Source organism: Anarhichas minor, unplaced genomic scaffold (assembly GCF_050575085.1).
Source record: "Anarhichas minor isolate MPS153535 unplaced genomic scaffold, ASM5057508v1 ptg000030l, whole genome shotgun sequence".
NCBI classification, from domain to species: domain Eukaryota; kingdom Metazoa; phylum Chordata; class Actinopteri; order Perciformes; family Anarhichadidae; genus Anarhichas; species Anarhichas minor.
This window is the reverse complement of record NW_027466476.1, coordinates 11091669-11235847: the sequence shown is the minus strand read 5'-3', so window position 1 is coordinate 11235847 and position 144179 is coordinate 11091669. Positions and strand designations below refer to the sequence as shown.

The following is a 144179-nucleotide window of genomic DNA, read 5'->3' as shown; positions in this document are numbered from 1 at the left end:
GTCTGCCTCTCAGCCCTCTCTACTGCAGCGGAGACGGTGTCGTGGCCTTTATGATCATCCATGGAGCAGAGATAGCAGATGCACTGCTGATCAGTGCGGCAGAAGATCTTCATCACCTCGTCGTGGCGAGAGCAGATGTACTCCTGGAGCTTTAAAGTGGCTTCAACCAGCTTGTGTTTCTTTAAAGGGGCAACATCGTAGTGAAGCTGGAGGTGTTGCTCACAGTAGGAGGCCATACACACCAGGCAGGACTTGAAGGCTTTCAGCTTCCTACCAGAGCAGAAATCACAGGCCACGTCTCCAGGTCCCGCATAGGAACAATCAGATGAAGCAGCTTGATGTTCTAATTCCTTCAGTTCCTCCACTAACTCTGCTAACACGGTATTTTTCACCAGGACAGGCCTCGATGTGAAGCTCTGCCTGCACTGAGGGCAGCTGTGCGTGTTCTTGTTCTCCTCATCCCAGCAGTCTTTAATACAGCTCAAGCAGTAGCTGTGCCCGCATGGGATGGTCACCGGATCCTTTAGAAGATCCAGACAGATTGAACAGCTCAGTTTTTTTCGATCCCGCCAAATCCCTTGCTGTGCCATTTCTTCTCCAGACAACAGCGAGTGTCTGTAAGTTTCACTCTGTTTCCAGATAAAAGCTGTGCGCTCATTTCCTCAATGTGTGTCCATTGATCTGCAGTGTGTGGAGACTCTCACAGTTGATCACATGGTGTCTACACCCATCTTTTAACTTGCAGATCTGTGAAAGGGGAGGGAACGACACACACCTGAGCTGAGTAGACTTTGATTATCTTATAACGCAATTCTGTTGGACAAAAACAGATTTTTAATTCAATTTTTTTTATAAATACAATATATTACATGCATAGTATCGCATGAAAATGGCAGTAAATATAACTTTAGAATCATATTTTAAAATGTTATTAAATTATTAAAATGTCAATGTAGAGCGTTTGTTTTTAATGCACTTTTTAAAGAATAGATGTAAAAGTGCTCATTTACTTGATGTTTATTCACTGATCTGCAGTGAACGAGCTTTCCAGCTCACAAATTTAATCACATGTTTTTTATGAAAGAGGAGGGAACAACAAATGTTGGAGCCAAATAGACTCGGAGTTTGTCAGAGCAGGAGGAGCGGGTTGTTGCTCCCAAATACTTAGGATCGGTTTAATACTGAATTTCATGTATGTACTTGTATACATGTGACAATTAAAATACATTTTTTGTGCTTTATTCCCTAGAAGTGTCACGATGAGGCTTTGCCTCCTGTGTCTTTCTCTGTGTGGCTCCCTCCTGATTACATTCATTCAACTCACCTGCCCAGTCCACCCAGCTGCCTTCCATCTAACCCAATGAGCACTAACCCGGATTTCAACGTTGATTTCTGGTTGAAAACGCGTTGAAATGGGGTCTGAACGTCTTAGACCTATTTTCAACCGGCTAAACTACGGTTACAATATCAACGTGTCACAAAACACCAATTGGTTTTAAAATATTGATGGTTTGTTCAGTTGTAGGTTGAAAGAGACGCGATTTTGGTTATTAAGGAAAGCAGGGCGCACCACTAAAGTCTGCAAGCAGCCAGCAGAGGGCGCCAATGTTACACACAACTCCGTGTGTAACATTGTCTCGTGGGGAACTAATGATAACAAGTTGTAAGTTATATTTAAAGGAGGAAATAATATGAAAATGATAAGGATTAGCAATAACTTAAATAATATAGTAATATTAGCAACCAATGGCCAGTGATGGCAAGTGGAATCATTACCTCTGTTACATGTGCAGCAAGATGTTGGAGATGTTCTACCTGTGCACTGTACTTCTGTAGTCTGCTGGGGGAGCAGCATTGGAGCCGGAGACACCAACAGACTCAACAAACTGGTTAAGAAGGCCGCCTCCATCATTGGCTGCTCACAAGACTATCTGGAAGAGGTGGTGGAGAGGAGGACACTGAAGAAACTATTATCCATATTGGATAACCCGGACCACCCTCTCCACCACCTACTGCAGGGACAGACTGACCCAGATACAGGAGAACATTCTGCTATAAGACTCTATAATAAATCACCTCTGAACAGATCATCCTTCACATGACTACAACACCGCTACACTGTCTTTGCACTACTGTTTAGTTGATCTAGTTAGTTCATTTAACACTATTCTATTTCATACTGTGCATTTCTTATTTTATTGTCTTTATATTTAATATGTTCTACTCTGTTATTGTATTGTATATGTTGTGCATGTTTCATTCTTAATATTTTATTTTTACTCTGTTACTTCGTTTGCTGAAGTTTATCTTTGCTGCTGTTATAAACTAATTTCCCCCTGGAGATGAATAAAGTATATAATTAGTATTATTAGTTACTATTATTAAGTACAGTGATCACCTGTACAGACATAAACTTCTCTAAAGTCTCTCCAGCTGTTAAAGCCGACTGACATCTGATCCAGCTGTGATCATCAGCACCATCATCAGCAACAGACGTCGCTTCACGTGACGCAACTGAGGAAAGGACGTCTCATGTCTCTTAAAACATATTTCCTCGTTCCTCTCTCCTCGCATGGTTTCCTCCATGCATCCCTGGTGGGAGGGACTAAGACGCAAGGAAAGGACCCAAGTGAGGGAAACGGGGATGCAATTAAGAGACTTGGGATGTACCCCTCGTTTCCTCTCTCCTTGCGTGACGGCCCCTCCCTTCCTGTTTCCTTTAGTTTCACTTCTGGAGCTCGTGGTGTTGCAGCTTCTTCTTCTCTGCTTCTAAAGGTTAGTGAGCGACTCTTCTCACTGAGGGACTCTCGGAGGACTCTTTGGTCAAAGTCTCGTGAGAAGAAGTTACAGAAATACTTGATGTTTTTCTTCAGTCAGCTGAACACATGGATTTAAAGCGAAGTTTAGTATGTGCAGTATGACGTCATCCTCCGCCCTAAAGCTACCGCACATCATTCCAAGGAGTACTTCCGGTCCGGATTTCAAAGTAAAGGATCGCGTGAGTTCTAGTTTTCGTTCTTTACGATTAAAGAACAGAAGAGTGATTTAAGATCCTGTTATTTATTATTATTAAAGCTACAGTCAGATATAATATGAAGTATTTTACTGTGTACTATTTGAATCCCACATTAAAGTTAGACAAAAATAATGAATCTTGGTCTCTGGAAGCAACTTTGACATTAGATTATTCAAAGAGTACACAGTACTTTATTTTATTTACTTTTTACATCATCTGTTTCTGTAACCTTTAATGTTTTTATTGTATAAACCAAATAAAACTGGTTTGTATTTTGTACATTCTAACTAAAGTCCAGTGTTGCTGGTCTCTGAGGGAGTCTGCGTAGTCTCCATGAGGTCAGAGAGCTCTTCTCCTGAGAGGCTGACAGCACTGAATGATTGAGATGAATAACAGAGCTGCTACAAGCTGAGCTTAAATTCATACAGAAGGAGAGAGAGAATGTTATATATTATATGTATTATATGTTATATATATATATTCAAAGAGCAGTTCTGTGTAGCACCAGGGAGAAGAATATGTTCCAGCAAAAGAAGACAACTGTTGATCTTTCATCAAATGTGAAGAAGATGTGCTCTCTACTTCAGATCAGGTGCGTTGTTGTAGCTCACTAGCTTTGGTCATGGCTAACAAGCACTATGTATACGCCTTACCAGAATCAACAGGACACCTTTACAAAGTACTGCTTGAATGATTGCTAGTACACAGTACTGATGTCATTGCATAGACAGGTTATAGGTTTTGTTTGAACATGCTGTTGGTCTTTTGTGCATTCAGAGCAACAACAACTAAACTAACTGCTTGTATGTGAACACGTACAGTACTTTGTTAATAAAGCTGACTCTGGTAAAGATGACATTGTTCCTCAAGTTCTCCAAAAACATATCTTTGACATTTCTGTTTAGCATTTTCCTGTTCTTGTCAGCATACATACATTATGCACAATAATACTATTTTGAATAGTTGTCGTGGCATTCTGGTGTAGGATTACTACACCACCTGAGTTTGGTTCCAATATACAATATAAATATGAGAACCAGGACATGGAGCCAGATGGTAGCATCATTAAACAAGAAGTACTTCATGAGATCAGGAGTCTGTATGCTTAAGCAGTAATACTTGTTGGATGGTTTAACCTCTTAAAGGATTTACTACCTTCAGTAGACTCTATAGGTCTATGCTCCATGAAACATGCTTCCAACCTGGAGGTGGAATAAACCCACTGTGTGTTATTAACAATGTGACGTACTGATCTGCAGCAGGCCTCTTAGTGTGTGTGCAGCTTGGTAAACATTAACTGATATCAGGTGAGTGTCACACGGAGCAAAGGTTGACTCAGGTGAGTCCGGCTTCATTGGGGAGTTTTTAACGTCACAGATGGCAGCACAGAGGATCTCACCTGGTGAGTAGAAACAACTGGAATATCAATTAAAACAACCAAACGTGTGTGATTGTAAAGAAGTCCACATTGTCAGATTGATGAGTAAAGACTGATTATTACTCCTCAGGTGTTTGCTGACTGTTCAGGTGATCAGCTGGAACACAATCACTGTTTGTTACCAAAGTCACCAGCTGACCTGAGCTGAACACAATCTATTCCACCAGTAGAATCTGTGACGGGAGACTGTCAACCCACGAGCACACACACCTCAGGTGAGTAATGACACGGAGGTTACTGTTGGAAGTGTTTCATCATGATGCTGAACTCTAAACAATCTGCTTTAAAACGCTGTGAAGTCTTCTACAGTGTAAATCATTTATGATGACACTGAGAAACGTGTTGATGCCTTTTATGATTCTAACAACAGACTGAAGGGTTTGAAGATCAGACTAAAGGTGAACGAGGAAGTTAGATCATCCTTTGATAAATATTACAACGGCTATAAAAAACGACACGAGTACAAGTTTTACCAGCGTTGATAAAACATTAACTTTGTACCACCGTCAACTCTGTTACTGCTGCTACTCAGAGTACAAGCTCCTACAGGACATTTATATTCAGAGAAGATTAAAGATGAAATGCTGTTTATAGCTCACCAGCTTCAAACTTAATGATTATATTCAAATGTATTTTTTTTGTCTGAGAGTTACGAAATGCTTTTGAGAACATTAAAAATGTGTTTAATTCTATTGAACTCATGAAAAATTAAATATAGAATTTGTCACTGGTCTTTAAAGGCCTTGTGTATATGTGACAACAATATATCTTGTTTACATATTTATATTCATATTGTAACTTCAGGTTTTTAATATTATCTATGTGTACATCCGTTTCCTGCCACTTATCCAGATTGCATTAGTGGACCACATTATTATTTAACTGTTAGAATTCTAGTAATTCTGCCTTTATAGCTAAAAACAGTTCTCATTAAATCTACATGGAATGTTCCTTCTGAACCCGTTTAACACCAAAACCAGACATAGTTTGTTAAATGAGTGTAAAGTCTGATTAGTTTGAGTTGTTGAAAACACATCAGACTACAGTAATGAAAGAACGGTCAACACCGATCAGAGCCTCGTGACATCACTGAGTGAGAAACATGTGATCAAGACCTTTATAGTCTCTGATCTGTGATCATGTTTCATTGTAAACAACCAATCAGAGGAGAGCTAGTAACGTTAGCAGCACCGCTAACGGCTAACCAACGGGAGGAGAGCTAGTAACGTTAGCAGCACCGCTAACGGCTAACCAACAGGAGGAGAGCTAGTAACGTTAGCAGCACCGCTAACGGCTAACCAACAGGAGGAGAGCTAGTAACGTTAGCAGCACCGCTAACGGCTAACCAACAGGAGGAGAGCTAGTAACGTTAGCAGCACCGCTAACGGCTAACCAACAGGAGGAGAGCTAGTAACGTTAGCAGCACCGCTAACGGCTAACCAACAGGAGGAGAGCTAGTAACGTTAGCAGCACCGCTAACGGCTAACCAACAGGAGGAGAGCTAGTAACGTTAGCAGCACCGCTAACGGCTAACCAACAGGAGGAGAGCTAGTAACGTTAGCAGCACCGCTAACGGCTAACCAACAGGAGGTTCACTTCAGTTACACTATGATGCCTTCAAGCTCTGCTCAGTGAACATGAGTACTGGCTGAAGGTACATTATAACGTTATCATGATGTGTTCACATGTCATCTGTAAAATGTAGTTTTGGTGATGAACTTGAATAAATCCAGTAGTTTGAAGATGTTTTCACATGAATATAAAATAGATATTAGAGATGAATTATGAGCTGTTTAACTTCCTAACACGAGCTCTAAGAACATTATTATACTTCATTAAACATAATAATAAAAATATTTATTATAATCAATACATTTCTTTTTAATTTCCTTCTCAGTTGAATTGTGTGTTTTTATGAAAACAACACTAGAGATGACTTTATTGTCCCGAAGGACATTTGGACACAGAGAGTGTCTGCTGTTAAACAAATACAAAAAGAATGTGTCGCCAGTCTTGACTCATCCTGACTTTAAGAGACTTTGAGGATCTTAAATTACTCTTCTGTTCCTTAACGTAAACTAAAAGACACACGATGCTTTACTTTGAAATCCGGACCGGAAGTACTGATTGGAGAGATGTACGGTAGCTTTAGAGCGGACGATGACGTCATACGGTACCTATGAAACTTCATGTAGATTAGAACCAGAACTCAGTGGTTATATTTATTATTACTGTGATGATTATGATGATGATTATTATAATTACAAGTATTATCATTATGATTATTATGATTATATGATGATTCTTATAATTATCGTTATTATTATTATTACTAACGTACTTTAACTCCTAGAGATTTAACCTGATGGACTTCAGATCCGATCAATCTGCTCTTGAGACCTTTACAGTGAAAAGTGATCAAAAGATCATAAAGTTATGAACTATGAACAGGTGACATGTCACAATAAAGGATGCACACTACATTGTGACAACACATCAGTAAACATCTGCAGATGAGAGCTCACAGTGTTTCATTGAAGGGTTCAACTAACAGCCAGTTAAGCCCACTTTCCTCTCTCAGCCTCTGGATTCACTGCCGGTCCTTTTCTCTGGACTCCTCACTCGTCTCCTCTGCCAACGTGTTCTACTAGATTACTGTCAGACCTCCAGGAGACACAGAGAGTTTAGAGAGCTGCTTTTACTTTGACAGTCTGTTATCTTACAAACACTGAAGCACGTTCACAGCTTACATTACTTCCTGTTTGTAGCTGCTTCCTGCTCTGACTGGATGTAGTAGACGTGGAAACAGAGGAACATTTCAAACGTTGAAGAGCTTTTCAAAGTCACTCAAATAGAAGTGAAAACTGACGTCATCCCCAAAGAAAGGCCAATAAAAAGCCAGATGAAGAGTCTTCCTCTAGTCTTCAGACAAGCCAACAGACTAAAGAGCATTGTGAACGTCATCTCTTAGAGAGGACTCTGCAGCTCAGAGTGACAACAACATGGAAACTGTCCCATGAGTGTCTTTAGTATTGAGGTGAATGAGCTGTGTGTGTTTGTCATGATGAAGAGAAATAATGTTGTTGTGTTTGTGTGAAGGTGTGGACTCTGCTATGAATCAGTGTGAGGACAGAGAGGAGAGAGTCCCTCCCTCTAAGACCAGCCACACCAAAGCTCAGAGGTGAGATGACCATCTCTACCTGTCCATGACTCAAAGTCTTTCATTCACTGACTCTGTTTCTATACATGTGACCAGCATCCATCAGGGACCAGACTGTCCTGGACCTGGACCTGAACGTGAACATGAACCCAGCTGTGTGTCCATGAATAGTGACCGGTCTATGGGTCAGCCTATAGACTTCAAAGATGGACGCCACTCTGTTGATCAAAAGTGAGGATTTCAAACTGATGGTGATGATGATGTTAATGGTGATGATAATGGTGATGATGATGATGGTGATGATGATGATGACGAAGTCAGAAGGACACTCAGGTAAAACTCTTTTACACCACATGGTTCCTCTCTTCATCCTGATTGGACAGCATTACTCTTCAACCATCATGGTCACCTCACTGCATCACTTCCTGTCTTTGCTGCACTGAATACAGCTTCAACATCAACACTGAAACATTTCTACATGAAACATTGATTTCATACTAAACGTCTCCTAAAACTACCAGAATACTAATACACTGAGTACAGTAGGTTTATTACATCACTGAATGTATCTGGTGTTTCTATCAGGAGGAAGCTGGAACAACCTGGACCTGAACCTGGACATGAACCTGAACCTGAACCTGAACCTGGACCTGGACCTAAACCTGGACCTGGACCTAAACGTAAACGTAGACGTAAACCTGGACCTGAACCTGGACCTGGACCTGAACCTGGACCTGGACCCAGCTGTGTGTCCATGAAAAGTGACCGGTCTATGGGTCAGCCTATAGTCTTCAAAGATGGACGCCACTCTGTTGATGAAAGGTGAGAATTTCAAACTGATGATGATGATGATGATGATGACGTTATTTAAATAGCACCTTTTCAAAATAAAGTGACAAAGTGCTTCACAATAAAACGTGAAAGCAAATAAGAAACACAATCAAACAGTAAAATAAGATTTAAATAAATAAAATGCGTCAGATGTAAAAATAAGTCAAACAGTAAAAGTGAGTCTTCAGAAGAGGTTTAAAGAGGAACCTGAACGTTCCGGCCTTAGATTAGCAGGAAGAGAGTTCCACAGCTGAGGGGCCGGACAGCAAAGGCCCGTTAGTACGGTGTGGTGTAGAACTATATGATGGTACGAGTGAGGGCTATAATACTGAAATAAGGAAATGTGAGGAGAGAAGGTTTGTCTTTGGAGTATTTATTCTCTGTGCAGAGAAGGTTCAATCATCCCACTGAGCTCCTGTGTGCAGTCTGAGGGATGAAGAGCCCCGTGTGCAGGTTTCTACATCTTATAGAGGACCAGTGCACAAGGGTGGGGGGGTAGGAATTCTCAAGTTAAGTTTACTTACTAGTAAGAATTGATTTTTCAATTTTACTTGAATATTTCTCCCTTAGACATAAAATGTACTTAGCCTTTGATAGTAATCTTTACTCAGGCTACCTTTGCATCTAATTACAAAACTCCAGTAAAATCAATTCGGTGTTTCATGTATATTTAACTAGCTTTACTTTACTTTTTCTATTGAGAAATATTAAGTAATATTTAAACAATATATCTTTTATCTACTACTTCTCTACACAACTATTCAAATATGAATGTTGCATTTTTTAAACTGGGCTACTGTTAATTAATGAAATCGTCTTAACATCAGGCTTCTACACAACATCTTTAAACTGCAGCAGCTTTACTTGTTAACTGGTGAAAGAGGTCACTGCTGACAGACACACTCCAATACCAACATATAGAATCTGGTTGGCATTGCCAGACAAAACATTTCTAAATCAGTGCTGCCAATAAGAAATTTAAGGACACAAACGTTTAGTCATTTAACAAACGCTTTTAATTTGATACGATGGGTATTGCTTGACAACACTTAGATACGCAGATGAAGCCCATGAGCAGAAGGCGGGCCTTTGCCACACTTTGACAGTCATCAAGAACCTCTCTTCCCTCCATGACGACGAACACATCGTCAGGAGTGAAGCCTTTCTGTGTTGCATTTCCATGGATCTTCATGATTCAATGACTTCTTTGAAATTCAAATTTACTAATGTTCATTTTTACGTCATCGAGTCTGATGTGTTCTCAAAAAAGGACAATAGTGGAGGAAACTATTGAATGTGTTCAAATGCGTCATTATGTATCTATTCTCAGTGTATATGAGCCCAACATCATTTTATATAATATTAATATATGATATCTAAACTTTACCAGGCTGGGTGATTCCAGCATGGGTCTTGGTTCCTGCAGCTCCGCCCTTTGTCCCAAGTATCTCCAGAAAGTTGGTAGTGCAATTGTCCAATTTCGACAAGAAGGTTCGCTCCAGATGAACTGTGGTTATTCTTCTGAACTCCTCATTGATCTGAAACAAAAGACAATAAAACAACATGATCAAGATGAGGTACCTTGCTAAAACAATGAATGCAGTAGTCCTCCCAGTATAATGCAGCAACACAAACTACGACTTCAAATGTATATGTCGAGTTAAAGTATAACAGTACTAAGTTGAGTTTACTTTGCGTCAACTGTTGATGTCAACTTGCTGAGAGTCAACGTCCTTTAATATCCTGTGAAATATATAGAGAATTATGTTAAAACATGAACATTAAATCTGACTTTGGCTTCAGTCTTCATATTGATAGCATGTTTTATCCCCACACAAAAAACCAGCACATAAACAAGCCAACATAACGTTAATACTGAGATACACAGCAGGTCTGGTCATGTTGATATGTGACACTAACTCAACACAGTACTGGCACCTTGTTTCATGCCCAAAGCCTTCATCATCAAGGACACCGCACTGGATAGAGACATAAGAGACCAGTTTGAAACTGATGACAGAAATATAAGTTACTGTAAAAATATGTCAGAATATGATAGTGACAAAATATTGTTAAGTGTATTAGACTCGCTCTAAAGTCACTAACTCCACCACACATGGGATATGTGTCAGCACAGGACCAGAGGGTGCTTGTTGCTGCTCAGCTATGACTCCCCGTCTTGTCACATTTCCCTCATTCGACCTCGGCTGCACTTGAGGATGTGAGAGAGCGCGCTGTGTGCTGACTCAGCACAGCAAAGCACCTGTGTGGCAGAAGTGAGCTTCACTTAACTCAGTGGTTCTCAAACTCTTTCTGTCGCGCCCCACTTTGGAGGAAGGATAATGTTCATGCCCCACCGCCCCAACAAAACTGTAACAAAATGGTCCATGTTGAACTTTTATTGAAATAACATTTTGTGACTCCTCCGTCTGTGCTTTTTCAAATAATAGAATAAAGAAAATTGTAATTACTTTCAAGTAAACCAGATCGCTCCATCAGACAAAAACAAACACAATGTGCATCACTTTGTTAGAACAATGCAAATAAAGTTCAATCTGTGCAAGAAATAACTAATATTTGGCAAAAAATAGCTTATTGTGAATATCTTTCTAAGATAATAACAACAAACTGCAACCTGTGAAAAACTAAACAAAATGAGTGCAGATATGTGTCACACATACCAGGAGCATTTTATTTTAAATATGAGCTTTAAGATGTAGCATTCTAAAAGTAAAATAACAGCTGTGATAATAATAATAGCTGCACGTGGGACTGTTGGGACTGTTGGTCCAACATCAACACTGAAACATTTCTACATGAAACATTGATTTCATACTAAACGTCTCCTAAAACTACCAGAATACTAATACACTGAGTACAGTAGGTTTATTACATCACTGAATGTATCTGGTGTTTCTATCAGGAGGAAGCTGGAACAACCTGAACCTGAACCTGGACATGAACCTGAACCTGAACCTGGACCTGGACCTGGACCCAGCTGTGTGTCCATGAAAAGTGACCGGTCTATGGGTCAGCCTATAGTCTTCAAAGATGGACGCCACTCTGTTGATGAAAGGTGAGAATTTCAAACTGATGATGATGATGATGATGATGACGTTATTTAAATAGCACCTTTTCAAAATAAAGTGACAAAGTGCTTCACAATAAAACGTGAAAGCAAATAAGAAACACAATCAAACAGTAAAATAAGATTTAAATAAATAAAATGCGTCAGATGTAAAAATAAGTCAAACAGTAAAAGTGAGTCTTCAGAAGAGGTTTAAAGAGGAACCTGAACGTTCCGGCCTTAGATTAGCAGGAAGAGAGTTCCACAGCTGAGGGGCCACTGGCTGTGGTCATCACAGTGAACAGTGTGATGAGAGGACATGTGAGCCCTTGTTGCTGTAGTTCATCTCATGGAGCAGAGGCTGCATGTAGCATACCCTGCCTCATCAACGTATTTAAAACACTGTGACAGCAGGAAGCTGTACTCACGTCTGTTTAGACCTCCACCTTTATCCAGGCCCAGCTCCACCTTTATCCAGATCCACCTTTATCCAGGCCCACCTCCACCTTTATCCAGGCCCACCTCCACCCAGCTCCACCTTTATCCAGGCCCAGCTCCACCTTTATCCAGGCCCAGCTCCACTCACAGCTCAGCCCTGCGTCAAGCTGCGCTACAGACAGCCTCCTCTTCATGAAGCTCTTTGACCTCATCATCTCATCAGTATCATCCTCATTCTACTTTGAGTTAAAACAAACAACCTGCAACCAGATGCGCCGGTGTTCCGGTTTAACGTTAACGAGTGACCGCGTGAACTGAACCCAGCAAGTCTGAACGGTAACGGAACATAACGGAACTTAAACTGTAACGGAGGGAAAGACGGTGTAGACATCTGAACGCTGATTGGCCAAGACTCCACACGTCACATCAGAGATGTTTTATTGTGAAGATCACGACATCACCTTTTCTCCTCGTCTCACTCCAATCTGAGAAACGCTGGCTGGCCAGTTGACCCCCCCCCCCCCCCCCAAAAAAAAAGCTCTACTGTTCTACACGATGATATATTTTGATTCAAAACGGCGAATTTCGCCTAAAAGCGACAAGTTTGCAGGTATGAATACAGTTCTTGAAATAAACAAATTCTGCATTTCCCCCTGCGCCCCACCTGCAATACCGCCGCACCCCACAGTTTGAGAACCACTGACTTAACCGAAGTAATTTGGCCCTCCCCTCCCCTCCCCGGACGGAGCGCAGCTGGTCGAGCAACGTGTCCCCAGGCCAACAACTTTTCAAGGGAGAACCCTGTAACATCGTGACCAAAACCACCAAAAACAGCCACAAAATGTAGCGCCGTGAGCCATGTCTGTAATGCTGCCCCAAGTTAGCTAGCACGATAGCCTAACTAGCTAGCACGCTAAACTGACCAGTTCACTACTCTTCAGTGTTCACGACTCAAACACAGACTTGACCGAAGGCTCAACAGCAACGTAGAACATTAATTAAACATATAACCTACCCCACTGGCTCCCGTCCATGAAGTTCCTCTCCTCAGGTGAAACTCTGCCGTCTTTGTCCAGGTTAGGGTTAGGGGTTGTCCACCCCCTGAGACACGCTATAGGTTGCCAGGTTTCACTCGTATTACCCAAGTACAATTTACTTTGTTGTGTCAGGTAGTGCATTCAATACAGTAGTTTAGTAGATATTACTTGGTGTGAATGATCACAATTTAATTATAAAAATGAGGATATATAATTACAAAGAAACACCAAGTAACACATTAAATAAAAGGTGATATTTTAAAGTAAAATCACTGAAATGATAATTTCTTGTAAAATTTACAAAAATAATCGAGGTAATAATTACAGGGCCAAAAAGTCTTTATTTTCAGTGTGTTATACATTGAAGCACACAAGCTAAGTCACAGTAGAAGAGTACGAGCACAGGGAAGATTATCACAAAGGCTCTGCCTGAAGATCTCAGGCAGCAGCTCATAAGGAATCATCAGATCAGATAAAAGAAGGAGCCAGGTCGTTCAAGGCTTTCAAGACGAGCTGTAACATCTTTAAGCATGAATGACTCTCTCCAGGTTGACAGAGAGATTTCACTAAAGTGGGTTAGTGGTGAAGGTAAACAGGAGTCAACATCAGGCTCAACAAGGTCAGTATTAAAATGCTGCAGAATCTCCAGGATTTTATTTTGAAATGATTTATAAACTCCTCACATCTCTGGTGTTGAATCAACTTGTTGGCTAAGATCATAGTTTATGGTTCTAAAGAGGATTGTGACTCTGTTTAGTGACCAGATTGTAGAAATATGAGTTCTTTGCTTCTTTAATCGTTTGCTGATCGGTCGACATTAGATGTTCTAGCGATGCAACGGACCCACTGAGTTTATCTTGTTTCCACTTTGGTTCTGCCTTCCTGCGTTCTTTAAGTTCCTCTCATCTTCATTAAACCATGAGAGAGAAGAAGGATTCAACTTGTTACATCTGAATGGAGCTCTGGAATCTAAAATGTTTGTGCAGGAACTGTGAGACGTACCGAGGAGCTCCTCTGTAGAGAGGCCAAGTTGTTCATTGGTGTTAAAAGTCGTGCGTGATTCAGTGAAAGCAGAAGTTTAGGGGGTGGGAGTGAAGCATTGTGGGGGTTTGTGATCAGGAGAGAGGAGTGGAACCTGGATAAGCACTGCCTTGTGATCACTTAGATTCACATCATCAACACAGAAACCAACCCAGAGCACAAGGTCTAAGGTGAGTCCTCTGTCATGCCTCAGTTGATTCACAAACTGTCTCAAACTAAAAGAATCTAAGAGTTTGATAAAGTCAGAGGTAAACGAGGAAGAGGAGCAGCAAACATGGATATGAAAATCACCAAGAATAAGAACTCTGTCATATTGTTCCATAATGAAAGATCAACAGTAAGATTAGTGGGTCTGTAAATACAACTAAGATATTCAAAGCAGGAGAAGCAGCCGATCCAGAGAGAGGAACGACTGAGAACATTTCTGTGAATCACTGCATGACTCAATAAGAGGTGCATTCCTCAGAGCTAGTCCAACATTCTGTGATCATAAAAAAAGTCAACATTGTCGTGATAATTGGCAAAAATCATGTGATTAATCGCGATTCAAATTTTTTATCGTTGCCCAACACTAATCATGACAGAACACAACATCTTTAACTGATTGTTGTATTTGTGTTAATGGTACAGACACAATGTGAGCTGATTGTTCATGATTCCTCCACAGAGAGGACCAGGAGAGCTCAGAGGTTCCCAGAGGTCAGTCTGCCCAGCAGCATCAAACACACCTGGACTCCATATTTATGGTCTGTACATGTACAACTACTTTTACATCTATTGTGTTCACAATCATCTCCATGATGCACTTTGTAGACCAGTGGATTGTCAGTCTGTCCAACATGGATCTGATGTTTGCTTCCATGGTTTTAGTTTGTGTCATTCATAGAATATTCTGTTCCAGCTGCTGGAGGAGAACATCGTCACTTTTGTGAAGAACGAGCTGAAGAAGATCCAGAAGGTTGTGAGTTCAGATTACCCAGAATGCTTAGATCAGAGGGAGGATGAGGAGGTGCTGGACGGTGAGGATGAAGAGCAGAGGAGGAGCAGCAGAGAGGCATTTGTGAAGATCACAATGAACTTCCTGAGGAGAATGAAGCAGGAGGAGCTGGCTGACTGTCTGCAGAGCAGTAAGAGGATTTCTCTAAAGATTTAACATGCTGGATAAATGGGACGTTTACTAACGTCTCAAGAGATGGACCAACATATATTCAGATATGTTGACATATTTGTCTAATAATTTATTCATTGATGTTCTTTGTTTTTATTCAGGAAGTCATTCAGGACTTCCTGCTGCAGTTTGTCAGCGTGAACTCAAATGTAACCTGAAGAAGAAGTTCCAGTGTGTGTTTGAGGGAATCGCTAAAGCAGGAAACCCAACCCTTCTGAATCAGATGTACACAGAGCTCTACATCACAGAGGGAGGGACTGCAGAGGTCAATGATGAACATGAGGTCAGACAGATTGAAACAGCATCCAGGAAACCACACAGACCAGAAACAACCATCAGACAAGAAGACATCTTTAAAACCTCACCTGGAGGAGAGGAACCAATCAGAACAGTGATGACAAAGGGAGTGGCTGGCATTGGGAAAACAGTCTTAACACAGAAGTTCACTCTGGACTGGGCTGAAGACAAAGCCAACCAGGACATAGAGTTCACATTTCCATTCACTTTCAGAGAGCTGAATGTGCTGAAAGAGAAACAGTTCAGCTTGGTGGAACTTGTTCATCACTTCTTCAGTGAAACCAAAGAAGCAGGAATCTGCAGGTTTGAAGAGTTCCTGGTTCTGTTCATCTTTGATGGTCTGGATGAGTGTCGACTTCCTCTGGACTTCCACCACAATGAGGTCCTGACTGATGTTACAGAGTCCACCTCAGTGGATGTGCTGCTGACAAACCTCTTCAGGGGGAAACTGCTTCCTTCTGCTCGCCTCTGGATAACCACACGACCTGCAGCAGCCAATCAGATCCCTGCTGAGTGTGTTGATATGGTGACAGAGGTCAGAGGGTTCACTGACCCACAGAAGGAGGAGTACTTCAGGAAGAGATTCAGAGATAAGGAGCAGGCCAGCAGGATCATCTCCCACATCAAGACCTCACGAAGCCTCCACATCATGTGCCACATCCCAGTCTTCTGCTGGATCACTGCTACAGTTCTGGAGGATGTGTTGAAGACCAGAGAGGGGGGAGAGCTGCCCAAGACCCTGACTGAGATGTACATCCACTTCCTGGTGGTTCAGTCCAAACTGAAGAAGGTCAAGTATGATGGAGGAGCTGAGACAGATCCACACTGGAGTCCAGAGAGTAGGGAGATGACTGAGTCTCTGGGAAAACTGGCTTTTGATCAGCTGCAGAAAGGGAACCTGATCTTCTATGAATCCGACCTGACAGAGTGTGGCATCGATATCAGAGCAGCCTCAGTGTACTCAGGAGTGTTCACACAGATCTTTAGAGAGGAGAGAGGACTGTACCAGGACAAGGTCTTCTGCTTCGTCCATCTGAGTGTTCAGGAGTTTCTGGCTGCTCTTCATGTCCATCTGACCTTCATCAACTCTGGAGTCAATCTGCTGTCAGAAGAACAAACAACCTCCCGTTGGTCTGAAGTCTCTAGAGGCAAACCTGAACTAACACATCTCTACCAGAGTGCTGTGGACAAGGCCTTACTGAGTCCAAATGGACACCTGGACTTGTTCCTGCGCTTCCTCCTGGGTCTTTCTCTGGAGACTAATCAGACTCTCCTACGAGGTCTGTTGACACAGACAGGAAGTAGCTCACAGACCAATCAGGAAACAGTCCAGTACATCAAGAAGAAGATCAGTGAGCATGTGTCTCCAGAGAAAAGCATCAATCTGTTCCACTGTCTGAATGAACTGAATGATGGTTCTCTAGTGGAGCAAATCCAACAGTCCCTGAGTTCAGGACGTCTCTCCACAGATGAACTGTCTCCTGCTCAGTGGTCAGCTCTGGTCTTCATCTTACTGTCATCAGAAAAAGATCTGGACGTGTTTGACCTGAAGAAATACTCTGCTTCAGAGGAGGCTCTTCTGAGGCTGCTGCCAGTGGTCAAAGCCTCCAACAAAGCTCTGTAAGTACAGAGAGAGTTAGATTCATATATCATAACTTAAATAAGCTGCTGTCTTTTCTACTTATTGTTTATTTTTCTTCATCATTGTCTCTTCAGACTGAGTGGCTGTAACCTCTCAGAGAGAAGCTGTGAAGCTCTGTCCTCAGTTCTCAGCTCCCAGTCCTCTAGTCTGAGAGAGATGGACCTGAGTAACAACGACCTGCAGGATTCAGGAGTGAAGATGCTGTCTGGAGGACTGGAGAGTCCACATTGTACACTGGAGACTCTCAGGTGACCCTGTCAATTACTTTTATTGGACTAAGTACTAAGTTTAAAGTTTACACACAAACAGCTTGGTGATGACAGTAATACACATAAACCTTCCAGCCCTCACAGTTCCCTCAGATCATGTGACTTGTGTGTTGTTTTGTGTGTTTGCAGCATGTCAGGCTGTCTGATCACAGAGGAAGGCTGTGCTTCTCTGGTCTCAGCTCTGAGCTCCAACCCCTCCCATCTGAGAGAGCTGGACCTGAGCTACAATCATCCAGGAGACTCAGGAGTGAACCTGCTGTCTGATGGACTGAAGGATCCTCACTGGAGACTGGAAACTCTCAGGTATGAAGAGGCCTGCTGCAGCCACAGACAATCAGTCTGATGGAGGAGGTAGAGCTGGAGACTTTTTCTCTGTCACACTGTCAGCCTGGTTAATATGACCCTGACACACCAAGCTGACCTCAAACTACCAGAGACTCATCAAACTGTTTGTGTCCCACATCAGACCATCAATACAGACAGAAGTAGTCAGGGAACAGTAGCCAGGATGAGCCCAAACAGGGAGGGAAGGTGATGAATCTGTTGTTTTTCTGGAGCGTTGTCTTGTTTCAACATTAGAAAATAGGACAGTTGTGTATCCTGACACGCTGACGGGCATCATGGTGGGTTGACATGAGTCAACTTCATCACGCTGCAGGTTTGTGGGCTCATATCAAACAATAGATGTTTTGATGCTCGTGTGTGTTGTCCTTTAGTCCAGACATTATTGTGAGAAGACAGACAGAAACAATCTGTTTAAAGCGTCTTGATGAATCATCACAATAGGAATGTTTTCCTGTTTTAAAGGAGTTCAGCTTTACCTGGTTGTGGTTTGTTTTGCACTGAGAGCCAGTTCCCTGGCTGATAAGAGTCGACTTGTTGAAACTACAGGTGACAGTCGGCCACAGACGCTCAGTGAAGAACCAACAGCTGATTGTGGACATGGTGTGTCAGAGCCCAAAGAGGTTTATTGAGGACTGGACCAAAGTTCTAGGGGGACACAGGCAGTGCTCTGTGGCTGCAGACGGACTTGAACTGTAATATTTTCACCCCCAGATTACAGATGATAGAAACCAGTGTTGACTGTTGCTAGGAGACGGGACGTGAACAGCTTTGTACATCCAACCATCCCCCCCGACCTCCTCCATCAGAGGGTTTGTGGCGCTGTAGTGATTTCAGGATACTTCCTCCTTTACTTCTGAGAGACAACAGTCATTATTACACAAACACAAGAGGTCGCTTGTCAGGACCAAAACATCCAACAATCAATACTTCTATATTGACAACGGATCAGCTGACTCTGTGTGACGGTGAAGAGTCGTGTGGTGGTGATGAACCCACAGAGAACTGTCTCCATCTCTGCAGCTCTACGCAGCTTTTTAGCCTCTTTTAGCTCCTAGTTTTGGTTCTGCAGCACATTTCCTGTTTGGTTGAGTCTCAGTGTTTCCAGCAGCAGCTGTTTTCATCCAACAAGCTGTGATGAAGCCACTGTTCACTACCTGCTCAGCAGCAAACAGCAGACAGACTCAGTTAGAGACGAGCTGGTGAACATAGTGGAGCATTTAGCAGCTAAAGAGACAGATGTTTCCCTCAGGAGGTGGTGGAGACCAAACACAGAGCTACAAGAGAGAATAGTGGACTTCCATTCATCAGGTGACACAAACACAAAGACTCCTGATGAGTCATCATGTTGATGTGTAACTGCTGGATGTGGAAGCAGCTGTTGATATCATGTTAGACACAACTACTTTATAAGATGTCACATGTTGTGTTTACAGCTTGTTTTCACTGAACCACAAGTGGACAAAGAAATCAATTGATGCAGGTTTAAACATGTGATTCACTGACTGACTGTAGAGGAAACTGAGTGTGAAATGGATGATGGTCAATATAATACTGATAATAATACATCATGAATAAGTGAAGATAATGAGCTGTCGTCATGGGCCAATCAGAAGAAGCTCCAGTGAAGTCAAAGAGTATGAGCTGATGAATAATAAGTGCTCCATGTGAACATGAATAACAAAGCTCTGTGTGTGAGAGCGATGTAATGTCCATGTCTCCATGCTGCTCTGACCCCCCTCCTCCTTTCAGGGTGGAGCCTGCTGGAGTCCGATGGTCCAGACCAGGTCTGAGGAAGTGTAAGTGTGCTTTGAGTTTGATTCATGGAAACAAAGCATCTTCAAACTGTGACATCACTCATTCACATCTCTGATGTCATCATCAAACAGATGATAGATTAATAACTGCAGCTGTGTTGTCTTGTTCTCTCCATCAGATTCCTGTGAACTCACACTCGACACAAACACAGTGAACAGAAACATCAAACTGTCTGACAACAACAGGAAGGTGACACATGTGGAGGAGGTTCAGTCATATCCTGATCATCCAGACAGGTTTGATGTCTATCATCAGCTGCTGTGTAGAACTGGTCTGACTGGTCGCTGTTACTGGGAGGTCGAGTGGAGAGGAGACGTTCATATATCAGTGAGTTACAGAGGAATCAGGAGGAGAGGAGACAGTGATGACTGTTTGTTTGGAAGGAATGATCAGTCCTGGAATCTGAGATGTTCTGATGGTCTTTACTATGTCTATCACAGTACGACAAGAACACCCATCTCCTCCTCCTCCTCCTCCTCCTCCTCTGGTAGAGTAGCAGTGTATGTGGACTGTCCTGCTGGCTCTCTGTCCTTCTACAGAGTCTCCTCTGACACACTGATCCACCTCCACACCTTCAACACCACATTCACTGAACCTCTTTATCCTGGCTTTGGGTTCTGGTCCAGGTTCTGGTCCAGGTCCTGGTGTCCTTCCTCAGTGTCTCTGTGTTCTCTGGAGGAGGGAGAGTCTCCTCCTGCTAGAGGAACCTCCTCTCTGCTGACCAGATAGTTCAGTGTGTACAGGATCACACACAGCTGATGTGAGTTGGTACCAACCTGATCTCTCAGTGGTTGTAGGTGCAGTTGGAGCAGGTGAGGGGTACCTGAGCTGGTCTGGACTCTGGGGGGTTGAGAGCTCTCTGGGACTTGTGGTGTTGCAGATGGATGTGTGAAAGAGCTGAGCGAGGTCCATGTAATGACCTGAAATGATGTGTTGTCTGAGAGAAGCTGTGAAACATCTTTGACTTTGTGTAGAAAACTGAACTTTGTTGTCTTGAAACATTTGTTTGTGTTCAGAAAAACCTCCGAATGTCAAACAAGAGTCTTTCTGGATCAAATTCAGCATCTGTGGAACAAGAACCACAAGTTGTGAAGAGTTGTTTTGATTTGAACAAACTAAATTCATCTTCTTTGATCATCGTGTAACAAATGAACAAACTTTGAGAAGTGACGTTGAGATCAAAAGAAATCAAAGTTTTGGATGATTCTAGATAATAAAGCACATAAACATCACGTCAAAGCAGAAATGTCCAAATCCATCAGAACACTGTATCAAATGAAGGATTAGTTCAATGCAGCTTCGTTCTTCACGTGGTATTGTTCACTTTGACTTCATTCATCACTGACTGTGTGCTAGTTTGATGAAACTCATAGAAACAAATCAAAAGAGACAAAAGAAGTTTGAACCAAACTACTGATCAAGAACCAACTCGGCTGTTGATTCAATGAAGATATATTATAATGCAGAATGTGTCATGATTTAACTTTTCATTCTTTGGTTTGTATTCTTACTGATCATGTGATCATTTAATGATGATCATGTTTCACTGATCTTCATTCATGTATTCATGTGTGATGTGTGACGAGGCTTATTGGTGATCTGAACTTTTGAGGTTTTTGACATTTTATCTTTTATTTTCTTTACTTTTTACATCATCTGTTTCTGTAACCTTCAATGTTTTTATTGTATAAACCAAATAAAACTAGTTTGTATTTTGTACATTCCAACCAAAGTCCAGTGTTGCTGGTCTCTGAGGGAGTCTGCGTAGTCTCCATGAGGTCAGAGAGCTCTTCTCTTGAGAGGCTGACAGCACTGAATGATTGATATGAATAACAGAGCTGCTACAAGCTGAGCTTAAATTCATACAGAAGGAGAGAGAGAATGTTATATATTATATGTTATATATATATATATATTCAAAGAGCAGTTCTGTGTAGCACCAGGGAGAAGAATATGTTCCAGCAAAAGAAGACAACTGTTGATCTTTCATCAAATGTGAAGAAGATGTGCTCTCTACTTCAGATCAGGTGCGTTGTTGTAGCTCACTAGCTTTGGTCATGGCTAACAAGCACTATGTATACGCCTTACCAGCATCAACAGGACACCTTTACAAAGTACTGCTTGAATGATTGCTAGTACACAGTACTGATGTCATTGCATAGACAGGTTATAGGTTTTGTTTGAACATGCTGTTGGTCTTTTGTGCATTCAGAGCAACAAAAACTAAACTAACTGCTTGTATGTGAACACGTACAGTACTTTGTTAATAAAGCTGACTCTGGTAAAGATGACATTGTTCCTACATTTCTCCAAAAACATATCTTTGACATTTCTGTTCAGCATTTTCCTGTTCTTGTTAGAATACATACATTATGCACAATAATGATGACCATCCCTAGTGACCAATGGCGTCCGACAAGGTGGAATACTGTCACCTGCTCTTTAATCTATATATGGATGATCTTTCGAAAAAACTAAAAGAGTGTAAGACAGGATGTATGGTGGGGGAAAGTCTTGTTAACCATCTGATGTACGCTGATGACTTAGTGGTCCTGTCTCCTTATAGCGCTGGTTTACAGAAATTGCTCAGTCTGCTCACGGTATGGCGTGCAGTATGACATCAAATTCAACTCTAAAAAGAGTGTTATCCAGATTGCTAAACTCAAGGAGGATCAGAAGCTACATTTTCCCTCATTTTTTATGGGAGGTCAAGAGCTAAATGTGGTGCACAAAATGAAATATTTGGGTCACATCATCAGGAATGACCTAAGTGATGATGACGATGTGCAGCGGCAGTGTTGCAAATTGTATGCTCAAGCTAATATGCTGGCACGTAAATTTCACATGTGTACAGATGACGTTAAAACAGCTCTCTTCAGAGCCTACTGTACTCTACTGCATACAGCCCACCTGTGGTGCAGCTGTAGTAAAGCCAGAATGAAGAAGATTCAGGTGGCATTTAATGATGCTTTTAGAATCTTGCTCAAGCTTCCAAGATGGACAAGTGCTCGTCATGTTTGTGAGTCGTAATGTTCCCACCTTCCATGCTGTGTTGAGGAATTTCATTTACAAATTTAAATGCCGGTTAAATGACTCAGAAAATGTAATTATAAAAGCCTTAACTGATCCAACACAAAGCGACACAAGATATTCTTCTTGTTTCTGGAAACATTGGAACAAATGTCTATGTTTTTAACAACGAGTGACTTTTTTAACTGCAATGATTACACCTGTGTCTTGGTGTCCTCGTATTGTATTTTATATATTGTTGTTGTATTTGTGTGTTTTTTTTTTGATACTTTATGGACTCATGAGTCTGAAATAAATGTTGAAGATATATATTACATTTATATATTATACTTGTTTTCTGCAGCCAGCAGGTGGCGCTCTGTGGAGTTTAATGACCCGTCAATCAATGACTTCTTAGTAAACTGTTTAATCTGCTTCACATTCTTACAACTTGAATTGAGGATGTTGTCAGGTCTAATGTTTTCAGCTGAAGTCTCTTGATCTTCTTCTTCAGTCTTGTATTCTTCTTCTTCTTCATGATCTTCTTAACCTTAATGTATCTTAATGGTCTAGGCCTAGGGTACAACCCAAGTCTCTTATTTGTCATTTCCAACTTCCGGTTCAGGCGAGGATCGCGTTCCGGAAGTTCACCGGAATCGAGGAAATTGTCTCTTATTTGTCATTTCCTCATTTCCTCGCTCCTCAACAACTTCCGGTTCAAGGAAGATCATTTCCTCGCTCCTCGATCCTCGCTCGAACCGGAAGTTAATAAAAGTATAACAAACCAAAAAAATAATATCCACATGGAGAAAAAATATATATACTGTATCCGTTTTTAACCACTGAGTGGGTCCTCTTTCGTCAAACAAGCGATCTTTTGTCGACAACCGGAAGGTGACCGTGCAGCTGCTTCCGGTTTCCCCGCCCTCTCTAGTCAGCTGTCTTCTGGGTTGTTTGCAAACAGTTCCGTCCTCCGGGTCCGTGGGTTCCCCTCCACGATGGGGGAAAACGTCGACAGCGAGATCATTGAGCACCACGTCGAGGAGGAGATGGAGAAGAAGGACGCGAGGAGCCACGCAGCCTCCTCCTCCTCGTTCCTGGAGAACTTTAGCGCTCCGTCCGAGTCCGACAGAGAGGCCCACAGCGGCACCCAGTCCTCCCACAGACTGCTGGCCTACAGCGACGCTCTCATCTCCATCATCGCCACCGTCATGGTGAGACACCCGAGCCTCGAACTGTATCATCATCATCATCATAATAATAATAATAATAACTTTATTGATATAGCACCTTTAGAAACAGAGTTTACAAAGTGCTTTGACAGACAAAGCAAGAAAATAATAACAATAAGCTCAGTGAGACGATAAAAATAAAATAATAAATAAATAAAATAATATATACATATATATATATATATTTAGTAAAATAAAAATAAATAAATTAAATAATTTAGTAAAATAAAAATAAAACTGAAAAGCGACACCATCACATAAAAGCCAGTGTAAAAATGTGATTCTGTTAACTCAGGCTTCATGTGGTGGTGGTGGGAACGAGTATCAGGGATCAATAACATTATTATTATTCCATGAGTTTAGTAAATATCTTGCAGAAGTAGTGTGGAAACAAACAGTGCATTGACCCTAGTCCTATTTTAATTTTACTACTACTACTTAAAAATATACTTTGTACTGCATTTAAACGACATGCGATTAATATGTTGTTGGTTAACTAGCAGGAATCAAGAGTTTGAATTTTAGCAGCCAATCAGCACTTAATATTGAACCACCAGCTTGTGTTAAGGTCTGATAATACTTATCTCCAATAACCATAATAAGTCATAACTGCTGGAAAGAGACTATATAGTCCCTTAATATTAGAGAGGAGGCAGACATCTCTACGTTGATAGATTGATAAATAGCAATAAAAGGTAAGAAGAAATATGTGTTTTTAGATTTTTGGGTGAACTGTCCCTTTAACAAACAGAACAGGCTTACCGGTCAGTGTGAACTCAGATTGTTTCTACAGATGTTTAATATTATGTGTCTCCCTCTGAACGTTCGATATTTCCTTTATTCACAGATTTTACCTGTTGCCCATACGAAGATGGAAAATAATGAGGTAAAGTCTGACAGTAGTAATAGATGTGTAACAGAAGATGTCATTTTATTCCTGTAAAGCTTATGAGGACTATAATAAATGTTCTGATACGATAATAATAATAATAATAATAATAAGAGGAGACATGTTATAAATGTGTTTGTGTGCCCTGCAGGAGTTGAGGGAGAGTGTTCAGCTTCTGCTCACAACTAAGATCGCTGTTTACTTGATGACGTTCCTGATTGTGACTGTTGCATGGGCTGCTCATATCAGGTGAGTTATTATTATTATTATTATTGTTAGTGGTGGTGGTACAGCAGATTTTAAGGTTTATAATTAATCACGTGCTCATTCTTTGTGTTGAACTTCACAGGTTATTTCAAGTTATTGTCCGTATAGACGATTGCCTCGCACTGCTGAACCTCGTAAGTATCACTGTGTGTTTAACAACAGGACATCGTGGATATTTCATTAAAGAGGATTAAAGAAAGTATTTCATAAGTGTTGAGACTGTAATAATGACATCCAGCACTAGTTGGTTGTATTTTATGTCTACGTACTGTAAAGTTAATTTATTGTCCTGATTTACATCATTTAATTAGCTTGTTGGTCATTAGCTTTGATTAGCCAATTAGTTTAGAATCTAACTTCCAGCTGCTTTAATGTACAAAGAGATCTGCTCACGAGCTCACACATACATGCGTTGCATAAATTGGTAACTGATTTCTTACACAATTACGTCAGAATATATACTCAATAAAATACTCATAATCTTGCCTATTTCCTTCTCCCTGAACGTTGACATTCAAATTATAAATCAACTTTTAAATGCTACACAGCTTCTTTTTGTCTATTCATTCTGTTCAACTGCCGTATTTCTAATATAGTTATAAAGATCAGGCTACAGTAATATTATCAGTAATATATCTATTTATTTAATCATATTACAGTGGTGGCTGCGTAGGATTGTTTCTGACTCGTGTGATCAAAACATTTCCAATAACTTCGGAGCATTTTAAAGTAAAAAAAGTCAACTTTTATTGATAAAAGATACATGTAATCATTTCCAAATTTTAATCTAAGGAAACATTCAGCTTCAATCCATATTTTTTCGGCCGTTTAGTCTTTTTAAAAACAAAGCTTTCACTGCAGTTCAACATGTTTTTGCTCTCCCGCTTTCTACACACAGCCTGTATTAAAGGGGCGGTTCATCAGCAATCTAACGGCATCATAAATTACATTTAAAGAACCAAAAATGGACAAAAAATAAAAAGATGTCCCATTTGTTTAATGGTGATAATGTCATGAAATATAACAAGACATTTAAAACCTCAATAGAAGCTTTGTAAAGAAACGACACTCGGTACAGCTCGAACTTTAAGTATTTCACTTAAACTTTGCTTTGAGCACGTTTCCTTCTTTCTAACGTGACTTCTTTCTCTGCTTCCGCTTCTCCTTCAGGCCTGCATGATGCTGATCACCTTTCTGCCGTACACGGTGAGTTTGAGGCCCGGCGGACACCGTCTACATGAACAAATGTTCAGCTGACCGACGTCATTCACGCTCTCTTCTCTCTGCAGTTCTCTCTGATGGCGGCCTTCCCCGAGAACATCCTCGGGCTTTTACTGTTTTGTGGCTGTGTGATGGTGATGGGCGTCATCCAGGTGAGCCAGTTAAAGCGTTTTATACTTTTATAAAGCGTTTCATTGTTGCCGTTTTTATCTATTAGAACTAATCACAATCCTACACACCTTGTTTCCGTAGTCGGTGATCGTGTTGTACGCCTTCAGCCGTCCCTTCCTGCTGAACGAGCAGATCCAGATCTCGGAGAACCAGAACTTCTACAAACACCACATCCTCAAAGTCATCATGCGGGTTCCCCTCATGTGCTTCTTCGCCAGCATCTTCTCCTTCATCTTCTTCCAGCTGGTGGGTGGCAGAGAGGGAATTTTGTTTAAATTCAACGATGAACTGATCAGACTTTGGTGGTCAAAGATCAATGAGATCTCCCTAAACATAACTCACGAATATATATGCTAATTATGAATGAAAGCCTTGAATGTAAACTGGTTGTTGGAGACATGCGGCAATTCTAGTTAACAGTTTAAAGATGCTACATTTAACTTTTTAACATCAGTAGATGATTGGACGGTTTGAGATCATCTGCTTTGAGGCGTCTCTTCATCTTGTTATACGTTTTAGGACTTTATTAAAGATGAATATGACATTCGGTACGGCTCGAACTTAAGTTCTTTGATTAATGATTAAAATCTATAAATTAAAGTTTTGATAAATGCATCACTATTCCCAGTCAGGAGCTGCTGCTTTGTCTAAAACACAGAGACATTACATTTACAGCGATGGGAATCTCTTCATCTAGTGATGTTTTCATTTGTCTCTCAGTCTTACGTGCTGCTGGCGGTCGTCATCTTCCTGCCGTACATCTCCCAGTCTTTGAAGTGGTGCCGCAGCAAAGCAATTGGTAAGAACCACGTTTAACATTGACATCTATGGGAAACGTGAATTAGAGACGCCGTATACGTCTCTGGCTGTCAATCACAGTAAGCCCCGCCCTAAAGCATCCCCTGCTTTATGGTCTGTTTGACTCTAAATGGACCATGATTTACTAAATGAACATCATGCTGTATTGAAGACTTGAAACTAGAGATTGAGACCATAAACTCATGTTTACAATGTTTACTGAGGTAATAAATCAAGAGAGAAGTAGAGTCATTTTCTCATAGACTTCTATACAACCAGAGGAGTCGCCCCCTGGTGGACACTAGAGAGAATGCAGGTTTAAGACACTTCGGCTTCACTCTTCAGAAGCGGAGGTTGCCGCCTGCATCTGCATCACATTTTTGAAACATAAACCAGATCTTGTCCATTTCAGGTCAGGTGCCGGAGAGTCCAGACTCCATGTTGTTTTACACCTACCTGCCCAACGAGCCCCTCAGCAAGGACCGAGTGGAGGCTTTCAGCGATGGAGTTTACGCCATCGTAGCAACGCTTCTCATCCTGGACATATGGTGTGTTTTTAACTCCATTTCCTTGAATGGGTAGACATGGGACACAAGCAGGCAAGGATTAAAAACACAAAGCTATGCAGGAGATCCCACGATGTAACGCAACCATCATTTTGCTTTATGGGGAACATCTTGGGCTTCATATGCAGAGTGAATCAGAGGTTGGCTTTCATCTCGTTGAGGGCCCAACTTTGAAAGTTGTGTTTACAAACGGCAGCTGACAAAATCTTACTCATAGTGCCTTTAAGTGAAGCTACCCAACTTTATGGCTAGGCCCTCATTTTAGTGACATCTTCATAGCTGCTACGAAATAGTCAGAAGGTCAAAACACCCGACTACCGAACAAGATTTTGCTCAATTGCCGCCAACATAAAACTATGGATTAAGTTAATGGTGTGAGAAAAGTGTGCTTTCAACGTTAATCCTCTCTGGTTCCTTCCCGTCAGCGAGGACAACGTTCCAGACCCGACCGTCGTGCAGAAGCAGTTCGGCGGGAGCCTGGTAGCGGCCCTGCGGGTCTACGGCCCGGAGTACCTCGCCTACTTCGGTTCCTTCGCCACCGTCGGCCTCCTCTGGTTCGTGCACCACTCGCTCTTCCTCCACGTGACCAAGACGACGCGCTTCATGGGCCTGCTGAACACCTTCTCCCTGGCGTTTGTCGGAGGTCTGCCTCTAGCCTACCAGCTGACGCACGAATTCCCGGCGGACTCTCGCAACGAACTGGAAGCCATTCAGATCAGCTGCGTGATCATTTTCTTCGCCGGTATCTTTCAACTCACCATCTGGGTGGTGGCTCTTTACAACGAACGGGAAACTCTGCACCCGTACGTGCGATACGGCGGACGCGAGCACATATTCATGCTGGCCAAGCTCTCTCTGTACCCCTGCGTGGCTCTGGGGACGTTTTTCCTGACGTGCATTTTGAGTAAATTCAGCGCCGCGATTTTCCACCTGATGGAGATTACTGTGCCGTTTGCTTTTATTGTGTTGAGGCTGTTGGTGCGCGTCGGGCGAGCTTCGCTTCGGCTAATCTTCTGTCCCGACAGGCCCGACCAGAGGGGCGTCGTAGTGGAGGAAGATGACGAGACGAGAGTGCCGTTCAGCGCTTTAGTCACCTAGCTAGCTTGAAGGGGGAGTGGCCACAGAAAATATCACGCTAACTGACGGAGCGGTGAGGCGTTGCTGGCCTCAGGACAGAGTCAAAGGAAGGAATCAGTGAAAATAGGATTGGCAAGACTTCACACGTTGAGGGCGGAGTTTGGGAAGTAGAGTAGAGACAGCAGGACATCGACAGCCCAAAGTCTATCCATTAATTTACTCTTATAAACGATGACTTGAAGAATATGCTAATGCTAGTTTTGATGAGCAAACAATCATCTTCAGGCACTCAAAGCTTTGAAATAACCAACAAATATCCCACTTTTAATTTTAAAGCTCACAAAGGGTCAAATATTTGAACTATTTTCTGTTTTCAGCTTTAAGTCGGCAGTTTGTATAAACAGGAAGAACAGGCTTCTTATATTATAGTTAATTTAAAGTGTGCCGATGAACAGTCCGTCCAACTGGTTTGGTTTTAATTCTGCCTTTTAATTTTAGACAATTTGCTTAACATGTTCAGACATGTTGCAGAAAAAGAAATACCTGAGTCAATACACAAAGTATTTAAATACTTTGTGTATTGACAAGGAAAAGTTTAGACGTCTCAAGTTTGTCTCCTTTCAGACTTTAGCGCCAATATAAACGTTGGAGTTGGCCAGTTAGCGACTGACAGGGTTCACGTCTGTAGCGTATGCACTTTAAACATTAACAGAACGGGTACGGCCATAAAATGGAAAATTGCACTGTTTTAAAATAGTCAGATTCAGAAACGTCCTTCAGATTACCCCGAGAGGCAAGAGGAAGGAGAACGTGGTGATCCAGTTTCTACATGTCTTGTTTTTATCTGTGAAACAGGTGGAAAGAAATGTTTATTATTGTAATTATCATTTCGGCCACAAGAGGCTAAACTCGAGCTTACGATGCATAACGTAACACAATTAATTCACCTTAAACTCACCTGGAATAAAACGTGAATGCTTTTAGTCTCATTTAGAACACTGGTTAGTGGTGCGTTTCAACCTCTTGTGGACAAAATGAGTATTACAACAACAAATCACCCGAGCACCTGTTTCACTGAAGGAAAAATAAATGATTTAAGGAACTTAACGCCTGTTCTTCAGTCATAACCACAGGAGAGACAACTATTCAGATCAGAATTAGAAAATGGATTTTCCACACTTGCCTCTCAGGGCTTCCGTAGATATCTGTGTATGTAATGTTAATGTCACCTTTTTTAGTTATGTCACAATGTTTCTATTTCTATTCCTGCGGTTATCTTTTATTGGACGACTGTGCACTTAAATGACCCCGAAAACTGTCTGTTTAAAAGTAGAAAAATGCTGACTGTGCATGGCTGCTGTTGATTTTAAGGTTCAGTGATGATGATTTCTGTCTTTCAAAAGTAACGTCAACTTAATGTTATTACAGGATGTTAAGAACTGAATGAATCAATGTTTTGTTATTTTTATGTTGAGGTTTGTGATATCAGGTGGAGTCTATTTCTCCAGAAGAGGTCACTGTTTCTGTTAAACTGTCCTGAAGAGACCTTCGTCTCTGATGTACGTCTGTGTGTTTGATACTCAAATCTGAGACGCACTTTAATGGAAACCTGTCGGGTGACTGAGAATATCGACTAGTGACTAAACAACAACAAAAGACTGGAATCGTTACTTTTAAGACGTCGTATTGTCACATTTCTTTATTCTGTTGAGGATGAATTGACCGCAGCTTCATTTAGAAGCAAGTTTGTCTGTTTTTATTTATTTATTATTTGCATCAAATGATCTGCAAGCAGCATTGGTTGATTTGAATGTGAAAGAAAAGTAAACTTTTTGTCTGACAGTCTCACCAGATATAACTCACTCGTGTTGAGGCCAGAAGAGTCTGAATATTCACGTCGTCTGTTCTGTAACGCTGCGTTTGCTCGTTCACGTTGTGCACAATCTGGTTTTAAATGTCAAATCAAAAACTGTTGCTTTGTTTTGTGAATAAATCTGTTCCTTCAATGTCAATTCTCCGTCTTATTAGGAACCGTAGTGAACAAAATGTACAAGATTTTAAAGAAAAGAAACTTTATTCACCTCCGTACAGTAAACAGCTTTACAATCTCCCTAACAAGATATCAAGACGTGGTTTGTACATGACTTTGTATTGCCCCTTTAATAACAAAATAATTCCTCAGTATCATTCTTATTCACTCCAAAAGCTAATCGATCTTCATTAGAAAACATTTCTGCTCAAATCAAACAAACACAGAATGATAAATTAAAAAGACCAAACATCTGAAACTACCGTTTTATTTCCTACGTTGACGTTTGTGAGTAAAAATATAAATGAGTCCAAAACAACTTTGATCTCATTTGAACTATTACTGGAGATCTGTGGAGTCTCCAGCGCACCAATGAAATAATACACTTCATCTTAATAATTATGAATACTAATACATATTATGAACAATTTATCAATACCGTCTTTAGAAAAAATACATTTAGACGCGTTTACAAACTACTTCAAATTGTACTTTTGTTTGCATGTGTATCCAACTAGAGCTGAAACAATAAGTCGATTGATTAACTGATTAGCTGATTGATCAACTATTAAAAAAAAAATTAATTGAGTCATTTATACATCAAAACTCTCGTGTTAAGAAAAATAAACTGACTGAAAATCATTTCACTTAAATCAAAATGCAAGTGTTCATTAAATGAAAACTAAAGAATAAAAGCAGAACAAAATAAGTTAAATAGTAAAATTATTATCATTTTCTAACTTTTAGTAGTTTCCATGTTTCAAATCTAAACTTTTCAAAGCTCTTCATAGTGTTTTAATGCTTTCATTAACAGAGTTTAATTATTCCAGTGGCACACTTTAGACTCCATGTAAAACGTATAAATATATATGAAGATGCATCATTTGTTCATCTGCTGTTTGTGTTGAGTTTGTCAGATTTCTTCACTGTGAATTCTGTCCTGGTGTCTACGTAGTGTGTGTGTGTGTGTGTGTGTGTGTGTGTGTGTGTGTGTGTGTGTGTGTGTGTCCTAGATTCATACAGTACAATACAGCTGGTCCCAGAAATCCACCCAGCAAAAAACACCCTAAAAATATACGTCTACGAGGAAAACATTAACAGAAGAGACAAATAAATTATGACATCGTCTTCGTCCAGATCTACCCCCCCCCCCCCCCTCAGTTTCATATTTCAGAAACAGAGGGGACGTCTGAAGGAGACGGCGTTTTGAATCTGGGCCCTGGAGCCGTTTTTCTTTTCCAATAACAGAAGGAAGTCGGTGTTGATCAGACAGAGCTTTGGTAAACGCTTCTCTCTGAAAAGATCTGCCTCACCGACCTCGTAACACGCTCATAATGCATCTTCTTCTTCGTCACACGAGCGGCGATCACGTGATCTGTCATGTGATTAATCATAAAAACGTACTCCGGTCTCACGTTATCGTTGATAACATCTTATATAGCAAACTACATTCAAAACAGAATAATTTAACAGTGATTTAACGCATAAGACTTTAAAATAGCAAGATTTCTCTTTTTTTTTAAACAGTTTCACAAACATCGAGTCCGAGGCTGTGGGAACCTTCGGAGTGGTTTGATGCACCTCCCCCCCCTCCACCTAACTGCTACAGTGCAAATTAAATCATTGGTTTAATTGATAAAGGAAGCACAGTCTTTTATTTAGTTTCAAAGGAATAGTTCACCATTTTGGGAAATGTGTTTCTTTGTCCGAGAGTTTGAGAAGATCAAAATCACGCTCACGTTTGTACGTTGTGTACGGGTTCCGGAGCTAGCCGTCCGTTAGCATAGCTTAGCATAACGAGTGGAAACGGGGGGGAGGAGCTTTACTTCCCTTATATCAAAGTTACGCCTCTAAAGCGCTTTAACACATCTCGTTTGTTTCATCCGTATACAAACAAATGTAAAAACTAGCGCTGCACCCTTTTAGCTGATATTTATGCTAAATTAATTTTAACCAAGAAACGTTTGAACACTTCTCTGGAGAACACACGATTTAAAGTGGTGCTTCTGCACAATGATTTTAGTGGAGAAACTCACATTAAAAAACAAGAAACAAAGATTTTCTTTGGTCGAGGACTTCTCTAGAAGAACAACTGCTTTCCACGACGGCGTGTTAGCGTTATCGTAGCTACAACCATAAATACATGAATGAGTTTGGGACGAGGTGTTATATTCGGAGAAAAACTAAAAAGAATATTACTTTAATAAAATGTTTTCCTCGATTTACGACTTCATAATCAGAGAATAAATGACTTTATGAACTAAATAATATCTTATTATTTATTATTTAATAATATCGTACATTTGTTTGTAAATTTACTACTTTAATCTCAGAGAATATTAACAACTTTAATCTTTAACTGTGACTTAAAACAAATGTTATTTTACGCAATTGTAGCTTTCACACAAAAAGTGCAAGTCAGATAAAGCTTCACCCCACATAAACTAATTCAAATAAAGCTAATAAACCAAAATAGTGATTATTTATGTTAGCTATGATATAGAACCGTCAACTAGTGAGTTTTGTAGGCGTTTGAGACTCTAAATCGTTACGCTCGTCCTCCTCCCGGCACCGGTCGGTATCGATCCTCTGAACCGATTCTCGGCATGAATAATCAGATTTTCCAAATGTCAAAGTATTCCTTTGAGTTCACCGAGCACACCCTCTAAATCAGCAGCGACCTCAGGTCTACATCCCTGCCTCATACAAAGCTAAAGTGTTCATGCTAAAAGGCAAACTACACATGAGTATTATCTAGTAGTATCTATTTTTGCATATCATTTCTCATAGCTTTAAAGTGTTTTTCTCCCCCCCCCCCAGCAGGTCACACAAGTACTTATATTATGCGTTAGGTATTCGTTCAGCTAAATATCTTCAGTATATTTATGTACAGTACATGAACTCGAGTGCTGATGCTCTAGTTTCTGCGTTAACATGCCTACAGTCAACCTGTATTGACTTTACTTGTGCGAGTTATTTTAGATTCAGACAGAAACCTAAAAGCTAAACGTCTCACGCTGTGGAAGAAGAGAAGAAACATGGCTTTGTTCAGCAGAAGCCCGACACAGGACTTGCGTACATGCTACATGTTTTGTTTTTTTGTATGCAGTGAGGTTAGGACCATTAAATAGAGCATAGTATATAAAACAGTAGTCTACAGTATTCTGACAACCCTGCTGCATCATTGCTTCGCCCCAGAGAGACAAATCTCAACAGTCTTGTTAGCGGTAGCTCAGGTCCACGTGCACAATGCTGGTAAAAGCTGCTTTAAAAACCGTCTGTTCAGCTAAAGTCAGTGCAATGTTTTTGCCGTCCACAAAAAGGAAACATCCAGCATCCACCTGCGCTGAGAGAAGCCGTGTGCTTCAGAGTCCGATAACAGATTTCATCTTCAGTCTGTTCTCTTAGGATGGGGACGGCCCGTTGTAGTTTATTCGTTATCAGTGCCGGTCCAAGTGGAAAGCAGCGAAGCCGCCATGTTTTGATGTTGTCGTCGGTATTGTGTTTCTTTTTTTTTTTGGTTACTACGAAGTTATTCCACGTAGTCTGGAGACTCACCTCAGGTCCAAAGTCGTCATGAGCTGGTTGGAGCCGACGCTTCTGAGATCACACGCCATACTTTAAGAGAGTGCGTGTGTGTGTGTGTGTACATGCTTACACACACACACACACACACACTCTCTCTCGTCAGTCCCGTGAAGCCAGGCGGCCTTTTTCATTCAGCGGGGGGGAGCATGCCCCTCGCTCTCAGGTGGGAGTGCAGAGTGTGGAAAATGCCGAGCTGCTGTTCAGGCTGAAGCATCAACAGCTGCTGCAGCACCTTGCTGGGGTTCGGTCCTCTGCAACACAACAATCACATGAGACACAGAAAATTTCCATCGGTGCATTTCTATTTGAAATGACTGAGGGAACCCGATACCACATTTCTTTTAGATTTCACTCTCCGCCGCCTCTCTGAGCCGCCGGCCCTCCTCTTACCTGATGAAGCTGGCTATGTAGACGTGCGTGAAGGTGGCCATCAGGTACTGACAGTCGAAGCGATCCATGATGCCGCCGTGGCCGGGGATGGTGTCGGCAAAGTCCTGCAGGAGGAGCAGAGACCAGAGCGTCGTTACACCAGAACTCGGGCCCGTGCCGAGGTGTTACGCGTCTACGTGCGTTATCGGAGTACGATTTAATCTCATTATCGTCTTCCCTGCTTGTGTCAATGCTGAGAGCACCTGTCCGACTCGTCCCTAGGTGGAGATGTGACTGCACAAACAGCGACTGGCTGAAAAACTGATTTAAGTGAAATCTGTACCTGGGAGAGGCTCAAACAATAACATGACAGGAAAACAAGACTGAAACACTCTTCTCAAAAGAGAGGAGAAGAGTTCTGCTCTTTACTTTGATTTTGAAGGCTCGCTTGAAGCCGCTGGCAAAGAAGCCGCCGAAAGGCCCGATGAGAGACCCGAAGGACGAGAGGAAGACGCTGTGGATCTGGAAGGGGCACATCGTCACCGTTTTCTAACAGAGACGAGGAAAAACAGTAACGAACGGGATTTGATTGAACGGGAAAAAGACTCGTTTCACTTCCAGATATGATGATGCTGGTTCTCCAAACTCCGTCTACTGTCGTAAAACACTGATGATGGAGAAGAACCTCACAACCACACCTCAAAACATCTGAACTATCCCTTAAATGGCATGACAAACTCTTAGGTATTATATTCAGAACAGCTATTGTATTTCAAACGGTTTTAGTTATTTTCTTGAATTAAAAAGGAATTAAAAGTCTTACCCATGTCACTATGTTCTGCACCACAGCAGGAAGCTTGTACTCCTGCATCACGAACATATCCGACGGCTCACATTCAACTGTGAACCCGTTGGTCTCGCTGTTTAAGCCCACGGGACACACAAAGTACTGGAACTGAGACAGGAGGTAGGCCAGCTGACGGGTCCAACAAAAACAACATTTAAGCACCGAAGTCGATCCCCTCCAACATACGTGTACGAATTTAAACGCTAATAAACATTGAATATTGACAGTAAATGTGGAGATGCTGCATTGTGATTAAATCCTAAATAAACATTCTTTGTTGGAACAGAAACTCGAGGTCATGTGACAGTCACAACACAAACAACTCGTGAACTTTTGGCAGAAGTTACGCAGAAAACATCTCATTCTGTTTTCGGGGAAAACCACGCGAGTGAGTCGTAAAAGCAGACAAAGTGTACTCACGATGAAGCCAAAGACCACCGTGGCGAAGAAACCTCCGATGAAGCCCTCCCACGTCTTCTTGGGTGAGAGCTGAAGAGGGAGGGAGGAGGGAGGGAGGGGGGGGGGGGGGTTAGAGACAGAAACAGAGGCCGTCTTTCACATCATCATGACATCAGCCTCACCACGAAATACATGATATAAAATAAACCTCTTTTTTTCCCCTCTACTGAATAGCTCTTGTGTGTACACAACACTGCAGAGAGTAGAACCATATTAGATTCAGTCAATCTGAGAGAAGAGTTCTGTATTCGCAGGTTTGTCTGACTGAAGCAGTTGACGAGCGCTAACCCTCCATTTGTTTTTCTGAACCTTAGAAAAGATATCTAGATATCTGGAGATATCTACTCCAACATCCAGCTCCTCCTGAGGGGAGATCCAGAGTCACTGGAAGGAAGAGCTGCACTAGTAATACAATATTGATCGCAGTCACGATCTGGGCTTCTTACAATTAAATAAAACATGATTGACCGAGATATCAACATTGTTGTGCTCTGCTCGCAGAAAACTCTGCTGCGTATCAAATCAAGCGCTTCCTCGAGTATCAGGGGAGCGGTCGTGTTGCTGCACCGACAGCCTGTTTAAAAGAGATGTTGCAGCTGCAGTAAACAGAGTAATATATTGTATATTATCCAGGCAGTGAATGTAGGAGAAGGAAAAACCTTATTCAAGTCTCATCTTGATGCAAAGATTTGTTAATAAGCATTTAATTTAGGATACAACGTTCTGTAAGACTTATATTTGGTATCGAGGAGATGCTCTATTTGATGCAAATTAATTTAATTTAATTTAATTTAATTTAATTTAATTAGTAGGAATGCAGCACAGCAGGGAAGTGAAAGCAGTGATCATCATTCCGGCTCCATCGTGCAGAAGAACAGGGAGGATAGACTGTATAAACTATAAACTGTGTGTTCTGCCCTGAGAGCTAGTCTCACTTCCTGGTCTGATGCAGAACCACAGCAACACAAAAGAGTTCACCGGTTCTACTCAGTTCTCCATTTAGTCGTTTGAGCGTCTCACTCTTTCTGTACAGCTGAGCCCACATATCAAACCATAGAAGAAGAAACAAAAACTATTTATTTTGTATATTTTCAGGATCGTCAGAGAAATGTCCTCGACTGGTTGTTTGTAGTGATGCAGATCCGTTAACAGAAGCTCCCTCTACTCTACTTCTTAAAGAGACAGCAGCGAAGCCGCTACATGTAAATCTAAAACAATGAGAGCGACGTCAGAGAACATCTGATTTACCTTGATCAGCGGAGTCCTCCCGAAGAAGAAGCCAAACAGGTAGGCCATGATGTCGTTGCAGATGACGATGGAGATCGGCACAATGAACCTGGAAAAAGGGAATTTCCACGATGTTAAGAGGGAAGTGAAACCATCCATGAATCAAAATCTGATCAATTCTGTCTCTGGCTTGAAAATGTGTGGATAGACAACAACAAATGTATGAAAATAAAAGATTTATTATGAATCTCGTTGACTAAAATCATCATTCTCTTAGAAAGGTGAACTAAAACAGAATTAGCTTCAGTTGTAGATGTGAGTTGGGTATTTATATTAGTCGTAGCTTTGTGTCACTTTCTGTTCCACTATTTAAAACGGAGCGAACACGCCTGCAGCGAGTCGATATTCAGAGACAGCGAGGCTCGTTCCTCCGGTCCGTCCGTGTGCCGCTTACCAGATCATCCCTTCAAACAGGTTTTGAATGACGAGGTGCGACTGAGTCACCACAATCAACAGGGTCACATGGGTCCAAGCAAACTGGAATGGCAAAACACAAACGCACACACACACACCACAGAGTCACTGCACTGGAATGTAGCCGCGCCCGCTCACAAGTTAGGAAACGGTGAAGAAAGTGACACGAACAGACCGACAGACGAGGAGAATGACACAGATGGTAACGCAAAGGTGTGGCGGTGAGAGGAGAAAAAAATAAAACATTTGTCAAACAGTTTCTTTCAAAACAAGAGTTTGTGAAATTGCATGCAGCAAAATAACACAAGAGGCATAACGTGAACGTGACTGTGCGTTGAAGCGGAGTAAATATTATTATTTAATAACTTTTAGAGAGACGCCCCATCACGGGCTTGTTTTTTTTTTTACAGATTGCAGATGAGCAATATCGGCCGATTTAGATCGTTTATGTTTTGTTATAGAAACTGGTCTTTCAGGTTCCAGACTGGAACCTCCGTACGTTAGCGGTGCTGCTAACGTTAACTAGCTCTCATCCTGTTGATTTCAACACTAATGTCTTGTTCACAATTCAACATCATCAGAGATCAGCGACTAGAAAGCATTAATGCACATCTGCTGATCGCATGTTTTTACTGAATATCTGACGGTAACAATCACAACAATGTGATGTTAAGATGTCTTTTAGTTCGTGCTTAACATTATTTTGTTAATCGCCTACTTTACAAACCGCTGCTTTACTCCTTTAAAGCTTTTTATCCTGATCAGCTGTTACGAGGCATGTTTTGGTTTCTCAAGTTCTGATTGTTTACGTTTGTGTTTTATTTGGCGTTTTAAAAGCCAAGTTTAACATCCGGCCGAGAGTGTAAAGTTTCTAACGCTGGTACATTCACAGTGATGTCGATCGATGTGCATGAGATTAAATAAATGAATATCAGGATCATATCAAACATATTAATGTGGACAGATACGTGCGTGTTTCAAAACAGCTGAAGAGTGAATGAATGGCAACATCAGAACAAATGAACAAATGAGGAGTTTAAAAACAATATTCTCAGAAGGACATTTCAGGAAGTAAGAAGCAGGTGAAAGAGATGGACGGGAAGCTTAGAGGAGGAGGAGGAAGAGGAAGAGGAAGAGGAGAGGGTTACTTGGCTGATACACACCATATAAAACTGCAGGCGGTAATGTTTCTTCACTAAACTCAGCACAAACATGCAGAAACCTGTGAAAGAGTAGACAACATGCTGTCAGGTAAACAAAGTATACGGCAGATTAAAATAATATGAATCACATTGTTTTTACTGTTCGCTGTGTGTGCAGCATGCCTGTGACTGAGCAATTCACTACTCTGTTTCACACAAACATCTGGAAGCATTTTACAGTTTTAGCGGTATAGATGTGATAGTTTCAGACACGTGAATTAGCACGGAGGAGGCTGTCGGCTGAGAGTTTGTGTACGTGAACCTGGGGAGAACCTCGGGGGAGCCGTGAAAAACAGACTGAGAGAAGATGCGGTTCAGATCAGAATGTCCTCGGGTTTAAAGCTGCAGCTGACGGCCCGGCTGAACGTCGGCGACACTGAAGGAGAACTGTGTAGAAACCACACTGAGAACACAGAACCTCTATTCATCCGACTCAGAGGGAACCTCACTGTCCCACCACCACAGAGCTGCTCCTTACTTTTGATCATTAAGCAACATTTTGTCCTCAGTCAGCTTCATACGTTGAGCGACGGACTCACAAAAGGTAGAGATTTTTCTTGTCGGTCTTTCATGCACTAAATCTTTTCAAATATTTAATTTACATAAATCCCACCCAGTCCTGATGAGGCTGATTAGCTGAGTAACAACTTTTAATATGAAATAATTCAACTTTTCTTGTTGCCAAACTTTGACAGTTTGAACTTAATGTTGTACAAAAAGATCCTTGTTGAAAATAAAGCTCCGGGAAAGATGAAATGTTTCCCGGAGCTTTAAGGATGTTATAAAGTACGTGTCTTTGTATCCTCACAGTATGAGAACCAGCTTACAGAGACACTGGATGTTTATAAACTATTAATACTTGAGAGTTAAAATAATCAGATACGCAAACACTTCATATATGATTATGAACCAAACATGCACTGAGCATCGTTACAGTTGAACAACAAAGCTGTCGAACTACAATGACTCCTAACCGCTGGTTCTGTGGTTTAAGACACACCTCCGGCCTCGAGGCTTCACCACACCGACTTAACTGGAGAATACGATACGACCGGTTATCTGTGACTCTCTTTGTTCTTCTCATCACAAGTCTAGAAGCTAACGTTTGTACAGTATGCATCAGTGTGTGTGTGAGAATATGTCAATGCAATGGATTCCTTTTGTTCTGGTGGGTTTTTCACAACTTCACCTGCTCCAAGAATCACTTTTTTTTTTTTTTTTACTATTGTTATTATTCTATTTTATTAATAAATGTATCTTATTTCTTAGTTTGTTCTTATGGTATCAACAGGTTGCATTGTTTAATCTATTGTACTGCTGTATCAGGTTTAACCTTTATCCAAGTTTGTCGTTTTCATTCTGTATCGACATGAAGGACGGGAGGAAAAACACATACAAGTTAAAACAACACGGCATCTTTTGAAGCTGTTCAGCAGCAGACACTGGAATGATTCATTGCGTTATTAGGAAAAACTCTTATAAACTTCCACTTGTTTTCACATATAATGTGTGAATCATTAGTGTACCGAGTATCTTGATACAGGACACAGCTTTATGGTTTTACGACACATCCTGCTGCAGTAAACGTCTATAAGCTCCGAAGAAAAAGAGCCGATGAGCTTATGTCGTCGTAAATCAGTCTGTAATTGTCCCCGAGGTCTTTGTTTCTCTTTGTGGTCCATTTTCTCCCCGACTAATGTTGTTCGTGTCTGGTGCAATCTATTCCACCTCTACAGGAAACTGTGAGTGGAAGCAGAGGGGCCAAAGAGCGCCTTGTGTTGTTGGAGATACTGCAGGACTGTTTCTTTTATGGTCGTGAAGCAGAGACCCACCTGCGAGGTACAAGGCGAAGGAGATGAAGCGGTGATAGCGAGCCAGGAACTGCAGAGGTTCCTCCCTCTGCACCAGAGCCCCAAAGTAATCCGCTACAGTTTCCCCGTAGAAGAAGTAGTTGACGCAAATCAGGAAGTACCTGAGGCAATAAAACAGACGGCATTAAGATTTTCTTCACATTTTCTTCCGCCGTAAACAGAAATGTTGTCACCCTCTTAGAAATAAGAGCTCGGGAGAAAACATTTGCTTCAGAAAACTTTTTGCCGTTCCTTTTTATTAGTAAAGGCCTTTACACACCGGGGTGTGACACATAAAACACACCAAAATGCAAAATACTATATTTTGCATCAAAACTTTCCATACCAGCAGCGGTGCAAATGTGTGAGCGTTGTAATAAAAAGGTTTGAACAGATTTGAGCAGGCAGAAGACCAACTACCAGCATCTGTCTGAGGTAAACTGTTGTACAGCCTTTAAGCTACCGCAAGATATCTTATTGAGTTTTCTTTAAAGTGAAACGCTCCGAGAGACTTTGAGTTCCCTCTGGTACGCAGTGTATATGTCTAGGGCTTTTATTGTGAAAGGTAAGAACGGGAGGAGTGGATCGTCAAGGTTGAAAGGAGTAATAAAGTTTGCCGTCGGGGTTTCGAGTACTGAGCCTCCGTGTTCTAAGAGTGTGGGCTTGAACTCTGTGTTTATGTTGTGAACTTCAGTCTGAACTGTGCTGCTGTGTTCATGTGTGTGTCACTGAATGTCTACCTGTGTTTCATGCCCTCTGTACATTGACCTCCTCTGTGTGTGTGTGTGTGTGTGTGCGTGTTATGAAGAAAGGCCTTGGAGAATGTTTCAATAAGCTTCATCTGCTTCCAACAAGACAGTGATCTTTGCTCCTGGCTGCACCGAGCGCTGCCTTTACATACCGTGTGTGTGTGTGTGTATGTGTGGAGCAAAAACTCCGGCACAGTGGTCTAAGGTGGACGCTGCATATTCAGAGCAAATACCTGCAGAGGAAGCTGGCCTGAGTCAGCGTTTCACTGGAGGACCAGGAGAGTTTAATGGAGTGTGGCTGCCAGAAGAGACGACTAAGTGGCACCTTTAAAAAGGAGAAATTCTGCTGGTTCTGGCTTTTTAAAAAGGGGTTTACATATTATTACACCATTAAGACGGCTCGGGATGAATATAGACCTCACCTTCAGGTGAAACAGTCCACTTTGACGGGCTGGATGTCTTTTATTTTTACACTAGAGCTGATACGGCGCCGGAGCCAAAGATATGAATATTTTGATAGCTTACTTTGAGAAATAAAAACATATTGCTCTTTTAAAGAAGTGTTTTCGTGCCCTCACATCAATTGTTGTGAATGTAGACGCGTGGAAGGCGCGCAGAAAGAAGTTAATCATTTTGACTGTCTGTGTTGAAATTGGTGCCGCATGAAAACATAGAAAAAGGTGCTGTGGTCTTCCCTTTTGTGTAGAAAAACCTACAACAACCAGAATGCACTGGGCTTGTTGCGGCGCTATCGTCACCGGCTGGCGGTGCGCGACTCTCATAATTCCTCCGTACTATCTTCTGGTTCATGTACAGTAGGTAGTTTGAACATCAGCTCTAGAGCCGCTAAAGACCCGTGATGTCTGGCAACATGGAGGGAAGTTAAACATTTCTTTTGCATATACTACCAACATTGTAATGGTTGAAAAAGTTCCCTTTTAAAAGGGTAAACCATCTACAGATGATCTGCTGTGAAATCAACGCTCTCCTCACCAGCTGAGCGTCCTGAACCAGGGCAGCTCGTAGGAATGGTAAACTCTGTAGCCGATGGTGATGATTTCTTGGAAGCATTTGATTTGGACGGTCATGACCTACCGACAAGACGACGGGAACGAGAGCAGAAACACGACGACAAAGAGAGAGAGAGAGAGAGTCAGCGCTTTCAAAATGTTCTACTCACAAACAGCTGCAGCATCAACTCGCTGCCACTCACCACTAGTATTAGAGTGACGGGTCCCATGTAGATGATGAGGAAGAAGCCCGAAATCATGGCCAAAGACAGAACCCCTCGTATCCAGTAGTTCTTCCATCTGTGGAGAAAGGAACCGTTGAATCACATGAATGTTTCATTAATTCATTTATACTTCACTTTCAATCAACGCGAGAAAGAGAGAGAGAGAGTGAAATATACGACACTGTCTGGCTCCATCTCTGTATTTCCAGTTGTATAAATCCACATCAAAGCCATGAAATTATAAATCGTAGAGCTTTTTGAATTTACAGGGCTGACGTGCTCGTTCACATCAGCTGACTCGTGGAGTTAAAGGGGCGGTTGATGAAAGAGAGGAAGCATCAAGACTATGAAGCAGTTTTGGCAACGGCTGTTAGGAACGAGGACGACATAGAGTCACAGTCGCTGCTTTTATAACTGTAAAAGGACCGATGTTTAGCCTTGAGGCTTTAGCTACAAGCATTAGAATGTTCTCTTGCACCAGAGTCAAGACTAAGGGTCCTATTTAAAGGATCTATAGCGCATAGTCTAAAGCAGTGGTTCACAGTGAGAACATAATTACAAATCTTGGGGGGGGGGGGGGGGTTGGTGACTGTAGAGTCCACATCCTCACAGAGACCTTGTTCTATCGTGGTCCAGGATCAAGCAGCACTTGCCGGACAGAGACTCTGGTCATGAGAGGAGGTGGACTCTGAGCTTAATGATGCTTGAAGCTCAAACAGTTGATGTTTTTCCTCATGTTGAGTTTTGAAAGTAAAGATGTCGGCCAGATTATCTGCCCAGAGACTGTTTACATTCCTCCTGATGCATGTTCAAAAAATGCACCACAGGAATGTACGACTGTTACGTTCGTCTGCTCTCCGTTGTGCATCCCTGTGTTGCATAAAGACGTCAAATGATCCTTCAATGCCATGAGGCTTTCCTGTAATGGTACCTCTAGCCCTTACAACAGATACTTCTACCAGTACTACCAGTACTACCGGTGCACTGGTAGTACTGCCGGACCGCCTGGGAGCGAAACAAAGGAAGAGGAAACGGCTAAAAAAAAAAAAAGCTGCACAGGAGCCACACTGTGAATGGAGAAGAGAAACAGCTGCATCATGAAAAAAGAAAGGCTGCTGCTGCTGCTGCTGCTGCTTCCTCTCAGCACTGTGAGCTCTCTGATCATCACACCATCGCTCTTCACCTTCAAGTCCATCCATTCTCTCTGCTGCTCACCTCTACCACATCTCCCCATCTGTTTCTCTGTTATCCCTCTCTTCTTCCTATCCCCCCCCGCAGTCTGTTCATCCACATGTCTCTCTGCAGCACTCGGGATTAGCGCTTTCCTTCCTTGTGAGCCTTTAAGCTCAGTGACCTGGCCGTCACTTACTGGTCACACCGTCCTCTTGTTCATTTGTGTTCCAGGCGCTGAGCTGCACAAGAAAACTGATTTTAATAGTTTGTTTTGTGTAAAGTTTTAACTCCAGCCTTCCCAGACTTTATTGTGTTTATTGTAAGGTCTTTCTCATTCTACTTATCCCATATAACTCCATGAATGAAGGTTATTCTCCATAAATAGAAGACAAGGGTCAAATATTTTGGTTATAAAGAGAGAAAAATAATATTTCCTCTTTGCGTGCACAAAACGATCAATGCGATGAAATTACCCTTTTTCTTTTCCCTTATTTGTCCAGCTATAAGTCGACGTAACCTGAAAGAATAGAACCACTGCAAGTTCTCTTCAAGTAAAGCTACTACCAGCCGTCAACGACACCAACATATGAATATATTGTTCCACAGTCAGAGAAAACAAACCAGCCACCAGCGTCCCAACAACACTTGACAGAACAGGTTGCCAGCACACCACCTTTGTTTCTCAGAACTTGACATTCAGGTTCATAAGACACACTTCAATATAATAATGTGCGACGATTCAATGATGAATTGCAGGTGTGTCAACTGAGAGAAACTGATTTCTGTGTCCCTTCCTCAGGCCTCACCGGCTGAGTCATCCTAAAATCTAACAAGAGAGTTTTACCACAAACATCATATAACTGTCACCGTTTGTCTTTGTATACATGATCATTGTAACTTGCCTCACTTACTCTTCTGCTGTTAATCACTGTGGATGAGATTACATAGAACCATGTCATTTTGGACTAAATTCAAAGAGGGAATTAAAAGAAAACCAAAAGCAGTTGCTGGTCAAATGCTGAGAAACACTTTTCTGAATGACGCTGCAAGTCACTAAAAGTCACGAGCAACAACATTCCCTCCCCCGCATTAACATGAGCATGTTCAGACATCTCTGCAGGATCTATTTTCTGGTCTAGTTACCCTACATGCACAGGAGGAAAGACAATCACTCACTCTGTCGGAGTCATTTCATGAAAGACGGAGGGAAAAAACGCTTGTTACAGCAAAATCATGGCTGAAGCACATCTGAACAAGACCCTCAGAGTCCATCTGACCTCATATCCTTCATGCAGCTTGAGCATGTTGACCTACTTCACCTGTAATCTAAGAACGGTACGGTTTTAAACTTGTTCCACTTCGTGTTGTGGCTCACATGGATCCAAATTAAATCTCAGAATATACACATTTACTCTTATTTGGGGCTCCCGACTTCATTTCCTGAACACGACGAGTTAAAGTGCTAAATGTTAATAGATCCTTGACCTCGCCACACAACAGAGGAGCAGAATTAAAATCCAGGAACAAACATCTGCTAGTATCCACCTCTAATGAGTATCTGTGTACCTGGGCGGCAGGCCCGCCAGAGCTTTGTTCAGGTACTGTGGAGTGTTGTAGGTGTCCGCTGTGGAGAGAGGAACATCTGGAGTGTCTGCTTTGGAGTCGCCGTCGCCGTCGCATTCTCCCTCTGTGTCGCCTTGCAGGCCCAGCCTGTCATCGCCATCGGCCTCCTGTCAGGACACACACACACACACATTCAAATACTCACTTAAGATAAGGAAATATTGATGTGCACGGAGAGCGCTCGTGAGATGCAAATGACAAGGTAATGTAGTCAAATAGAGTCCAGTCTAAAGCTCCTCTGGGGGGGGGGGGGGGGGGGGGGGGGAAAGAGACTTCAGTACTGGTGTCTTCCCAGTCCGGCTGGGATTCTAGTTGACCTGTGACTACATGTGGAGGAGCGTCAGACCGTCTGTGGCTTCATCACGCTCAATAATATCTGACAGATAAGGACTGAAAGTGTGACACAGACGTAGGATTTACTGTCGGGCTCAACGTCCATATTTCCTGTTTATGAAGCAGGCGTAAAATTTAACATTACAGCCATGAAATGATAATAGTAGAGCCTTTGAACTTACAGGGCTGACGTGTTCATTAATATCAGCTGACTAGTGGAGTTAAAGGGGAGGTGGCGATAGAGAGGAAGGCTGTGGCTGAAGAGACAATATATGGTCACTTGTATATTTTAAGGGAATCAGAACATAGTAATTCAAATTTTTCCATATTTCAACCCAACAAAATCCTCAAAAGCCCACAAAAGGAGCGAGCAGCTGGAGGATTAGTGGGCGAGCGCGACTGAAAGTCTACACCTGGTGTCGACAGGTTAACAGTCTGCTGCCCGGGAGGCAAAGTTCTGATTGGCGTCAATGAATCTTTAATCTGGATTTAGACACCGTCAACAGACGCACGAGTCGCTGCTTTCACCTCTTTGTTTCACCTAAAAAAACTAAAAGAATGGAGTTTAAAAAGGTTTCCACGTGGATCTATTTTGCGTCCAGAAGCTGCAGAGTTTCAGCTCCATGAGTTCACAGAAACACAGGTCTGCACCAGATAACAAAAAGTTAAGATAAAAACACTGGGATTGATCGCCGTAGACCTAGAAATAAAAGTAAAAATAGATGGAAAGTACAATGCTTTAAAAATGTCATTACAGATTTTATATTTTTCATCTAAAATGACGATAATTTATCGTCCTTCAATGAAATCGTATCGTGATGAAATCATTTACTGACATATCACGCTACATAATCATGTCATCAACAAGAACATGCCGACTCAACTTCCTCCAAAAATCTGATTATTTTGCACTGAAGAGAAAATACTTCATTTGTGAAGTACTTGATTCACACGACAGTATACAGAGCCATGTGCTCATTTCATACAAACTATTTATTTATTGAATTACCAGGAAACACGCTCTACATCGCGATATACATCGTTAGAGATTTGAACTTAACTGAAGCAGGATAAAAGATCCTTCAGAGAGTTTTTTAATTAAATCAAATATATATATAAAGAAATAACTTTATGATCGGCTGAATTAATACACAAAACAAACGGTCATGATCTAAAAATAAAGGCCCAAACTGATGCTGCATCATCAGCTGCAGCAGCACTAGTGTGGACCCTCCAACACCATTAATAAGGAAGCAAAGTGACATCCTAGTACTGAAGCCGGACGCTTCAGTTGTTGAGTGAACACCAGTAAGGATCCATCACGGGACAAAGCAGCCTTTTCTTTCTGCTATTTTTAACAAAGTGACCTCACAGACCAAATGTGGAGGATTAAGTCCTCTTCTGCACTCGAGAGGCTCGCTGATTTCTTTCTTCTTCCCTTTCATGGCTGCTTTCACTCAGACGTTGCTAAATACGGTCAGTGGGAGCATCGGGGTGAAAACCGGAGAGCTTTACTTTCAGAAACACGGTCGGTGCTCTCGGACAGACGTTGTAATTAGCTGGAAAGAGGGATCAGGCCGGGGGGGGGGGGGGGGGGTCACTTGAGTTGGTGTTGGAGCTCAAGAGGGATGAAGGTGTACTTGAAGATTTCTACTCAGGTTTTAATGAGGAAACGTTGCAGCCTGCAGTACGAGATGACTTATCATATTAAAAATAAAAAAGGACAGAAGAGAGAAAGTTAGGACCAGTGTCTCCAAGCTCTCTCTATAAATACTCATGGCACTAAATGATGAATTTAGCCAGATAACTGACAGAAATATCATCTAAACACACACACAAAGAAATGTCTCTGAGAAAGATTGGAGGAAAACATTTGTGTCCTGATCTTTACAATCAGACTAAACTTTGTGTAATTAAGTCTAGATACAAGCAGACATTTGAGCTCTAGAATCTATTCCTCGTTCTATAGAATCACTCTGGTGAAAAACGTAAACGTGCCCACGTGAGCGTGCTTGGCTTCATTCCCATTTGTCATAAGTTGATTTGATGAATAACCTTTCATGAAGCAAAAACTTCAAACATGCTTCAGCTGCAATTGTGACGATTTAAAAAAAGGGAATAAGTTAGTTTTTGACTGTTTGACACAAAACAAGCTATTTCAGGACTTCATTGTTGGGCTCTTTACCATATTATACTTTTGATTGAAATCAAGAAAAACCAGAAATGGAAGCCCTGCCATTGAGAAGACTGACAGCTAATGTGTTATACTGAAGCACAGATTGCAGGGATGAGTATTGGTCTTCATTTCTAAATCACAAAGTGTGATACGACGGTCTGAAGTGCTAGTACCAACAAACCCGATGCAACAATGTGTGCAGCAACTTCCATCCGTCGGAGATTTATCGCACTGGTTCACAATAACTTCTTCAACATTCAGCACATTACTTCACACTCGGAGGTACACGGTGTTACGCACTAATCCGGGTGAATGCGCTCAAGATTGTTAATTAAACTGTCAAACACTGTTAATCTTTTAATAAAGGCGGCCAACCGCTGTGTAAATACCTCACAGTCAAACACAAACAATCCTGCAAATCTGTGTGATAACAATCCAAGTTACGCAATCGAACAAGTCCAAACACAAATACATATGATAATTATAACAAGTACCACTTGAAATGATGAAGCCACTTGCAAATGACAAGGTACAACACGTACACCATGCTTTGGTGTTTCATGTTTACCTCTTCCTCTACGATTGAAGAAGATCTTAACAATGAGAATACGTATCAAACTGAATTTAAATCAGACTGTTTCTAAGCTTGTTTACACGATATTTAGTAAATGCTATAAACAGCAAACTGCATGTTTATAAACAGCAAACTGCATGTTTATAAACAGCAAACTGCATGGTTATAAACAGCAAACTGCATGTTTGGAAGGATGAGAAAAACAACACTAAATAGAAATGCTATTGACCCTTTCAGCCCATAAAGAACTCAAGAAACAGTCATGATGTTTTGGGTTCAGCTCAAACTAATTCCGCCCAAAGTTAAACCACTGATAATTAGAAACGTTTGTTTAATGTTGGTTGTACGATTTTGTTTTGCCCAATCTCTGCGTTTTCTTCACACACACACACGAAATTAAACAGCAGGTGGTGCACAGACAGACAGACGGTCTCTTTCTACTGTGCGTCCATGTTGTCCTACTGTCTGAGTAACACTGCCCTTGCAGCTCAGCTCACCTCCACTGCCCTCCTCCTCCTGGCTATTAATGCCTCGTCTGCAGAGAGGACGGGATCAGACAAGAGGACAGCAGACGTTAGGAGACATTAGGAGACGAGCAGCTCCAGTCTGTGTCCACCTGAAGCGACGCAGCCCTTTGCAGGCTCGTTTGTATCCTAACAACTAATGAAGCTTGATTTATGCTCGATGCACGACCAGTGACGTCACCATCAGACACAGCCCGTCACAGGTTTTCTAACCACGCAGACGCTCTGCTGAAACCAGGCTGTAGACGTGAGTTTTGGTATGAAAGGTTTACGAAACGTAATCTTTCAGGAATAGATGTTGTAAGATTTAAGATGGAAAGCATTTATAAAACTGCAGACGTGGGATACGTTGGGTGAGCGTGACAGGACGAGGTTGAAAGGTACTCCATACATAACAACAGAAGTAAAGCAGGAGTTGAACCATCAGCGCTTCAGCTCAGAAACTTGTGTCTTTACAGCGAAGCCTCAACAGATGAGAAGGGAGCGAGATGGCTCACTCCTTCAGCTACCGCCATCATCTCTTTATTTACAATTTCATGACAATCCATCACAATAGTTGTCAAAACGATATCAGCCCAAGTTGCCGCACAATCAGCAAAAATCCTCATATCTATTCCGTCTTTTATTCACAAAGCTCGAGTTTAAAAAAACACCAAAGAGCCCCAATGCAGAGCTGTCCAAAGACATTTCTGACTACGCCGAATGAAGCTGTGAGCAGCAGAGCGTTAAACGGCCAGCTGCCGCCGCCGCCGCCGCCGCCACCACCACCACCTCTGCTGCAGACAGCCCACCGAGGTCACCCGTCATGTGGAGCCTTCAGCAAGGCAATAGTATGCACGACCACGATGAAGGGAGAGCGGCGGTGTGAAGAGCTCCGGGTCAAGATGTGAATCAAACAAACAATGCTGGGGATGTGTGCGCGTGTTGCTAAATAATTAACAAAAGTAAATATTGGCCAAGGAGACCGCACACAGGGACGTATGAATACACATATATTTATATCGGGGTGTGTGTGATGTCCAAGCCCATAAAACACTCCTCTTTCGTCAGCGACAAACTTAAATACGCCTCATGTGAACATGATCTGCTCGGGTGTTGCTGCAGTGACACGACACAGTGACCCTTTAACCTCCGAAACACCACCTACTCTACTCAGGGTAGACTCATCTCTGCACCGAAAAGTCTGCTTCTAATTAAGAGCGACGCAAACTAGCCGACAGAGACGGCAGAAGGTTTTATTTTCATTTGACTGACGAGTTAATGCATCATTGTTCTCGTGGATCACACCAACAGTTTGTTCCTTCTGGTCTGAATCATAGAAGAAGAATGAGTTCGTTGGTTTAAAAATAAGAAATGAGGCGCTTGCCATTGAATTACAAAGCAACACGGGCTTCTTAACAGAAGTCACAAGGAGTCACAAACAGTTAATTAACTCGGCTGAGGTTTGGCTACTTGGCGTCCTGCCAGGTTCAGAGATTTTGGCAGCGGGAAGTCAGAACAAAGCCAGACTTTGAGTGTGTAAGCCCGGCAGCACATGACGGCCTCACCTGCGTATTTGAGAGGTAAAGTCCCTCCTATTCAGACAAATTATGTTTTGATACTATTTGAACTGTGGCGTGAATTACACACAGGATGTTTGTCAAAGTAAGAGATCATTTTGCACATCAAAGAAAGTTGCATTTTGTCATAAAACTGTTGACGTGTAAGATTGTGAAAATACGTAATTAGAAAGACTACACACCCCAAAAGTTGCGTACGTGAAGTCTCTCTCTGAGGCTACGATGTACCAGAATGTTCTCACGACAATAAAAGAGTCGTTCTTTTGCTTTCCGACGGAAAACAATCAGGTAAGATAATGTTACATTTGAGCGTGGAACATAGCTATGTTAGCTAGATAGCTAAGCTAAGCTAAGGGCCATGTTGGTGTTGGCGACGCACCGTGAGCGAGATGAGAGATGTAGTTCACCGAGCGGGTTTCACACAAAAATAAATGATCCTACCAAAAATCTGCGACTTTCTTGACAAGCAAAATCATCTTTTAAATTTGACGAACATCAAATGTGTAATTTATGGGACCACTCAAACAATTTCGCTGTTGACTATTGCACATATTTATTTATGAAATAAGGTCCCATAGGGGACACTGGAAGTGGAGGAACTTAAATACCGGCAAGTAAATGTGAAAACATAATGTGATGTGCGTATAATTAATCTTCTTCAACCGTTGTTAAATAACCAAATTCAAGCGATCAAAAAAACGTTGTTTATCCCTTTTTTTAACCTCTCAAATATCTATGTTGGCCCCAATATATCGGTAAATGGATGGACTTGTATAGTCAAAGCGCTTTAAGACTCACCCATTCATACACACCGGCCTCCATGCAAGATGCCACCTGCCCATCAGGACTGTCATCAGTAATCATTCATACACCACATGCAGGACCTGCTCCATCACTGAGCCACATCGACGACTGACAGTAAAAGGAAAACCATAACCATGAAATATGGTGCGAGGGACTTAATCATGTATTCATCGATTGCCTGATAAAGAGCTTTCACTTCCACAGAATTAATGGACGTATGAGATGAAACGGATAAACACGGCAACATGTATAAATGCACCTTAAAGGAAAGTGTCAAATAGCCTTAAACTTAGAGTAGAGTGAGTAAGTGTGTCACAACAGATCATCTCTCAAAACCGATGTCAGAGTAGGAAATGTTAAATCTTGCATCACATTGTCCGTTATTCGAAGCCCCGCCCCTTTCCGGTGTCCCCCATGGGACATTATTTCAGATAAATGATGTACATTAGTCAACAGCAAAAAACTAATCATTTTCAGAGGTTTGCCAATTTAAAAGAGGTTCATTTGCAGGTCAAGAAAGTCCGTTTTCCGTAGTAACATTTAGGTTTGCGTGAAACCATTCAGTGACCTACATCTCTCGTCTTGCACAACACCAACATGGCCGTTACCTTGGCTTGCCTGCTAGCTAGCTAACTCGGCTGTATCCATGCACAAATGTAACATTATCTTACCCTATGTGTGTTTGGGTGTTTAGTCTTTCTAAGTACGTATTTTGACAGTCTTAAGGTTAAACAGTTTTACGACAGTGTGACTTTCTTGACGTACAAAGTGATCTTTTAAATTGACAAACATCATATATGTAATTCATGGGAAGACGTTTTGTTTCTCGTACATATTTTTACCGAAATAAAGTCCCACGGTGGTCTATAGGAAGGGGCCGGACTTTGCCTCTCTATATTTCATTTCACTCTACAAAAGAGGCTGTTAGGTGATGCGATATACTACATCTGCATCACCAAACTTCCAGGCATCGAGGTAATGTGTGGATTGGTTACGGTGACGGCACACTTTCCCCAAAGAGATGACCTTGTGTGAAGCAGACAGACGGCAGCACATGTATGATTTAATGGAGGCGTTGTTTTTGAACTCGTTGGCACAGTTTCAGAGACATTATGCAGCGTATCGGTCAGAGAGCTCTTCTCTCTGTGAGTTAATCAGTGGGCCGGTGGGGTTGCTCAACATATGGGATGGTAGTGGGACGGGTTAGTGGAGCAGTTAGGTGGGTGTCGACTCTAACCTTTGAAACAGTCCCACTGACGGGACGACTCTGGGGAATAAGGAAATCTAAAACGTTAGCTGTGTGGTAGCCGTCCACACACACATGAAGAGAACAAACCGCTACATAAAGATTCATTTTCTCACTATTTTTCTTTAAAAATATTTAGTTACACACACGCACTTTATTTATTTATTTATATATATATATATATATATATATATATATATATATATATATATATATATATATATATATATATATATATATATATATATATATATATATATATATATATATATATATATATATATATATATATATATACACACACACACAATAAACTTTACAAAGGGGATACAATAAAGAGAAGTATTTAAAAACATAAAATCACAGAAATATACAATTAAACAGTTATGCCAGAAGAGCAAAATAGATTGAAAAGGTGCTCCCTCCCTGAAATCCTGATTTGTTATTGACTGACGGCCATTTAAAATCAATGTAGCTTCAAAGGCAGATAGTCAAGTAGTTTGGTGATCTTGGTGTTTTGCAAAGACTGGTTCAAAAACAAATAAATCAAATTTTATTTTTTTTGGAAAGCATTGGACCCTTCATTTCCAGCTGAGCACCTTTATATCTCTCACACTACAAACCCCCCCAAAAAGGCATTTTTTTTAAAGCCTTGCACCTGTTCTAATGCTGCAATCAACCCACACAAATCCAGCAGGTGCACGACATTGATGGGACTATTTCGTGATGTCAGTGTACAAAATAAATCAAAAATGGTGTGACATTCCCAGCCATGAGGACGTGAAAACCTCACACCAAAACAGAAGTGGTTGTTACGTCTTAACGCGGAGCCGTTTGACTGTGTGTTGATGTTGTATAGCAGGATTACCCCCGGGAAGCTAACTAACTAGCTTAATTAGCGAGCTAACTAACTTAGCTTAATTAGCTCCCGCTGCTAACTGACAGCTCAGCTAGCTCGGCTAGTTTCGCCAACGGCTGACAACAAAAAAAAAACGGAACTTGTTTTTAACGGAGAGGGTCTCGCGGGGGTAAAAGTCGCCGCGGTGCCGTTTACCTTGTCGCTGATATTCTCGGTGCCTCCGCCTCGCTTCCTCAGCCCCGTCATGTTTCGCTCGTTTCTCTGCCGGGACGTTAATGTGTGTCACATAAGCCAAGGGAAGGAGAGAGGGAAGGAAGGAGGGAAACAAATCCTTTTTCTTTTTTTTTCCAGATAAAGTCCTGGGTTTCTAACCCGGGTTTTTGACTTTAAAGCTCGGTGCGTGAAGAAGGTCAGCCGCTGCTGTCAAAGCACCGCATTATAGATACCAACGGCTGTACTGCTTGTGTTTGTTTATCACCGCAGTCCCGGTCATAAGCGCCTCCTATCGGAGTCAAGCTTTATAGAGTAAAAGCACGCAGATTTCCGGTGGGAACTTTCAGAGTAAAATAATTTGCTGAAATCGCGTTTCATGGATTTATGTATTTATTTTACACATATTACTGGGTGATTCCATATTTCAAAAACAAATATTGACAATTTGTATAGTTTATTATTTATTATATTTTATTTGTTGTGGCTCAAGGTGGGGCGGCGCCCTAGCGCCCTCTATTGACCAGCCGCCACTGCTTTACATTAGACTACATTTCAGAGGGCAATATCTACTTCACTATATTTATCTGACATCTTTAGCTGATTATAGAATATGATGCAGTATCCCAACTTAGACCCCTTTAAAGGTCTAATATTGTAAATATATGAAGCAAATAATTGTGTTGCATTCAAGGGCTGTACTGTAAAACACTAACTGATTAATAGTTACATTATTTGAAATAACAGCATGGGGTTACTTCAGATTAATAAAAACCTCAATACACGTGAACCATAACTGATTATTTACCAATTAATTTGATTTTGTATCTCACAAATGAAATTTTTGTTTGATAAATCCATCGCTGTAACGAACCAATGTTTGTATTTTTATACTGTATTTCTAGTGATATTTTTCAGATTTATTTATTCCCTCAAATCATCACATTTGTTCCCTTAATTCACAAAAGATTACCCGACATCCTGAAGACAACTTGCCCCAAAATAAAATGAGTGAGTCAGTTATTTGGTGGTAAACAGCAATTATTTATTGAAATTAAATTAAAAAGAATAAGTACCGGATCTATTGCATTATTGTTACATTTTGTTTCTGTAAAGGGGGGGGGGGGGGGGGGGGGGGGGGGTGTTACTCTACTGTTTGTTTTTTTCACTCTTGTAGGATGTAGTGAACACAAATATACAAGGAACATTCATCTACCACAGATTGCACACCAGATACTGTAGTAATGCAGTCTAATACAAGACCACCGAAACAAATCCAACATTTTCTCTTCTTCTTCTTCTTCATCGTTCGTCTTTAATCTTCCCATAAAGAATACAAAAGTCCACCCAGAGTTGGGGACACGATCTCCGGCTCTGTACACAAACCGCTCGGTTGCTAGTTTTTTAACTCTCCAAAAAAACAATGAAAAGACAAAAAGAATAAACCAACAAAAAAAATAAAATAATGCTGAGAACATGTACAATGCACTGACACAGAAAGTCAGCTGTGTTAATAGACATGCAACAAGTAACACAACTTGCTGAAATCGCAATAATCATGAAAAAAAAACAACTAAAACCAGTTATAATTGCATAAATACTTTGTACAGTTCATTTATCCGCTGTGAAATGCACCTTCCTGTTAAAATGACAACGTAAAACTGCATTCAATAAAATCCTGTGATTCCTCTCGACTCTTTTTGTACACATGAAGGTGCGAAAAGAACTCTTGATTGATAGAAGACGACTCATGATTGCACGCTAAGATACAATACATAAACGCAGAATGATATAAGGGCAATGACAAGAGTGCATATTATTATTATAACAACATGGGGGTGAATATTTAAGTGTTTTCTATTCGTTTACATGTTTGGGACTCTGCAGAGCAGTGGGAGACAAAAAGAAACCAGTTCTCTCTGGGAAGGAAGGAAGGAAGGAGGAAAGGAAGAAAGGAAGCAGCACTTGAATGCACAGTTGTCCACAGAACCACCAACAAAACATCAACGCATGTGTGACGAGAGAGGGCAAAGAAAACATGTGCATGCTTTACATTAAAAAACACTTTCTAAATGTCCAGCTGTTACACCCAGCAGCAGCAGCAGAATAAAACACGCGTTTTATGGTGATACATTATGAATTATCAACAACAAAACTGTTGTGTAAGTCACATTAAACAGAGAAACCGATGAAACGCCTGTGATATTAACGAGTCATCATGGCAGCCCGGTATGGAGGTCAATCAGTGCCAAAGCCAACGAGCTGTATACCGTTTGCAGATCTTACTGCGTATTTCACTGGTGAGTTTAAATGATCGGAGTTTTACTGTCGTTTAATATTTGACAGGAAGTCGGACACACGAGGTTACATTTGTGCTTGGATTTGAACATTACGTACTGTGGTGAAAAGACATTTTTGTACTAACAAAAAACGTATGCAATCATAATTTGAAAGATGCTGATCTAATATATAAATGTTGAATATGTCTTTCTGTATTTGCTTCGTCATTGTTGTGTTATTGTTACTGTGCATCACAATTAGTGTTGCTTTTAGTTTTCCGACTACAAAATTATTTAATAATGAATGTTTTCAGTTTTTTTCTCTCTCTTGGCCCATCAGTAGTTTTGTCTGTTCTAATATGAATTTATTTATGACTATAATGAACAATCTGTGACACAACAGCAGGAATAATAACCAGGCGACCTCACAACAACAAGCCTCAACAAGTGAGTAACGGTGAACGTTGATTAATGTGCACAATCTGATTTTTGGCACGACTGTAACCTCATAAACGGTGTCATCTCACCAAAAACTTCAACAAAATACATCTTTAGCCAATTAAACTCCAGATAACGAAACTAAAATGTCGAATTCAAGTCCGATTGACTTCATTTAGCTGAAATCGTGAATGTATATAATTGGTTCTTAGGCATCCTCGGTTCAGACATTACGTCCATAAATGAGCGAAAACCATGAAACCATGAATCAGATTTAATGCTACGACGCTCACTCTAAATCTATTAAAGGTAAAACAGCAGTTCTGTCTCGATGTATTGAACTTTTTTAGAGAAAAGATATTTGAAAGTCTGAGCTACGACGTTGTCCTGTTTGAGGGAATTTCATAAAGTGTGAATAAACGGTTGAAATGATTATTTACATCTTCTCCCGCGTCTCTGATAACTTCTTCCTCAAAGCTGCTGCTCCTGCAGACACAGGGTGACGTGTGTGGAGGATCACGTCTGATGAAATATTAAAATCATCTGATTAGAAACCAACAAGGAAATAAAAAATAAAAAACAATATCCACAAAGAGTCCCTTTTTAGTGTGCATCGATGCTGGAAAACAAATGTGCAGCAACATTAAGTAACGAATGAGTATTTTCTCTCACAGACGATGAACCCATGATGGCTTCTCTCTCTCAAAACAGAGAACATCTTGAAATAAACGGAGTGATATGGTTTAAAAACACAAGTAAAATAAAATCTAGAATGATAATGTGTCCAGTCTTCAGACAGCAGCAACAACAAAAGAAATCTCCAAAATGGGAATTCATATAAAGGACAGAATAGATGATTTAAAACAAAACAAAAGAAAGTAATCATAATTGATACATTAAAAACATTTTGGCAAAACAACAATCTGATCATAAATCTCTCTGTGATGCGATGGCGTGACACTGTAGGCAATAAACTTTGTAAACAACAACAAAATGATCAGGAAATGAAAAAGAAAATAAGTCATTTTGCATAACTAGACCCACGAGTAAAGTCGACCCACGGACATTAATTATTGACATTCATAAATCCCTTCCTCTGGACTCGCCGTGACTCGTGACACACACACACACACACACACACACACACAATCCATTCTAGTTTCTTCTCTTAAAGCCAGGAGTGGTTAGTCACATCGCTATGTTACACACAATTAGTTTTTCCGTATTCATATTTTTTTTGTTCTGTGTTTGTTCCTCGTAAAATGAAAAAGGCCATGGTAAGTATTTACAATATTAACAAGTTTGTTATGTGGTGCGAGTAGGAAGGAGTTCTTCCTGTTCTTGGTCTCAAAGCAACAGATAGCGGGTGATTGATTGAAGCGTGCCGCGGCGACGGTGTTCTCGCTTTCTTTTCCCTCCTCCGGGTGAGTGCAGGTGGTAAAAGTGGTGATTGAGGTTTTTATTTTATTATTTTTATACATTTCCTTTCAACATTTCCTCGTTTTTTTTCTCTCCCACCTCCTCCGCTGAGACAGTCTGTCAGTGTGTTACAGTTCATGTGTTTACTGGACGTACGACAGGATATTGGGTGGGGGGGGGGGGGGGGGGGGAATGCTCCCCAGGTCGGTGTGTTTCTTCAGTTTCTGCAGCCGTCCTCGGAGCTCCGCTCATGTTGAAGGTTGTAGTAACAGTTCTGACAAACGCGCACCGGCGACGAGATCTTCAGCCTTTTGATCTCTGATTGGAAGCGACTGCACCTGCAGAACAAGGTGAGACGAGGCGCCAGTTTAGGAGGAAACTCAGGTTGTCACAGGTATGGAAGCCCATTGCTGCCAATGTGATGAGAAAAAACTAAAAAGATCCTGTACGTCATTTTAAAGATAAACATTCTCAAAATAACAACTCAGTACCTCATAATAACGACTCAGTCCCTCAAAAGAACGACTCAGTCCCTCAAAAGAACGACTCAGTCCCTCAAAAGAACGACTCAGTCCCTCAAAAGAACGACTCAGTCCCTCAAAAGAACGACTCAGTCCCTCAAAAGAACGACTCAGTCCCTCAAAAGAACGACTCAGTCCCTCAAAAGAACGACTCAGTCCCTCAAAATAACAACTCAGTACCTCAAAAGAACGACTCAGTCCCTCAAAAGAACAACTCAGTACCTCAAAAGAACGACTCAGTCCCTCAAAAGAACGACTCAGTCCCTCAAAAGAACGACTCAGTCCCTCAAAAGAACAACTCAGTACCTCAAAAGAACGACTCAGTACCTCAAAAGAACGACTCAGTCCCTCAAAAGAACGACTCAGTCCCTCAAAAGAACGACTCAGTCCCTCAAAAGAACGACTCAGTCCCTCAAAAGAACAACTCAGTACCTCAAAAGAACGACTCAGTCCCTCAAAAGAACGACTCAGTCCCTCAAAAGAACGACTCAGTCCCTCAAAAGAACGACTCAGTCCCTCAAAAGAACGACTCAGTCCCTCAAAAGAACGACTCAGTCCCTCAAAAGAACGACTCAGTCCCTCAAAATAACAACTCAGTACCTCAAAAGAACGACTCAGTCCCTCAAAAGAACGACTCAGTCCCTCAAAAGAACGACTCAGTCCCTCAAAAGAACGACTCAGTCCCTCAAAAGAACGACTCAGTCCCTCAAAAGAACGACTCAGTCCCTCAAAAGAACGACTCAGTCCCTCAAAAGAACGACTCAGTCCCTCAAAATAACAACTCAGTACCTCAAAAGAACAACTCAGTACCTCAAAAGAACGACTCAGTCCCTCAAAAGAACGACTCAGTCCCTCAAAAGAACAACTCAGTACCTCAAAATAACGACAACATGACAGAAAATGACTTAGTACCTAAAGGAAATTAGACATTTTCTCAAAATAATGACTGAATTAATGATCAGACACATGTGGCTTCCTCAGTTCGTGACATTTTTAGTAGAAGGAGCAAAGAGGCAGGAAAGCGTGCTGTGCTGCTGTAAACGACTCACTTTTGGCAGAAGAGCTGGCCGCAGTTCCTGCAGTGGTGTCTCCGCTCGGTGAGGGAGAATCGGACCGTGCAGGCGGAGCAGCTGTCCACCACCTCGTCCTTCACCCAGTGGTCGGCCGCCGAACGGCCCGGCTGGTCGCTCACCGACCAGCTGAAGACCCGACCGCGACCGTCGCCCACCAGGATCTTACTGTGGTCCCTGAGCAGACGGCGTCACAGAGGAGGAGAATGACTTTTCTAAGATGTTTGTGTTCAATAGTGTAGAAGAAGCTCTCCACATGAATAAAAACAATTACAAATCTACAACAGTAAAGAATTCGTCTTTGTCGGCCTGGTGCCAGACGTGCTGCCCTCTTACTTGGAGATGGCGAGCGACGTGATCTCGGCCGGTTGAGCGTTGTCCTTGCGATCGAACGCCGTGTGCATGGTGAGTTTGCTCCGGAAGACCAGCTGGCGCTCCCATCTGTAGCCTGTGGACCCACAGAAATAAAACTCTGATCAGAGGAGAACCCTCGTCCCTTCACTGACTTTAGAGCTAAAAAACAACAACAACATGTTCAATCACTGGACACCCACCGGCCCTGAGCTGGTTGTACGTCCGTGCGTCCATGGTGGAGGGCTGTGGCACCGAGCCCTGGCCTGGGTGAGCCGGGTGGTGGTGGTGAGGGTGGTGGTGGTGGTGAGGGACCTTAGTTTGCCCCTCGGAGTAGTTGACGAACACGAAGCCGTCCTTCTCGTCGATGCTGAGGGTGTCCGACCAGCGGTGGGAGTCGTCAGAGCTGCTGTCCATCGACCACGACGCTCCGGTTCGTGCTGAGGGACCTGAGAGGGAACGTTAGCGTGGGTTGAGGTTCAGTAAACAAAATATGTGGTAAATAACTAGACAGACGGAGCTTTACGGGCGTGTGTTGTCACCGTAACAACAATCCGAATTTTCTTCTGTATTAGTGATATTACAACGGAATCAATGTCTGTTTTACTCCTATTCTATTTCTATGTACAAGACGCATGGAAATTAACAGAAAGTGATGTAATATTAATATATTGTGCTTTAAAGGCACTTTACATGGTAAAAAACAAACAGTAAAAGCGATGCCAGTTAAAAAACAAAGCAAATAAATGATTGTTTAAGTGAAACTTTGTATAATGTCGGACGAATTCAGCTGAGATTCAAAAACATGACGAGTTAAATGTGTCCGCGTCTGTGTTTTTCAGTCGTTTCTGCGTATTATTTGCTGCTCGGTGTATTTACTGTGAGCAGCGAACTCAGCTCAACCACAGACCGTCCGTGCTGGTGAGAGGAGCGCTTGCTTGCGTACCTCTGGGTCTGTGGACGGCGCTGCCCGGTTGGCTGCCTCCACCCGTCGACGGGTTGCGTGGAGCTTTGGGCTCCTGACTCAGACTGGGCTCTTCTCCGTCCGACTCGCTGCTGTCCTCATCGCCGTTGTGATTCTCGCCGCCCTCTGCGACACCAACAAAAACTTTGTTTTACATTTTCATAGAGAGTTTATTATGCAAATACTTAAATAAAATAGACGCAGTTTGTTTTGGGACATGTCACTGTATCACTGGACAGAAACATCAGTTTAACCGTCACTTCATGCAGAAGCTTCTAATCGGTTTATTTATTTTCTCCCATCAGGACTCACCGATCTTCTCCTCACCACAGCATTCAGGCACATCTGGCTCTACCGGCTCTGGAGCAGGGGTTTCTGGGACTTGGAGGAACTCCATTCTCCAAAACTACAAGAAATATATAAAGACATAGTTTAGTTAAACTAAGGGCGCTTTTACAAGCCACAGTCTCTTGGTTTGTTTTCTATTTAGTTTGGTTAAAGCGGACCGAACTAAAAAAACTCTGCACTGATCTACTGTTTATCTCTAATCACTTAATAATCGTCACTATTTCTGTGGACTTTATTTAGCATCTTCTGTATGTTCTCACGGTAACTTGTGTCCATCCAGACAAATACCTGCACATTTGCTTCACTTCCTGTGTTTGGGCCGGATCATGTTCTCACTGCAGTCGAACCGCACTAGGGTTCTCTGGGAAACGGCCCGAGACCGTCTCTGAACCGTCTCTGAACCGGTTGTTTCGGTGTGACACGCGTGTGAATAGTGATAACAACAAAGATCCTCCGGTGCTGTTCAGAACTCTTAATTGTTATATTCTTGTTTTTCAGAAGACCTACACACAGGTCAGTGTGATAAAGCTGATATTCTGTAAGATTTAAGAAGGCACAGTTACCCTGACCACGCCGTCCGAGTGCCCGGTGACGATGACGTTCTGCGTGTCCCACTCGTTCATCTCCGACACGCAGCAGCACAGGATCTGCTGGCTGCGTCCCGTGAAGGTGTTGGCGCTGGCGATGGGGCTGCCGTTGATGCTCCACACGTGGATGTAGGTTCCTGCACAGGACACAATGTCCCCCTGCACACACACACACACACACACACCACATGTTTGTTTATCAGCTCAACAGCTGTTGTGAATCATACGTTATGCTTTCTGTGACTCCTCAGCTCATATTAGAACTCTGAGCTCACCGTCAGCTCGTTGATGCACAGAGCGGAGACCGGCGCTCGGTGTCCCCTGAGCTGCGTGACGAAGGAAAGCTTGTTGAGGTCCCAGATGATGCAGGTTCGATCCCGCGAGCCGCTGACAACGATGTGGTACGCTGACGACGCCGTCAGACACGTCACGGCGTCCGTGTGGCCCAGTAACGCCTACGAGGAAACAGCCGGGGACAAGGACATGAGATCGGACTTAACTATGTTCAATACTTTAAAGTTGACACCACCTTGTTTTTTTTGTTTACCTGTTTGAGCGTCAGGGACTTGGCCCTCTCCTTGGAGCTTCCCGTCTCCCACACGCAGATGGCGGTGCTGGTGGTGCCGCCGGTGATGACCAGCTTCAGGTTCGGACAGATGGCACAGAGGATCTGACCCCACTCTGACAGACACTCGTACACCACCAACGCCTGAGGCAACATCCAGGGTTGGAGGTTGGTGTCAGAGGTGCAGAAATGAAAGTTTAGGACATTAACTTCGTCTGCATCTCAACAACTCTTTCACTTCTCTTCTTTAACGCACACACAGGTGGCTTCTCTACTGTATTCAGGCTTTTGGAAGTCCTGAGAAGATTTACAGCTGTTGTGAGCGAACGGGAATAACTCCACTATCAGGAGAACCAGAGATCTCTGTGTTCAAAGTTAACGTCTAATACAAAGCTGCAGATGTGTAAATCTACATTTCTCAGAATTTTTTTAAATGAAAGGTAAAATGAGACTGAATGAGTTCCATTCCCTGATTTGAAAACTGCAAGTGCATCTTTATTCAAGCACCAGCAGGGGGAAACATTGTCTGTAATCATTTCTCACATTCACTTCTCAACTTCAAGGTGAAATAATGAAGGAAACCTACAGGAGTCCATGTTTTAGTCTCTCTTAAAATCGACTATACTATATATGCGTTTCTGTTTTGATTACCTTGTCAGATTCGTAGTTAGCCAGACGGCAGCTGAGGTCGGCGTAGCCCCAGGCGAAGGTCTTGCTCCAGGTGGGGGGAACCAGAACCTTGTTTTGCTCCACCGCAAGTATGCCCTTGTCGGTGCACATGATCTGTCCCACGGGCTCCTTCAGCTCTGGAGACACAAAGAAATATGTGAGTCTAAAGGGAGCCTCGCACTGTCTAATACAGAGTACATGGTTGGGGCTTAACTGGTACTTAAGACTGCAATGGATTTAACACAAAAGACAGAGAGTAAGTGTGTGTACTTGTACCTTTAACTGGTGCTAGAGAAGGTCTGAGATTGTCCAGGTGATGGAAGAAGATCTTGTCGCCGTTGGAGCTCGGAGGAACGCTCGCTACGTCACCGTTGGCTTTGCCGCGTACCCGTTTAGGAGGATGGGGCTTCTTAAACAGCTGAGACACACAAACACATCAACAGTCAGCGAGGATAGAAAAGGACTTTGACATCGACCAATAGCCGGATGCTAAAACATTTGGGTTGTGGAAGGTAAGTTTGTCCACACAGTGAGAAATGCAGAGCATCCTCAGACTGGATTAAAGCTCCAGCAACTTTATGTTTGGAGACAACCAGGTCTTCATTTGGCAAAATGTCACGAAGAAGCATTTTGGTTGATGAAGTAGAGGCCGACAGTAGATGATTTAGAGAAACAGACAGGACTCCGTTGACAAAAACAGCAATTGTATCTCGCTGAACACGAGAGTTGCTGGTCTACCGCTCCCTCCATTGTTTGTGTTCATTTGTGTCTTAAAGGGTCAATTCGGATCCACCAAATTCACACAAGAACACGAGCAAACTACCCGATGGATGCAGCGGTAGTCAAAGGAGTCTGGCAGCTTTGAGAGCGTAGATAAAGGCCTCAGGGCTGTCTGGAGGTAAGGTAAGGCAGTGAACTGATATGGTGTCTGAAAACATTCAGCTTCTGCTCCCGTCCACAGCGGTACAGCTTTGCTCCCGTGCTGGTACTCCTGTCCGTCTTTCTAAACTAGTGGCGTTCAACCCCACTTCAACAAATCCGGACTATCCCTTTAAACTAGCCTGCAGATTTAAGATATCAGCATCAGTGGCGGTGATCAGCAGCCAGTATCTGACCTGTTTGGGGATTTGCCCGAAGTTGTTGATGAAGCCGATGGTGGCCGTCTCTTTGAGCGGGTCGTTGATGTTGTAGATGTCCACCTGGCCCTCGTAGAACAGGTGGTGGAAGACGTTGACCGCCTCCACGGCCGGCGGACCCTGCTGCTTGTACCCGAAGATCAGGTCGATCCATTCGTGGAGGTGGGCCGACACGTAGTCGCACTCCAACGCCTGCAGCCAGACAAGAGGTGAACGTGTACTCACTGACAATCAGACCTAAAATGTCACAAGAGGGTTCAATCCTTACGTCTCGGTGGACTCTGATGAACTCCCGGGGGTCGCCCTTGGCCCAAGGTGGCAGGATGACGTCGCCCAGCTTGATGCCATTCTGCTTGGCGCCTGGTAGATCCAACAACAGAGGGCAGACAGAACATTAATTTTATTATATTAATATTCATGCACTCAGATTGACTCGTGCTTCACCGATACTGACCCAGGTCGAAGTTGTTGGCGTTGAGCAAGAACTCGGGCAGGTAGAAGAACTCGGGGATGAGCTCCTTGACGTCGGCCATGTTGTGTTTGGAGGCAGAGAGCCAGGCTTCACGCACACTGTGGAACATCCTGTCAGCCAGGTCGAAGTGACCTCCCTGGTAACCACACAGACGCACAGTTTCACATTAAGTCCAGACATTTCGGAGCGTCAGCAGTTCTTTTCTCTCCACCTGTTTCGTAGAGGATTTTATTTTGAAAGAACTTAAAACGATTATTCTGGCAAAACATATATTGTTTTACTTGTTTTTAAGTCATAAACACAGGAGAGTAAACTATTTTAATCAGATCACGAGCATTTCATTCCTCACTTGCCTCTCAGAGCCTCCGTTGTGCTTAATGTCTGCAACTCCTAAAAAATGTTTTTTCGGTCTAAAAATACACTCTTCTGGTTTGTATGACATTTCAGAAATGTCCTGACCAGTGGAGGGAAATGTGGATTCAGGGAGGCTAATAGAGTTCAGATCAAACCTGAAGTCTGAGGAAGATCTGTGTGAAGGGCTCCATCCGGACCAGATAAGAGGCTACGATCATGGCGGATGAGTAGTGGGTGCCGTAGTGGTACGCTGGGGTTTCACCTGGTGGGACAGAAAACAACACGTCCACTTAAACTGGCCTATGACAACATGTACAGTGCAGTCAAATGTGACTGGCATGAAGTAAGAGCTAGCCGGTTAGCTGGATCGTTTTTTCTTCACTCCGTGTCTATTCTAACTTGACATAACAATAAAAGACTCGATCCTGTTAAATGAGATCTTACCGGTGGGGTCCTCCCAGTCCTTGTACCTCTTCTTGTACTGCGTCAGTCTGTCGTCGGTCTGAGCGCCCATCGGCTTGGCGAGGTTACGGAACGTCTTGGGGTTGCTCAGGTCCAGTTCCTGGTGAACAAACGTTACAGAAACCGGATTGTTACAGGGAACAGACACGTGTTCTTATCGTGTCGTCTCGAAACCTGCGGTCACCTCTGAGTCGAAGTCGGCCAGGATCCAGGGGAAGACGGGGTACTGCATCAGGTCGTTGTAGGACCGCCCTGCCAGCGTGTTCAGGTGCATCAGGTACTGGAAGTTACTGATCTCTCCTCTCTGGAACACGGATGGAACAAACACATCAGTGAGGCTCACAGGAGCTTAAAGAATGACACTTCTACACTTTTGAGTTGTTTAACCGAAGAGCAGTGAGTCGAGGTTCTTACCTCCCATCTCTGAGTCACTGACTTTTCCCCGACCAGCGTGCTGAGGAGTCCAGATCTGACCAACACCAGGACGGAGAGGAGGTTTAAAACACATCAGTATTCTCTCTTTTCATTCATGGATTAATCACTACAGCAGCCCACATCCAGTATTTAGGGAGATACAATTAACACATAGATTAAAAACAAGTTACTAAATATGTATCCGCAGATCCCATAAATCATCTCACAACCTCCTGAAATGGTGAAACATTAACAATGTGTATGTCTGTGCTGGATGAAGCGTAGAGGAGGTGTTACCCTTGTTCCACGCTGGTGTTGGGCCTCTGGCCTGAAACCGACTCCGAGCTGTCAGCCAGTGAAGGCACCACCGCCAAGAACCTGCAAGGAATTAATAACAAAACTAAAAATAAGAAATTCTATCTGACTTTCTGACATTTTGTTTACAGCCGCAATTTTATAGATTTTTAAAATCAATTTCCCCCCGGCATTTGTCTGCAGCATATAATAGAAGATGAAAAGCGTAGGACAGCTGCATTATTACTGTTGTTTTGAAAGACACCCCACCGAACCCAAGCAAGTCCAGATCTTCACAAGAACGATGATCACCATCTGACTTCCTTTGCGCTGCGTATAAACCAGTGTAACTTGATATATAACTGGTCTGTTATTGTGGTGACATGATGCTTTATAATCTTCTCTCCAGGGCAGTACCGAAAAATCCTTGAACAAAGCTAAAAGAATTCAGTCTTTTTCTATTAAATTAACTTGTTTTGATTTATTTAGCTTCAATACATTTAGACTTCAGTAGACTGCTGAAATGGAGCAGCAGTCCAGCCTCCGTGTTTCTGTTTGTATTCAGTACCGTTGGTAAACTTTGTTGCGGACTCCTTTCTGGAAGGCCAACAAGTAGTTCCTCCCATCTGCTGAGAAGACTTCCACCGCCATGGGCTGAAAGACGATGACATACACGACATTTGATGATCGAAAAACAAGGTGGTGAGTTAAACACTAAGGAAAGCAAGAGGTACCTTTGGTACCTTTCAACCTGGACTCTATTTCCATGTTCTTGTGTCTAAGTGACTAATGGGAACAACAAATTTGTTCAGCTGCTGCCATCTGCAGCGTTCTCCCTCAATACTAAACCAATGTCAATAACTGTTGTCTACCTATTAGTCACTACGACACAAAAACATGGGAAAGTAGTGTCCATGTTGAAAAAATACCATGAAAGCTACTCAGAATAAATGTCTAACTCAAAGATGTGTATATGTATATGTATGTATATATATATATATATATATATATATATATATATATATATATATATATATATATATATATATATATATATATATATATATATATATATATATATATATATATATATATATATATATATATATATATATATATATATATATATATATATATATATATATATAGTGTGTGATATGTGCATGCTGACCTGCAGCAGGTAGCGTCTCTTGTGCACTTCCTTGATGTCCTCGTAGGCGAAGATGCTGCATGTTCTCTTCAGCTGACTCTGTCCTTGTCTCGCTCCTCTGGGGATGATGGCCTCATGCAAGCTGGACACGGACGACAGAGAGCGAGGACTTTATCAGCTGTCGACTCAGTCCGACATTACGTTTCACCTAGAAAGCACTTGTGTCAACAAAAAGGGTTTATTTCCTCACACCATTGTAATTATAAGAAGCTTTGTGTTTTTATCAGATGAATGACAATTAATTGATTATTAAAAATGTCCATCATTGCTATTATTATGAATTGACTCATAAGCTCATTGAATGCTCATTCCAGGCCCCGTGGACGCCGTGTTTAGACTCAGTTTAACACCTGAGGGTGACACAATGAAATCAGAGCTGCAGCTGTTTTCACGTTGTGTCTCAAAAGGAACAGACGGAGCGAGTTTCCTAAAAAAAGATAAATAAGTCACTGAATCTCTGCCGAGTTTCACGACGCATGCTCCGTCAGCAGCATGACATCATTCCAGCAGCAGAAACTCCCACTGCAGCGCCCCGAGGCATGATGTCATTTTGTTATTCGGGGAGGGAAAGAACGGTAACTGTGTCAGCCTCAGGATGAATAATGCAGCGCCGGTGTGAAAGTGGTGATTCTCCTACAGGTGTCCAGACCGTGAAGCGCCGTGACGGATACAGAAGCCTGGACCTACTTGGGGGGCAGCGTGTCGATGTCCCTGATCTCCCTGGAGACGGTCATGGTGTAGCCATCGATGACGTAGAAGTGCTCCTTCCCGAACAGCAGCAGACCCTCGCCGGTGTCCAGACCCTGAACCCGGGCACAGCGGTACATGTGCTGGATCTGGAACGGTGAATGTGAGGAACAAGAGAGCATTACTTACATAAAGTTAAGAGAAAGAATAACTCCTGTGTTCCATGAGGTAAAATTTTTGTGAAAGGAGTCTGGCGGAACTTCAGTGAGCATAAAGGTTTCTGTCTGACAGCAAGGTAAAGAGGTGAACACATTCTAAATACAGTCAACACTTAACCTGATGTTGATTCGTTTAGGAGTCTAAAATACATCCACAGCAGCACATTGCTCCGCTCCTTCGCTGGTACTACTGTCTGTTTCTCTAAACTCCATCTACTGTAGTAATACACTGTACTACAAGTACTACAACCACACTACTAAACATCCAATTGACCCTTTCAGTGTAAAGGCCTGTTGCTAAATACAAGGCACACGTCATAAACAACAAACATCCCTCATTTGAAGTGCTTTATGACGCATCGTGTTGAAGTCTTGATCGGCTTACTTTCTTACAGTATGTTTCTGAGGACTGAGGTCTTCAAGGTTAATAAATGCAACTGAAAGGTGTCACTTAAGAACACATATGAAGAATATTGCAGTTTGCCATGTAAGTGATCCTTCGTGAGTTTGTGCCGTTCTCTCAATAAACAATAAACTATCTCTCAATAACACTGGGGACTGATTTGAGCCCTGAGGAAACGTTGTGACTCAACAGTCCGGACTCGCTGACCTTCTCTCCCTCCTCCAGGAGGCGCAGCAGAGACGTGTTGTCGGTCCTCTGCTCCTCCTCGGGGCCTCCCGACTCCAGCAGCTGCTCCTGGAGCTGCTCCTGACTGTCCTCGTCCGCCCCGTCCGCTGTGGACCGAGACCTCTTCAGAGGAGCCTTCACCAGGCCTGGAGAGCACAGCGGAGCGTCAGACACGGTACGCCAAGAAGATAGAATACAAAACCAAACCAAGAACCTTTCGGAGTAAGAACAAAGTGTTCCCCGGTGTTGCGTCTGTACCTTTGACTCTTGCGATGGTGTCCTCTCCGTGCTCGGGCTCATGCTGTGTGGTCTCTCCTTCGGTGTTGTGCTCCACAGAGTGCTGGTACATGCCGGGGTTTCCAGACAGCAACCGCACGTAGTACTCCTTACTGTCGTAGCTGATGGCTCGCCGGTAACGGAGAGGCTTCTGCATATACAAAAACATATATATACACAATCTCTGAATACTGCATGTATATGTACAACTCTTTTGTTTACCTAAAGAACAACTTATATCACCTTGCTTACAGTATCACAATATAATGAATCTTAATCCCTGAATCATTATACGCATCTCCGGTTTCTTGCCATCAAACAGTCCTAATAATAATAATAATATTCCAGAAGGTTTGCCTGCGTATTAACACGTTCACATGCAAATGCACATAAAACCAAACACGTCCACAACAACACAAGAGAGATTTCCTGTTCCTCAAACGTAGCAAAGCAACCCAATTCACAACAAACACCTCTCCTCCTGCCAGCACACGTCAGGGTGAGTTTCAAACAGGAGAGCTCTTACTGCACGCGCTGCAGAAAAAGGCTTCGAAAAGGTCGACTCACGGAGAGCACAGCTTCCTAATTAATACCATTCTCATTCTGAAAGCGTGTTTGTGTTACTATCATGCAGTCACATCACGCATCAACCGGAGCTCGCTTATTTTTTATCCCGTGGGCTCCAGGGGGGTACCTGAGCTCGGTCAAGGACCCAAGCCAGGGTCGAGGGTACCGGGGGCACCAGAGGGGGAGGAGAGGGCTGGAGAACGTGAAGAGGAGGAGGAGGAGGAGGAAGATGAGGAAGAGGTTTTAAATGTTAAATGATCCATGACGACTAATTTGTAAAGTCTGTGCTGTGGAGATTAACGCTGCAAAGGCCGGGGGCAACACCATCTGGTACCATGATTCTCAACTTTCCATAAATCCAGAAAGTATTGGCCCTTTGAGCAAGGCAGGAAAGCCACAACTGCTGAGCTGAAATACACAAGCTGTACACAAGGCACAAGTGCGTGACTTTGTCAGACGGCCTGCGACTCCGCTCCCCGAGCATGTTTAAATGATGCGTTGTGATTAAGCCTCGAGGACTTTGGAGTTAATTATACTTTGATGAGCCAGAAACTTCTCCCTCGAAGGCTTTCTGCTGAATTACATGAACTCACGGCTGGTACATCCAAGTCTACTGAGCAGGTTTCTGTCTTTTTGTATTAAATAAACTTTATTTAATTATATTAACTTACGTGTGGGGGGGGCGTGCGTGTAGAGCAAATAGCTTTTTGACTGCAGTGAAAATGTTTTTCAAAGGCTAAACACCAACAATTAAGGATTTAAGCAGAACATTTTGTTTGATAAAACCGTGTTGGGAACTTTGCAACATTCTGAAGTTATTGGAAACGTCTGAATCACAGTCTACAAATATTATAACACTAATAATGTTAGTGGCGTCTGATCTTTTCTCTGCAACTGAGCAGAAATACCGAACAAAAAAACAAAGCAAACGCTTAGAATTTGAATGTCAACGTTATGAATGAAGCTTCAAAGCTTATTGAATTATTCTAAATACGATAATAATGATTTTAACTTTTCTTTAATCACTTTTGACTGCTTGCATTGCTGGTATTCGAGATATTCTTATAGTAGAAAAACATCCAGCGAATCGCTTCAAATGTAGAACTCTGATGATGAATTGTGTTTTAAGAAGGCCGACATCAACACAAACCTAAAACAGGACATATCCCTGTGGGTGAGAGCTCTCTCTTTGTATCTTCCCGACCAGTGGAGTGATGGGAGGAACCCGTCGGCGGACAGATTTGTGGAGCAAACAAAGCTAAATATGTTGGCAGTGCCAGAAAAGTGAGCCGCCGGCTGCTGGTGTCCTCACACGACACCGACGAGCTCCACCAAGAGCAGCTCTGTTTCAAGGAGAGGTTACTACTCTTCAAAAGTTATGGAGGAAACAAAAAAAAAGATGTATTTTTGGGGCTAATAAGCGTTTTTAACTACAGGTGTTTTTGTGCCAGTATATCCATTACTTCATAATATCTTCCTTTACTTTGCTTTAATAGTCTGGTTTTCATTTTAAAAATCACTTCAAACTCTCTTCTGCGGTTACGTCTGTTACTAACCAACAGGATTATTGTGGTGCCACACAGACTGTCCTGGCCCTGAGACTGTAATTCTTGCACCATTTTAGGGATTTACTGTCTATTTATCGGTTGCTAATAAAGTTGGTGATCAAGGATTGGAGGCTTTTTCACTCTTACTGCAAGTTATTATGAATGAGGGCATCAGCTAAATAACTAAAAATTAGAAAGAAAAACACTCTAAACATATTTAGAAGGTGAAGATAAAGATAAAGACATCCTTTCAAAGTACTGTAGGGGATCATGAGATGTATTAATGGGATCTAAAGCTGAATATACCTGTGCTGAGTTGGTGTTTGGCTCCAACTCGGGGATGTATGGGTAGTGGATGTAGAACATGTCGTTGCGGACCATCTTCTTTCTCATCCGGCACGGCCCCTCCGTCATCTCCAGCACAAACTTGTCCAGGTGGGAACCGATGGGCGGGCCCCAGAGGCCCCGTTCACGGAGCAGCTCGTATTCGATGGACGCCCAATCCTCTGTCACGTACTTGAGGGCGTTCTGCTGTCGCTGGGAGGTAAAGGGACGGAAGAGTCGCTTTAAAAACGCTGCTATAAGTTATACGTGCAGTCACAAGACCAGCAGACCAGCTGGTGAAAATGTATGTTACTTAATCTGTTGGTTTGTCTGTGTAAGTGTGCTGGAATAAATCATCATCAATAAACCAGCTTGATTTTCTTTGTGCAGCTACTGTGTTTGGAAACATTAAATAAGTTATATCTGCTTAAAGTTACTATGAGGAACTTTCATTTTGGCACCAGAGTCTCTTGAGAAAACCTCTCATTTTACTGCAGCAGGGTCTGACAGTCTGCTCCTCTCAGTCCTGGTTCTCCCGTGCCTCCCTTCCCTCCAGCGGGTCCAGCAATACGTCCTGGGTCTCCAGCAGCGTGGTGTTGTGTTGGCTCCCAGAGAGGAGAAGCTCTGCTCCTGGAGGAGGAGGAGGAGACGCTGCTGCTGCCGGGAGCTGAGCTCTCCTCCTCCTGCCGGAGCTCCAGACTGCAGGTCCAAGGCTGCAGGTGAAGCCGGATCTGGGTCTGTCCACGGTGGACCGGTCTCTGCTGGAGTCTGAGCTAAAGGAGTTTCTGGTGAACCTGCATGATTTCATCTGGTTTCACCAGAATCCGAACCGGTACCACAAATCAAATAACTCTATAGAAACAGACCATCTTCTCTCTGATGGTCTCGTTTCCTGATGGAGGTCTTATAGAGGATCAGGACTAAACTGAGACGGTCTCATAATCAGTTCAAAGTTCCTCACAGTAACTTTAATTCTATCCCTGGAGTAACGATGGAAGCGCAGTACCTCCTGATATTCTTTGTACTGCATGGCCACCAGGTCTCGAACCACAGCGATGTGTGTGAACATCCACTGGAAAGTCTCCTGTTGATCAGAAACACGAGATTGTATGTAAGCGGACTAAACACACACTTTATATGCTGCGTCAGCTGCTTTAGTGTGTGTACCTGAGCCGACAAGCTGTTCTTGTTCATGCTGCTCTCCCTCTTGTTGCGGCGGACGCCCGTCAGCTTGGAGAGGCCGAAGCCGCTGCTGACTCTGGACAGTTTGGACTGGGTCGCCGGCGCCACCGCCTCACCGCGACTGATGCACTTCTTCTCATGGACTGAGCAGCAGAAAAAAGAAAGAAGAACCGGTCACATGAGTGGATTTAAAAATGTATCACACTCACTTTAAAGCGAGATAAAGCAGAGCTAATACAAAATCAATACATCATGCTGAATGATCAACATACACAAACATATCGAAACAAACAGGTTTTGCAATATTTGTCACCTAGATTTCTGTCTAGCCTCCCCAAAAAATAGTACCTAGAATATAGAAACTCTTCTGTTATTACTTGACCAGATGTTTGCAAATTTAGAGAACACTTCTAACAACATCTGGTGAGCTGCCAAAGTGTCTGGTTCGGCAGACCGGGTCACAACTTTGGCAGGAAGTTGGTGGTAATTCACCGCAGAAGTACGACACAGACAGAGTGAGCAAGAGACAGAGAGAGCACATCAGCAGTGATGAGGCTGATTGGCGGGGATTCAGTAAGAGGAGCTCCCAAATAGCTGATCTAGGTCTGTACACCTGGAGGAGCCACAACACAGACATGGCTCAGCTCATATCTCGGTGTGTGTGTGTCTGTGTGAGAGGGTGTATCCTCACCCAGGTGGTTCTGCCAGCTCTTCAGCGCCGGCTCCTCCAGGGCGGGCCGGGCCGTGGCGATGTCCACGTGGCCCCTGTCGTTGCAGGGCAGGGACACTTTGAATATGTCCTCCAGCATCTGACGCTTGCTGTGCATCAGCTCCGTCCACACCCGGTTCACCGCCTTCAGCAGCAGCTGTCGCCCTGCAGCGGGAGCACAGCAACGGATTCTGTCACGACCGAGTCCGTCTGCCGTTTTGTTTCTCATTCAATTCAATTTTAACTGCAGAAACACCTGTATATACATTACCCGACATATTCATTACAATCTTTCCGCCTCCCAGTTTGCAAAACACACACAAACACTTTCATTGCAACATTTCTTCTCATTTGGTTGGGTTAGCGTTCACTTTCAATATCAGAGCGAAACTCGCTGAAACTTCCTGCTCTCAGAAAATAATGTAGCAACACTATATTCATGCCGTCTTGGGTTTTTTGATGTTGCTTTGGTGTCTCTATCAATAAAATATTTTTACACAATAAACCAAATGTTGCTAAAATACATTCATTTTAATAAGAGCTAAACCCCCGCAATAATTATACGGTGCTGAAGTCTGAATTTCCCCTCATGTCAAATGGGATTTGTTTAAAATAACAAATTATTGAAATTAGCCCATCCAACACCAGTGACCTTCCTGAATCCTGAAGAAAATCCCCAAATGAAGGTGTATCAAATGATATCGATATATCCAAGAGCAATGAATGGATTCACTGACAAAGACCGTTTCAAATTAATATTTTATCTGAATATATATTAGAAGAGTTATTTCTTTTCTTTCTAAAATGTGTCTTTCTCAACACGCGCACACGCACACACAGTGTCTCACCCTCGCTGACGTCGTGGCTGTGCGTAGCGTCAGCCTCGTTCTCCGTGGGCATCATGACATGCCAGGTTGTCATCCTGGCCTCCGCCTCCAGACCGAAGCCCTCCACGCTGCTGCAGAGACACACACACACAGCGACTTAGAGACAACCTGTCACGTAGACACCTGAGGGAACAGTGTGTCGTGTTACAGCATATTGTGTCCCCAGCATGGTAGGAAACTCTCTCCCCACCTGCTGCACTTTTGGAAATGATCAGTACTTCTTGCAGGACACAAAAGCACAAAAATAAAAAAAAAGAGCTGCAACAATCTCACTACAATGAGAAAACATCACTACAGCAGTGTATGAGGACCATCGTAGGTAAAACAATAACAACAAATATATATAGAGATATTTCAAGATTGAAGTCATTAATTTACAAGAAGAACATCTTGGATATGCTTTGAGATTCAAGTGGTAAATTTAGGAGGAAAAAAAAGATGAAATCGTAATGTTTTCTTCTGTCTCCTAAAGTCTGGATGATTGTGATAATATGGTGGTTCTGGACTGAAGTCATGAGTATTTCCTTATTATTTCATCCGATTGCAAAGTGAAGCGATGTGGTTCTCTAAACCCCCCCAAAGAAACACTTGGCAGTGTGACTATCTCTTCTCTTTCTCCCCGTTTCATTCAATGTCCTTCAGTCGGACATGATTTCACCAGAAAACAGACGATGATTTGCGTCTTGGTCAGAAACATGTTTGCACATCCTTCCTCTCATCCTCCACACTGATTAAATGTACAGAAGCCGTGTGATGAGTCTGTTATGAATCATACATGCTTCACACAACCACGTGTGACACTTGGACAGATTCGTATCCAACAAAACAAGAGCTTCAAAAGAGCCTATTTCCTGCTACATGATGCAGACAAAAACAAGTAAACACTGATCTTGATATTTAAACCTGCCACCTCAGACAAAGCCTCATGTGACCTCACCTCCCGCTGTGCAGGCAGATGAAGCAGTGAGCCAGGCAGGCCACAAAGTCCTGGTCGTGGTTGCCCGGCCCGAGCACCAGGTTGCGGTTGACGGTCAGGACCCGCAGGGCGTCCAGCAGGGCCACCTGCTGAGCGACCGTCTTGTGGGGTCGGCAGAGCTGGTAGAGCACCGTCCGGTTCAGACAGTGGTAGATGGTGTCGAGGGAAAGACCCTGAGAACGCCTCTTGGACTGAAGGAGGAGGAGGAAGAGGAAAACAAACAGGTGGAGGAGGTTAGAGGGAAGGTAAAACAGAGCATGTTGTTCGGCTGTTAACGCTGCTGCGCTCTGGATGTGGATAAAGCTGCTGTGGAAAGATTTGTTTGAGTAACCGGGGGCTGAACTGGGTTAAGTCTTGAGGGGGTTGTGAGTGTTGCTTTGTTGTTTCAGAGTCTGAGCAGAGGACTGCTTCAGGACTTCAAGCTGAAACCTATTTGTAAAAACACAACAGGCTTCTTTCACTGGGTGTACACATGGACGGGTTGTATTTCAAGTCACTCGAACGCAGTGAAAAGTAAATATTCCTCCTGTACGCCTCAGCATGAAGTGCACGGCCATCTGAAGCACGAAGCACACCGGGACAAACAAAAGGCGCATTATGGTTTGAAAAAATGAATTTCAGAACATAATCTCCTAATCTTTTTACGTGCACAGTAGTGTGCACAGAGGGCGGCGCGTAGAAAGTAGAATACAAAGTCCAGACACAAGACTTTAAGTCAAAATAGTCTGTTCTTTATTCATCTTTTTAAACTTATTTCCAAAATATAAACTTGATCTTACATGCAGTAAGTATTTAAGAAATCCAAACGGATACAAACCCACGTATAAAACATTTATGATACATTCATATCTACTCACAGACAGACACACTAGTCAGTCAGGCTCTAAACGGACTAACCGCTGAATTACATTTCTGTGAGTAAGTGCGGTCGCCTGCTCATCTAATTTAATCGAGCGCGTTCACTGCTTACATTAACTGGAAGAGAACTCACAGACGCACTGTTTCATGTCTGCATCCAGTGCATTTTGCTGGGTGTGATAAGTTTGTCTCCTATAATGTGACTCATCAGTTCTGGTTTCTTTTTGCCTCCAGCGACTGTCAGCAGGTACAGGGGGGGGGGGGGGGGGGGGGGGGAGCTGTGCCTGAGAGAATTCCTATTTAAAGCAAAAAAAAAAACACAACTTTCCAATTAGGAAACTTCAGCAAAGCTTTAGAAAGTAACTGAACACCAGGCTGGTGAAATGATCTGGTTGTGTTTCACCTCTGACCACATGCAGCCTCACTGTGGGTGTAGTTTGTTGTGGTGTAACCACACCCACAAATGATGTCACCAGGTCCGTCACTGAAGTTCAGAGAAGCTAAACCTCTGGAGGTCAGCAAATACCAGCTTTTCAGAGGGCCTTAGTTTACTCTCTCATAAATAATAAGACTCCTCTATTGATGGGATTACTCTACATTTACAGTTTGAAAGTGTTAGGGCCGTACGGAACAGTTCGAAAGCTTTACTCAAAGCGTTTTTGCATGTTTGTTCATTCTATTTAAAGCCTGGAATTCTGCACAGTTGCAGATAACAAATCTATTCGTTTTCCTCTTATTTTAGGGAGCGACGTCATAAAATAAGACATTTGAAGCCTTGTTGGAGACCTCAATAGAAGCTTTGAAGGTAAAAAAAAACAACCAGACATTCTGCACAGAGCTACAATCTACGATAACTATCTAGCGAACATGGACGTCAAGTGTTTTTCTGAGCTTGAGGAAATTAGGTTGTTACTACGAGCAACCAGCTGGAAGGTTGTGTTGCTGCCTCAACACAGTGATATGTATGAATACGTTAACTGTGGGTTCATCTGTCCACTCTGGCCCTTGGGTTTGGTTCCTTACCTGTCCGATGAGCTGCACGATGAAGTCCACCACCAGCTTGGAGTCCTTGTTGAACATGCCCTGCCACAGCTTGTCCACCACTCTCTGGGTGAAGTAGAAGACGTTGTTGACCAGAATCTGATAACTGCCTCCGCTGCTGAGCGGCAGAGAGGCGTCTTCACCTGAAACAAAGAGGAGCAGCAAGAGAGGCGGTCAGGTGACTCACAACGTCTCCTTTGGTGCGTTTCTCCCAAATGTGATACTGAAGGGTTTTACATCTTAAAGTAGAATCACGTGATCCAAACTAACGTAAGTGTTTTAACTATTTAGCAAGGTTTCACACACTGATTTTAATGTCTTTGTGACTTGTAGGTAAGATATTCTCCCATAAGGATAAAGTCCTATGTCTTTAGTAACAGACAGTACCTTCCATATTGAACAACATAGCGTGCTGACAGTAATATGTACTGAATTTGTTTGTTTCTTATCGTGCTATCGATTATATGGTGTAAAAACATGCTAACATGTAGGTAACTAGTTCAGATACATTTATAAATGAGGTCAGAGGGGTTCAAAAGGCATTACCGTTTGAAGAATACATTTCTTATTGTCTTATTATTACCAAAAAAACAGACTAAAGACTAAATATAACACAGGCGACCGTGTAAAATGCTGAAGATGCTTGCTGTTCTCTGGGCTTCAGACTGTGATTTGCTGACTCATGATGCATCAGAGCATCTCTACAGAGCCAACTAAGGAATCGGTCCAAGCTGTCCTGCAGCGTGCTCATCCGGGCCGCTTTCTGCATAATCATCAGCTATTTTTGTTAATAGCCTCTGGCGTCTGGCCTCTGGAGGGTTTGTCTCCTCTACTAGTTTGCTACTCAGGTAGTGAAACGTCGGTAAGCTGCATGAGGAGATTGTACGTTGTTTTATGGTCATCCTTAAACTATAGATTACTGGAAAACAATAAGGTGGGCAGGTGTGGTAAACCGTATGAACTGAGACAGACGGGGTCTTTCTGTATGAGAGCTTGAGGACTTGGTTCTGACCTAGAAGGACATCAGCAGCCAGAAGATGCTCCATGACGCCGTCCAGGATGTTGGACTGAAACTCCTTCTGCTGAGTTCTCGTGGAGCGCTCCGGAGAGGCCTAGTACCAGAAAAGGCACATTTAGGACCAGTATTTATGAAGGGTTAGGGTGAGTCAACGGGTCAGTGGGTTCGGTTAGGTCCTCACCTCCAGCAGCAGGTCAATGATGGGCGTCTGCTTGCTGGCCGGGGTCATGCAGAGGTTGTCCATGATCAGCACCCTCATGAAGTCAAAGACGTACTTTTTGGCCGGGTGGTTGGTCAGCGACGTCTTGGAGCCCACGTTGCAGTATTCGGACTGGCTGCGGTTCATACCCGAGTCCCCGGCGAAGGCCTTGAACTCCTCGGTGGGAGACCCCGCCTCATCGTCCAGATCACTGACCTGGAACAGGGTTGTTGTTTTTACAGGACAACACATCAAGCTACAGGATAAAAATAATACTATTCTGTAACAGAAAACAGACATATCTCTATTTTCCAATCCTACAGTGAAGCCGAGGAATTATCTTAACAAGTAAACTGTCTGAAAGCACGTTTGCTCTGAGGAAAACTGCAGAGTCGTGCACTTTGTTCTTGAAACTAAAGCAGTTAAGATTACAGTGCCAATGGTTTCAAATGAGATTCCAAAGGGACAATAAATTACAGTTGTTATTGCCCCATAAGAGAGAATCACAATATATCTGCAGTGGGTTTCTAGGGTTACTGATCAATGACCTGTGATTACTTGCTCTGGTGATGAGATGTTCTGCCTTTAAACCCAATTACAGACCGACTGCGCTTTGATTTAAAGTCTTGAGACAAGAGATTAGTGCTATTAGAGTTGCTCAATGTCCTTCTAGTCACAGGTTTCTTATTGCTTCTGGAAACAATGTGGAGCCGTACCATCTCAGAGTAGGGCCTGATGTTGAAAGGGAAGACGGTCGCTGCCAGGGCGCAGAGGAACTCCGCACTGTGCCACATGGGTGCCAGGTCGGGCACGTTGTGGTAGAGATACCTGAAGAACTGCATGAGGGTGACCGGGTACTCCCTCAGCCAGGAGCCCTCCTCCTCCGACTGCCACGGCTGGAAGACAAAGAAACGCACAAGAAAACAAATCAAGCAGCGACTCGACACAATCGTGTTCATTCAGACTACATGCAGCCTGAGTCGTCGTGAGTAAGAGAGAGAGGGGCGTTTGGGTCCCAGGAGGTCGACTCAAGCTTCTCAGCAACCAGCAGCGAGCGCCGTGAGATTCCCTGAGAAACTCTCCAGTGTGCGGATGAGTGAGGATGAAAACAGCACGTGTGCTGAGTCATTTTTGTTGGATTAATTGGAGCTTAAGAAAGACGACTTTAAAGAATCCGGGAAGCAACTGCTGTGAAATCAGACATAAAGAACCACTTAAAAAGGACTAATGAACAAGAGAAACCAAGACGCGTGTTCAAAAGTAATCTGCTTTTGGGAAAAGGTGTCGGATTTAATTAGTCAAATTATGGGTAAAGAGGTTTCTATTCAGCCTTAAAGCAACTTTTTTTTGCGCACCACTGGCTAGCTGTGAGAAGAAGCTGGCTCTGTACTCTGCGTCTGGACACCGTGGCAGAGAAGAGGAGACGATGTTGAAGGAAGGGAAGAGAGTGACTGAGCAAGAGGTCTGCCGGACGAGAGTAAATCTGAATCTGGCTTTTAGTCGTTGGCGAGAGCTTTGCGGAATAAAAGGCTGCAAGATAGAAACCGTAGTCTCCAAAACTGTAGGGGCGCCATATCGCAAAAATACCACTTTTTGCATAATGTTGCTTTAACTATGCAATTCGGATACTGATCCTGAGAGCATTGTGTTCTAAAGAAACTAAATGTCACTTTCTCTATCAACAGTTGTTGGTTTATAAACATCTCTTCTTTCTAAAGGGTACACTAAAGACCCGGGCTAATCTTGATCTTTGTAATTACGCTCTTCATGAGAGAGCCGCTTCTCACCAGGTTGAGCATGCTGCGCAGCATGGCCAGCAGCAGGAATGCCGCCTCGGTGTACACATTGTGGATGGAGCCCACGACGGTCCCACTGGAGGTCGGTATGCCAAAGATGAACGTCCAGATGGAGTCCAGGTCAAACTGAGAGGGCAAACAGACACTGGGGTAATATACAGTCAGATAAACACAATACACATTATTATATGCTACTGTTTTTCCTCCTATGTGTTGTTTTGACATCTTAAAACTGATAATATCTGCATATCTGGCATCGAGAATTTATTTTTTCACGTGGTCAATGTTGCAATTGAAGCATTTCAGCTTATTCTACTGATGGCTGGTTAATCATGCTGGATAACAGTGGGTTCAGTACTACAGTGTGACTCTGATGGCTATTGAGCTGTCAGACAACATTTTACTAAACGTATGTAATCTTAGTTAATGCCTCAAAAGGTAGCAATGTCCCCATTGTCCACTGCATCGTTCCCACAGAAGAACTATTTTTATTAAAGTGAGTTTAATTTAAAGGAAGACAGAAATTGAACTACATTACAGTCACATTTTATTATTTAATATTTACTGATCTTTATGGAAGCCCTGAGAGGCCAGCGAGAAAAAATAAAACTGTATTTTCTGAGTTCTTTAAACGCTTTTCTTTAAAAGTTTAAATAATTCATTAGATTGAAGTCTGATCTAAATAGTTTTCTCTCGGTATAAAAAAGGTGAAAAAAGGGTCATCGTTCTAAGTTCCTTGATTTTTGTTTCGTTTTTTCAGGATCATTTTTTAAGTTTGTTGTTGTAAGACTCATGTTGGCCACAAGAGGCTGAATTGCGCCACTACTCCATGTTCTAAATAGGACTAACAGCAGTCATGTTTTCTTCCAGGTGAGTTTTTATTTCTCCATGCACTCTAAACACACGGCACGTGTAGTGCGTGTTCACAAGGTAAATGAAATTGAAGTTTAATGCTCTCAGTCTTATTTAGAACATGGGGGTGCATTTCAGCCTCTTGTGGCCGAAATGAGTATCACAACAACAAACACTGACAAATGATCCTCACAAAAACAACAAAGAAAATTCATCTGCCAAAACTTTTCTTTTTAACAAGATCATCCTTAGAAAAAGGATCACCAGAATATTAGTTTCTCTCACTGGCCTCTCAGGGCTTCCATGACTCTTAGTGTATAACACTCAACAAAATACTGCAGAACCATTAATATACGTAGAAAAAGAAAGAAAGGTGTATACTAACATGTACCTGCAGGCTGTCCGGCAGCTCGGTGACGGGCTGCTGCAGGAACAGCGCCATGAGCAGAAAGTAGAGCTCGGGCACGTTGGTGTGTTTGGGCAGCAGCGTCTGCAGCACGGGCAGCCCTGGGAAGTGGCACGCCTCCCGGTTGATCTCTCGCAACGTGGAGCGCCCACCAGCACTGCGGCCCACGTTGAAGCCTAGAGTGGAGGGATTGAAGAGGGAATAAAACGGGTGGTTGTTTACCGGACGCGCCCTCCGTCTACGGGCATCTACCGGCTGTTGGGGCGGGTTCATCGAGGAGGCGGTTATAACCAAAAGACAGTAATTCTCTAACTGAGCTAATCAGGCAGGATTTAAAACTGGAAACTGAGCACTAGCAAAAATAATTTCAAAGAATAGGATTTGGTTGAATGACAAACTCCAAATCTAAGGGCTTCATTTTGATAGCACACATTCTGACAATGCTAATGTTAGGCCATGTCACTACTCAGCGAGGTTTTCATAAGCAAGGTCAACGGTTCTCAACCTGGAGGCTGGTGGGATGAGGAGGTTGGAAAGTGGTTTACAGGAATCTAACACACAAATTAGAGAGCACGTCCGTCATTTTTGTCTTAAATCGTTAATAATTAGAGCTTAAAAAGTCGAGAGAAAGTTAATTTCCCAGGTTGAAAACCACTGAGCTCAGGAGGGACTACGGTCGCAGCAGCAGCAGCAGCAGCAGCAGGGAGAGCAGGGAGGCAAAAAATGAGAAGACGAACCCTTGGCTGTGAGGCGCACAAACTGCGCAGCTTTCTGTTTACTGAACGACGGCCAACTCCGACGGAAAGCGTTGCCAGAGTGAGGAGAGGCGTCTGCTGAGCCATATTACAACATACAGTACATACGCTGCACATTATCACGGCATGCTTCTGACTCTGGATGTGGGGAATGTCTCCATTTAAAGAATTAAAACAATAATTTGAGCTAATATCAAGCACACGTCCTTCCAAGAACACTGCCTAGAATTTACTCAATCCAACTTCAGAGTCGACACTGTGTCTCAGATTTTGTTTTTAATCAACTGCGTTTGCATGGCGGCCGTGAAGCCTTCCCCGGGCCCGTGCACTCACCCAGCACTGTGCCGATCTTATTGGTCAGGACGGAGTCGGTGTGGTCCAGCCAGCCTCCTCCGCACAGGCCCTCCTTGAAGCGGTTGAGGATGGACTGGTTGGAGAGCAGCACCACCAGGATCCACAGAGCCGCCGTCACCGTGCTCGAGTGAAGGTGCTCCTCCATGAACATCAGCAGCCAATCGAAGCCCAGCGTCCGCACCAGCTCCTCACACGCCCTGCAGTCATTATTATTTCATTACTCTCACAGCCATTTAAGATTAAAGTTTAGTGTTTAGTATCAATTAATAGCTGCACACTGTGCAAAGTGTCTGGTAGTGCTATAATATTCTTTCAAAAGGTCGAGGTTTAAAGCTTTGAGGGTAAGCAGATATGAGGAGGCTTTTCGACTCACTGGGCGTTGACGGTGCACTTCTCTTTGGTGGTGAAGAGCAGTCTGAGCAGGTTGTCCAGCAGCCGGTTTCTCAGCAGAATGAGGTTGGCTGACAGGAGGCCGCCGAAATCATCGTCATTACCTGGAGACACAAAACAGTTTTCAAAAGGGAATCAGTCGGGCTAACAGCCAGAATAAGTTGAATATGGCAACTCAACATATTTATACATTTTACGAACAAAATATGATTCAAAACACCCGTTTCTGTAGTTCCACATATCTATATTTATTGTTACCTCCATCGAGCTTCTCCTCGTTATTGATTTCCATGATGACAAACTTTTCACACACGGCAAATGTTGGCAAAGTAGAGGAGATGAACTGGCCGAACCTGAGAGGTGACAAACAAGAAGGAACGTTTTTATATTTACTTTGTGATTTTGATTTCTGTTCCTCAGTCTTCTGGCATCAAGCAAACAAATAAAATTGAACAAATGCAAAACTGCCTCTTGTAATTGACATGTTCCATTGTTACTTTATCCTGCGCGAGTTAGATTTAACAACAGGTCTACTCTTTGAGGATGAGTACATGTGAACACGTGTTTACCGCAGCAGGTCGTATGGGTTGGGGAAGCCCTGCAGCAGCAGGCTGAGCACGTTGCCGATGGCCGCTACGGTCGGCTGGGACAGCGAGGTGTCCCTCAGGGTCAGCAGCAGTCTGGGGATCAGCTGGAACTCCCTCAGCAGTTTGGCGTTCTTGGCCGCCTCGCTGTTGAACACAGAGAGCGGTGGCACACGGGTCAGATCAGAGTTTGAGTCACTTTTTAATCATTTCGGAAAAAAACAAAGTTTTTGAACACTTGCCTGGATTCTGTCAGCAGTTCGATGAAATGCTCAAACAGAGACAGATGGAGCTCGTAGGGAGCGTGGAGCCAGACCTGAGGAGCAGAAGGAGCAGGCTGAGGCTGAGGCGACACAAACAAGGTGACATCTTGGCACAGAGGAACTCAGTTTCTAAAAAGGTTCAACCGCCGTGTAATTACTTTTTTTCCCCTCATTCGGTCACAGCAGCCTGTGCATCCCAAAGTACACCTGCAACTAAAATGGTTCAACCGCTCGACTGCAATAACGCTGTCGGATCGAATGAGTTTGGTGAAGAGTACTTTATTTCATCAGCATCTACTGGTTCCATTAGTTCCTCACCTCGAAGTCACAGAGCAGGTCCTGGAAGGCGGTGGAGTTGGGGATGATGGAGGTCTCGTGGCCGCTGTCGACCGTCCCCACCAGAGAGAAGGTGAGGTGGAGGATGTGGCTGTTGAGCAGCGAGCGCTTCTTCTTCAGCAGCATAGCCAGCAGCTGCAGAAGGGACCGAAAAAAAAGGTTTTAACCAGCACGTCTCATTGCATTTTATTTAATATCACGTCACATTTCTGCTTCATCTTCATCCAAATCTAAATATCTTAGTTTGACCAAACTTATTAGCTTTCAGTTTGAGATTGTGCAGGAAGTGAACAGTAGTAGGTCTTTAGATCCATAAAATCAGAGCGCGTCATGTGACCGGTGACTTGTTTCTAACCTGGTAGCCTTTGATGCGCTCCATCTCCTTACTGGCCAACGGGTTGCTTTTCACGACACACACCAAAGCCTTGACGGCAGCGTACAGCCCCTCCACGTCTGACGCCATTGCGACCAGGCCCAAGATGGCCGCCGCCCCACCCACATACTGCAGGTTGGTGGCCACGGGTTTAGCCACGAACGCGCGGACGCCTGAAGGGATGAGAAACGTAGTACAGCTGCAGTGTAAACATGACTCTCTGAAATGCAGGATTAGCTGCTGATTTTAGGAGTTTGTTTACCTAAATATCCAATGACAGCGGCTCCGATGGTACGCGCTGGCCCGTTGAGGTGGCCCGCGGCGTTGTGAATCAGCTTGACCGGAGTGGCGTTTTCATGAGAGGACACAGTGAGCTACAGAGGAAGGGAAGATGATCAGTTCAGACGGGGGTGTCAGACCCGGCCGTATGTAGTGGATGACTGTGAACAGTCATTAATTACAATGTCTCAATAAAATGCACAGCTATTCCTATTTTTCCACTGGGGTTCGCGTTGTCCTAATAAGAATATGCTACATACGCTGTTATAGATCCAGCTTGCTTACATTCAGGGGGGGAATGAATGACTAAATGATGAATGAATTGTCTGTTTTTACATCGAGACATCTCAACTCATCTGTTTAGTGATGGATTTTTCGTTAGTTTTACTGGTCCCGCCCTTATGAAATCAAACTGGGCTTCCACACCCTCGAGAAACCAAATAACACACAATGTTGATGTGCTTATTTGTCAAATGCATCCTCTAGTCTTTGCTTATAGGTTTGTTTGTTTTGCTCTGAGGAGGGTTTGAACACGGCTTGTTGTGGATGTTGTTACATAAAGAGCATTAGATGTTAGTGTTGAAAGCTGCAGTCTTGTATCAAGGTCTGACCTTTCTAAAAAGCTTTTATTCAGCCACTTAAAATGAAAAATGGGACCAATTTAGCAAGTCGGGAGGAAAAGAAAGACGCCACACTCTGTGGCTCTACCGGAAAATACTCGATTTATTCATTTTAACGTCATGTAGCGAGTGACAAAGGTGTGACAAATACTGCCTTTGTGTGTCATTTACCTCGTTCTACTGAGAAACGAGTGATAACGTTATTTCTAAAGCAAGAACACCAACGTATTCTGCTATGAACGACTCTCTTCCCGTTCTACAACACGTCCCTGCGGCAGCAGAAATGCTGCCTCTGCACTTCTTTCTTCGCCGCCTGCTTCCCGCGGGTCGCCGAGAGCCGAGGCTCAGCGGGGGAGAGCAATGCAGGCTGGGAAATAACTGGACAGGTGGGGAGAGAGATAAGGACGGAGGAGGGAACTCATTTGGAGCTCAAACACACACACACAATAGGATGGTGTGCTAGCTGCATATATATGCGTGTGTGTGAGTGAGCATTCAAGCGAGTACTGACTGCATATATTCTGTTGAGGAGGGAGGTTGACTTTGCACGCTAGTATGTACCAGTCTGTATATATGTGTGTGTGTGTGTGTGCAAACTAGTGACAGATATGATCTGTTGTGATCAATCTTTAAAACGGAACTTCAAGAATATATTGTTTATATAATTTAAGGCTGGATGAAGTTCATTTTGTTGCTGACATTGCACTCCTCGATATCCAGAATGGACACTTCGGTTTTAAGTTGATGCCAAAATTCTGAAAAACGTGACAGTGCTCGTTTTCCTGTCCCGTCACCCCAGAGACGGTAGAAAATGTCCCAGATAACGCTCCACTGTGAGCTCCAGATCTGTGTTTAAATCAGCAGTGAGTGGTTGATATGTAAATGCTCATTTATAAACAATTATCACAGTAAATCTTTACAATAAACCAGATCATTACCTTTTAAGGAGAAGCAATCTGAACTATTTTAAACAGCAGCTTTAAGGAATAAACCAGCAAAGGTTTCTCCAATAAATAACTCATTCTCCATTTAAAAAGACTAAACTTTGTGTGGCTTTATTCAGGTGAAAACTGTCTATATTTTGCATTCAGTCCATTCATCTCAGTCTCAAAGCTTTCTTTTGACAATACAATACAATCCTATTACGCTGACTTTCGTTCCACCGAGCAGTGGTAATGTCTGACCTGTTTGGCGATGGCTTTGCTGTCCAGTTTGTTGTAGACTTTCCTGATCTTGGCCACAGTGAGAGTGGAGACGGAGAGCGCGTAGAGACTGAAGGACACCTTCTCCTCCGGTACCAACGCCACCGGGGAGGCCGGAGATACCTCCGCCTTAGAGTCTTTACCTGAGGTATAAAAAAAAAGATAGAAGATTGGAGACCAGAAGAAAGAATATGAGGATTGAAGGGTCAACTTCTCGAGGGCCACTCACAGGGCAGGTAGACGGCCTGGAAGCTGCCCACGTAGATGGGTCCCAGCTCGTAGATGGCGGCGACGCTGGCGGCGGGCAGGACCTCCTCCAGGAAGTGGCTGGGCCCTAGACGCCACACCAGGCTGGAGAGCTGGCGCTGGGCCGGCGGCGTCCCCACGTACCCGTAGACGGTGCTCAGCACGGGGGGGTTGGTGGAGCCGGAGCCGCCCGGAGCGCTGTGGACGTAGTGGAGCTGGAGGAGAGAGGGGGAAGGTACAGGTGAGATGTGTCATTTTAACGTCGGGGTTCATGAGTTTTATGGCGGCAATCTGAAGAACTGAGTGAAAACGCTGCACAATGTCTCATCTGTTCATTATTCATAATCCATAAATTTGAGGGCTGATTAATGAGTAGAAACTAGTAGAAGATTTGTGCTTTACAGAAACCCACAAAACCACCAGTCCCCTCTTACATGCACACAGACTCATAAGAAACGTACGAGCGGCTTGTTCTTTAAAAACAGAGTTTACGTTGTATCGGGACAGCATGCAATTAAAACCAACTGCACCAGAGTTAGCTAGAGGCTAATTAGCATCTGTTGTCCCTATGTATGTGAGGAGATCGGTCAGATATCTACTCTGTTTCTATTCATATGTCCATCTACATTATAGATGATGTGTGTAATGCTGTGACTTGTTACCGGTTCTGTGTGATAACCATGAATCAGGGCAACTCGTTTCTATTTAATTTAATGGTAATATTAGATTAAACCGAACATCCAGAGGCCTTTTATAAAGTCACAGTTCTCAGTGGAGACAGTGAACCGTACGACACCCATGCTTGATTCATGGTTATTAAGTTGATTTAATGTTATGATGATCGATTAATCATTTCGGTAATTTATCAAGAAGAAAATACCAAATATTCACTAGTTTAAAGATTCTTAAATGTGTTAATTTGCTGCTCAGCTTTAAATGAAATATCTTTGGGTTTTGGACTGTTGATCTGGCAAATCTGAAGAAGTAGGCTGTTAATAATCTGTCATCGGCCTTTTTTGACATCGTTTGGACTAAACTATGAGCCGCTTACTGGACAAATAATGTAGAAAATCCCTTATAAATCCTGAGTTGCAGCCCTAAAGGGGACTCTGTCCAACACTGGGTCAATTATAAATGTCGGTGTTTCCATCATGTGCTCAGACTCTTCCCGACTTGTTGTGCACATCCCTCAGTGTGCGACTGTACCTTGACGGTGCTGATGAACTGGCCGTCGATGTACAGCGTGGCCATGCTGTTCTTCAGCATGCCTTTGCTCATGACCAGCACCAGGTGGTGCCACTGGCCCTCCAGGATCAGCTCGCCGCAGCGGAAACGAGCGCAGCAGGGCAGGATCTCATAGAAGGAGGCTTCTTCACTGGACTCATCAGCTGTTTGATGTAAAAACATGACCTCTGGGTTACTGACTGAAACCCCACAAGAGACGGCTTCATTAGGTGTAATAGATATACAAACTAATAATTAAAATGGACCAAACCATTGAAAAGCCACATTGTGAAGAGAAGAGGTTGTGATATTTAGCTCCACTGTACTCACAGTGGGACTGCAGCAGCTCCTCCTTGGTGGAGACGGTGAGCGAGCGGTCTTTGGCGGACAGAACCACGGCCAGGCAGACGAAGTGCTGCTCGGAGGACGTGGCCCGCCGCACGACGGTCAGCAGCCGCACCGGATGGGCCTGGGGAGCCGCGCTGAAGCGCTCCACGCAGAACCAGGTGGAGTAGCTCAGGCCCGACGGGGGCGGGAACAAGCGCTCCCCTGGAGGAGAGAGAGGGGAAGGTGGAGGAGAGAGAAAGATCAGAGGAGGTCCGACCACTTCATGTAAATATCGACGCTCCAACACTGAACTGTGTCAAATAGGACGCTCGTTCTTTTGCCTACAGGACCATTGGTGTGTGTGTGCACCATATTGGGTTTCCACCATGTGGAGCTCTTTGGAAGAACATTTTCATTTATTTACAGAGTGCCACAGACATCGTCGTTTTTGGACACACTGCATGTTTGCTCTTGCTGTGACTTGATATCACAGACGAGATGGAGCCGATAGCGGCAATAAGTGTGATGTGAATATTATTCATGCGTTACAGCTGCTTGGATGTATTTTGCTTTGTATTGTCACTCTCACTTTGTCTTAACGTCGTCTATGATGTTGAATGTTTTGTTTACTTCTATCTTTTTGAAGTGAAATACATCAGTGAGCCCCTTGAGTCATTTCATCTCATCCGTACAGATTTATTCCATCACTGCAGTCATTCATCATTTTTAATCACTTCTAACCAAACCAAACGATGTCAGTATTTACACAGAATAGCTTCACAACCGACGGCTGAATTCACACAGAACGGGCTGCGGCCGCTGAACGCACCATGAATTGCGCATCATTTGAAAATCATCATTTGAAAAATCTGCCCCGTCTCAAGGTCCGGTTCACAAAAGATGTCGTAATTATTATATTTCAACACAAACGTTGTGCAGCTGAGTGCAACTCGCCCCGTTTCTGCAGATTTGTTCATATAATAAACATGTTTTTCATTCTTTTTTCCTTCTCGAGTACTGCAGGGCAGCTTTATTCGTTTAGTTGTCGTGACACAGCTGCTATTGCATCACAGAATACATCAGTTTGATCGGAGCATGACGATGACGTCGTCTGGCTCCAATCGCTGCTGCCATGATCAGTGGAAAGTCTCGCTGTGACGCCCCTGATGAATGCACTTCAGTTGCCATCAAGTCCCTGAAGAAGCTAATACTTTCGCTGTAACTGCGTGTGTTTGTTAGCGCTTTGTGTTTGTAATGAGGATCATTTGCATAGAAAAGGCACAATTCTGCGCTAAAATGTCTGCAAATTACTTAATTAATTACGTACAAAAAGCACAGGAGCACGAGACTATATTTGTTTGGAAGAGGTGTTCCGACGGGTGTTTTGACAATGACACGGTTTCTTTTTGTCTTTTTTTGTGCAGGTTTAGCGGTCGCTAAAGCCGCTTAATCCTTCTGAGAATTAGCCACTGGGTGCGTAGAATAAATCTCAACACTCGGCCGTAAAGAAAGGAGCTAGCATTACGGAGTGTCACTATGTTGGACCGAGCCTTTGAGCCTCACACGATTGCAAACTCACTGCGCCTCAGGACCAAGCTGCCACTCAACAGGTTATCAGACGGAACCAAATTAAAACGGGCCAGAAAACCATCGCTCACTGTCTGCTGCAGCCAATAAGCCAGTATTGATTTTAGTATTAGGCCTTAGAGGAGCACAGACCAGCTAAACGTAAGTTCACTGATCCAATACATTACTGCTTGTTTGTGTCGAAGGAATACAGACTCTTTGGATTACAGAAGAAAAAACACATTAATGCTGCAAGACAGGAGACAGTGTGTGAGGGAATACATGCATTTCTTATGAATATCAGTCGATGGCTGATACCACAGAGGTGCTGTGAGCTCCTGAGCACACGGAGGATAGTTTGATGAATGAGCTTCCCGATGATGTCATCCAAAGATATGGGTCAGATAGGAGCGAGATATGGGAGGGAAGGGAGGAAGGGGTTGAAACAAACGAGGCAAGAAAGGAGACGAGGAAAAAGTGACAATAGAAGGAAGGATGGAGGGAAAGAAAAGAGAATAAACAGTAAAGGAGGAACAAGTAACGAGCGGAGGAAGAAAGACAAAGAAAAGGATTGTGGGCTGGAGATGAGAGACGAAAAGGACGGAGAAAAGGAAGATGTGAGTGACGGGGAGAGATGAGGGAGGGAAAGAGAGGTCTATAAATAGTGTTGACTGGATGGAGACGACAAGAGGAAAGAAGGGTGGATGAGTGCAGAGGGAGCGGATGAATAGGTAAACAGACGGAGACATGATAGTGATGAAGGAGATGATGAGGAGGGGAGGGGTTAAGAGAGGAGGGGATGAGGAGAGGAGGAGGAGAGAAGACAAGAGGAGGAGAGGAGAGAAGAGGAGAGCAGAGAAGGAGGAGAGGAGGAAAAAAGGAAGAGAGGTGGAGGAGAGAATAATGAAAATGGGAAGAGAAAAGGAGAAGAGAATAGGAGAGAAAAGAAAAGGAGAAGAGAGGAGAGAACAGAAGAGAAGAGAAAAGGAAAGAAGAGGAAAAGAGGAGAAAAGCTGCAGGAGAGAAAAGGAGAGGAGAAAAGAAGAAAGCTGTAAGAGAGAAAAGGATAGGAGAGGAGGAGGAGAGAAGACAAGAGGAGGAGAGGAGAGCAGAGAAGGAGGAGAGGAGGAAAAAAGGAAGAGAGGTGGAGGAGAGAATAAGGAAAATGGGAAGAGAAGAGAAAAGGAGAAGAGAATAGGAGAGGAAAGAAAAGGAGAAGAGAGGAGAGAAGAGAAGAGAAAAGGAAAGAAGAGGAAAAGGAGAGGAGAAAAGAAGAAAGCTGTAAGAGAGAAAAGGAGAGGAGAGGAGGAGAGGAAAGGAGAGAAGAAAAGAGGACAGCTGAGAAAAAGAGATGAGAGGAGACGAGAGGAGAGGAGAAAAGAAGAGGAGGAGAGAGGAGAGGAGAAAAGAGGAGAGCTGTAGGAGAGACCGAGAGGAGTCAGCTAGCTGTGCTTCATAAATACTCAACGAGTCTTCAGACTAGAAAACCGATAACGTCACAATAATGTGAACTCTGCCTCCAGATCTTTGGCTTCTTTGGGTTTCAGGTGTCGTCGTTAGTTTTTCTTTCACATCAACAAATGATGAAAACTAAAAACATGGGAACGAACACACACTGTGGGTGAGATTAAAGAACTCCTGAGAGGTAAAAACACACAACACTGTGCTCCAAGAAGAAGAAAGAAAGTGAGAATCAAGAGGAGGGGAACAAGAGGAAGCCATGAGGAAGATGGTGCACAAATAAAACACCACAGATGACACAAATACATGACACCTGTGTGTGTGTGTGTGTGTGTGTGTGTGTGTGTGTGTGTGTGTGTGTGTGTGTGTGTGTGTGTGGTTAAACAACAGGTGGGATGTTGAGCAGGAGGAGATTTTCACACATTAGAATCTTTTCTTACTCTTTCACTGCTTGAGTACAGAAATGCTTTTATACCTCAATCCTTTCTAAACAGATGGAACATGTTAATACCACGAGGGCAAAGAAAAACAAATAGGTAACAGATATTGGCTGTTAGATTATTTTTTGGTGCTTTTTTCTGCCTTAATTTGACAGTGTAGCTGAAGAACGGAATGCTTCTCGTTAGTCCCCCAACTAGTCCTTAAAGTAGTCGATACGTCTCCGTACTTATATGGGCCGTCCTTACCTGTGCCCATCCCGCTGAGCACCGCTCCGTCGCTGACCCCTGAGGCGTTGGTGTTGTTGGTGGGGGCGTTGTGGGGCGCCAGGCTGGGCAGAAACAGGCACCTGCACAGGACGACACAGGACAGACGAACGTTACATCGGGTGAAAGAAGCTGGAACAGGCACAAAACAAGCTGACAAGCTTACACGTGTAGTAGTCGGGTTTGCTTAATTAGTCTGGCTCCCCGAGATAAACTATTAGAGAGAACAGCCTGGTAATTCAAGTGCTGGAGACACTGGAGCTTTGTGTTATAATATGGAAATCTCTACTGCCTGATACTCAAGGATTAATTATGTATGAGAGAAGGATGAAAGCGTACATTCAGGCCCAGTTTTCAAAAGGAATTGGAGTTACATCTCCTTGCACTTTAGCTGAGGTCCGTGCTGGTACTGATTATAATGACAATATCAAAAGGTTTCAAAGTCTCCAGTAAGCTTCCTGCTGAAACGATGGACCTTTATTTCCTTTGATAAAGATTTACGTCTTTCAAGGACTTCTACAGCGGACAAAGACTGACAATCATTCCAGCAAAAAATGACACAGACTTTGAGCAGATAATGGCACCTTTCACCAAGAGGCAGTGAGTCGGCGTTGTGTTCTGCCGACTCACTGCCTCTTGGTGAAAGGTGCCATTATCTGCTCTCTAATCACACTGAAACAGTGCTGAAGACACTGCTGCTCTGGGAAATGAACATGGGGATTTGTGGGGGGATTTGTAGGGACTGAGGCCTGAATCGAAGCACACGAGAGGAGAGGCCTGATGACGGCAAGAAGCTTGAATCACTATCACCAGATGTCCACACAGTATGGTATGGTACTTTTTGAATGCTAAGCACTAAAAACTAAGTCTATCACAAACAAGTTTATCACAAGGCTTTGGTCATTTGTCTCATTTATTTATTTTATTATAAACTGCAGCAGTAATTCAGGACAAATCAGAGGAAATGAGCACAATTCTGAAAGGTCTCCTCCTGTAACGTCGCATTAAGTGATTCAACTACTGTCAAAAACTCAGACAAACATCTCTAAAGATAAAGCACTTATAACTGGTGCTGAAACAATTAGTCAGTTTACTGATAAAGTGTTATAAAAAGACCCAATTAAGACTAACAATGTGTTAGTCTGTGGCACTCACTGGTTCCTACTGAAACAATCAGCTTAGGGCTTTAAGAATCTTTAAAAAACATCACAAATACATAGTTTCAATTTTAAAAAGCGACTCTTAAAACAGCTGGAAATTAGAGCATTTACTAGTTATTTATGGGAACAACCATGGAGCTCTATGGCAGAGACGGCTTTGGAGACACAGACAATAGTTGGTGGTATGATCAAATCATTTGTTTTGGGCTTTTAAGGGGATTTGATGACAATAAGAAAAATAAAGAATGTCAATGTTGCCTCATCTTGTATTGAACAAAGTGCCCAATAGTTCCCTGGTTTCATCTTCTCAAACCCGAGTAAGTAAAAACATCTTTAGGTTTTGGGCGGTCGGTTGGACAAAACTAATTTGAAGACATCCCCCTGGACTCTGGGCGGATTGACAGAAGCATTTTAAAAACTCATCTGACATTTTATATCATTAATAATTGATTATACGCACAGACTACATTAATCAATAACACAAAATAATTGATGCTTAAAGGCCTAAATATAATTAGCCGGGAAAGAATGTTGTGCGTTCCTGCAAACCACAAAATACTTTGAATGTCAACGTTTTTAAATTCGGTCATTAACGTATTAATCGAGTGACTGTTATTAAGTCACAGGGTATAATATGTATGTATTGATTGAAACCGGTGTTGTTCGTGTCCCGTGTGAAACCAAAAGTAAACGTTGGCGATAAAGTTTAGTTTAGTCGTAAATTACTTATTTATTTGCGGCAGTTTCATTGTTACTCTACGAAGTAGTTTCGCTGCCCAAACCTAACCAATCGTTTCACAACATTACCCACAAGGCATTGTGTGTTTCTGCAGCGTGATACGAGGCCGATATGAATTGTATTTTAGGTTCAGAACCGTCGGCTGCGTTGATCTTTTTTTCAAAGAGACGCTAATCGAGCTCCAAAATGAGCAGATTTTTGTTTTTGGCTCTCTCTTTGTATTCCTCCACCTGGACAGGAAGGCCCCCGGGTCAGGGTCAGCGTCTCTGAATCTGGCAGGGATTCAAGGACACGTCTCAAGAGCAGACACTCTGGTCCTCAGTTTAACAGACAGACTGTCAACAACACCACCACCACCACCCTGCTGCTGCTTCATAGTAACATGTATGCTGTCTTTTTAGTCCTCATCGAGATTAGGTTAAACAGAAAATAAAAAAACACTCCGGGGATTTCACCAGCTTGTTATGATGATTCTTTCCTTTCCCCTCCACCCACACTGGATGGGATGGGGGGGGGGGGCGCCTTGTGAGGTGGCTGGCTGCGTGAGTGTGCACCGGTGTGTGTGTGTGTAAGCATGTTGTGCAAGATAGAGAGTGGAGATGTGCACGTGTGTGCAAGAGAAGAGAGAGTGCCTGTGTGTGATTCCTAATAGCAGCAGAGGCATCAATATTTCATGGTGACAGATGGGAGAGGAAGGAGGGGGTGTGTGTGTGTGTGTGTGTGTGTGTGTGTGTGTGTGTCCTCTGTTGATGGTGAGGAGAAAGTGGGCCAGAGCCTCATCGCCTGTGTGCTGCTGCTGCTGCTGCTTCGCTGTGTTTTCAGGAGAAACTCCACGTTCTACTCGGAGGTATCGGCTGCGACGAGTCAAATGGGTTCTTGTGGGTAAAAGAAACCGGAAAGCTGAGAAATTATGAGGCAGGAAATATGGTCACTGAAGGGGGGGGGGGGGGGGGGGGGTTCTAAAAGGGGTGAGTCAAAGGGAATTGATCTGGCCGTTAAGGTTTTGAAGATGTTTTTTTGACACGGAGGAAAGACGCCTCATTAAGTCTCGTATCTGACCAGAGAAAGACGAGGATTATTCATTTCATTAAAAACACGAGGACCTGAGCTGCTGGAGAAGCAAAGAAAGTACTTCAGACCCGATCTATTTAAAACTAGTATATTCTCAGTTATGAAATCTTTGTAATGGAAAGAAAGAAGGAAATTAAATTCTAGGAAATTTGGGAGAAGTGGAAAATGCATATATCTGTCCTTTGTTTATTTTATTTGTTGTATCTTGTGTTCTTTAATTAAATGGAAAAAAAGCAGAAAGGATGGATTGTTCTGCAAAAGTATCTTAGTAAAGATGTGTGAACTGCTGCTGTAATGTGATTTTAAATAAAGAATAAAGTGTAAAAAAATAAAAAAATAAACAAAACATGGACGACGCCTTAAATCTCACACTATGCTTATGCATCCTGAAATCAATCGATATTCAACAGGGATGATCCCAAAGGTCGCATTGTGCTGAGAGTGAAGGCTCAGCCTTTCACCCGCATGAGCTGAACGGACCATACACTGATGAAAACTGAGATGTGGTTGAAACACTGCTTCTATTTCAGGACGACGTGATGCATTTACTTTCATAAGTATATTCTCAACTCTAACAAACAAACAACATCAACGCCAACACGGACAGCGGCCACACTTTGTCTACATGTTAAACACCGAACAGAGAGAAACAGAAGCAGAACAAAGAGAAACCACAGAACTGTAAGTGGAGCACAACATTGAGCAGGAATGATGACAGGTGGTGTAAGCATCAAACCACCTACAGTATGCCGGGAGCTCTGGTATATTTCACATGCAATCTGACACACTGGTGCTGGTAGACGCAGTATGCTGCCTAATGCCACGTTAACATGTGCCACCATTTCATCTCCCAGCCCCAGCCATCTTATCAATTTCATTTACCACATCTCGGATTCTGTACCTCGACATAAGACTTCTGAAAAACATATCTGGTGTGTGTGTGTGTGATGGGTCAAATCTGCCGTGTGCGGCTGGTGTGTGTGTTGCTCTTGAAACTGTGTTTGAAGGGAAAAATGTGCAAAAGATTCAGGGACATTTGAAACAACAACGAGACAGTTAAGGTCTAACAGACTAGTCCATTTGAAATTCATAATTCATCCCTTTGCTGCCTTGCTCTGCAACAGCGTCACACACGAGGCCAATCAAAGAGATGCTGCGTCGCTGTTCAATGCTGGTCAGGTAGTCACAGGAAATAATCTTTGGCACTTTGCCGCTAAACTGACACAAAACGTCGACAACGACCTTTTGCAAGACGTCCACCCTTTTCTTAAACCTGCCTCCTTATGAATATTAATAAAGAATAAAACATGTCAACAGTTGTTTACTGCGTGTCAGAGCGACATTCGTGCACGTATGTGTTGCTAAAAGTGCGTGGGCGAATTGCCAAGGTCACATCCAACGCGCCGTCATTTCCACTGACCCCCGACATTCACCGAGCGGCTAACATACAAAGCGACCGAGTGCAGCAGAGCCCGTCAGCAGCGACCAGCAGCAGCAGCAACAAAGCGCGGGGCGTCGTATGACATACAAGGCGGAAAATGAGCCTATTTGTATGCGCGGCTCCACAACTGGAGGCGAATAACAGCCTCCTGCTGAGACAGTCACCGCAGAGAGGTATAAAAAACAAAAAACACAACCTGTTAGATTGCAGGGTTAAAATAACATGCGGCACCCTGAGGGGTGTGTGTGTGTGTGTGTGTGTGTGTGTGTGTGTGTGTGTGTGTGCGTGTCACTGGTGAGAAAAAAGACTATGAAGAAAAATATTTTTAGAGAAAATAGATTTACAAAGGACTAGAATCATCTGTTGCTGCAACAGCTTTTTAAAGTAACGAAGACTGGTCCATTCATTATATTAATAATGGATCAAATGACGAGATGTAATGAATAGAAAAATCAAAGGTGAAGGGATGAGCTCGGTGCAGCATTTCTTCTCAGCTTTACGCATGTTTTTAGCCTCTTTTTGCTCGTTGTTTCAGTTTTATAGCACCATAACTGTCTGGTTCAGTGTCATCGGTTCGTTTCCAGCAGCTGTATTAAAAATGTAAAGACTAGCTGGTGGAGAAAGTGGAGCATTTAGCAGCTAAAGAGCCAGATATTATTCTCACGAATAGGTGGAGACCAAAACGGAGCAAAAAGAAGAGTGAATGTTGGACTTTGATTCAGGCAGAAGCACAACTCGAAATAGCAAAATAGGAAAAGTTGGCCAACATATTAGCAATAAGAAATGCATATTATATCGACCAGATATGTAAACACTCAAAGTTTCGTGCAGACTAACCCGAAGCCCTCCAGCGAGGTGTCAAACTCCACGAATGCAGGCGTGACGGCCGACCCGTGCAGGCGTATGTCGTGGGGCGTGGTCATGGACACCAGGCACTTGACTCGGGTGAGGGGCACGGTGCTGCCCTCGGCGGAGCGCACCAGGCTGCGGCTGATGCGATACTGGCCGTTGTCCTCCGCCGGCGTGGCGAAGACGCTGTCCGGACCGAAGCCCTCCATGGACATGGTCATGCTGTCTGTGGAGTCAGGACGGACAGGTTCAAAAACACTATATCTTTTTACTATCACACATCTCCCTCTGCTCAGGCACTAAAACGATCATCTGCATTTGTTTTGAATGCATAATATGAACAGTAGATACATAATAATATTTAAAGTATATATTTACTTTTCAGTCATAGATTTCAGGTAAAAAGGCCTTCAGACTAACTGGATAAGGGGAATGAATCAAGCCTGGGTCGTCATCATCCTAGAAGGACTAGAATGAACTTCGCTGCTCTTATTTATTAAGAGCACATCCGACGAAGACAAATTCGATCAGCGCAGGAACTACAACACCGAGCAGCGGCGGCTAATAAACCATGCTAGATAGCAGTGTGTTCTAACAGTGGCAGCTTGTAAGGAGCAGTAATTAGTCGCGACTCTAAATTCATTCGCAGCTGGGAGGAGACACAATAAGCAATTGGGACATGCTGAGGAGCCCACGAAATTACAAACATTAACGGCTGTAAACAGAAAAACAAACCATCTGCATTAGACTCACAGTGGCAGGACGAGCTTTGTTTAAAACGGGGAGTTTAAGCAGGTTCAGCTGGAGATTAATCGGAGGCTGAAAGGACTACTTTGTGCACAATTTGCTTTAAAAATGCTGTTAAAAAACCCCCACTTCACATGCACCTCATGTACTTTTTATGTAGAACGTTTGTATACATTCAAAGTAGAGGAGTTTACCATAATCTTACATTCTGATTAGTCTTCCCACCAACTCTGAGGAGGAAATAAGTTGCACTGGGTCCTACATACTTAAGTCTGGCTGTTCCGCCGATTTTGCAGTAATCGGAACCTTTCTGAAAAAAAAAAAATAAAAAAAAAACCTACAGCCAAGCCGGTAATTTCAACTGGCAATTAAACGGCAATCGCAGCCTTTTCACCGGAGGATTGGTGCCGATGAGCTCGCAGAGAGAGAGCGAAGAAGAACAAGAAGCAGAACTGCTAGAAGATTGATGGCCCGTTGCCAAGATCTTAGCACAGAATGAAACTTTCTCCCAGGAGGAAGCTGCATCACCGCGGCAGATGGGAATGGCTCCCAAATGACATCATCATTTCATAGACGTACTGGAGGACCGCTGTGGACTAAACTCCTTAATTCTGGGCTGTTAAAAACTGAGAGGTTGACTTGTAAAGACACTTCGCCCACAGATTCAATGTTTGGTCCCTAAATTCTTGGTTTGTACGGAATCTACACTGTTTATTTTATTCACTAGAAAATGTGTTAAAGCAGGAATTCTATAATGCACCATTTCAAATAAAAAAACCTCCCTTTTTTTTACCGTTTATAACATAAAAATGTCTGACTTTTATTCAGCAATTAACCAATAGTTAAGGTAAATGCTTGTAAAAAGCCGCTTTGACAATATTCATTTCAAAACTGAATACTTTATATGGCATTAAACTAATTTATAGAACACTTGAGATGTCCCTTGAAGTGGCCCCTGGCCGTTACGGCCCCTCAGTCAATCTTTTTTGAACAGGTCTGATAAACAGCACCAGGACCAGCGTTTCCTCAGAGACCCCCCCGGCACAGTGTCGTGACGTATCGTGTGATGAGAGCTGTTCTCGTCTTACTTCTCATCTCGGCGTCGTAGCTCAGAGAGCTCGGTTTGTGGACCCGGTACTGCTTCAGCAGCTTCTTGTCCCAGGCGCCGCAGTTCAGAGGGTTTCCGAGACGCAAGAACTCCCTGGAGGGGAAGAGGAGCAGGAAGTCGGGATTAAATATACAACCAATGAAGAAGAAAAAACACAGGGGGAATCAAATATAATATTACTGTTCCTCTGTACTCTTGATTATCAGGGTTCAAACACATCTTCATCAACTAAATTTCAAACATGACTGTTCAAGGACCCAGAACATAATTCATATGACCATTCACAAACACACACGAACAGAACGGAAGCTAAACTTCATTCCAAATGTTAACTAGTGTATGAAAATTAAACACCATCTCTAATAGTTGGTTAGGTTCATATTTACTTTCAATCAAACACCTTTTACGAATTCCACAACTGTTGAAACCCTAGATTTTTATGGTTATACCTTTCCTAGTTACCGTACAATCTTTTTGAGTATAATTCACCATATGTATGTGAAAGTATTTGATCAGCCCTCATTTACTGCATTAATTACTGTGTTACAGCAAACCCAACATCCACCTGTATCAAGATATTTCCAGTGGTTTTAAAGTGGAAGAACTTGTTTAGCCCAGGATTTAAACTAAGCTTGACCACACTCACTGAAACAAAACAGTGAAAGAGAAACCAAATGCATGTGTGAGTGTTACGTGACTTTGGATATAAGGTGATTTGGCTCCAGCCAATCGTTAAAGAGTCCTCTATGTTCTCCGGAAGCTGTGAAGGACTAAAAGCCTCCATCTAACTGTGTGCACTATGTTCAGTCATCAGCTACATCACAGGTTGACTCCTACTCCTCAGCAGCTGTGGTTAAGGGCATGTTTCAGTCTGTTTAGAAGTCAATGATAAGGCTGACTTGAATGTAAAGTGACGGTCGGTGTCAGCTGTCAGTGAGCGACACCGACGGCTGGAACGAGTCCAAACAGAACGACTCTGGAGATTAGCTGGGGCTGATGTCAGCAGAGGAAAAAAAAGAAACGCAGGGAGGAGGAGAGGAATTATTAAGGAAGAGGAGGACTGACGGCACAAGATTGAGGCAGAGAGACGGGAGAGGAGGGGGGAAGACAGATTGACAGCTACAGATATGTTAAACTCCAGCACAATGACGAGGGGGGGGGGGTATCAGCCAGGGATTTACATATAAAAAGAGCCAACCTTGTGCACGTCAAATAACTTTCCCCCCGTTTTCCTCAAACCCCAATCTCCCATCTCTCTTAACTAGTCAAGCGGAAAATGAGAAGGGCTCAGTTTAGTTTGCATACGTAGCGTCTTTCTTTCACACTCTGTCAAAGCAGATTACGCTTCTCAAACCAAAAACCCCTCTGTGCATATCTCATTAGGTAAAACTAAAAGTTAGCACATTAGAAAGCTAAATGTGTAGATGCTAGCAAGATGCTAAATATTGTACTGTAAACATGTTGACATTAGCATATTAGTGGGCCGGTTCCCCAGTGGCTGAAGAACTTTAGTTCCTATCTCTCTCGCCAATGAATTTTCCTGTCATCTCTCAGCTGTCGACTAGCAAAGACAAGGCATAAAACACCCCCAAAAATAAGAATATTAAAAAACAACAACATAAAAGCATGCTGCTGGGCTACCATTTAACATTTCGTACTAAACGTTAGCAATCTTAAAAAGCTAAATGTTGCAAGGGTAAATGCCAGCAGGCTAACGTCCCTTTTTTATCCATGTCAACATGTATGTTTGCGGTTTCCTATTAGCATGCTAACGTTCCTTTTTTATGCACGTTAACATGTAGGTTAGCAGTATCCTATTAGCATGCTAACAGTAGCGTTCAGAGTACAATAGAGGCTGACAATGGAGGAAGGTGAGTTTTCTTGTAAATAAAAAAAGTTATCTTTACATGAATTGTTACAAAAACACACCGTGTGAATTCTTGAGGCAAAACAAAAGGTGGTGAATTATTTTGTACCTCGTAAAGCATTTGTAAAGCTGACATTTTGAATCCTTCACTGTTCTTTTTTCAAATATCTTTGTTGAATCCCGAAAAAAAGAGAATTGTCCTATACTACAACTTGTTAAAAGTAATAACCGAAGCTTCTTTCAGGCCAAATGTTATGTATTCTTTTTGCTGGAGCTGGGAAAGTAATTTTATGGTAATTAACTTGAGATTAGTTCATTTTAATATGGACATCAGAGTAGCATTAGAACTGTATAATAAATGTATGCACAAAGACCAGCTGCACGGTGTTTAGTGTTTGTATCAAAATGCTCATTTTCAACACCTGTCCAGAGGAGGCTTTAAAAATAACAAAAGAAAGAAAATAAATAAATCCACAAAAATACGTCCACAAGATTCCTACTGCAGGTGTGTCTACGGGGGAATAAGGTGTGAGAACGATGTTGGGTCCCTTTCAGCCATGATTTAATACCTCCATTAAAAAGGGATGTCTTTAAGGGTTGTAGTAACCCACATGAGAGAGGTTCAAATCTTAGCCAGGTCCAGTACCTGAGCGCCATCGGCTGCAGGGCCTGAGAAGCCAGCCTCTCGAACATCCTCTGCAGTGGCGGGTGCAGCGGATGGTCCTCGTCGCCCAGGGCCTGACTGCAGCGCTGCAACAGCCGCTGGTGGAGGCAGGCCTCACACAGCACCTGCTGGTTCCTCTCACTGTTCACCAGCAGCTGGAGGATGTTGGCCACGGCCAGCTGCAGGTCCAGAGCGTGCTGGAGGGGAAACACAAAGAGGATTTCAGTATTCACCATCATATTTGATTTACAGGATTGTTACGCAAATATGTTGAAGTTACTTGAATTTTTTCAGCCATTTAGTTAGTGATTATCTAAAGAGTTCTAAATTCACTATCCAAAAAAATGTAGAACGTTATTATTTTAGTTTAAAGACACATGCACATGTCTGTAGAACCCCGGTGTCTGACATCCCTGCCCTGCACGTAACCCCTTCACCCACTCTAACAGGAAGCGCATGTGAGCACATTTCCTTCCCGTGTTTCCTCACCTCCGGCTGGCTGTCGGAGCAGACGGAGGGCAGCAGGTCCAGGATGGCCAGGACGGCCCCCGGGTGGATGACCACCATGTCGGACGAAGACGGGGAGAAAGCCGGGTGGGAGGTGTTGGCCAAGAGGAGCTTCAGGTCTGTCACGGCTTTGACTGGGGCGGGGGGGCCCGACGTACCGTAGTAGCCTTGTCTGGGAGCACAGAGAGCGAGAGAGAGAAGGTCACATTTAGTTCAGTCCAGTTGAGTCAAACCAGAGTTATTTATGAAAAAAGGTCGGCCATTAAGTGCTTTCCAGAAAACGCAAATATATTTATTTTTAGGGGTCTTTTTGTCGAGCAAGACGCGGTAACACCACAATCATTTTATAATTACTTTAGCATTTTGTTCTGCCACGGTGAACCCTGCTGATCCCCGTTAATAATGGTTATGAGAATATGATAATTAAAGGAGCATTAAATCCCTTTCAGTTCAATCTGTGGTGGGATAAAAACACTTGCTAGTCTGTTTACCCTCAAAGCCTCCACAGTTATTCAGAGGCCCGACTTTACTGTAAAATATGCAACTGTGGCTGCTAAATATTCAGATTTACAGTGTTTCCCAGAAAACGTTCAAAGCTCGGTGGAAGCATCCTCGCAATGAGGACGGAAATAATGGCGTCAATTAATCACTTTGACTCAAACTTTACAGAACACGAGTCCTCACACGTCAGAGATCGAGGTGTCAGTCGGCGACGGTTTGATCTAAATCACCGAGCCGAGAGCAGGAGATCTGCCGGGGCCCGCAGTCGGCCAATTAGACAAAAAGGCTTGTTGCTGCAATGCAAATTACAGAGCGGCAAACCCCCCCCCCCCCCCCCCCCCGAGGAGAGGCGCAGAGCTGGAAAAGGGCTGGAGTCAGCATGAAGTGCTGGAGGGGATGGATGTGGGGCAGGAAACTAACGTTCACGGTGGCTGGAAGCCTCTTTGGTCGTTTTGTTTTCAGTATAACTGGACCTCTACATTTGTGTCTTCTTCATTTCAAGGGAAGAGAGGACAACGTCGGCAGCCACAGACGCAGCCGACGTGTGATTGGCTGCTGGTGGAGGAATACGTGAGGAGCTCCAGCAGTAATTCATCACGGTGGTAAAAGCTTTAGAAAGCAAATGAAGGGCAACGAGCATCGAGTCTAGATTCTATATAACATACATAAATACATTGTATAGTCTATTCCTCAGTACCAACTGACTCATCATACTGGTTAGAATAAAAAATACATAAATAAATCCAGGAAATGATACAATACGCGAGAGCCTGGGTACTGTACTTAAATCTTAATTTGGGAATCTACAGCTCTGGTTGTGTCACCGTCACAACACTGACTGCTGCAAGTTGCAAGTCGCAAGCTGCTGCCATATTTTTTCGAGGCGTTCATCGCACGAGGCGAGAAGGAGCCGCCGAGCATCGTTTGGACGGAGATTGAATCGCGGGAGATGTTTTCATTTGAATCAAACCAAGCAAATCCTGAGCAATTAGCGTCACGCTTTGCTCACATTTTGAGTGCCGAGATCATTTAGAGAACAGAAAACTGTTTCATAACCCACACAAAGTAACATGTTAGGGTGTTGAATGATGGTAGTGAGGTAGGAATTGTGTTGTTTTTTTTGAAAAAGCAATTAAGTCCACAAAGAAGAGCTTTAATTATCTATAATTGTCACATTATTCCTCCTCATGAATATGCAGCGGGTCCAGACCAGCAGCTTCACCTTCAGAGTCATTATAGCTCACTGAGGCAGAGTACATTCTCTTTTCCTTTTAAATGAAATTCTAAGAGAGCGTCTGGGTACGTCAGCTGAGAGGAAAGAGAGGAGAAAGGAAACGGGAGGAGGAATGTGATGAGAAGGAAAAGGCTTCTTCAGCCTGAGAGCAATTTAACGGATTCTGTTCACGTTTCCTGGAGAAGTGGTTCACATCGAGTGTTTAGACAGTAAACAAGAAGAAGATCCTTCACTTTAGTCTATGATATGATACCACAGTAGTATTAGGAAGCAGAAGAGATCAACACAATCGAGAATATATTTGAGCTTTTTTAAGTTTACAGCAAATTGAGGTTGAAGAGTTTATAGTTGATGAAACCAACTAGTCGCTTAATCAACTAGTTGATCAACAGAAGATACATTATTTCGTTGAAGTTATTGATCAGCAACAATGCACGACATAATTTGGTCCCAGCTTTTTTTTTTAAATGTAAGGATTTGCTGATTTTATGTGATTTATAGGCTCCAACTAAAGATTTTCATTATTGATCAATCTGCCAATCTAAATTAAAGGCACAGTGTGTAGCATTTAGGGGGATCTATTAGCAGAAGTGGAATATAATATTCATAACTACGTCTTCATTCGTGTATAATCACCTGAGACAAAGAATAGTTTCTGTTAGCTTAGAATGAGCTCTTCATATCTATATCTCCATATCTGGAGAGGGAGGAGTGGGGGGGGGGGGATTCATTGTTTTGTAGATCAACTAATAAATCTACTGACTAATAGTTTCAGCTCTTATTTCATGTAGTTTGAATCTTTAATGTTTGGACTGTTGGTCGCACAAAACACACAGTTTGCAATTTTTTCTCCTCAACATTTTCATGATTTGCGAAAAAGATTCTTGTGATCGTTGGAGCAGTTGGCGATCATTCTTTGGCCACTAGTGGGCGCTCTCAGTGGCGACTGAAGGTGAGGTGAGGGGTGAGGGTGAGGAAAATGGCAGAGCGCTGTAGCTACCTCTTCCTGGCGAGTGCTGGCGTGCCCCACGGCGAGGGCAGCGAGGTCTCATGAGTCAGGCAGGGAGGCACCTGCTCCGCACGACTGCGCGCACACACACACGCAGCCGCGCAGATGGACCAGGCCGAGGATGAACAGCCAGACAGCACCAGAGGTTAGAGGAAGAGAAAGAGAGAAAGAAGGACAGAGGGAAAGAAGCCGTTAGTGGAAAGCTGAAAGGAGAAACAGGATCAGAGCTACAGCTGGAGAACATGCAGATAGAGCTACACACACGTGGTGTTGAGGTGTGTCTTTGATCACAGTAGTAACGCATTTCTAAATATCACTCATTCTGCCGTCATGACAGCACCACCAGGCTGTGCGGCAGAATCTGAACCACAGTGAAGCGTCCGTATTAAATCTCTTCTACGGTTCAGCCATGCGTGTCTCCGATGAAGAGGTCGACTGACTGAGAGCAGCGACCACGAGGCTGAACACAGCTGTGGACCTGCTGCTGACTGATCTGAACCTACAAAGGGAACCTGTATATATATAAAAAGGTTTTTGAAGCGGGATTCACAAGCATCTTTGTCTGCTTTAGTACTATATTGGTAATACGTCACATTTTGGGACAGATCTTCCCTGTAGCTGAGAATAATGCTGCAATAAGATGCAGTAAATTTAAACCTCGTGTCACAAATAATCTACAGGAGGACCAGCACGGGAGCAAAGCAAGCGAAACCTATTTTAGACGTTTAAGTGTACGCTGTATTTAGAGTTTTCACTGCTTAAGCGTGCTGTCAGACAGCAGCTGTTATATCCATCTGTTCTCTCTCCAGCGCCACAAGACGCCTTTGATAAAAACTGTAATTTTACATTGCAGAACGTGAAAGTTAGCCATCGGTCCATCGGTTAGCTTGTTTGTGTTGTTATGCGTTTGTCAATGGAGCCTGGTGGCTTTAAAGAGAGCATAGATGACGGCTTCAGTTCCCCGTCACAAAGGGCTGTCTGACAGCAAGCTGAAGCGGTGAATATATTCTAAATGTAGCATACAATTAGACTGATATTGATTATTTTAGGTGTATAAAATACATCAGCAGTACATTACTTTGCTCCCGTGTTGGTTCTCCTGTCTGTTTCTCTAAACTCCATCTTCTGTAGGTAAAAATGACCGTTTGTCACTTGCTCCAGTATGTCTGCTTCAGTAAGTCACCTGAAAACACTGTTCTTCAAACAATAACTCTGCTCAGGACTACAATAAACTGGATGAATGTTCCTTGAGGGTTCTCTTAAGGAGGCCAAACACAACACGTGGATCCCTCGTGAGGAAAACACACGTTTCATGGAGAACATCTTACAGGCGTGTGGAAAAACGTGAGGTTCTTGTTCTACTTCAGAACATGCGGCTGCAATCTGCTGAACTCCAACCAGAGGTTCCTGGAGAACCCACTGACCCTCTCTCACACAATAACTCATTCAGTATGACGAGTACTCATTATACTGTTGACTTATTTAAACAGTAAATATAAGAATAACGTGTTGACGGTGTTATCTATTTAGTAGCTCAATGGCCTGACTACAGGCAAAGACGTGCATTTGAGCTGATTTATGGTGCAATATATTACTGCAAGTCTCCTAACTCAGTAAAAACACAAGATATCTGCTGGATGTTGGTGAACAGAGGAGAGTGAATTCACACTCTACATTTTGTCATTTAGCTCTAGGACAACACTACTTTAGAGACATGGTCATTTATTATCTGCAGAACAGAATCTCACACTTTGTGCGACATAAACTGGTTGAAATCCGGCGTGTACTGTAATCTCTGACCTGTCAAAAGAGTCGGTGGCCATCTTGTACAGGTAGATGAAGAGCTTGCTGCAGTGTTTGAGCGTGGGGCAGACGCTGTCCCCCGCGCAGCCCCCGGGCGCGGCCTCGTCCTCCAGCAGCCTCTGGAAAGGCTGAGCGTTGGAGGGGAAGACGCCCGTGGGACCGAGCTTCTTGGTGTCGGAGAAACAGCCCAGCAGCCTGGTGGCAGGGAGACAAAATGCTTATCACGAGGACGCTTTGCTTTCAAAGATGAGGCGATAACGTCACATGATGCTACAGAAAGCAGAGAACAACTAAAGTCAAAACAGTTTTTCCCTTCGCAAGAAAAGTAGCAACAACTTCGGCCATTTTGGAGGTTTTTCATACGTTATGGTGCCTCTATGCTGCATTAGTCTGGTAGTAAAGTATTAATAAATAAAGCCCAATCTGCACTGGACTTCAACTATTTACAAATATTATTACAAACAAATGTCCCCCTGGGGATGAAGTATCTATCTGTCTATTTTGGCGCAGTGGTCCACAAAACAAAATCTGAATAGAATTCAAATATTAATTCGATAAAAAGTTAAATTTTTCTGATTTCAAAATGTTGGTTTTGCTGTTTGCTGTCTCTATTTTTTTTAAACGCTAAAAAGTGGTTGCCACTGATGGCAACCAAAGGCCAAGATATGGTTGCCAATTTCTCAAAATGTCTGCCAAAAGGCAACCTGGCAACAGCTACTGCCGCGCCTTGAGCTTCTATGGAGAATATAACATTCATTCTGTTGCTTTGCATCCTTTCGACGTGCAGGAAGACAAATTTGAGTCCAACACCGTAGGATGATGGGACGTTAGGATGGTTTACAAGGAGCCGTCTCTACGTCCAGACAGGCTCCATTTTATGGTAATTTCAAATTATGAGCGTCATTTTTGATTGGTTCTCTAGTTTGAATTTGCACCGCCTCTCATCTGCCAATCAAGTCAAAGCATGTGGCCAAGAACTCCTTTCAGTGCTGTTAAATCCAACAATATCTTCCATTCTGAAATGAGAAAAGAGCTCCAACATAACAGTCACTTTTTTTTGTTACCAGTTGCCACGTTTAAAATCGCCCGTCTTTACCTCACGGCGTCGGCCAGCTTCTCGTACTGGATCTCCGTGCGGAAGAAGTGCGAGTTGGCGGGCTCGTAGCGCATGGCGGCGGTGAGCGTGCAGAACACGGTGTGCAGAAGCTCGAAGACCTGGTTCTGGTTGACGCGCTCCCAGCCGTGCCGCGGCGGCTGGCACAGCGAGCGCTCCATGGCCACCAGCAGGGACGTGAGGTAGACGAAGCCGCCCACCTTGCGGAACACCGTCCGGGTCCGGTGGCTCTCGCGCAGCACCGCTAACAAAGCCTGGAAGAGGAAGTAGATGAGATTTATACAGTTCAACTTCTTTACTTCACAAACACAATGAGCTGTTTACAAAGACGTTACATGTTCTGGGTCGGTATCATTTATGCTGAAGATGTCACATCCTCTGTTTCACCTTCTCTGCATTGTCTCTTGCTTATTTTACATTTACTAAGTTATTCTCCCCGTGTTGAGTTTTAATCATTTGGTTTTTGTCGCCACATTCAGTCACACCTCGGTTCATTCTTCTTCTGCGTCGAGACATATTTATGAGCCCCTCTGGGAATTTCTTTGTCTCTCAACGCTGACTGGATTTTCTCTCCCTCTCTCCACACATTATTCCAATTTTTATGATTTGCGTTTGCAAGTGAATCTAAACTGAAACATCAAACCGTAACCTAGATATGAGTTTTGGGGACCTAAAAAAAACAGCCCGAGAGCACAGGAACGACTTTTGACAGGCAGAGTTTTTAATTAGCGGCGCCTGGGACCGGAGGAGCTTTGTGTGAAGTGCAGAGTCGGCACACGTCAGGGATCACCACCGCTGGGGGCGTTTTACTTTTTAGCTATTTTAAATCCTGCGTCTGGAGGAATATCTTTCAAACTTCTCTTGTTGGAATGATGAGACAAAAACAGATTGTATGACTGGATAGTTATAATATCTCAACATGTACATAAGCCCAGATAACCATCAGAAGAACATTGGTACAGTCCGAAAACCTCAGGAGGGAATTCACAAGAGGAGTGCGCAGCTTTTGCTGCTGCTAAAGCTGCACAAATACGACAAAGAAGGAACCGTGTAATCCTTAAGTTTAGTGTCTGTCGTCATATTTAATGACATTATCACCCTAATAAAGTGAGGGGACAATCTGATTGTGCTGCTGTGGTTGTATAGCTGCAGGCTTATTTATGGTAAACAGTTTTAATGAGGACTATTTCTTCAGGAAAAGAAAGTTCAAATGAAATCTGTCGACAGAAAGGTCTGCGGCATTATGGGAGCAGTGTTGCTGATGAATTTTAAGTGCCAATAAAATCATCCTTGACCTCCTCTGTGTTGAAGTGGCAACATAAACCTCAGAGACGAATAAAACCAGACCAATAGCACATCTACACACCACGAGGAGTTAATGAGAACATTTGTTTTGTAATTTGGTGAACACAAACTTCAGGATGTCAGTTTAATATGCTACAAGTACAGGAAGTATAAGTACTAGGTGTCTGGGCCAACGTGGGTAAAGTCAGTAATACCAGTGTCAAGACTGTTTGTCCTTCAAATCCTACAAAAATATTGGTATTGTTGCTGCATTTTTTGAACCATTGTGAAGATTTGTCAGGTATTTGACTGGAAACAGACGCCTGTCGGTTCTTTTACCTCAATAAACAATTTGTCAACAACAAAAATGAACAGAGCGCCTTGTTAGCAAAGTGGTTACATGACATATAACTGCAAGGTCCCGGGTTCGAGTCCGCCTTGGGACGTTGGTTGCATGTCATAAGTCTCTCTCTCCGCCATTAAAACATTATTTTTTTTAAAGCTTGAAACTTAGAAAGCTCTGAATAAAGCTAGGAACTAGACCCTGAGTTGGGATTATTTTTGCAAAGTAGCATTTCTAGGGTCGATAATGAACAAGATTTATAACTAATTGTCCATAAAATTGTCCATATCATGATTATATTGACATCACCATATGACCTTATAACTATACCCTCGATTTCTTTCCCTTTTGCCTACTTCTACATTGAAATCGTTCATTAAACCGACACACTCTATTCAGATATAATGACGCATCCCAGTGGAGGAAGAAGGAATAAAGGAGAAGTAAAAACTGTGAGATGCTGCACAGCTGAGCCAGCTGTTTCCTGCTGCATTCAAATTCTGCCTGACTCAGCACAGCGTTTCTTGCTGTTTTAAACCAATCACAGGATATTGAATACATCCTCTTCCTGTCCTCCCAGCTGGGAGATTACCAGCAGGCTTTGTGCTGGTAAAGTGTAGGTTTTGGGTGCTTTACCAGCCGTACGGAGGCCTCGGGGATTAGACTCCACACATGAGGGTCTGACAGAGATTACAGGGTTAGATGTGCACTTTTACAAGGCTAATCAGCTTAGCTTCAACATCTGTTTGTGTGTCTGCAGTGTGCTACTGTCGACGGTACATAAACCCTGATGACGAGCGAGGAAAAAATGATTTTTATTCAAACTGGATTTGATTTAAGTTCTTTGCAGTCTTTTTTTTGAGGCTGGTAATTGAAATCTTTGATTGGTGACATTGGGGAGCAAAGTGCTGACGGGTTAATCCTGCCGAAGCCTTCAGAAGGCGTGAGAATCACATCGTCTGGAGGAGTGGAATTAAAAAATGCAATTATGCTCCAGAAAATGAGCCGCCACCGTCTAACCCTGTGTGTGTGTGTGTGTATATGCTTTTATGTGCACCTTACAATTAGCACCCAAGGTTTGAAGCAATTACTGTATGCAGGGCTTCAAATGCATATTGATTTTTAAAATGATATACTTTTCCTCTCCTCACTGTGTTGTTCTCACTGAGGCTGAAGGATTTGTTGGTTTCTTTTTGAACTCCTTCTTAGCTACAAATCCTCCTATTTGAGTTGACAAATTCTTTAAAATCAAAGTAATTCAAAATTCATTACGAGCGCCACCTGACATTAATACAACACACTGAGATTAAATGAATAAATTAAAAACGTTGGAATGATTGAGTGTGTCGGACAGAGACAGTGTGTGTGTGTGTTACCCGCAGTATGTCGGTCTTCAGCTGCAGCTCACTGGACGGTGCAGAGTGCATGAGGCCCAGCAGCGTCCCCATGTCGTCGTCTCCGCTGGGCGACAGGACGAGCTGCTGGATGATGAGCAGGGCGTGTTCCCGACACTGACGGTACTTCACGATGTTGTGAACGCAGCGGGCGCCGCCGAACTCCCTGAACAGAGCTGGGAGACGGAGACGGAAAGGAAAAAGGGGGTCAGAAGTTGAAATGTTTTTAACTGGACACCAGCACAGGTTATAATGAACGATCTGGACATTCAGTACGCTCCTAACACTCAAATAGTTCCTCCACAACACAACTAAACACGCTGCATACACGGTGCACTGCACCCTCGTCAGATTTCTTTAAGTTCAGCCTCAAGCAGCGCATTTATCTTGGGCTGAAACTCACCGTTAGATTAATCCTTCAACTATCTTTTACAATTAATGGATTCAATGTGTGAAAACAGTAAAAACAGCTGATCAGAAATGTCCTAGAGCCTAAATGGATGTCTTCAAATCACTTGTTTGTCCAACCAACAGTCCAAAAACACAAAGATATTTAATTTACAATCATATGAAGCAAACCCTCGCGTCGGAAGTTGGAATCGATATTTTATATCTATGAACAATTTAATGTTTGGACCAATAGTGGAGAACTTTATCATCCTCCTACACTCTTGAGAAAAAGTCAAAACTTTCTAATGTGAGAACTGAAGCCATTATCTGAAGCTCTCTTCATCGGCACCAGACCCCATTGACAAGAAACAATCATTTTAACAGTCAGTGATATTGATCATCATGTGGATGTTATAATGATTAATGGTTTCTTGCGATGTTGCCGATCTCAAGAACCTAAATTCAACAGTTCAATCTGCTCCCTGATAAGCTGATGTGATTCTGTCTCTGCACCTTTAAAGCCTGCATTCTTGTCATTTGAGTGACGCACTGAGCTTCCTCGCTTCCTCTAATTGCCTCTCTAGATACGAGCGCCTGCTGAGAGCGTCGTGCACAGAACGTAATGTCGTCCACGTGTCACAGAGGAGAGCACACAACATCCCGGGACATTTTTTTTGACGAAAGCACAGAATCATCATCAAGGTCAAAGAGAGCTCTGAGCCGTCTGTTGGTTTGTGACTCATCACATTTCTACAGCTGACACACACACACACACACACACACACACACACACACACACACACACACAGGGTCAATGAGAGGCTGAGTGATGAGGGAGGCAGGTTTAAGGAAACGTAATAAGAGACTTTATTGATCCCTAAGTCAGAGGCCAGCGCTCAGCGGGCCTGGAGACGGAGGGAATACGTGTGTTGCTAAAGGGCACTTCAGAGAGGTGGACACAGATGGACACAGATGGACAATTGGACTTTTTTTTGGCAGAATTAAATCAGATTTTATACTTTTGCGTCATTAGCATTCAAGGGCAAACTTGAGACAGATAATTAAAGCCCAAAAAGTACAATTTGTGTGTCATCAGTAGCTCTGAAAGCCACCGGTAGTGCGTGGTTCTTCACTTCATGCAGTGAACTGTGGGTTTTCAGCTCACTATGGTTCCTCTGCTGTGGAGAAATATTTACACAATCCAACCTTACAGAGCCTTAAAGATGAGGGAGACCTTTTAAAGTGAGGTTTCCTTCCTAAGCTTTTCTTTCTTGTTGTTACTATTAATTGAATTAATAAAGTTCTCACACAATGAGAGAAAAGGGTACCTGAAAGTTAATTATTGAGGGACATTAAGGCCCGCCGTGTCTCCTAACCCGCATTAATCTATAAAGAGTATCATTACTGTCATAACATAATTAAAACAATATCCTCCGCCTGGATTTAATATGCAATTTAAGATTCCCCCCCCACCACCATCGATCATGTGTGTGTGTGTGTTTACCTGCATTGGTGTTGGTGGTGTTGGAGCCCTGCAGGAGCACAGTCAGCGTCTCCATCACCAGCCAGGCCAACTGCTTCTGCTCCTCTGCTACGGTGTTGTTTTTACAGTCGGCTGGAGAGAAGAGAGGTTCAGGAGCGTGAGACGACGGCATTAAATCACACGAAGGTGAGGAAAGGGAGGTTTTAGACATCATTTTTGGTTTAATCTGTTCAGGTTAGTGTATTTCAGGTCAAGGCCTGTAGATTGCTGTTTTTTTACGGTGTATTCTTCCAAATTTTTGTCTTTTCTCGTGGTGTCAGTCTTTACTGGATGTTGTTGATTTGACTGAAGATATAAGACTCATTTGTGTATTTGTCCTTTGCACAACCAACTATTAATTCAAATTAAAATAATTCCAACCCGAGTGAATAATGTTAAAGAGCCTTAAACACCTTAAAAAAAGCCTTCAGCGGTGCAGCCCTGTAACAGTCCCCTTAAAACCCCCTCACCTTGGTCATTGTTGTGTGGTTGCTGCTGCGTGGCCGGGTCCTTGAGCAAGGCGGCGTACTTGTGCAGCAGGTTGACCAGCACCTCCAGCAGGCCGACCTCCCGCAGCACGTCGCTGAACACGGCGTCGTGCCTGGAGAGCTTCAGCAGCGTCCGGACGGCCGTGATGCTGCAGGCGTGCGACGTGCTGGACTTGAGCAGCACGCTGACGCTGAACAGCTCTTTGCACGGCACGTAGTTCAGGCTGAACACGACGAACTCCAGCAGCTCAAAGTACTTGGTCTGGGCCTCGGGCAGCTTGGCCACTCGCTCGGCGAACTGCGACAGGGTGTGCTGCGACTCCAGGACGAAGTAGTTGGCCGGCTCGGCGGAGTAGATGTTTCCGATGGCGTCCAGCAGCATGGAGGCCAGGCGGCTGGTTTTAGTCCGCAGGAAGGCGTTCTGTAGCACCGAGAAGGCCTGGATGTTACGCACTGTGTGGCCTGGAAGAGGAGAGGCAAAGGTACTTGGTATTATTACAAAACTAATGCCTCAAATTCAGCGTTTTTCTTGGTTTTTGCAACCAGTGAACAGAAGCGAGCATTTTTCAACTGTGGAGGAGTCAATCACAAGTAGCCCCGCCCTAAATCATCCCCTGCTTTATGGTCTGTTTGACTCTAAATGGACCATAATTTACTAAATGAACATCATGCTGTATTGAAGAAGACTTGAAACTAGAGATTGAGACCATAAACTCATGTTTACAATGTTTACTGAGGTAATAAATCAAGAGAGAAGTAGAGTCATTTTCTCATAGACTTCTATACAACCAGAGGAGTCGCCCCCTGGTGGACACTAGAGAGAATGCAAGTTCAAGACATGAAGCTTTGGCTTCACTTTTCATAACCGGAGATTGCCGCCTGATAATCACTTCAGATTTTCCTGAATGACTCTAAATACTAAAATAGAGTTTTTAAATGAAAGACTTCTGTCCTTATCCTGAAATCTGATATTTTAAACATCGGAGTTTATCACTCCACAAGACTGGTCGAACTTGCAGTAGAAGCCTTCAACACTATCCTTTATCTTTTTCATACATTATTGTTCTTTAATGGCAAAAGTATGCAGTTTGCTTCGTCAACTTGGTTTTTGAGTAATACAACATTTTGGGAGAAAAACCTTATTTCATGTAAAAATTCCCTTCAGCTCTGTAAAATAAAAGTTTTGTGAAAAAACTGCAGAGAATCACAGAAAATGTTTCAGGTGGTCGAGTGAACTTAACTAAGGATGGAAAGAGAGAAAGTTATCCGTGACCTACACGCACAATCTGACCTCCATCTTGGGGGTTGAATATCTAACACATACCACAAACCATGACTCACACACACACACGCACACAAAGTGACGCTGACATGCGTCACCACACACACACACACACACTACGTGAATGTGGTGGGCTAATTAGGCGAGTAAGCGGACCCTCGCACCATGATTGCTTCTGGTAATGACTTTGCACACAGCCGGAGCTGTCATTAGGGGGGTAAACACGAGTGTGTATGCGTGTGTGTCTGTGTGGGCTCGTGTGTGTGCGTGTGTGGTACAACAGGCAGCAGAGCTCGGCTGTGTGAGGTGTTCTGTGACTGTGTGTGTTGTCGTGAGGGAGCTGAGGTGACAGGCGTCTTAAAGTGTTCAAATCTGACACAAGAAAACATTTCGTCATGTGCGTTTCCCCAAAACAAAGTCAGAGTTGAGCCTAACCAGGTCAAAGAACATTTGTTGGCTTGAAATAAATACGCAGACTAATAAATGAAGGAGTGAAAGTGAAGAGAAGCATTTAATCTTCTGTTTAATTTTATGTCGCATTGTATTTTCCCCACTGCCTCTGATTACCATATTATAGCATATTAAAGGCACTCATTAACATAATAATAATGGCATTAAGGCTGCAACTCAGGATTATTTTCTTTATCAGTTAATCGTTCATGTTTATGCCTAAAGGGATTATAGTTCATTGTAATTCTATGAGAAACATTTCCCAAATAAAACTCCACAAAGCAGCGTCAATACTCACAATACACAAAAAAGATTAAAGTTTCAAAAGTGATCCCTCAAATACGAATAGCTCAATAATTATAATGTCCTACAATGCACTGAAGTTTAAATTGTTTATTTATACAACAAGACGTCAAGATTTTGTTACTGAAGGGGCCAGAATAAAATAAAGCCTTTTACATACAATGTATGTCTATTGGTATTGAATTTAACATGCGTTCTGCTTCAATGTAATGTTTCCTCATATTTTTAGATGTTATTTTTGTCATTTATTTAGTTTTATGTATTGACGAACTTTAAAAAAACAACAAAAAGAGTGAAGGTCTAGAGGGCGACGGGTTCTCCGGAGGCAGGAGTAAACGTTTGGCTCCAGACGATCCTCTGAACCACTAAAGCCTCTGGACTCCAAAGAGCCCATTTGTATGCAGGAGGCTTCGGGCGTTCGTCTCCGGCAGTGTGACAGGCGGCAGAGTTGCCATGGCGTCTGTCAACAGGTTAAGCCCACTGGAATCAGCCAAGCATCAAAGTCATTTCATGGATTACAGTCTGTGGGGGCGATACGGAGGCTGAGGTACACATGAAGACTTTTTCTCCAAGTAATTCCTCTCGCTTTAAGGCTTCGGGGCAAGAAAAACCCTGGTTGGTGGGATTGTTTTGGATTTAAGAGGTGAGCCAGTAATCAGAAAATCTCTGGGTGGTTGTGAGAACATCTTTAGTTCCTTTAACAAATACTGTCAACATGTCCCTCAGTCCTTCAGATGATGACAATAAACGCAGGATTTAAGAAGTGAGAGGCGCTGGTTTATGATCTGACACCTCATCCTTTTTATTTACCCTGTTCTGATTTATCTAGAGGTGGTTTCAAACAATGTCAACCGGCAGAATTTATTATTAACCTCTTCCACCCCCGGAGATCTGCACTCTGCTAAGCACACTTTTAGTTATTTCTGTAACCAAACAGTAGATGTCAAGTCTGCTTCAGTACTGGCCAATCAAAAGGACATGACGAGTGCATCAACATCTCTTTAACTCTAAACTCTGCTGCAAAGATAATGAAGGCAGCTGATGAATTACAGGATTAACTAGCCACAGTTGCCACCATGAACGCACCTTTCCCAGAAGGCAGTGGGAGAACAAAGCCGGGCAGCAGGAAGGGGGCTCCGGTGGTCAGGCCGGCGGGCTTCAGCTCTGTCACCCCGTATGTGGTCAGACAGGTGACCAGGTTGACCAGGTCCTTCAGGGCATCTTTCGATTCGTCCTCCTTGGCTTGTTCCAGTCTGGACACAAGACAGAAGCTCACATGAATGATCAGAAAACGCTGCTCCCATGTCGGACACGTTGGCCGTGGGAATGGAGCTCTGAGTCGTACCTGAGCATGAGGTCGCACAGGAAGGCGTAGCCCTGGCACATTCGGAAGTCGTCCAGCAGGGTCTGCGAGACGTCGCTGGAGTCCTTGAGGAAGCAGGAGAGGCCGGCGAACATCTCCACGATCTCCAGCGGCGACAGGTCGTCCGACTGCTGCATGTTCTGAACACACGTGCCCAGACATTCCTTCTCTGGAGACGGAGCGGGACGAGGGCAAACAGAGTGAGACTGATGAGTGACGGAATGTATGGAAACGACTTTGTAGGAACAACTAGGCTGTGCTCTCTTGTATTCTTTATACTGAAGGGGGAATCGTGAAGAAGCCTGTGGAAAACAAGTGGTATGTGATGTGTCCAACAGACCAATGCTCTTTGACTAAACGGCACATTCAGAACACAATGAATAACATTTAAAGAATAAGCAGATTATTCTTTAGTGACAAAAATCATTGTATTTTTCAAATTGTGCAACCCCTCGAGAGGTTTACAAAGTTTAATCTTAAGTCTCTAACTACACTCCATTTCCTGATTTTGGGCTGGTAACGACATGAACACAGTCTGCCCCGACCACGACTGGACGAGACTTCCTGCACACTGAACATTGGTATTTACCGTGTATGTATTTGACCACGTTGACGCTGAGGCCGTGTCGGGAGATGGTGGTCAGCACCTCCCCCGCGCTCCTCCTCCAGGGCAGGTTGTGGGGGGGGCACCAGGAGGTGATGGCACTGAACAGCAGCTGGAGGTCGTCCTTCTGGGCCAGCTCCTCCGCCGGAGACACAAAGGTGCAGAGCTTCACCAGGATCTGAAGGAGTGGAAATTAATTATTCTTCTTCATTACAAATACAGTGAATCGGTAGCTGTGGCAGTAGAGACAAGAATAGAACATTTTCTATCTGTGGATCTTGTGTAGTCGTTGTCTTTCTACCTGGACGAAGACTTTCTGGAGCAGCACCCTGCGGTCGGCCAGGGGCAGCTCCTGCTGGGTGTGGCCCTGAACCGCCGTCTTCTCCTGGCCGGGCGGTGGCGGCGGCGGAGGCGGCGGTAACGGCTGCGGGGTGGGGCCTGCTGGGGCCTCGGCCATGTGAGGCAGGTCGAAGAACAGGTACAGGCATTTGACCAGCGTGGAGGGCACAGACATGGTCGTCATGCAGTCCACCGTTTTCTGGAGGGGAGAGGACAAAACACATGGTAAATTATAGATATTATACTTTATTATAAATAAGCATTCCTTTTCATAGAAGTGCTCAGAAAGACCTACAAAATAACTGAGGGGACCATCATTTTTAAACTATGCAGTATGCAAACCGCATGCATCACGACTTAAATGGAAATTATATTAAATAATTTTCCAGCCTTAACAGCAGAACATCTACTGAAGATGCGTCAGTTCAAGTTTGGTAAATGGGTATTTTTGTTGTTGTGTTGTGATTCATGGTCGTGTTTCTGTGAGGATAAAAACGACAGGAGTAGCTGTGAGGGCTTTACGTGTCTGTGTGTGTGTGTGTGTCTCGTCACGGCGAGGAAAGGAAAACTGACTGGAGAAAGAGATGGGGTTTGTGCTCACTGAGGCGAATGATTCAGATAATCAAACGCTGCCTCCCACACACACACAGCTAAGAAGCTCACACTGACATATTACCTCGTTTCTTCTTTCACTTCCACCCAGGAGCTCACATATATGACAATAACCACACACACACACACACACACACACACACACACACACACACACACACACACACACACACACACACACACACACACACACACACGAGTCCATCAGCTGATCGATGGAGAGAAGGAGTGGGGGAGGGAGAGAGGAAAAAGAGCAAAGCATCGACAGTGGAAGCAGGTCTACAGAGAGTCTTAAGGTAATACTGAGTCACTATAATGGAGGATGAACCTGAGAGGTCCAGTGTGTGTGTGTGTTTAAAGACTGGCCCTGCTGCAGCTTTAAGGTCAAGGTTACTGTGAGCAATCAGTCAGATAGAAAAACCAGAGAGGACGTGACATTTTACTGTGTGTGTGTGTGTGTGTGAGAGAGAGAGAGATAGAGAAGGAATGAGATAAAGAAAGAGGAAGCATCACAGTGAGAAGGCAGAGCGTGAAGGGCATCCAGTAAAAGAAGAAGACAGCGTGTAGAGGTAGAGAGACTCTGCTACGAACAAATATTATTGCAGTTTTATCAGTAGGAGGTGAGAGAGAGAGAGAGAGAGAGAGAGAGAGAGGGAGCATTAAAGAGGAAAGCGAGGGGGGGGGGGGTGACGTCAGGTTTACGGAAGGCCAGCTGTCAGGAGAGTCCTTTGTTTTACGGTGTGAGACACCAGAGGAAAGGCACACAGATCCATTAAACACAGTCCCTCCTGCACACCAACAGCACCGTGAGCCTCCCTGCTGCTGGACTGCAGGTCCTTCTGTTTCCTGTCAGTTTGTCCGTTAACGCGGCCGCATAATGGAGCCGTCGCCCGGCTATCAGCAGGGACACAGAGGCAGGTTGGGAGTTTCCCAGTAACAGAAAAATGCTGCTTAATACCGGCTGCGGTTTATTTATTCAATCTGAGGCTCATGTAGGCCACAAAGAAAAGAAGAAAATACAGAAGCGCCCCTCATTAATTTAAATGAGGCCACTGCGTTGGCACAGTCAACCCAAAATGTGCACATTTCTGTCAGAATTATTTGTAATGTGAACGGCCTACTTCTACTATCAAGCCCAAAGAAATGATCATCTGAACGCGGAACGAGGATTGTGGTATATTTCAGCTGCAAATACACTTTTGTAAGGTTAAGTATTTTATCGATGTTTTTACGTTTGCCATGTCTTGCTAAAGACAGGAAGTGATCCATCGACCATTTATGGCTGCTACTGAATTTAGCTTACAGTGAAAAGTCAAACTAGCAGGCAAAGATAGCACAGCCTAAAGAAACAGCAACAACTATCTAAAGCGTGTTCTACCAAGAAGTTTTAGGAAAAGGTTCCTTCAGCCAATAGTGGTCTAAAGACTGGCCGAGACCCTTTTAAATGATTCGGGAAGCCGACAGCAAAGCCTAACTTTACTTTTAATGTTCTAAAACAAAGAGAAATGCTCTTCCCTCCCTCCTGATAAGGTCCAACATCTGTACTAGAGTACTTCCTTGTTTTATGAATGAAAGGGTAGACGAGTAGACCAATCATCAACCGTCATCCCTGCTAACCCCTCCCCAAAAGTTATTGTACTTTCAAAAAGTACTATTCCCCTTCCAGGGCCTCATTAGGAGGTAAGATGTCCCCCCGGAAAATGTCCCCAGAACTTAATTTAGGACCTGGTCCCTGCTGTCATAACGCATTGGGCTCCTCTAAAGGTTCCTCGTCCCGGGGGAGAGTTCATGGGGTCTAGAAGAAGCTTTCGAAGTTAGTTTTCATGACATGTGACCTTCTGGGTAACGTAGAGCAGAAACACGAGAATAATTGCATTTCGCATGAATGAAGGATGGAGATCAAAAACCAGAGTGGACACAAATGAGAAAAACAAAGGTTTTTATGTCTTATATCTCATATCAACTGTGATATTTATGGCAGCAGCCGCCCAGATAAACACTGAACACTGAGTTTAAAAATGATGATAATGAGTTGTGTATTTATGTGTATGATATGTTTGTTTTTAATGAGTGTAATGTCAGAGTTGAAATAAAAGCTGTTGGTGCCTCATTTTATTAATACCATCAAGGTTCCTTAAAAATAAAGGCGTTTAAAACTCAGGAGCTCCAGTAAACACTGTAAACAGGTAAAGATGTTCAAATAAAAACATAAAATACAATAGAGTCAATCTGGCTTCACTTAGAACTGACAGGATCCTTCAACCAGCTGAAACGTTAGAGGCTGACTGCTGTAAAGCTGAAGCAGCCTCTAACAGAAAATAAGAAAGTTCATTTCAGCGACATGCGAGTGGTTTAAATCCTGAGGTGTGAGCTGTGGGCACCAGTGAAACCACTTCAGACAGAAAGAGGAAAAACAATCAGTGGTTGTATTTTCTGAGGTTTCTGCTTCTTGCATGTGCAACAGCCCGATAGTGTGTGTTTTTTAAATTGCTGCGTAGAAAGCACTTGAATGTTCTTTAGGCATTTATCCTTCAACATGTCTGCATTAATACTGCAGAGAACACTGTTCTGACAACTATAAATTAATAAAGCTTTCTCTCAAGATCCCAAATAATTTCCCCCCCCCACAAATGTTTACTTCAAAAGGTGAAGTGTACATAGCAGTGCATGCATACAATGGATACTCTGTGTGTGTGTGTGTGTGTGTGTGTTTGTTTTGACAGAAATAGGAGCAGCCGAGTGGATTTATGTGGTTTTAAAACATGTCTGCAGACGGAGAGAGGAAGTGTCGGACTTGGCAACAACATTTCTGGTGTGCAGCGGAGCAGGAGAAGCATTCAGCCGGCCAGCTGACAGCAACGCTCCGCCTCAAGACCTCCGGAGGAATGCAGGCCAAAAAGTTCAAAGGATGTCTGCTGGCCGCGGTGCAGGAGCACAGGCACGGAGGAAAAAACTAGACCTGGACGTGTAACCTTTAAGCCAGGAGACCAACAAGCTGCCACGGTTAGACTCTCAGTCATGTGGAGTCGAGCTGCATGGTGACCAGATGCTCAACAAACAAATCCAGTTTTTTTTGGACTCAATCTCATTGCATGCAATTATAAAAATCTGACAATGATGCGATACATGTGGCATAGAGAAGCAGCAGTAAAATGAACTGTAAGAAAGAACTATGAGGAGCATCAATTCCTTCATTCTAGAGATGTTTGGATATCATTGGTGGTGTAAAGGACCGTAACTGATCCGTGATCTGTGGAGAGTTAAGTTTGCTTTTTTTCTGTTTATCTGATCCGGGAGTTCTGCGATCAGTTGCACCCCTAAATACCAGGTATCATTCTAATACCTGAACTTGAGTATCAGCCAACACCGAGTACCAATCCGATACCAGTGCGTTAAAAACTAAAACGTTCACGGTTCCCTCTCTAATATCTATTTTGTATTGCAGTGAAAACATCTCAAAAAGATTTCATGGTAGCATTATAATTCACCTTTTCCCAATGCTCATTTTTACTAAATGAAGCTTGAACGCATCATATATGCAACTTAATGCAACCTCCGTATGTTAGCTGTAAGCTCCGTTATCGAGCCAAGTAGGGCCCACCGCTAACAGCTAACAGCTAACAGCTAACGTTAACTAGCTCTCCTCCTGCCGGTTTAAACACAGATTTGTTGTTCACAATCCAGCATTATCAGAAGAAAAAATAAGTTGCATGAGAGTGTTTTACCACAGGTGTGAAGTACTAGTTTGCACATGTGCAGTACCGATTGGGCAGGGTGTACGAGTTTCTGGTCCTGGCATCAGTATCGGAACACATCTACTTCATTCGGCGCCGTAAAGCAGACTTAATAGACGACTGTGTTTGGGGAGAATGAGCTGGGGTCAGGTGGGAATTTGTACCGTTTCCCGGTTCTTACAGGGGCTGATGCTATTTTCTGCTGGGAGATCAAAGACGGGAGATGCAAATGGGTCAAAGAGAGGCAGAATGCTGAGACGAGTCGTTTCTTCTGATTTCATCTACACTCGCATGTATGAGGGCAATCCTTACCAACACAAAAAACAAAACTCAATGACATCAATCGCACAGAAACACAGCAGCATGTCAAAAAGAACACGGTGCTGCTAACCGAGTGTGCCGTTACTCTACCAACCTGTCCGGAGGAGGCCAGCAGGTTGATGGTGGTCAGAAGCATCCAGCCACGACTCGCCTCCTCACTCTGGTTCACCTCCAGGAACTGGACTATGGCTCGACTGGCTGCCTCTGGAAAGGCAAACACATGAAGATGCCGTTAACTAGATGGAAAGTGACAGCTCATTGTGGCGGGCAGATGGGCTGCTGGGCTGCTGGAACAATGATCAGTTATGCAACGAATAAATCATCTCGGTGAGAAGTGACATGTGTTGTAATTTGATGTGTGATTTTCCAGATTATATAATGTCTGTATTCTCAAACGTTATGCAGAGTGAAGGAGGAGAAGGAACCAACTGTTTGCAGATACATTAGAGAGGTATACTCCACATGTCCGGTGAACTTGACGGAGGAGAAAGAGAATTGGACTCAGCGTTGGAGGCGGCGCCCCGTTCGTTCGTATGGAAGTTGCTCTGCGGCGCATGAAGCTAAAGTATAAAACCACCCGATCTTTAACACATCCCTGCTCACAAGTCCTAGTCCCCATCTCTGCTCTGTGGTGAGCAGGACAATTGAGATTTTGGACATGTATTTCTTGTCATCATTGTGCGTCATCACTGACGGTGGCTTTTAGAACAAAAGAAACACAGTTACTCCCTTGCAGTGGATGATTCTGTCAGCTTCCAAAACCTCCCTACAGGATGAGCTACAGTCTAGTTGCTCGCCGCTATTTTTTGATTAGAGTTGCAGCAAATCAAAATCACTTGTTCTTGATGATGACAGAGCACCGCAACGTCAGTCCAGAGCCTGAGTCAACTACTGATCTACAGAGGCCTGCTGACCAGCTGGAGGAGTGCGTGTTCAGACACAAACATCTGAGCGTCTCTCTCTCTGCTTGAAAACAACACATGTTCAGACAGACACGAGAGAGAGAGAGAGAGAGAGAGAGAGAGAGAGAGAGAGAGAGAGAGAGAGAGATCGGAGTCTACTTCAGGTCTTTCCTGTGAGGAAGTCACAGTCAGAGCTGCTGCTACTGTCAAAGCTTTGAGGAGACGTGAAGAGTGAAGTCAGATTTAACTCACAGCTTATTACTAATGTGGAAGTGGACACGTATGTCAGTTGCGTGTATAAACACTGTCCGGATTGGAGGATGAATGCCTGTCTATCCTTTTGAGCACCAAATAGAAAGTCTCTTGGTAAATGTATTGTCTGCAGCTTTACAGCAAACTATAATCAGCATCATGATTTTACCTATAAAACCATCAGCATTGATAATGGAAGAGGTGAAGAGGAAGAAATCTCTTCCAACATCCAGGTCTTTATCAGCAAAGCCAAAGGGCGAGAAGCACGGCGGTTATGGGAAATAACCACAACTGATGCCAAAGGGATGATAAATGGAGGTTTCCATCTGTGGCGTTATAAATCGGTGTGTCGGAGGGCTCACCTGTGGATTTGTTGGAGGCTCTTCGTCTGATCTCGGTCACCATGAGCCGGGACACCTGGGTGGTGAACTGCAGCAGGTCGGAGAACTTCTCCGTCATGGTGCTGGGAGGAGCGTTCCCAAACACCTGAAGCAGAAAAGATCAGCTATGATTACATAAGAAAGCAGTGGAGCCCACACTGTCACTAACTGCACTCCCCGCATGCATATTACCAAATTTCTCAAAAAAACAAAAAAGCCATTTAAGAGAGAAGCAGACAGAAGGGTCTACAATAGTGTCTGAAGGCTATAACGAGGATGTCAAACTACTTCAGCAGCAACAACAGCTTAAACAGATAAAGATAAAGCTACAGATCACAGCGTGAACGTAAACCACCGCATCAGCTGGAGGTAGAGACAGAAGACAATGAGATGAAGGAACAACACTGTTCCTCTTTATTCACTCTTACAATCATTAAAATACATTCAGTATACCTTCAGTAGCTAGATAGAAGTGCTAACGCCAGTTAATGACACACTAACATGTTTTTATGTAGAAACGTAACATTATTACACAACTTTTAACTATGACCAGCTCCACATCCACTAAAAGAGCCTGAAAATTGAAGAAGATCTGAAATAATATCATGAGTATTGATTCTACGCTATGATTGGCACAGTCTGCGTTCCAGGGGCGGGACTTAGCAAAGGGACAAATGACAGCTGTGATCACATGAAGCATTGGACACGCAGGAATCATCAGAGTGGACTCTCGCTGTTTCTTTTTTTTCTGTCCTAAATTCACAGCCACAGAGCTCACTGCAGCCCGAGCCTTTAGATAAAACTACACGACGACTCGTCACGGATTTATTTACCCGGCAAATGTGACATGAAAGTGGACCCGGAGCCCCGCTGCACCGGGACTACTCGACTTCTGAATCCTGACATGAATCACAGCCGGCAGTGAGTGAGTCACAGCCAGCGCCGGGTAATTAGCCGACAAGTCAAGAGACCCTCGGTATAAGGCCCTCCAGTGAGACGAGAACACTCAGCAGGGAAACAAAGAGGCTCACTCCTCTATCAGAGGATATGAAGATGGACTATGGATATAAATATCATTTCACTGAGTCCTGCTTTCACTGCTCTGTTGGATAAACACGTGCAGACTTTTTAATCTACGCCCACTCCTATTTAAAACATGACTTCTAATTCTAAAGCATGTCACGCGCCATACACCTTTAGTTATTTATGCATTTTAGCTTTAAAGTTACATTCTATGATTAATTAGTCAATCAATAGAAACTTCATTAAGAACAAAAGTACTTGGAGGGACTTAGGACGTTAATTGTCGGCGTTAATTGATTAATGCGTTAACGCGATAAGCCCAGCACTAATTATTTTCTATGGATGTTGAACTTGCCAAGACATTGGAATTACTCAGCTAACTTTATGTTGATATAACTGATCTACTATTTAAGTTATTTTAATATGCAGCCTCAAGTATAAAGATGTTGTGAATTTAAAGCGTGACAAAGGCCTCTGATCTTTCTCTATTAATAAACGTTGTGTTGACAGTGTGTGGGAGTTCACTACCTCTGCATGACTACACCCGTCTATCAGGTGAGCATTAGACAATATTACCTTTGTCACATGCTTTTGAGTTCAGGTGGCTCACAGTGTCCCTGTGTGACACCAAGGAGCTCAAGCTTCAAGTCAGTGTCAATACGAGAGGTTATTATAAAGTACCATTCCACATACAGTAGTTCAGTAAATATACAGCGTGTGACCCAAAGCTAGACTGAAAACATCTCATTGTGCTCTAGTTTGCTGAACTTAAAGGTATAGTTAGATGTTTTGAGGTACTTCTTCATAGTCAGAGTATTACTACAGTAGATGGAGTTTAGATAAACAGACAGGAGAACAGCACGGGAGCAAAGTAAAGTACTGCTGTGGACGTATTTCTCACACCTAAAAATATTAGTTTAACTATATTTAGAATATTGTCACCGCCTTACCTTGCCGCTTGGGTTATTGTGTGACTTTGGTAAATCCAAACTGTCCCTTTCAAAACACCAAAGTCACACAATAATACAAACAAACTAAGACGGTAGACCAGCAACTCCCGTGTTCTGTGATGTAAAATAACATTTTTATCACTGGAGTCTTGTGGCCTTAGAGAGAGCACAGATAACTGCTTCAGCTCCAACAGAAAGGTCTGTCTGACAGCAAGGTAAAGCGGGGAAAATATTGTAAATATAGGGTCAATTTAAACCAATATTGATATTTTTAGGTGTCTAAAATATGTCAACAGCAATACATTACTTTGCTCCCGTGATGGTTCTCCTGTCTGTTCCTCCAAACTCCCTCTACTGTAGTAATACTCTGACTATGGAGAAGTACCTCATACAACCACACTTCTCTTTAAACCATAAAGTCAACACCTCTACAAGTCAACAGGCTCATTTCCACCAGATTTAGCTGCAGGCTGTGCAAACAGAATCTAGAAAAGTGTGCATGTAAATGATCTTAAATAGATGCACGGTGAAATCTCATTTGTTGAGTTCATATCAATCCATTCGTAGTCTCTATTAATACCAAGGCGTGAGACCATTGAGTGAGTTGATCGAACACCAACTTGTCTGTAACACGAGTCCAACAATCCATCATTTTGGGTGTGTTTGGACTCACCCTGTTGAACACGGGGAGCATCATGTAGAGCTTCTCCTCCTGCTCCTTCTGGGTCATGTGGCGAGGAGGGTGACACAGCTCGGAGAAGAGGCGTCGCAGGTGCATGAGGCCCAGCGCGTTGTCCTGGGGGCTGCACTCCTCCTGCCTCGGCCGGCCCATGATCCTCTTCACCATGTTCATCTTGAGCGGCTTCGTCAGGGCAAAGGCAGCCCTGCAGACGGAAGAGAGGAGCTTTAGAGACCAAAGTAAAAATCTTTACGCCCTCTCTGGTACCAACTAAACACTGTCCGCAGTATCAAGTATCAAAAACGCTCAAATAACTCAGATTTAAATCATTATTTTGCCAAAACAGTATATTAATTAGCTGGAATTATCACACGACTGCTTTGTCTTTTGACAACATTTAACATTTCAGAAGTTTGACTTATTTTGGTCAACAAACAAAAGGGTTTTTGTAGAATAACTTCCATATCTCTCAAATTATTAGTACCGTTCTTCCATCTGTACCAAGACGTAGGCATCGTATCAGCACTAGTACTGTAGAGAGCATATTAGATTGAAAAAATGTAATTAAAAAGTGAGATACCCAGCCCTACTTCACTGCTTAGCGAGCGAGATCTACATTAAAAGCACAGTAAATAAGATGAGCATCTGACATAATGACAATAAAAACACCTTCAAGTCACCATAAAACACAAAGACGTCTTTTGGGAGACCGAACTTCTCCAAACTTAATTAAACAGGCTCTTAAAAAAAACAAGTATGAGGTTCTTTACTCTGAACGGTATTTATTTTGTCTTTTTTCATAGCATGGTTGATATAAATATATAAATATATATATATATATATATATATATATATATATATATAGCCATATATTTCCACACAGCTAATTCTCTCCAGAATTTCTTTCAGCTAGTTGCTAGGAGACTTCACAGAGCGGCAGAGCCGACACACAGATAAACATCCGCTGATAATAAAAAATAAAACAGCCAGGAACGCTGCAACAGCATAACTTGCTCAAGGGCACACAGACAACGAGTGATGGTTGAGGGAGGAAAATAAATTCTCATTTATTTTACCTTTACGTGAGCTTCTGGGGACGCTTGATATTATAGACAGGAAAATAAAATGGCGTTTTGCTGAAGGAGGTATTTAATAATTGTCTCAACCTTTCCCAGCACTTCTCCATCTCACATTTGGTCACATCGGCTCGAAGCCTTGGACTCAGATGTAGCCGCTGCTGTAATTTACTGCAGTGTAAGCTAAACATCAGGTACAAGGCTACATCCACTTTTTGGATGTCCGCTGAGGTGAAGTGAAGCTAAAAAGCACCGACAGTTCAGTTCCAGTCCTCTCAGAAACAGTGAAGAGACATGACAGTCTACCGTGCAGCCCCTCCTCTCACAGAGGAGGAAATAAACTCCTCACAGCTGATTATTTTCTCTTTAGACATTGACAAAATAGGCTCCGCCTTCTAGAAGAAAAAAATTGTTTCAGTAAACAAAAAGCTTAAAATTAAAATCTCAAAAATGTTGCTGACTTCAACAAATAGTTATGGCTACGTGGGACGAAGTGAATCAAGTAACTACTACTATCTAATAAAAGGTGACAGAGCCCTAAAATTATTTGATAAATCATATTTAATAACTAAATAATGCAATGAACCAGACAGGACTTCAACATTAAAACCCACTAAGTTCCAAAAGGCTAGTAAGTGGTCACTGAAGGACATTTATGACACATAAACATAACTACTTTCCGTATATTCTGCAGTTCACGCTACTGACATTTGACCCTACTTTGACCAAACGAATGTTAATTCAGGACGTATCAGAAAACCGACTTAAAATGGACATGAAATAGTCTTGAAATAGTTCGCCAATAGGTGAACTTCAACACTACATCCAGGTATCTCTGTGCAGAGAAGCAACATAGAAGAAGGGCTGCAACTAACGATTATTTTCATTATCAATGAATCTGATAAATCGTCAGATATAAATTGTCAGAAAATAGTAACAAATATCATCCCAATTCCTCAAAGTCCACGGTGAGGTCCTTAGATGTCTGATTTCACACTAAACTGATCATCTTTCTGTTTTAGATTTACAGAACAAAAGAAAAAGCAGACATCCTACATATTTGAGAGGCTGAACACGGCAAGTTCTGCCATTTTTGCGTGAAAAATAACTTAGTCGATTATTTGTTTTTCCGTCAGACTAATGGTTGAGAAGTAGCTACTGAGGACTGAAGAAAGTGGTTTTCATCTTTTCTCCTCGAGCACTTCTGGGAAGTCTAAACAAATCTGGATTCAAACCAGCCACCCTCAGGGCCGGAGCTCCTCCAGCTAATTCACTCTTTGGCAAGCGTCTCCGTCTCTTGGCTGTGTATAAATTTGATTCTATTGTTGTGATATCACGAGGGCTGGAGATATTAATGTGTGTTTTAAAGCAGTTTGCAGACTTGACTTCATGCCAAACAGATTATTTCACATAATGTGACGGAGGATGCTCCTCGTTGCTGTCGGCTCCCAACGGTGTTCTGTTCCGGTGTCTTAGTTAAACACATTTTTATTTAAACGTTTGGTGTTTTTAGCCAAAATAATTATTCCTAATTGGCACCATTTTCTTCCAAATCATCGCCAGTCAATCAATCATTTTATTTGTGACAAAGAGATATTGAAATTGAATGGCTTGATTGGAATGAAAACCCGAAATGAAGCAATAAACTCACTATCAACGCGTCACACCCTATATTTTCCCTGATAATGCTTCATTGTGAACAACCAATCAGAGTTGAAATCTGCAGGAAGAGAGCTAGTTAACGTTAGCTGTTAGCACAGTCCAGCGGAGCTAACAGCTAACGTTAGCGGATGTTGCATTGAGTTTCATTTTGATGCGTTCAAGCTCTATTCAGTAAAAAATGAATATTAGGCAAAGGCAAATCATAACGTCATCATATGATGTGTTCAAATGTAATCTTGTAAAATGTCGTTTTTGGCGAGAAACTTCAATGAGATGTTTTTACAGCAATAGAAAATAGATATTAAAGAGGGACTGATGGCTTTTGTTTCTGTTTTTTACCGTAGTATCAAATTGGGTATAGAGAATCGTGGAATTTCACTAGTATTGTCATCGACGTTGATTGTGTATTAGTTGTTCATCTCCAAGCTCTTTGCCCCAACCGGCATCTCCACAAACCATCACCTCGTCCCTCTCGCTCCTTTAAGAACCGTCTTAAAAGACAACCAAAACACGATGGCAGAGACAGACGGCTACAAAGACACTTCAGAGTGTTTTGTCCTGATTTCCAGGAACACTAACATCATCACTCCGAGCTGAAGGCTTTTGTAACTCATTTTGCCCACACGGCAGAGCTGCCCTCTGCCTGAACTCGCACTCAAACGGCACCGTTTGCTCCACTTTTATCTGAAGTGCCTTTTCACGAGTGTGAGCACATGTTTGTAGCATGCACACAGTCTCAAGAGACGCTTCACCTGGTTAGCGCTCTGAGTTACATAATCAGTTGTGTCACAACGACGTTTTGGGCTTCTTTCCCCCAATTTGTGGTTATTTTCCAATGAAGTTTTCTTTCGATGGAGATCAAAGGCGACCTGAAAGGCTCCGGGTTTGACATTTACAATACAGCCCGTGTTGGCAGCGATGAGCTCCACGGTTCAGTTTTTCCTCAGCACCAGCCCTGCCTGTCTGAGATAAGGCCTTAGAGTTTATATCCTCTCCTAAACAACAACATTACACCACCGCCTGCTGCACACGCTGATAAAGTTTGTTGAGCGTGTGACATGGGGGGCTTTGTTCTCACTGACGGGCCTTTTAGATGCACAAACTGTGAATTACAGCTCACTGATCCCGATTACACACAAAGGCTGATTTCTGAAAAGGGATACCTTCCACTTTTGCAGCTACAAATATACAGTAAGAAAAGTTAAAAGATAAAGCTTCTTTATGCCTTAAGTTAAAGTTTGAAGGCTAGAAAACATACTTCTCTATATATTGACTGGTAACACACTACTGGAGCGCCAGTGAACTCTATTGATGAAGAGGAAGTGAGTGTTTCCAGCCACAGGAAGCAGGAGGTTTTATTAACTACACTGCTGACAGATGACTTCAACTAATTCAGAAAGAAAATGAAAGCAGTATTACCGTAGGACTGATCATCAACAGACGGAAGAGGTTTACAACGCCTACCGCTGTTTATGTGTCGGCACGCAATTAAATATTTGTTCGGGTTTTGATGGCAACCTGAGGTGCTCAAAATCAACTAAATAATACCAAAAAAAGCACATTTGTACAGTAAACGCTGACGGAGAGTTTCAGTTTTTGTTTTCAGAAGAAACTGACTCGTGATTTTTGCTCGTCATCATTGAGATACAACCATTACATCAATATGAACCACTTATCAATACTTAGCGTGTCTTATTAAGATGAGCTTTATAAAAGGTATATTACTATTTTAACGTGTGATGAGCGGATCTATTCCCAGCAGCCGAATCAGCTTTCCGCTCTGCTAACATCCTTCCTCTTTCTGCGTGGACACCCCAATCATAACCGTCCACTGGCTCTCGTTCATCACGTAATAAATCCACGACAAAATGACCATTCGGCCCGAGCCGTTGGGTTATGAGGCGATCGAGATGTAACGGCCTCTGCAGCATCAGCAGAAAAAGCCTCCAGAGAAGCTGCCAGTCCAGGAGAAAATCTAGCTGGATGTCAAGAATGGAGAGTCCAAAAAGCAGAAGCGGTTGGTCTGCGGCCGGGTTATAAATAATCAGCTCGATGGGGAACAGTTCCTGAGTCATTGTTTAAAGCTGTGAGTTTCACTGCGAGACCGAAACACAGGAACGCTGGCTTCTTTAGATACATGTGGTTTATTTGTCTCAGTGGACGCTCAGTGAAATGTCTAAACATAGATCTGACTCTATCCGGGACAACTGTGGGGTGAGAGGAGTTATACATGATAACTATTTTCTAATATGATAAATTAAGTGCAAATACATCTTTGCCGCCTCTAGGCTTGTTTCATTGAAATAAAAACAACCAGAAAAAACAAACACTATAACAAGAAAGAACGTGACAAGAAATTATAACTTTCTTATCAAATCTAGTATTAAGCTTATCAAGCTTCAGGGAATGACCAGCAGTGGGGCTCCATCACACAGCGAGGGGAATGGGATTTGTAAAAGAATATCATATAATAAAATAATACAAAGTAAATCAGGTTGTAAAGAAGCTACCACTTAAACTAAAAGTAAGCACTCCTGACAACATATCCTCAAACAACGGTAGTATGATATCTTACGAACAATCATTTTTTTTGTGTGTTTTCCCACAAAACTCCAGCAACACGTGTCAATTGTCCACTCGTTACATTCACAAGGTCTTTTCAAAATAAACTCCTTAACCGTCTGACCAGGAAAAGAGAACTACTTGGCTAGGTTTAAGAAAAGATTATCATTCGTGTTAAAATAACTCCAGAGTGCCGTAACTAAAGTACGTAAACTACATGAGAAAAACATCAACGTTGACTTCTAGTTCCACATGAGGAACTAACAGTGGTCCGCTGTGTGTTGGACCTTCAGAACCGCCCGCCCTTTGTGTGCTTTTGCTGTCTTTATACTTCCTCGTTTATGATTCCATGACCAAAATAATGTAGTGTGATATCTACAAGTTACAGGCTTACAGGTTTGTCGTTGGTTCAGCTACGAGTGCTGGATGAGACCAGCCTGCTGCTCCTGAAACGTCTGGAATAAACCCGTCATACTGTAAGTACAGTAAGGTGGTGACTGAACACAAAGCTGTGAACTGTCATGCATATTTACAAAGGAAAGCTTGTGATAACACTGCTGTTGGCCTGCAGAAGAGGTTTGGTGAAGCTGGGGCTTTGTTCAAACAACAGAGAACAAACTATGAAGAAGCTTTATTGAAGCTGAGACAGCCTACCTATCATGTGGCCTTACTTCAGCTCACAGCCAGCGCTCCTCTCTGAACAATGCTGACTGGAACACTGCTGCACCGGGCCCATGTGTATCAGAGAGTCACTGAAGCAGAGCCGGAGCTCAGCGGGGCCGGGGCCGCAAACTGGGGCGAACACATGTCACAGGACTCGGCATAAGGTCGGAAGATCAACAACAAAGAGGAGGAGAGGCAGTGATCCGCAGACAAACACAGGATTACAACCCGCTTCGCCCATTTGGTAAGCAGAGAGAGCATCACGAGAGAAGCTAGGAGACATTTGGGTGGACACATTAGCGTCTAGCTGCAGCTTTACTTGTTTAACACCTCAGAGAGGAGCGTAGCTTTACCTCAAAGCTACATTCTGCTTTTGATTGGCTTCCTGAAGCTTCAAGATAACTCTAATGTAAAGTTCCTTCACTGAAAATAGCATCCGTGCTAAGTAACCAGTGGCTGGACAATCTCCATTAGTCTCAGATGTGTATTAATGTACGATAAAAAATAGAATTCAAGCTGCTAAGGTTTATACTTGTCCCCTTTGGGACATTGTACTATAACACTTATAATAATACAGACACTGCTATTTGTTGGGAGTTCTGCTTTTAAACAATGTGTTGGATATAAAAGATATCAGCCGGGTTTAGGGAACGTTTGTCTCTAAATGAACATGATCCAATTCTAATTTCAGATCTGGAAACACTGCCCAGGAAGAACAACAACATGCACACACACACACACGCACACCCCCCCCCCCCCCCCCCCCCACCTCTGGCAACAGATTATCTCGCTTCCTTCGGAGATATTATGAGGCGCACCTCATCTGTCGGTCCAGAAATGAGTTGTGAGAGAACGCACGTAGCTGAAGGAGGAAGCTGGAAACGCTTCAGAGGGACTCAGAACTGCGAGCACAAGCAATTTAGATTCCAAACACGCCGTCGACGTCTCCACCTCCAGCTCTCCGTCTGTGACACAGAACTATTTTTACTTCTGAACAGAAGTAAACACCTCGCTGGTCCATCGCTTGTTTTTCTTCACCGGCGTGAGTTTGAATGTCCAGCGGTTGACCCATGCAACCAGACGGCTCACCGCATACCTCAGCGACATAACGGGGAGGATTAAGAGGGCCGCTCTGATGAGGATTAGAAACCCACAGCACCGTCATCATCACACAGTGTGATCAACAACCTAAAGCTAGTGACCCTGTCAAGCAGCAGTCGGCTGGGGAAATGCATTCATGGGAGAAAAATCCAGATTCTTAAATTCTACGATTTTGAATCGATTCACAACAATATTGCATTCGAAAGTGACTACGATTAATATTTAATAGTGAGAGAAAAGCAGCACCCTGCCTGGTGAGAACTGAACGCATCGCATGACTGCAGCTCAGATCAAAACATCACGTGTGATTTGTTGAAAAATCGCTCAAAATATCAGTCTTACAGTGCTGTCTTGTGTGTAATTTCCTAATATAAAATTAGCAATTTTCAGAGCAATAACAAGGCAACTAGCTAACTATTTGTATGACTTAAATCGGTTCTTCTCCAAGTCATTGAGAATTGACAGAAATGACCACATCAAACCACGTCTCGTCTTGGCCGAACCAAAAGAAAAAGAGGTAACTGCCGTGCAGCGAGGAGCTGAGGCCGCTTCCTCGGCCCTCCGGTCTTTTTTCAAAGCTTTTCTCTTGAAGCAGACGCCGGCTTCAATGAACGTCTCACAGAGCTCGCACCAACTCCGGGGAGATGAAGGCAGCCATTGCCCTGGAAGAGCCGAGCTCTTCAAAAGGCTTGTGTGGTCGTTGCTCTGGAGAAGGTGATGTAATCACAGAAATGCCTCCTGCCTGACAGTTTAGGGGGGGGGGGGGGGGGGGGGGTAGCTGGGGAGCTCCGAAGAGAAGAAGAAACTGAGCTGTTAGATTTTAAAAAACCTAACTTTTAACACATTTTAAGACAATAAACGGCTATGTAGGCAGGGTGGTGAATTCACACCATCCTTTTTGACAACAGGCAATCTCCTCTGCAGGCCATTGTGACACACAACCTTCCATTAAACACCTCTATTAGCTGACAAACCACTAGAAGACGTAGAGAAGATCCTCACACACCCGGAGACATTTTAAAACCATCACGACTGAAAAGAAAAGCGCTGGAAGCATCGTGGATTCAGAGCTAGAGAGGAGCAGCTTCTGAACTACTGAAGTGTGTCTTTGATCAACAGCTGATTCGTGACATGTGCGAGTGTAACGAGAACCAGAAGGGCAGGAAATCATCTCGTGCCAAACAAGTCCGGACAGGACCAGATCCGACTGCCTCCCTGCTGGATATACCAATCCAGGCCTTCAGTAAACAAGGTCTGAGGAGTCATCACCACGGATTGTTACCACCAGCTCACCGGCCTCATGCTGCTGAGTTATACCTCCAGCTGCTGTATACGGTGAATGTTGAGGTGCAGCAGCCATTGTGACTGGAGGAATATGAAACATTTCTATATGCTTGTTCTTGTAGGAGCTACAACCCTGTTGATAGGTTCTCACAGAATCTGAAGGTCCTATAATAATGATTCGTGTCCAGTTTGACACCTAAAGGTGTTAAAATGTGGTCGAATGTGGGCCAGGCTGTTCTCCGCCATTTTGCTCTCATTACTTCTAAAGACGGTCTGTGAAATGTTTCTCTCGTCTCTCTGTTCAATCAGAGCGCCTACTAAGAGTGTATTCACTTGTTGTTTGGATTTAATAATCCAAAATGTGAGTTTAAAGAAACTCAAAGTGTTCCAGAAGGAAAAAGTAGAACTTCAGTTCAAACATCATGAATCATAAATTGTGCTTTTACATTTTATTCTACTAGAACTTTTGACAGATATTACATTTGCTATATACATCATTACTCTTTTCATTGAAAAATACATCAAAATAATATGTGATATTGCTGAGATCTCTCCCACACAAAGATGTTTTCTTCAGTTTAATATCATATTTAATAATAATATTTAATTTTAAATGGTATTTTGACGCACATTTTGCCTCCTGCGATTTGTAAAATGCAAAAGCTGTTATGCCATTCAACATAACTTCGATTCATTAAGAAGCACTACAATCAGTCTCACTAGATACTGTACCGTGTATATATCATAGATTCTCTATACAGTGTGTTGCAGCAACAGAGATAAAAGACTTTAAATTACACAAAAGGAATCAAATGTATTAATAAGTCAGCAGTGACTGTCCTGATCATTACACTAGTTGTAAAGTTTAATGTAATCTCTCTTATGCTGCACATAAAGGCTCTCGAGACATCAGGTTATTATATTTTCATACAGTAGCTCTGACTGTTGCATCCCTCACAGCTCCACGGTGGTAATCAAAGCTTATTACGCGACTGCACTCGGTCACCAAACTGCCTAAATGTTGAGTATTCATGTAAACGAGTCCGTCGCCGATAACAGTAAACAACCTCCCGGTCACCAGAGACCAGCTCAGCACCCAGCTCTTGTTAGTCCCCTACCTGCTGTTCTCTCTGCGCTCCGCCAGCATCTCAAAAAGAAGAAGATGAGAATATTCCACTGTGTACAAAGACCGACTCCTCTTCCCCTAAAAACGTCTTTTTGATGAGGAAACACAACCACAATGGTGTCATGCCTTCCCCCTCACGGCGGCGTGAGGAGAGGAGGAGGCATAGCTCGTCTTCATCGGCAGTGCCAAGAGGGCTTTGTTCACCAGCCAGCAGCGTTCTGTGTGTGTGTGTGTGTGTGTGCGTGTGTGTGTGCGTGGCCTGCCGGGACTGGCACAGCTGATCCCCCCCTGACACCGGGTGGGGTGCACAGGGCTTTGGAGGAAGGCCATCACAGCAAGAGGAACGAACCATTTAGACCAGAAAAGGGGGGGGGGGGGGGGGGCGACACAGTAGTAAACACCATTAAAGATCCATCTTCTGGGGATTCAGGCTTCACTGTTTACATCCATTCACTTTAAATTTGCATTGTGACTTCAGACCCACAGAGGAGATGGAAAGAGTCTTTAGAAAGACGGACATGTTGATTTCGGATGCAACTTTTCATAATGTAACATTTGATAATGTTTCATCACTAGGTTGAGCTCCATGTTATCAAATAGTCAATTGATCGATCACATGATTAAACAGTATATCAATCTGAAACTATTAGGATTCATTGTTTTATTTAAATCAAGCAAAACAACGGCCAAACACCCAACTAATTTAGCGTTCTGGGAAATTGAAACAGGTTTTCTCTCTATTTTCAGATGTTAAAAGGCCTTATGGGATTATATTTGTTAGTAGGGAGGCACGAGTATTACTCAGAAAATGAAATTACAGCCGATAAACTGAGATATTAAAGCCAAATTACTTTCATTGACTTAACAAACAGCATCTAAACACCATATAGGAGGTGGTGGTTATGCACCTTTAAAGTTAGTTTGTGATTCGCCAATAAACACGAAGAAGAAGAAGAACCGCAGGTGTGCAGAAAATACAGGTTCTGAAATTATTCTTAAAAAAACTAAAATTGTGAGATCATGAGTTATCTTATTGGTCGTGAGAAGCTGCTAGTTATCCACATCGTGCATCTTTAATTGTGAGAATAATTGACGATGAAAAACAATCTTTACAAGCAGCTCTACAGATAAATATGTGCTATGCTTAAATTCACCTTCACCGCTGTTGAACTGCTGTGATTAGGATCGCTTCTGAGTTCAGTCTCCTGGTGGAACATCCTGAGACAGTGAAGTGTGGTTTCCAGCAGGGCCACACTGGGCCATATGGAAATGAGGCCAGCTGGAGGAAGCGGATCATCCACCTCGCTGAATTAAGCCTCCTCTACAACAATCTCCTACTCAACATAACCACCGGCGGCAAGGTGGAGTGTACCCCGGGAAGAGGAAACGATGTGCAGCAGCAGAAGCTTAGCAGCAGCCACAGAGACCTGTTGTGTTAAAGGAGCCTGAGGGGTTCTCAGACACGTCAATTTAAACTCTTCTCTGCCTGAAACGGCTTTCATTAAGCCACGTTGACGGCCGCTTATCATGCATCACAATTTGAACCCAACATTTGTGAATAATTCCGTAAAAATTGTTTTGTTGATCAACACTAACAACCGTAAAGCGTTATAAAGAGTTAATACCATTTAATGACGAGTGGAGCAAAGTCCTTGAAAATGACGAGTAATAAAGAGAGCTGTCCAGTAAAACACCACAACCGTTACAACGTGCATTAAATACGACATTACTCTGCTTTAGTGTACGATCTGACAGTAACACTCCGACACAACCAATGCTACAATACATCCTCCAAATGGTCAATTATATTGTATGTGTACGGCGCGTTTCTAGTCTTCTGACCACTCAAAACAAAACACATTCACACCCGATGGCACAGCCTTCACATGTATTTCTGGGTTAAGGACACATGGACAAGCCAGGGATCAAACCACCGATCTTCTGATTGGAAGACAACCCGCTCTACATCTGACCCGCTTTACCTCTGATCCACCCCATCACAAATGTTGAGGCCTTTGGATGGACTGCTGTATAAGTAATACATGAACTACTGCACATGTAATGAATAAAACCATCAACGCTGGCGTCGTTCTAAATGTTTCCATCTCTAAAGAAAACCAACATGACGTTTGTCCATCTTTCCATACTTTCTCACTTCCCTACATCCTCTGTGTGTCTCAGCCTGAAGCTCACTGGTTCCTACTGAAGATCTATGTCACATATGTAGTTTTTAGATTTAAAAAAAGGCTCAGTAACTTCCTTAAACAGCTGGGTAATGTAGTTTTAAGCTAAAGTTATTTAAAACAGGAACGAGTAGTGCATTTGTTGGGGACTATTTTCAGTGGCGGATTGATATACATTTGATGATCTAGTTAGTATTCAGTAGTTCAGTATTTAGGAAATAAACTACAGTGCCCATGTTGATCGTAATGAAGGAATAAACCACAGAGTAGCAACAGTGTGGCTCATTGTGTTTTTAATAGTTTAGTAACAACATGGAGCACTGTGGCACAAAGGAACAACAACAAGCAGCTGTTTCAGCAGGATTAATTCATTGTTGGTTGGATTAATGAATGACTAATCACTGTAATCCAATATCCAAAAAAAGAGCATAAAAGTACTGCATGCATGTGTATGGTTGTGTATATTCAGTAGACATTCACAGAGTAATTGCTTGTACTACAGTATGCGTGTGTACCGTATCATTATAGAGAGCAGGCCATTTCCTCCAGAGGCTAATTAAGAATCATCACTCCTGGTTTATGACGACGCGCTGCTTCATCTCAAAGACGACAACTGATAAAGTGAAGCTGAAGTCTGGTGTGTGACGAAGCATCTTTAGTAAGAAACACACACACAGGCGGTCTGTTTCTATGTGATGCATTTGACATGGCCTGAGAAAGGGGGGGGGGGGGGGGGTTAGCGGGGGTTAGCGTTGGCCTTGTGCTGCATTACACCATTTTAATGTAGATACACTTGATCAATAACAAGCGCCTCACAGAGCACAGATTCCACGTTGTTGCCCTCGTCTCTCCACAGAGAGGGAAACGCATCGATAAAAACATAACCTCTGGTTTGTCTGTATACATTAGTATTGTTGATTAAAGCTTTTTATCTCGTCATATTTTATGAGAACCGCTGGATTTACACGAGTCTACGAGATGATTGTTGTTCTATTTGGCCTCGGGTGTAACAATCTTTAACACCGAGAGCAAACACTTGTTTACTTTTGTTCCTGATCATTCACAGTTACTCTAACTACTCTCACTCTGCCTCCTCAAGCAGTTAGTTATGCATCATTATAGTTGATATATTTTGAGATTCTTGACACTCGATCTGACAGAATTACGCTCACTGTGGGTCCTGAATCCTGATTACGGCCCCGGTGAAGCAACCGTTAGCTGCAGCTCTGTACAGGACCGGTTGCTTATCTGACAAACCGTGACATGTAAATATCTTTTGTTTACCAGGTACTAGGGTTGATCAAATTCCCCAATATTCAGCAGGTGCTTATTTTACATATTTAACATCCAAATAGCTTTTTAAGAATCGAGTCAGATCTCCAGACTACACTTCTGGAACTAAACACAAAACCCTCAGCCATGGGCATCATTCATCCGCTTTAATTAAAGTGTCAGCCAGGGAATATTATATTGCTTAACTGTTTGGTGATCTTCCACAGAACCGTGTCAATGTTTAATCACAAGCAGCCTTCATATAAAGCAGCTGGTCAACGGGAAGACACTTCATACAGTTATTGCTGACATTCGTAAGACATCAGGAACTCCACGAACAGATCAAAATAATCTGCATTCATGTGACGTCACACCGACTGGACTAACTACTGTACCTTCCCTGGTAAGAAATAGCAGAAATAAAGGAGAAAAATACATGAAAATAGCAAAGATAACGACAGTTAAAGATGTCGGGACAATGAATGTTGCATCTATTTGGTGAATGGTAGCAAGCGACCTTGTTATTGTAGCCCAGCAGAGTAAACACAGCCAGATGACTGACCTGGTGACCGGGTGCTTTTCACAGTTCCGCTGCCTGTTAGCATTAAAAGGACGTCGGGAGAAAAGCAGAAGAGGCTAAAGATACACGACTTCACTGCATCACACCAACGACCGGCAGGTTTCTGAGCAATCTCAGTAAATCACAGCAGAAATGGGAACTCAACTGAGTCCCAGTTGTACAAAAACACCCCACGGGTATTCCAATGTTGACCTAACATATCGTGTGACTTTGGAGAATGATATCGTAGTTACATGAATATTTGGCGTTCACAAACTCAATGGATGTAGACATTTTGTCCAATAGTTCATGAGAATTTGCATGTGACATTATAGCTTTTTTTACTGCCTATCCAGAGTCCTCAGAGTGTAAACAAAGTGAAGGGGCCGCTCTTTATGTTCAGGTAAAGAGTCACCAAAACATAAATCATCAATATGTCACTTATTACCAGATGTGACGCAGCAAATATCAGAGGTTGGCAGTATGGTGTTTTCTACTATCGTGGGTTTGAGGTTTAGTTTAACGTGAATAAGATCAATCAAATAAAATGGTGCTTTTATAAATAATATGGTCACTGTAATGGTTTAATTATCTGCATTTGTCTGCTAAAAAACACCTTTAATTATATTCTTTGGGGCAGACAAAACAGAATGAGGTTCTTACAATGCAGTAAATATCAATTTAGTCAAGCTCATAACATACATGTTCTGTTGTCAGACGTATTTTTAAACCTGTTGGAAGGAAATTACCATACGAATGATGTGTCTGTGCGTCAATAGTAGTGTAATAGTGGGCATGGTGCGACGAGACAAACAGATAAACAGTTGAGCTGCATGTAACATCTATGACATTGCTATCGCGTGTGACTGAATAGAGTGTCAATACGTGTGACTTGTTGAAGTAAACAGGTATGTAATTGTTACCCACAGCTGCTGTAGCAGCAGAGCATCAGACTCATTAAAACAACATGATACTGAACATTAAAACACATCTAAGTCATTATACTGTCTATCAAGGTGGGGAAAACAGGTACAGGTTGGCTGTGGCTGATTCATTGAGAAGATGATCTTAATTATATGGCACTGGATATGATATTTATTCAGGCGAGAAGTTATTACACCATGGGAGACGATAACAGCAATACACCAATGACGGAAGCATGAACCATTTCAGTACTTTTCGGCAACTCAAGCAGATAACACACATTTTCCAATCACTTTCTAATCACTAGCAAGGATAAAACCTGCAGAAGTAAAACGAAAAATATTTCCATCATGTGATCTGTGTCTATCTGGTAGCTCACCACACACACACACACCCAAGCAAGGAACAAGAGCGTGACACAAATTTGTGATAACACTAGATGTAACACACATTTAATCCCAGACTGAGCTGCTGTTGGTTGTTTAGGTGACTGTACAGGGTGTCAGCCATGTAATCTGGAACAATGCACTGGTCAGTGGCAACACACACACACACACACACACACACACACACACACACACACACACATCTAAACCACACACACACATCCTAAACCACACACACACATCCTAAACCACACACAGGTGACTTTACATTGCACACCAGGAGCACATCAGAGTCTATGGGCACGAAATGAGGCCGGTGTAATCGCACTAAAATATACCAGTCATTCTGACTTTAATACTAGCAGACCTTGGCTATAACTGGCCAGTCTCATAACGTTACAGCCACCTTGATTTGACCCGTTAAATAACGTCAATGTTCAGTCATAAATCCTCCTAGCTTAACGACATTAGCGTCGGTTAGCTTAACTAGCACCACCAGCTGATCGCACCTAGCATCGCAGCATCTGAACGACTGAACTGTCAAGCTAAACGGTGACGTTGGCCTTCAATAAATAAATACGTTGCAAATAAAGAGGGTAGGTTTGTATTTCAATATTAAAAAATGACACGTAAAGTGTAAAGGACGCTGCTGCTGTCATGCTAACATTAGTTCTTATGCGGCTGTGGTTGAAAACTGACCGTTAACGCGAGCCGAGATGCTACACATTCCTGTCTATGTTATCTAAATAGATGCTAGGCGGCTAGCTAGCACTGCTAGCCACCTAGCATGCTAGTTAGCAGCGCAGTGCTAACGCTAGCTGGTCGCTCCAGAGACCCACAGCGTCTTTTCGCTGTATCCGTCGTCCACTTACCGGTAAGCGGCAGAATCCTTCGGCTAGAAAGTCGATGATAACCCCCCAATATGTCAGTAACGTGTGGCACTCCTTGCATATCCATATGTCACAACCGATGCTGTGTACTCTCCCCAAAAAAGTGGTCACTGCTTCCTCTCCTTCCTTCTGGAAGCCATCTTTCTCCTCAACATCCAAATAAACCCCGAGCTCGTCCCAGTGATTGAGCTCCAAACAGCATCCTCCTCTCCGGGGCCACGAGTGAAGGACGAACCTGACATCTGTTGGATGAATGGAAGAAGACACTATTTTAAACACAGATATTGTAAAATTATAAATATTGTACATTTTTTAAATGTTATTATTATTATGTTAATTATTAAGCATCAAAGCACCATTCATATATATTCTTCGATATATATTTACATCGTACATAGTAGTTGATAGTAAATGACTGTAATGTAATGTAGTTAAATGTTAAATGTGTATGCTTAGTTTCTCTGTACTTTGTTGTCTTTAATGTCCTTGTTTTTATATTGTTCTTGTTTATTTGTATATTCTATGTGTGTACGTTAAGAGCAATGTGTAAACCAGTCAAATTCCATGTATGCGGCCAATAAAGCTGATTCTGATTCATATGTTTGAGTAAACCTGGCAATAAACCAGTTTCACATTCTGATTAAGCTGATTTAAGGGACACATTAATTGAATTAAACGTTTCTCTTTTATTGGAACCAACAGAATATTGTGAAGCAATTTAGAAACAAATACAAATAAAGTGTATTATTATTTTATTTATAATAATAATTTTTATATTAATATAAATTTCAAATAATTATTATTGGTATTATTATTTACATTTGTTTTGTGCTTGTCTTTTTTTTTACAAGGCATTCATTTTTACACCATGAGCTCATAAAATGTGATGTTGCTTTAGTTTCAAGGTATATTCATTATCCTATAACACTTTGCTTTCTACTCCATAAAGTTGTTGTTTGTATAGCATATATGTGTGTTAATGTAATTGTCGTTTTTCTGTTATTCATCTTGAGGAAGGTAATTTCAGGAGAAATATTACAGAAAGGGAAGAAATATGTCCTAATTTCTACATAAATCTTTTTCTCTTTCACATGCATTAACTGTCTTTCTTTGCATGAATTGCACTTTTTTCATATAGAACCAAGAGTTGCTGAACAATTATTCTCATTATTGTTTCTTCTTCCTGAAAAATATTGCGGATAGCAGAGGATATTGTACAAAAAGTGTAAAAGAAATATGAAAATAGATACAAATAAGCACACAAATAATAACTATTTAATAAATAATAAATAGAAACTCAACATACTTTCTTCTCGTGTTGGACGCACGTGTGTGTGTGCGTGTGTGTGTGTGTGTGTGTGTGTGTGTGTGTGTGTGTGTGTGTGTGTGTGTGCGGTTGTGGTTTCCTGTGAGACACATAAAACCACAACCACCGTAACCTCAGGCAGTGAAAGTGATACTTTGGTGTCATTACCTGAGTCGCTTTATGATAATTATTCTTCAAAAGCAAACAGTTGACTGCTTCATTGTCTTTGAATGATAAAATGAAGCGAGACATTCTGGTTATATTTTCCACCCGTCCCAGTGGAAATAATGACGCTTGTCAGTTGGACCTTTTGTAATGTCTTGTGCCTTGTAATCAAAAGCTGAATCTATTGTGTGGTTTTAAGGTTTGGGCCTGGAAATGTTCCATATTGGGAGATTGTTACTCCATAATCAAATGATGTCAGTGCATGCCAGACCTGAAAGTC

General features: G+C 42.9%; 5 protein-coding genes across 10 annotated transcripts in view; 2 read left to right on the top strand and 3 right to left on the bottom strand.

The window, feature by feature from the left end:
* Window positions 1-777, bottom strand: part of LOC142964550 (E3 ubiquitin/ISG15 ligase TRIM25-like) — a 1736-nt gene extending 959 nt beyond the window's left edge. The window contains exon 1 of the mRNA XM_076104915.1: window positions 1-777. This exon is cut by the window's left edge and continues 959 nt beyond it. Within this exon, the coding sequence (XP_075961030.1) occupies window positions 1-590 (590 nt within the window). The 5' untranslated portion in view covers window positions 591-777.
* Window positions 778-2501: 1724 nt separating this feature from the next.
* LOC142964546 (NACHT, LRR and PYD domains-containing protein 3-like) lies at window positions 2502-21855 on the top strand. Its single transcript, XM_076104906.1, has 12 exons — window positions 2502-4669; window positions 7554-7635; window positions 7711-7845; window positions 8200-8436; window positions 11369-11521; window positions 14696-14774; window positions 14930-15155; window positions 15298-17113; window positions 17210-17383; window positions 17534-17707; window positions 19499-19545; window positions 19683-21855. Exons 2-12 carry the CDS (start codon window positions 7568-7570, stop codon window positions 20291-20293), a joined length of 3720 nt encoding a protein of 1239 aa, XP_075961021.1. The 5' UTR covers window positions 2502-4669; window positions 7554-7567; the 3' UTR covers window positions 20294-21855.
* Window positions 21856-23469: 1614 nt separating this feature from the next.
* tmem175 (transmembrane protein 175) lies at window positions 23470-30806 on the top strand. Its single transcript, XM_076104907.1, has 10 exons — window positions 23470-23787; window positions 24653-24691; window positions 24846-24943; window positions 25044-25095; window positions 26132-26167; window positions 26251-26334; window positions 26435-26599; window positions 27074-27152; window positions 27564-27699; window positions 28143-30806. The coding sequence occupies exons 1-10, from the start codon at window positions 23572-23574 to the stop codon at window positions 28813-28815; spliced, it is 1578 nt and encodes a 525-aa protein (XP_075961022.1). The 5' UTR covers window positions 23470-23571; the 3' UTR covers window positions 28816-30806.
* A 43-nt stretch (window positions 30807-30849) lies between these two features.
* Window positions 30850-54187, bottom strand: cds1 (CDP-diacylglycerol synthase (phosphatidate cytidylyltransferase) 1). 6 transcript variants are annotated; one of them, XM_076104908.1, is made up of 14 exons: window positions 53889-54187; window positions 45541-45725; window positions 42802-42898; window positions 42582-42679; window positions 41822-41913; window positions 40822-40961; window positions 38951-39009; window positions 37768-37850; window positions 37335-37422; window positions 36048-36116; window positions 35604-35756; window positions 35210-35329; window positions 34802-34905; window positions 30850-34662 (listed from the first exon to the last, which is right to left on the bottom strand). In XM_076104908.1, the coding sequence occupies exons 2-14, from the start codon at window positions 45673-45675 to the stop codon at window positions 34539-34541; spliced, it is 1362 nt and encodes a 453-aa protein (XP_075961023.1). In that variant the 5' UTR covers window positions 45676-45725; window positions 53889-54187; the 3' UTR covers window positions 30850-34538. The 6 variants fall into 6 exon arrangements, with proteins under 6 accessions (XP_075961023.1, XP_075961025.1, XP_075961026.1 ...); XM_076104910.1 differs by having other exon boundaries at window positions 45562-45725; XM_076104911.1 differs by lacking the exon at window positions 53889-54187 and adding an exon at window positions 44038-44234 and having other exon boundaries at window positions 45562-45703.
* Window positions 54188-57205: 3018 nt separating this feature from the next.
* On the bottom strand, window positions 57206-126940 carry wdfy3 (WD repeat and FYVE domain containing 3). The gene is made up of 66 exons (XM_076104916.1): window positions 126735-126940; window positions 124071-124194; window positions 122649-122758; window positions 117850-118086; window positions 117534-117726; window positions 116927-117113; window positions 116668-116834; window positions 113529-114008; window positions 113041-113151; window positions 111129-111322; window positions 108108-108379; window positions 107009-107206; window positions 105200-105283; window positions 102447-102636; window positions 101940-102154; window positions 99407-99519; window positions 97560-97797; window positions 92294-92394; window positions 88584-88802; window positions 88236-88417; window positions 87013-87244; window positions 86766-86926; window positions 84945-85056; window positions 84665-84855; window positions 84292-84444; window positions 83953-84026; window positions 83696-83857; window positions 83385-83479; window positions 83110-83230; window positions 82716-82933; window positions 81607-81803; window positions 80361-80495; window positions 79290-79469; window positions 78556-78789; window positions 78369-78468; window positions 77339-77499; window positions 75419-75648; window positions 74443-74552; window positions 73577-73759; window positions 72871-73028; window positions 72710-72787; window positions 71686-71916; window positions 69248-69416; window positions 68972-69135; window positions 68144-68292; window positions 67418-67538; window positions 66815-66900; window positions 66250-66330; window positions 65953-66007; window positions 65723-65842; window positions 65521-65638; window positions 65232-65338; window positions 64705-64858; window positions 64519-64610; window positions 64230-64442; window positions 63391-63532; window positions 63097-63251; window positions 62428-62589; window positions 62156-62335; window positions 61857-62039; window positions 61258-61351; window positions 60928-61071; window positions 60185-60430; window positions 59967-60078; window positions 59610-59807; window positions 57206-58377 (listed from the first exon to the last, which is right to left on the bottom strand). The coding sequence occupies exons 1-66, from the start codon at window positions 126912-126914 to the stop codon at window positions 58257-58259; spliced, it is 10677 nt and encodes a 3558-aa protein (XP_075961031.1). The 5' UTR covers window positions 126915-126940; the 3' UTR covers window positions 57206-58256.
* Between the last annotated feature and the right edge of the window lie 17239 nt (window positions 126941-144179).

What these genes read in the sequence shown, in the direction of transcription:
- LOC142964546 (XM_076104906.1), top strand. Translation starts at nt 7,568, where the DNA reads ATGAATCAGTGTGAGGACAGAGAGGAGAGAGTCCCTCCCTCTAAGACC. An exon ending in CGCCACTCTGTTGATCAAAA is followed by an intron (nt 7,846 to 8,199) that starts GTGAGGATTTCA and finishes TGTTTCTATCAG; the next exon opens with GAGGAAGCTGGAACAACCTG. An exon ending in CGCCACTCTGTTGATGAAAG is followed by an intron (nt 11,522 to 14,695) that starts GTGAGAATTTCA and finishes ATTCCTCCACAG; the next exon opens with AGAGGACCAGGAGAGCTCAG.
- wdfy3 (XM_076104916.1), bottom strand. Translation starts at nt 126,914, where the DNA reads ATGAACATGGTGAAGAGGATCATGGGCCGGCCGAGGCAGGAGGAGTGC. An exon ending in CGAGGAGAAGCTCGATGGAG is followed by an intron (nt 83,231 to 83,384) that starts GTAACAATAAAT and finishes TTGTGTCTCCAG; the next exon opens with GTAATGACGATGATTTCGGC. An exon ending in ACTCGGACGGCGTGGTCAGG is followed by an intron (nt 61,352 to 61,856) that starts GTAACTGTGCCT and finishes TATTTCTTGTAG; the next exon opens with TTTTGGAGAATGGAGTTCCT.
- tmem175 (XM_076104907.1), top strand. Translation starts at nt 23,572, where the DNA reads ATGGGGGAAAACGTCGACAGCGAGATCATTGAGCACCACGTCGAGGAG. An exon ending in GCATGGGCTGCTCATATCAG is followed by an intron (nt 24,944 to 25,043) that starts GTGAGTTATTAT and finishes TGAACTTCACAG; the next exon opens with GTTATTTCAAGTTATTGTCC. An exon ending in CCTTCATCTTCTTCCAGCTG is followed by an intron (nt 26,600 to 27,073) that starts GTGGGTGGCAGA and finishes TTTGTCTCTCAG; the next exon opens with TCTTACGTGCTGCTGGCGGT.
- cds1 (XM_076104908.1), bottom strand. Translation starts at nt 45,675, where the DNA reads ATGCGACGGCGACGGCGACTCCAAAGCAGACACTCCAGATGTTCCTCT. An exon ending in CAGGCCAGCTTCCTCTGCAG is followed by an intron (nt 40,962 to 41,821) that starts GTATTTGCTCTG and finishes TTATTGCCTCAG; the next exon opens with GTACTTCCTGATTTGCGTCA. An exon ending in AGCGAGCCTTCAAAATCAAA is followed by an intron (nt 34,906 to 35,209) that starts GTAAAGAGCAGA and finishes CTCCTCCTGCAG; the next exon opens with GACTTTGCCGACACCATCCC.